General features: G+C 45.2%; 2 long non-coding RNA genes across 3 annotated transcripts; both read right to left on the bottom strand.

Annotated features, from left to right (window-relative positions):
* Nucleotides 1-22,716: 22,716 nt before the first annotated feature.
* On the bottom strand, nt 22,717-30,658 carry LOC124225982 (uncharacterized). Its single transcript, XR_006885171.1, has 2 exons — nt 30,564-30,658; nt 22,717-24,559 (listed from the first exon to the last, which is right to left on the bottom strand). It is a non-coding gene; the product is annotated as an uncharacterized LOC124225982 (long non-coding RNA).
* Nucleotides 30,659-50,581: 19,923 nt separating this feature from the next.
* LOC124225981 (uncharacterized) lies at nt 50,582-114,125 on the bottom strand. 2 transcript variants are annotated; one of them, XR_006885169.1, is made up of 3 exons: nt 113,912-114,122; nt 113,694-113,838; nt 50,582-51,428 (listed from the first exon to the last, which is right to left on the bottom strand). It is a non-coding gene; the product is annotated as an uncharacterized LOC124225981 (long non-coding RNA). The 2 variants fall into 2 exon arrangements; XR_006885170.1 differs by lacking the exon at nt 50,582-51,428 and adding an exon at nt 87,341-87,398 and having other exon boundaries at nt 113,912-114,125.
* Nucleotides 114,126-144,179: the final 30,054 nt, after the last annotated feature.

The following is a 144,179-nucleotide window of genomic DNA, read 5'->3' as shown; positions in this document are numbered from 1 at the left end:
ACCTACCAACCACCTCCTTGAACTGAGAGAGAAAATTCGTTAAGAATCAGAAAAAGAGAGAAAACCATCAAATGTACAGTATATACAAAGCCGATTCACAAGGCAAGCCTTCAACGAAAGATGAGAAAGCAGAACAGGCAGCGTAACCCCACGCAGGGCGTTCGCGCTCCTGTCTTTGCTCGCTCACATTTCATTTTGGCAGCAAAAAAAGGCTCCAGAAGCATTTAAAAATGGCCCGAGCACTATGGGATGAGATGAGGGGGGATGTCAAGATCGAGGAGTGGGCTGCACAAAGGCGGCGGTCGCCTCTGCCAGAGGACTCCGTGCTGTGATGGACCAGTTACACGGCCCCTCTCCGAATTTCTCTCTGGCGCCTCCTTCACCGGCAGGGCGATGGTTTTCGCGTACCACCTCGAAGGAGACTGGAAATCAGTAATCTATCTTTTGCTTTTCCCCAAAAGCAGAATTCAACCGCTAGTTCAATGTGTCGGGGAAAGAGACTTTCCAGGTTCCTGTTTAAATGTCTCCAAGGAAAGATGTTTACAAATACACCAAGCTGGTGTGAGTCACTCAAAAATGCTCCGAGCATTTCAGTTCCTTTTTAAAGGCGAACAAGCACTAGCCCTTCGAGAACTGCCTTTGGGAGGGTGAGGGGTCTGCCGCCCGCCCCATAGCTGTCTCTCCTTGCTTTACCTGGCCATCTATGCAAGCAATAACTCCCTTGGAGAAAGGAGAACTCCAGCACCTCTGTGCTCCAGGCCAGCTCTCCCACACACCTCTGCCTCCACCTAACTTCTACCTAACCCTCAGGAAGGTGCCCTCCTGTGCGCCAGGGCCAGCTTCTGAGACCCACCCCCCGGCCCCCCAGACACACAACCGAGAGGAACAGTGACTTTTTTTTCCTTTAAATACAAAAAGCCACTTTCCTGCTCCCCTTCCTTAGAGCAGAAAATCCAGAGTTATTAGATAACCCAAAGCTGTACAATGTAAATGATTGACAGTTTTCCCTGGAAGATAGAAAATAGAATTACCCGAAGCCAGCGGAATTTTTAGTGTTCAAAGACTAGCTCTCAAATAACAGACTTAGGCTGGAACTTCACACATTCCGGGGTAACCGTCTATACCCCACTACGGCAGCCTGCACCTTACTAGTAAATACCCACTTCCAGAAGGCGTGGCTGAGCCTTCCTCATCCATCATTCTGGAAGGTAAGGGTCTAAGGGGAGGTTCCCAGGGGCTGTCTTGAGGTCATTGTGTTCCGGGAGCCCCTTCTTATTCGACAGCCTCCAGAAGCTACAGAATGACCCAGGCCCGGAGGCCTGGGAAGAGCCGCAGGCACCAGCTTCCAAATGCTAGAAATGCCTTTCTGGTGTGTGTGTGCATGAAAGCTCATAGCTATATTCCCTTGAACAAAACTAGGGTTTAAAAGCTATGATTGTCATTTTAGAGGTTATATATATATATATATATGACTTTAATTATTAGAAGAGTTTTAGATTTACAGAGAGTTGAAGAAGATAGTACAGAGAATTCCCGTATACCCGACACCCAGTTTCTCCCATGAGTAACATCTCACTTTAGCATGGTACATTTGTTACAATTAATGAACTACCGTCATGTGCCACAGAACGACGCTTCGGTCAATGAGGAGCCGCATATACGACGGTGGTTCCATAAGATCAGCATCCTTTAGCCTAGGTGTGAAGTAGGCTGTACTATCTAGGTTTGTGTAAGTTCGCACAACGAAATTGCCTAACAACACACTTCTCAGAATGTGTCCCCATCGTTAAGCAACACTGATGTATGTGTATATACACTGTATAATGACTGTTATATTGATACATTATTATTAATGAAAGTTCAAACTTTATTCAGATTTCCTACGCTTTTCCCGGAATTTCCCATAGGTTTTTGGGTTTTATTTCTAGATCTCACATTACATTTAGTAATCATGTCCCCTTAGGCTCCTCTTGGCTGTGACAGTTTCACTCCCCTTGTTTTTGATGACGTTGACAGTTTTGAGGAGGACTGGTCAGGTATTTTGTAGAATATCCCTCAATTATGTTTGTCTGATGTTTTTCTCATGGTTAGACAGGGAATATAGATTTTGGGAGGAAGACCACAGAGGTAAAATGCCATTCTCATCACATTGTATCGAGAGTACATACTATCAACGTGATTCATCGCTGTTGATGCTGACCTTGATCACGTGGCTGAAGTCATCTTGGTCAGGTTTCTCCATTAAAAAGTGTCTTTTTCCCCTTTTCCCATACCCTGCTCTTTGGAAGGAGGTTGGTCCCAGGCATGACCAGGAAGGGAGAACCAGCCTGAGAATGCTGGCTGCCCCAGGATCCTGCCACCCCTCTGTCCCCAGCCAGCCACCAGTCTCTGCTCTTGCCTCAGGCTGGAGTATGGCTCCCTCCAAACCCCACCTGCCCCTCTGTGCACAAAAACCACGGTCCCTGTCACCCTCACCCACCCAGTACCTTGTATCTCCCCAGTAGGCAGGGCGTGCCGGTCCTGCCACATCCCAGGCACACATGTATCAAGGGCCGACAGACACGAGGTTGGTGGGACTCGACCCCTACACTGGAGAGAAAGGCTCCCTAAATTATTGGCCTCTCCTTGCATCCCACCCCCGGGGAGGCCCTGGCAATTCACAGTAATGTCTCTTTTTGCCCCTTTTCCATGCTCTACGCTTTGGAAGGAGGTTGGACCTTATGTGGACAGTTCTGCTCCAACTCCCTGAGGGTGAAGTATTCTTCTGCATGGAGATGTGTCTATCCTCCCCCACTTATTTATTTATTCAATCATTTATTTATATCATTATGGACTCATGGATATTTATTTTATACTTTGGGTTATAATCCAATAGTACTTTATTTTGTAGCCCAAATTGTTCCAGCGTTAGCCGCTGGGGTTTTTTTAGCTGTCTCCTGTGCCCCTTTGACACATCCCCATCAGTTTCTTTTTGAAGGGGGAGCACTTCCTTACTTTCTGGCATTATAAGATGCCTCTGGCTCATCTTGTATATTTCCTGCCCCAATCCTATTTCTCTAAGGAGCCCTGGTTCCATTTATTGGAGAATGGTATTAGAAATCAAGATCTGTCACGAGTTGTGCTCACTGATACTAGGGTATCTTTTCCTTTTTCCTTTTGTTTTAGGCCCTGTCAGCTGACAGAACAAAGAAATATCTGTGGGTATACCAACCCATGCATATCACATACCCATAAATATTCCTTTATGTAACTATCTGCATCTATGTTAAATTAAACATGATTTTTTACTGATGTCTCCGACTCTAATTTATTACCACATAGATCATTCTAGCCTCCTCCCCTTGCTTCTCTGTAAATTCTCACTCCAAAAGTGAGAGAGCTGGTTCCTACCATCCACCATCCGTGTATTTCACATTCAGTTCCAGTAGACGTGTCTAGTAGCATCAGTATTGTTAACCTGCAACACTGTGGGAAATAAGTTTATCAACTAGAGCACAGTGCTTATATACAGTTCCTTTTGCCTTTAGTCTTACAGATTCTACTCATTTCCAGTATTATTTAGAGTAGCACCTTTTCCCCTACTCCCTTCAGTAAGGGTGTTTCACACATGTTTAATATAGTTAGAATCTCTTGTCACAGTCTGCATTCCTTCCTGGGATCCTCTGACCTTCTCAAGGATTTTTTTCATTACTTTCCGTACATTAAGGTTCAATCTTTGTGCTCAAGTGGCCGCCATTACAGTATCCTGCAGAATATTTCACTACTCAGAAAGTCCCCTGGCTCCACCTGTTCATCCGTCCTCCCTCTCCCCTCCAACCACTGATCTTTTTACTGTCTCTATAGTTTTTCCTGTTACAGAATGTCATATAACTGGGATTGTACAATATGTAGTCTTTTTGGACTGGCTGCCTTCACCTACCAATATGCAGATAAGTTTCCTCCATGTTTTTTCATGTCTGGCTTGTTGTTGAATCAATTCCAGGGGAAAAAGAGTGAGCTGCACAAATCTGTCACTTCAGTTGGTTTTCTTCCCCGACCCAAGACTGGTCCCCTCATTTCCTACAAATCTGGATTCATAGTTCATCACAGTAAGAACTTGCTGGCCCTGCCATGTCAAACTGCCTCCCTGCTCTCCCCTTACTTTCTCCTGGCTTTATTTTTAGAGCTTTTTAACACAATCTTTTGTATTTATCTTGTTTAATGTCTATCCCCATGAGGGTAGGGATCTTTGTTATTTTATTCATTGCTGTTTTCGCAGCACCAGAAACAGTGCCTGACACATAGGAGCCCTCAGTAAATATTTGATGGATGGAGAAACCTAATGGACACCTTCCCCTCAAAATGTGCATGTAGGTATGTGTGCTTGACTCCCTGCCTTGGATGCCCCTTGGCTTTACAGGAAATCAACACATTAGGATGGCAAGACGGAGTCAGGAGGTGGGAGGAAATAGTGGTTGCTCTCAGCTCTTTCTCCTACCTACACGCTCACATGGCACCTGATGTTTCTCCATTAGAGATTAATGTATCTGGGTGTCTTTTTCTCTGTTAGATTTTCGGTTTTCAGCCTAAAATGTTTAAGGGGACACTTTTTAAATTTTTTTTTTCAATTCCTGAATGTTTATGGTAATAGGTGAACAATTTAGATATACATAAAGAAGAATATTTAATTATCTTCCCTACTGCCCTGTTCCTCTCCTCCTTAGACATGGGCCACTGGGGCCTCTGCCCTGAGCACTCTGCTTTAGAAGGCTGAGCCTTACCAGGGGAACAAGGAGTCTCCAGGACCAAGGATATGTACCCACCCAGAGTGTGTGAGTCTCCTTCTAAACCGCACTCCAGGGCGCAGGGATACTAGAATTTCCTGCTTGAATGGCCTCAAGCCCACTTTCAACGCCAGAGTGGGCCTCCTCTGGGCCTTGTCCTCCCAAAGGCAGACTGGCTCGGGGTGAGTGCACCCCTACACTCCAGGAGCATTTGTGGGGAGCAGGCAGACTGCAGTGCCAACACATATGTGCATGAGGTCTCTTCAGGTGCACAAGGGAGCTAGCGCGAAGAACAGGGGAGCAGACAAGGCCAAGCATCCATTTGTCCTCTCTCCTCGGGCCCACCAGCTCTCAATGCTAAGGGCAGGCCTGCCTCCCCAGTTCTAATCCTATCCCCCTAAGTTAACAATGTACTCAGTTTGGTATGCAACCTTCACACCTTTCTCTACAGATTCATAAACATCAGAAATATAAACACATATGGAAGGGGTTTTCTTTCTCTATCACTTTTTCATAAAAGTGATATTCCAATCTGTAATATAATATATATCATGCTCATCACCCCCTCCACATACTACGAGATCTAACTCATTCTTCTTATTAGCTTCGTGATATTATGATGAGATCATATTCAGCATTTCTTTTTCTTGTCGCCACTTCAAACAAACCTGAAATAATCTTTATACCTGTAGTCTTACATCCTGGTATTTTCATTTTGTAAGCTATATCTTGGATCTCTAGAAATAGGATTAGTGGTTCAATCATAGTCTATAAACATCACTTATTTTATAGGTGTTTCCAAACGACTTTGGTAAACATTTATAGCAACTCATACCCGCATCGGCAATGCATAAGAAGCCAATTTCACCAACCCTCCCAGCTCTGGATGTTATGGATTGTTTCAAATTTTGCAAATTGAATGGCTAAAAACTGACATCTGGTTAATTTCACTTTTGTTTCCCTACCTACAGTGAGACTCAGCATCTTTTCTGACCCTCTGCCCATTTGTATTTCTTCTTCTATAAATCACCTGTTTGTATCCTTTGCCTGTTTTTCTGTTGGGATATTAGCTTTCTCAAATAAATTGTAAAAATTTATCAAGTAGTAAACTTTTGTGGTTATAAATATTATCAATCTTTTCTTCTATCATTTATTAACTTCGTTTAAGGTATATTTTCACCCTGCAGATATTTCTAATTTTTTGGGTAGTCAAATCCATACAAATTTTTTGCTTTTAAAATGATTTCTGGGTTTCCTATCTTATTTAAAAAGGAATCTCTATCTGTCCTCCTAAGTTTTAGTCTAGTATTTTCATTGTCATGTGCATCTGCCCTCACTTTGTAATAGAGCTAATTCGGGAAACGAAGGAGCTCTCACAAAGGAGAGAGTCCCTGAATTCTGTACCCCGGTCTCTCCTTCTGCTTCTGTTTACCATTACAACTTTAACATTTTTTGTCTTCCAGCAACCTCCTCTTAAAACATAAGCAACCCTGCAGAAGTAACATCTCAAGGCCTTGTCAACAAATCAGGCTGGACTTCATTCGAGCTTTCCAAGGACAGACATCTTGGTAAAGATTAAATGCCAAAGCAGAGAGAAGGAGGAAGGAAGGGGCGATCTGAGGGTTCCATTCACTCTACTTTGATCCAAACAACAGAAATGGATTGAATGCCTCCTACAAATAAAACACTATAGTAGGACCTTTGAAGATCCAGGACTCAAGGGACAGCACGGTCCCTGTCCCCCAGGGGCTTATTGTTTTGAAAGGGGAAGTGAAGCCCACACAGAAACACTGCAGTGCAAGACAGAACCTATGAGATGTGGACCTAGGGTAGGAGATTGCTCCCGGCTGGGTGATCAGCAAAGACTTCAAAGAGGATGAATTTGAGATGAGTTTTCAATAATGGTTAGGATTTCAACAGGTAGAAAATGAGGACTTTCAGAAGAAAATGACATAAGCAAGGACAGGAGAGTGGGAGAGGAACAGAGCATTTTTGGGTAAGCGACTTTTCCAGTCTGACAAATGAAAAGTACGTGTCGAGGAACAGCAAGAGATGAACCAGAAAGGCTGCATGAGTCCAGACCTCAGGAGGCCGAGAGCGCTGGGCTTGACTCTGCAGGCAGTGGGGACAGAGGTCAGACAGACAGGCTGGCCTACTTCACCCCTTTGCTGGAGCTGGCCCTGCCAAAAACAGGGGTGCACCAGAGGATGCCCAACTCCATTTGGTCTTCCAAATCACCTGGGATCATCTTAAAAATAATCAGAGTTATGACACTCACAGAGTCCCATCCCAAACCTATTGAATCAAAATCCCCCAGTAATTTTGATGATATGCCAGTTGGGAAACTTATTCTTCTGGCTAAATCTACCTCAAAAGAAAGTGTGAACATATTTATAGGATTCCTTAGAAATAATATCCATTCCACCATTTCCTCTAGTCTGTCTTGTCTATGAAAGTGTGGCTAGTCAGCAACAGAGATCTGCTGCTTTGGCTGTACAGCCTCTGTTTTCTCCGGGTGACTGTCCCCAGATCCCCCCACAGATCATCCAGTCCCGCAGGCTCAGTCCATTGGCTTCAGGGGGAGTTGACTGGCTTGGAGTGGATCACAGGACCTGGGTCTAAACCAATCAGCATATCATATAGCCCTGGCCATATGATTGGTTCAGGGACAGGCTCTTGGTCCAATCAAAGACCATGAGATGCAATGAGACTTTGCCTGGGAATGCCAAGCCAAAGATCTTACCTTTTTTCTGCTGTATTGGAAACCAGGAGACCCTCACCTTGAGAGCTGTTGACAATCATCTTGCAAAGGGAGAGCCCACCGTGTATGTAGGAGGAGACCCATGAAAAGAAGAGACAACATGGCCTGAGGTAGTGTCATCTGAGGCTTGAATAAAGTCATACCTGAAGCCATACCTGCTCTGCTCTGGACTGCTTGGTTATACCAGACAGCATATTCCCTTTTTTGCTTACGCCTGTTTAGATCAGATTTCTTGTCACTCGCAGCTGAAAGAATTATCACTGATAGGAGGTACAAAGTCCTTCTGAAAAGTAAGTACCTTCGAGTAGAAGGAAATCAAGAACCCTTAGTCTTCTTCCAAGGAAGATGTCGTCAGGAGACAGAAGCAGACCACTGGCAATTTGAGTTAATTTGGAAAATTCTTTCAGAAGCTTCTAGAAATGTCAAAGAAAATGGTTTCTTTGTTAGACTAAAGAAACACTCTCCTGACGAGGTAATAATTCCATCTCCTCACTTCCTTTGTTTTTTTTTTGGTAGGGGGGTGGTGAGGAAGATTGGTCCTGAGCTAACATCTGTTGTCAATCTTCCTCTTTTTGCTTGAGGAAGAGTTTCACTGAGCTAACATCTGTGCCAATCTCCCTCTATTTTGTACGTAGGATGCCACCACAGCATGGCTTGATAAGTGGTGTGTAGGTCCACGCCTGGGATCCAAATCCGGGAATCCCAGGCCGCCAAAGTGGAGCCCACGCACGAACTTAACCACTATGCCACTGGGCCAGCCCCTCCTTGCTTCCTTTTGACAATGTGTTATAATGGTAAATTGTAAAAATCTCTTTATATTACCTAAGCGTGAAGAGTTCTGCAAAAATCAGGAAGAATTGTGCTGGGCTGGGAAGTGGGAAGTCAGCTCCTTGGTGGCCTGTGTGTGTGTGTGTGTCTGATTGTTTAAGTGAACATCTGTCAGACACAGAGTGTGCTAATAGGATAGAGCTTTGTTTATTTTTCCCTTTGAGACTTCAAAGCAACGAGCCAAGAAGGAACTTTTTACATTTCCGTGTCACAAGTGAGGAAAAGAGGAAGGAAGAACGAGGAAAATGACAGAGAGAGGAGGACTCGGACGTGAGAGTCTCAGGGATCACATCTTTTGTTCTAACTTCAGACAGAGACCTTCCTCTCTCAAAAAGCCTTCTCAAAAAGACTTTCAAGTTTGTGTTTTAGTTTTAGGATTAAGAAGGTTGATGCTTTATTTTTCTGGAAAACTCACCTGCCCAGACTTGGCACTTTCTGACAAATAACCTGACACAAACTCATGTTGTGTTGCTGTCTGGACTCTTAAAGAATGTTTTGAGTGGAGCTGGCCGTGTTGCTGAGTGGTTAAGTTCATGTGCTCCGCTTCGGTGGCCCAGGGTTTCACCGGTTTGGATCCTGGGCGTGGACATGACACCACTCATCAGGCCACGCTGAGGCAGCATCCCACATAGCACAACCAGAGGCACACAGAGCTAGAATCTACAGCGATGTCCTGGGGGGCTTTGGGGAGAAGAAGAAGGAAAAAAAATGAAGATTGGCAACAGATGTTAGCTCAGGTGCCAATCTTTAAGGAAAAAAAACAATACTTTGTTGCTTTTTTTTTTTTTTTGACGAAGATTTTGTGCTGAGGAAGCCTGGCCCTGAGCTCACATCCGTGCCCATCTTCCTCTACTTTGTGTGTGGGACACCTACCACAGCATGGCGTGCCAAGTTGTGCCATGTCTGCACCCGGGATCTGAACCAGCGAACCCCAGGCCGCCGAGAAGCAGAACGTGCGAACTTAACTGCTGTGCCACCGGGCTGGTCCCCAAAAAAGAATACTTTGAAAAAATCCCTTAAGGTAGTATCTGTACTGTAAGAAAATTACCAGTGACTGTTTATTCTTATTATTCCCAGGCTAATATTCAATAGCGAATTTCCCTTAATGCTCTTTGTAGCACGTGTTGTGCCTTCCTGACATCCTGGAGGACTTCCATGAGGGCCAGCCAGTGTCGCCAGGGCTCAGTCCTTGACACCCTAACCGACCTTCAGGACTGAGAATCATGTTTTCAGCCTGCTGAACATTTCAAAAGCCTCTAGCTCTTCCGAGGGAGCAGAGGAAAAAGGAATTGACACCAGGACCAGAATCCAAGAGATTCTGTCAACTGCAAATCCAGTCATCTGTTCCCTGGTTCGCTCACTCAGCGAATGTTTACTGAGTGCCTCCTGGTTGCCAGCCACAGTCTAGGCACTGGAAACAGCACAGTGAACAGGCTAGTGAAGTTTCTGCCTCCAGGGAACTTCTAAATTCTAGAGGAGACTGATAGAAACAAGTGAAAAATGCATCGTTAATATAATAGGAATACGATAGAATTTTAGGCAATGATAAATACTACTGAGAAAATGAAAGCAGAGTGGGAGAGCAGGATGATGTGGTGGGCGAGCGGAATAATCAGACGAGAAGGAAGGAGCAGGCCACGGTGGGTCCAGGGAGCAGCATCCCAGAGGAGGAAGGGCCCGAGCCGCACAGGACCAGGGTTGGAGGCTGGAGGAACTGCGAGGAAGGAGGTGAGAGCAGACAGTTGGCAGAGACAATCTGAATGAGTATACAGAGCATCATAGGCATGGAAAGGAGTGTGGATTCCATTCTAAATGTGACCGAAAGCCGTTAGGGATTTTAAGCAGGAAGTAAAGTGATTCGACTTTGTCAGTGCTCTCTGGGGTATGCGTGAGGAATGGGCAGTAGGAAGTGAGAGCCGAAACAAGGAAACCAGTGAGGAGCCTGTTGGGTTAGCACGGCTGGCAGGTGATGTAGCCTGGACTAGGGTGCTGGCCGTGTGGTCCTTGTTCCCGGCCATAGCTCCAGCCCTCAGGAAAAGCCTGGCCAGCCATAGCAGGCATTTAGTAAGAAGTGGTTGAGCGAATGAATAAAATCCTGGCCTCAGGGAGCTTACAACTTCCCAGGTGAGGCGAATATGTAAATATGTCAGCTATGACACAAAATGATTGTGCTAAGAACAGACATTTGCTGGAGAAGTCGGGGGCAGGAGTGTCTTGGGGCAGCACACCCTCCCCGAGGTGAACAGTAGAGGTGGGGTGTGAGAGGGGAGAGAGGGAGCATCTGGTAGGAGGGAGCATCAGGGGCACCCTGGCTGGCACGTTTGCATCCGAGAGCTGACTTGCTTCCCCTTGACTAAAGGATTGGGCCCTCTGCACCGAGGGGCCTAGTTCATGTTCCCTGGCTCCCTGCAGGCAGACTCATAAATTCCTTTCCCTTCCCCTCGCTGCTGGCTGTGCTTGAGGAGGGGCTGGGCCGGTCCCCTCCACACCCTCGGCCTATCCGTCCGGAAGTACTGAGTCAACAGCCTTTCCCAGAACCCACCTTACTTTCTTCCCACACCTGCAGTGCGGACTGTTCCAGGAATGAGGCGGGGCAGGGAGAGAGCAAGGTGAGTGTCGGGGGGGCGAGTCACACGTTAGGATCTCCAGATGGGCGCTCTCAGACTGGCCGAGATGCAAGTCTCCCAAGAAATCGCTCACACAGAGTGCCCAGTCCCCAGGCCAGAGGTTCTGATTGCGAATGTCTGAGGTGGAGCCGAGAATTTGCATTTCTCACAGGCTCAGCCTCCCGGGCCCTCTGCTGTATATGAAGCCAGGCTGAGGTTGGCAGGGAGAGATAATAAATATAGCCACGACTTACTGACTGCCAGACTCTGGGCTGAGGGCATTATGTACATAATCTCTTTTAATCCTCACCCAGCCCTGTGAGCTGGCACCATTATTACGCCTATCTAACAGATGAGTTTAGAAAGAGTGGAGAACTTGCCCAAGGTCTCAGAGCTTACAAATGAGATTTGCACTCAACTGTCTGCCTCCAATACCCCAACTATTAAGAGGAATCTCCAGGGAATAAATGTTGATAGGCTGACTAGGACATGTTAGGAGCTGACATCTAGAGAAAAGGTCAAGAAATGAAAAATACACCCACATGTCCAAATGTTTCCCAGCAAAGGGAAGGCTGTAGGGGCAGGCATAAGTGGACCCAGCAGAATCTGAGGAACGCCTCGACATCCAGACCAATCAAGATGAAAAATAGTTGTGATGAAAGAAAAAAGAAAGTGTGACACACATTGCCCTCTCTACTTTGTATTTATCTAAAATGTCTACATTTAAAATTAAAATTCCCCCAGATTAAAATTTTCCTCTTTTGTCTCTGATGTTCTCTCACCCCACAGAACCCAGGGGCTCCCAGCGGTGTTCTCAAAATATATAGTAAATAATTTGTCTAAACCCTTTGTCCTTTTTTTTTAATTCATGAAGCATAATAGACAAGGATGTGTTATGAGTTAACTCAAATTACTACACAACTGCACAAGCTAAGCAGGACAGAGTTGAAGCTCGACTGGAGAGTCATGGAATGATCTGGTATGAACGGTCTCTCCGTGTTGGACAGGAGAAAATGGTGAGCTGAACTCTCCGTGCTGGATACCCCGCACACTGAAAATGAAATTCTCTATGGAATGAAATGAAATGAAAATGAAAATACTTTAAGTATTTATAACCAGTGCCACTCAAGTAAAAGCAACGATTTGGCTTAAATCTTTCACAAAAGGAAACTCAAGGTGGGAGAAGATACTGACCCAAACTCCTCTCTTTTCCAGGGAGAAAGCCCCTTGAATTTTACACAGTGTTCGGCGTTAGCTTGCTTTCTCATCCCTAGTGTTGATGTCCTCATTTTTGTGGATTGGAAATCAGACCCAAAAGACCATCGAATGTAGCGAAATAATACAGTGTCTGGATTAATGACTCCAAAATGAGACCCAAGAGGGACCTTCTATTTTCCCCCAGGCTGCACTAACTCTTAGCTCAGGAATCCTCCAGACACCTGTCAACATAATCCTGTGTGCTTCTGCTGACACACCTCGCACAGGAGCTCCGAGGGTCATTCCACCCTCAGCTCCCAGGGGGAGGGACAGCCCGGAAACTGATCGGCTGGAATTCGTGTTCCAGCTCAGTCCTTGTGCGAGAAAAGGGGTCCTTGGCTACAACAGCAAGTCTTTCTGTGTGTTTATCTTAGTTTTACTTTTTAACGTGTTTCCTAAATCTGGTGCGCTCCCTGCTCAGGGGTTCAGGGACATTATATTCAGGGATTTCTACTTTTCTTATAAAATCTGAATAACAATGTTCTAATCTGCCCTCACTCTCCCAGAGCCTGCAGACTCGTTCAGTCCCCAGGACTCCCAGCTGCACAGACACTGCATTTTCACAAGTGGTGTTTTTTCTCAGCTCTTCCTCTAAGTGGCAGAAAAAACACTAAAACTCAGATTTCCTGCTTCTAGAGCAGGGCCTCTCTCCACACATTCAGTATCCGTCTACGTTCACTCTGGAATTATTTGACTGGACTCCACACTGTGGACAACCGGCTTCCACAATCCCAACTCCCGACATTTGCGCCCATTGTTACCTAAAGTTTTACCTTTGGGGGGAAAACATCCCAACTTCCCAACAAAGAGCCCTAGGTTGATAAACTCTTTAAGGCTCCTTTGTATATAGTATTTTGTGTCTATCCTAAACATTAAAAGAGTTTATATCTTCAAGTTTCCACGGAAAGTTGGAGGTGGAAAAGAGTTCTGAGGGGCGAACACAGCCCTGTGAACACATAATCAAGTCGTGTATGTGATTTTCGTCTCTAGTAGCCACATTAAAAGTAAAAAGAAACAGGTGAAATTCATTTTAGTAATATATTTTGTTTAGCCCAATGTAACCAAAATATTATCATTTGAACATCTAGTCAATATTTAAAATAACTAATGAGATATTTTCCATTCTTCTTTCATGCTCAATCCTCAAAATCCAACAAGTTTGTGACCATGACAGTCCATCTCAATTTGGATTCGGCTCATTTCAGTGCTCAAGAACCACATGTGCCAGTGGCTGCAGTGTCTAACCCATCACAGAACAGCTGGAAGAATCTTTGAGGACCCCTGCTCCTCGGCAGGCAATAACATCTTCTTCCTCGACGGCAGACCACTGGCTCTCCAACTCTCCCGCTACCTTATCAAATAGGCACTGGATGCCATGAAAGAATGAATAAATGAATGAATTTATTTCTAATTTACTATCATGCCCCTTAAATCATCCCATCTAAGACTGTCATTTAAACATTAAGTCCTGCCAACAGCAACATGCAATTTTATTGAAATCTGAAAATAAACTTTTTTTTAAGGCATCTTTAGAAGGTATAGAGGTTTAATTTGGCAGAAATTTCCATATAACCTTGGTACTGCAGGAGCTCACCAAAAGCCGGTACGGTGCTGTAAACCTGTCACACGTTGACTTCAGAAAGTAAATGTGTCACTAAGCGCCCACAGCCAAAGCCAAGCTGCCCTGTAACGTTCCAGACAGAGGCCCGAACTCCAGAAGGTGCTCAAGCGGCCCATCCCTTTCAGCGGGCTGGGAGGGAGCCGTGAAGGCGCTGTCACTCTCACCCTCAGATCCAGGTACTTGGGCTCCCTCTTCACCGTGCAGCCACGGATGTCTCCTCCAGCCGGGCCTCCCACCCACCTCTGAGGCCCCAAGTGCACGCTGTGCTCCTGGAGAAGCTGGTGGCTCCCCGAGGATGCACGGCCTCCGTTCCCTCCAGCTTTGCCGCAGCTCCGCTCCCAGTCTCCAGGACCATTTTCTCAGCACGAGGCCTTGCTGTTGAAACCATCAACTCCAAGCCCCCTTGTCGTTTCTCTGTGAGCAGTGCTGTCCTGGGGACGGCTGCCAGGATTCCTTTCTTGCTTGCTTGCTTGCTTTTTCTTTCTTTCTTCTTCTTCTTTTTTTTTTTTTTTTAGCATAATGACGTCCTGACCCTCTCCTAACGGCCGAGCTGGATAATTGCCCTGCTGCACCCGTTTTCTGCCTCGGTTCTGACTCACGCTCATTACGCTGTACTTTGAACTCAGCCTTGGTTATCTGCTGCCTTAATCACTGAAAACAATCCAGCCCCCCGCCCATCGGGACAGCTACCATCACCTCTCTAAAATTAGCCATCAGGGCTGCCAGGCTTTCATCCTCCCACCCAGCCCAACTGTCCAAGCACAACCTAGGGGGAGCGCAGAGGTCCAGTTCACTCGCTCACTCACTCTTTCATTCTAAACCGCCCCCGTGGGCTTCTAATGCAGAAAAGCTTCCAGAGAAGTTCACAGCACTTGAGGATGCGGCAAGATAAATGCCAAGCTGGGAGACATTCCCTCTGACCTCTGCTGTCCAGCTTTGGGAGCAGGGAGGCTGGGAGATTTTGAGGTCATCCACTCATTCACGCAGTGCTTATGTGTCAGACAATAAACAAGAGAAATCAGTAAGGAGGTTAGATAGCAATGAGTGCCGAGGAGAGAATAAATCAGAGAAGGAAGATATGAATGTATTATCTAAGAGTAAATTCTCACAGTAAGAGTTAGAAAGATATCTTTCTCACAATAGTAACTATGAAATACAGTTCGAACAAACAGAACTTGCCTGCAAAAGGGCTGCCTATCTTGGCAGGTGCTTACAGGCAGAGAGATGTGGCTCAGATAGAATTCTCTAAACTGGGCTTCAATTTCCTCATCTGTGAAATGAGGGGAGCTCAAAATTAATAGTTCAGATCTTCTAAGAAGCAGGCACTGAGAGAGGATGGGCATGCAAGTGCAGTTTGTAGGGAAAACATTTGGGAGAGAAAAAAGAAGCACGAACCAGAGTAGTAGGCCTGACCTTCCGCAGGAGAGAAAGGAGGGAGGAAGCCTGACACTGCCGCATACTTCTCGCCAAGCCAGGGGAGCCCTGAAGCCACAGTTGCTGGCCCGTATCTGGGGAACAGGCCTCCCAGAGCTCCGTGGTGGATCTCAGGCTCTGCACAGCCAGGGCAGGCCAGTGACACCTCCTGCTGTGGGAGCTGTGACAGGAACATTTTCTTGGGCCCCATAGTCCACCCCTTCTGCCCTGTGTTGGTTTGCTACACCTGCTGCAACAAATACCACAGACTGGGGGGCTGAAACAACAGAAATGTATTGTCTCCCAGTTCTGGAGTCTGGAAGTCAGAGATGCAGGTGTCGCCAGGGCTGGGTTCCTGAGGCCTCTCTTCTCTCTCCTGGGTTTGTAGATGGCCGTCTTCTCCCTGTGTCCTCACTGCTCATCCCTCTGTGTGTGTCTGAGTCCTAATCGCCTCTTCTTATAAGGACACCGGTCACATCGGATTAGGGCCCATCCTCATGACCTCATCTTAACTACCTCTGTAAAGACCCTATCTCCAAATATAGTCACAGTCTGAGGCACTCAGGGTTTGGACTTCAACATATGACTTTTAGGGGAACATAATTCAATCCAAAACCTGCCACGTATCTGCCTCTCCCCACAGTTTCAGGTAGCAGTCCCTTCATGGCCCCATATGTCTCTCTTCCTCAAGAGAAACTCAGAAGAAACTTAGCAGGGCCAAGTGCAGCCCCCAAAGCAGCAGCTGATCTCAGGGCCAAATTCAGTTTCATCCTCTCCCTCCTCCAACATCCAGTCTGATTTCCCCTCGCTTTTCTCTCTGGTCTTGGCAGATCCTGGTGGCTTACCTGGTGATGGGACCCAGACCTCATTCCTGAAGGGTCCTGACTCCCTTCTCAGTTCGGATTCTCAGTTCACAGTAGCTACGGGGCAGGAAGTACCAAGAGGCACCCAAGGGGATCTCTGAGTTTTACAAAAAATCCTCCTGCCTATTGTGTAAAAGGAGCCCTTCATCCTCCTGCCAGGATGGTGGCTCTTATTTTCACCTGCTGGTCCCTGGATATAAGTTCAAGGGGCCCTGGTGGCAGCCATAACTTACACAGTCATGCATCACTTAACAATAAGGGCAACGTTCTGAGAAATGCATCATTAGGTGATTTTGTTGTCGTATGAACATCATAGAGGGCACTTACACAAACCCAGATGGTACAGCCGACTACACACCTGGGCTACATGGTGGTAATCATGCAGGACCACCGTGGTATATGCGGCCCGTCCTTGACTGAACCATCGTTATGCGGCGCAGAACTGTAGTTCAATGGTTCCCTTGCCATCACCAGGACCTCCAGCCCTGGAGACAGCCGACAATTCCAGGGACAGGAAGCACAAAGTCTCCAGTGTGTCACTGGAGGGATGTCAAGGCAGCTCCTGCTTCCATCCCGTGGTTCCTGGATCCACGGCTCAGGGTCCCAGGTTTTGCCCACCGGGGCCCTGAGCCTCACATGTGCTGAGCATTCCAACAACTCCGTAGCTCGGTGACTTGAACGACGAAACCTGCCCTCGGCCACTCAGCTGGGTCTGCTCTCTGCTGTGGGGAATCCTTGACTGGGAGCAGCCTGGGAAGCATGGCCTCAACAAGGTCACCGTGGTGGATTTCAGAGTGCCACAGTGGGGACGTCCGGCAGGCACGCTTCTTGCCATCAGAGATCTGCAATCACAGCTGCCCCGCAAAGCCTCTGCAGCTGCGCCCTCATTCCCATTCCTGCAGGGGTAAGGGCTTTGGACAGCATGCTCTGGGGTCAAATGCCTCACTGACTGCGCCTGGCGTTTCTGTTCCCTCCTGTACGGTAAGGTATTGTGCTACATCATACTTTTCTGTCATCAGCTTCCTCCTCTGTGGCACCTACTTCATCAGGCTGGTCCAAGGATTATAGGATCTGATGCGTGACTTTCAAAAAGTCTGTTTAAATGCTGGTGGAACTCTCATGACGATTCTAAAATTCATATGGAAGAATAAATTTTCAACAGTTGCTAAGATGTTGTTGAAAAAGATTAGTATGTGATGGGATCTTGGCCTGCTGTGTATGAAAACTTACTATAGTGTGCTACCATCAAAAGAATATGGCTCGCCGCACCGTCCCGCATCCACAGCAGGTCTCCCAGGTGAACAGCCTCTGGCGTGTCAGAGAGGGAAGTGCACAAGCCGGATGTGTCACCTCTGGTTAAAGACTGGCTCTGAGGGCTGGGTCAGCCGGGCTGGGGCAAGAAGCAGTGCTGCAGTAAAATATGTATATATATGACTCTAGCAGAGTGAGAAGAAATGGATTAATGGAACAAAAAGACAACCCAGAAATAAACCTATATATATATATATATATGTAAGAATTTAATATAGAATAAGGTTCCATTTCAATTGACTGAAGAAAGGTTAAATGACTCAATAAATAGAGATAACCGAGGGGGAGATCAGAACCCTACTGCATTCCGCGTATCGCTAAGAGAAATCGAAGTGTGCTAGGTAATAGGGCCGGGACTAGGGTGAGACAAGAGAGGTGCCTTGAGCGCAGACTTCAAGGAGGCATTCCTCTTCCAGGTCAAGCAGGTGCCTGGGCATGCGTGAGACGCCTCACCTGCCTCATCCCAGCCGGGAAGGAAAGAGACCTGTCAAAGGCTTTCACCACAACACTGCTGGTAATAGGGGGTGCTTGGGGACCACCTAACGTCCATCACTAGGAAAATGGGTGAGAGCATTATGGTAAATTCGTACCATGGAGGCCATTAAAAGGGATGAAGCAAACATGGAAATACGGCCATAATATCTTAAGTGAAAAGGTGAATTGTAGAGCCATGTCTAGCATGATTTATGCTGTGCACATGTGTGCATGCTTATAGAAGTTCTTGGAAATACCCACCAGACAGTTACTCGTGCCTACTTTTAGGGAGCGGGCTGGGATGAGGTGAGAGACTGATTTTTTCTTCATCCCATAACTTTGTCAGTGGTGGGATTTTGAGTCATTTGTTCTTTTTTGCTTTTCATTATGTGGAATTTTTCAGGGGGGAAGAAAGGCTGGTGGCAAATCCCCCTCAGAGAAACTGCAGTTCAGCAGCCTGGGGGATGTCTTGGGTCGTAAGACAGCTCCAGGGCAAGGCTGGTGGGTGAGGGTGCGATGGTTCTGCGTGATAGAATGGGAAGACTTTGGAGTCCTAGAGCGTGGGCGGGGCGCCCAGAAGTGAAGAGCAGCAGAGGGAGAGAGGGGACCAGCATAACGAAGGAGGCCCCAGCTCCTGAAGAGGAGACAGTCCTCCCGTCCGCGACGGCTGAGGAACTTGAGAGAAACTGACACTTCCTTTTAGGTTCTCTCGTGTGCTGTACAGTGATGCCTCTCCCACCCCACAGTCAGCCCCAGATCATCTGTTCAACTCTACCACGTACAAGACGAAAAGGACTCTGGGGTTGATGCTACGCAGAAAGAAGAGAACAGACGCCGGGTGAAATGTGAGATTAAGAACTGAGCAGATTTTTTTTCAACAGAGCAAAAGTAACCAGAACCATTATCAAAAAAACACAGTAACAAGTGTTGGCGAGGATGTGGAGAGATCGCAACCCTCATTCGTTGCTGGTGGGAAGGTAAAAGGGCGCAGATGCTTTAGAAATCAGTCTGGCTGCTCCTCAAAAGATTAAACCGTCTGATTCAACAATTCCATTCCTAGGTGGAGTGGAAATAAATAAAACCCAAAATAAATGAAAACATATGTCCACACAAAAACTTGTATACAAATGCTCATAGCAGCTTTATTCACAATAGCCAAAGTGTGGAAACAACCCAAATGTCCATCTACTGAAGAATGGATAAATAAAATGTGCTACATCCACGTGATGGACTATTTGGGGAAAAAAAAAAGAAGTAAAAAAGAAAAAGAAAAGAAATTGATACATACGACAACATGGATGAACCTTGAAAACCTTGTTAAATGAAAGAAATTAGTGACAAAAGACCACATGTTACATGACTCTGTTTATATGAAATGTCCAGAGCAGATGAATCTAAGGAGACAGAAAGTAATTGGTGGCTGCCGGAGGCGGGGGAGACGGAACGGGCGTGCCTGCTGAGGGGTGTGGGGTTTCTTTTTAGGGTGATGAAAATGTTCTAAAGTTGACTGTGGTGATAGTTGCACAACTGTGTGAAGACACTAAAAACCATTGAATTGTACACTTGAAATGACTGAATTCTGTGGTATATGAATTACAAAAGTAACCAGAAGAGATATCAGCCCCTCCCTGTCCCCAATATCCTAAGCGAGGGGTGGAACAGTGCACCCAGGGGCACACAGCATTGCCCACAGAGAGAGGAGCCAAAGTAACTGCGAGGTAAACATCAAAGTGCAACCTGTGGAGATGGAGAGCTTGAGCCACCAGGCAGCTGACACCAGGGACACACGGAAATGGGAAACGTTCAGCCCAGGGACTGACGTGCAGGAAGGACTCAATAACTGATAACTCTTGTTAAATGTCTTATTATTATCTTATTCTGTCATCCTTACTCATACTCTTTCCATCTTTCTAGCTCACTTTGACTGTAACACATTCATCTAGAGGCCCACTATGGAAATTGCCTCCCCACTTTTTTTTTGGTGAGGAAAATTGGCCCTGAGTTAACATCTGTGCCCATCTTCCTCTATTTTGTACGTAGGATGCTGCCACAGCATGGCTTGATGAGTGGTGTGTAGGTCTTCACCCAGGATCCAAACCTGCTAACCCTGGGCCACTGAAGTGGAATATAAGAACTTAACAACTATGCCACTAGGCCAGTCCCAGAAAATTTTTGAATAGGCTTTTAGCTGTACTTATGATATGAAAAAATTTGTATTTTGTTAAAGGAGTTTTGAAAGCATCAGGAAACGCCTCATTGGATGTGGTGGGGGATGGGCAAGGCATGTTCTCTTTCCCCAGCAGAATCGCAATGGCCCTAAAGCAGGGCTTGCCATTTGGGCTGGATGACTCTCTGTTATGGGGCTGTCCTGTGCATTGTAGGATGCACACCTGGTCTCTACCTGCTGGATGCTATCAGCACCCCCACCAAGTCATGGCAGCAAAAATGTCTCCAGACATTGCCAAATGTCCCCTGAGGGGAAAAATCACACAAACACACACACACACACTTATCGATAACCAAGCCCTAAAGGAAGATATGTGTGATAGTGAACTTTGAACTGTCTTTAACCCCAGAAAGAAGTGGAAGGTCCTCCGGTAGGTCCCGGGCTTACAGAGACCCCGTCTATGTTTGTCTGTCCTGTTACACAACTCTCTACTCCCTGGTCTAGACCCATTCCTAATCTCCCCCTCTGTACCACCCCTTATATCTGCCCCTCTCCCAAACACCCCTAAACAAGCCTACGACCTCCAGCTTTGATGCTCAGACCTTTTGTCATCCATCCCCATCATTAGACCCCTGAGACCCCCACAAAGTTTCCGGTTTGTGTGCGCTTGGGGAGCGGAGGAGAGATTAATGGACAGGAGGCTGCCAGGGGGCGTATTCGGACAGAGCCAAGGAAGGGGAGAGAGGAGGGAACCGCCATTTATCGAGCAGCTAGCTCATGTGTCAGGCTCCTGCATCAGTGTCTTATGCATTATTTCATTGATTTTTCACAATAACCTTGGGTATAGATTTTGCCTTTTTAACAAATGAGAAATTGAGATACAGGGAGGTTGTGGTAGAGCGCTTGAAAATGCGGCTGCCAAAAATTCCTCTCCTCCCCGATGTCCTCCCTCCAGAGATGGGGTCGATTTCTCCCGCTTTGAATCTGGGCTGGCCTGGGACATGCTCTGAGCAAACACTGCAGCAGAAGCCGCTCTCGGGGGCTTCCGAGCCCAGGTATCAAGTGACCTGCAGTTTCTGCTCCTCCTTCATGGAACCCTGAGGCCACCAGGCTGTGAGGAAGCCCAGGCTAGCTACATAGCTAGGCCACACGTAGGAAAACCAAGCCCACAGTCAACAGCTCCCTCCCAGGCACTAGCTGAATGCAGTAACACAAGTGGGCGCAGGCAAGACCATCAGGAAAGTCAGTCCACACACAGAAGCATGAGAAATGGTACATTTTTGTTTGTTTTAAACCACTAAGTTTGGGGGTAGTTTGTTATGCAGCAATGGATAACTGATACAGGAATTAACTGATACAAGGAATTACCTTGCTCAAGATTATGCAGCCATAAGCACAGAGGAACCAGAATTTAAACAAAAGCTTGTTTATATGAAAGCCTCTGCACTCCCAGGAAGCTACATGAATTTGTCCTCCAAAATGTGGGACCACCTACTGGGCTGAGGTGAAATGGTGTGTGAGGGTCAACTGAACAGAAAAGATATCAAAAAAACCCACAGTTGACAATGGCTATACCTTCTAGTAAAAAAAAGCAAGAAAAGGATAAGTAGAGACAAGGCGTGACTATGGAAAAGTTATACTCATTAGCTCCATTTACGAAACTGTTTACATTTATGCTTAATCAATATACAGCATATATTGTTTAAATATAATTATGGTGTGGCAGTAAATTCTAACTATGTGCATGTCTATTGCCTAGTTAGCAACTCTCACCCTTTAAAAGGAAGAGGAAAAGTTGGGTAATAGATTAATCATATGTATGTGCGCCTCATGTTTTTAGCACCTGACGGCACAATCAGAATGCTAATTTCCTGTCTTCCCTAATCACTGTCCCCACAGCAAGGGGCAGCCAGGCTCTCTAATTATCAACCTGTTGGGACCTCTCCACAGCAGACCTCCAAGGAACGTTCAAGCATCCTCCATTCAAGACAATATGGAAGCCTCGGCCTGATTCAGTCCCTGAGGTAGAGTTTGAATAGAGAGCAAATGAAGAGAGAGATCAGGCCATTCCCCCACCCTCAGGTCTCCTCACTTACTACGTGATCAAACTTTTGTGGATAAAATCATTTAATCCCATTAGTGGTGTGACAATAAATGGTAAATGCTCAATAACTGGCTCTCTTGGAGGAAAAAAACCCTGATGTTTAGCATTTGCCAGTTTCTGTGATGCAAATACTCCCACCATGGCCAATTTCAAGCTACTGAAATGACATTCACCAGCATGCAAAGTTCATTAAAACTTAACAATCAGGGGGCCAGCCTTCTGGCTTAGTGGTTAAGTTTGTGTGCTCTGCTTAAGCAGCCCAGGGTTTGCAGGTTCAGATCCCAGGCGCAGACCTACACACCACTCCTCAAGCCATGCTGTAGCAGTGTCCCACATACAAACAATAGAGGAAGATTGGCACAGGTGCTAGCTCAAGGCCAATCTTCCTCACCAAAAAAAAAAAAGAGAGAGAAAACTTTAACAATAGGCTCTTACCTATACGACCAGCCCCAGCTCACTCACTGACACCCTATCTATCATGTGCACAATAATATATCCATTAGGATTATGTTCAGCTGCAAGTACAGAAAACCCTAAGAGACAGTGGCTTAAACAAGAAGTTTATTTCTTCTCCCTTGTGTAAATGAAGTCCAGAGATAAACAGTCCAGGGCTACCATGGCAAGCCCATACAAGGATCAAGAGCTGAGCCCCTCTGGCTGTGGGTTCTGCCGTTCCTGGGAGACGGCCCTCATCTTTATGGTTGGAGACGGCTGCCTTCCTATCCAAGTCTGAGTAAGCAAAATGGAAGAAGTTGCAGAACTATATGCCTTCTCTTTCTTAAGGGGGTTTCCCAGAAATTTCACCAAAGATTTTGTGATGTCTCAGAGTCCAAAACATAGTCCCAAGGTTATATGTAGCTGCAGGGAATTCTGGGAAATGTAGTTTTTTAGCTCTGTGCCCAGGTGAAAGCCAGCGTTCTGCTCTGTGAAGGCAGGAGAATGTTGCAGTAGGAAACGGGCTCTCTTGGCCACCGCAGCGACCATAAGCACAGCTGCCGGTACTGCTGTGGCCAGGCCTGCAGCAAGCTCTTGATGCGTCTTATTCCACTTTTTGGCCGCAGTTCTCAAAGTGCAGTGGTACCTGAGAAAATCTCAAGTGAATACAGATGAGCATCTTTTACAATTTTTGAGAGTTATATATTTATTTTAATGTACAAAAAAAGAAAGAAAGAGTACATCAAATCTGTCATTTCACAGATGTCTTTGCTTAGGCCTAAGGTAAGGTAGATGATGCCAATTTAAGTTTTAAAAGTTATTAAATTCCAGAAAAACATGAAGTAAATAACAGTATAAGTGATAGAAGGATGTGGGAAAACTTATTAAGGTGATGCCTGGATCCTGAGGTGTGGGAAACACAGAGGCCGCTGTCACAGCCTCACTTTCCGGAAGAGGAAGCAGCAACAGGGAGCAGACGCAGCTCGCCTGGGCTCTCACTCAGTGACATCGGTCGGCTTGGTGACTGGTTCTTGAACAGTGATTAACATCCCCAACGTTACGTTTGGGAACAGTCGTGATGCAGGTTCCAGTACTTTGGTAAAATCCTTTTCTATACACATATAAGTTTTAATTATAATCCTTCTCATATAAATATAAACATAACGTTTAATTTATATAAATACAATTAAAGGCCCAATTTACTAGCTAATCCTTTTTGGAGGGCTCTGCGGGGTGTCTCTGGAGAACCCAGTGTCTCTACAGACAATACCTAACAGAAGCCGCCAGTTCACAGAGGCCTCCTGGTGTCCTTCAGGGCTGGGTTCCACAACAAACAATGGTTATAGTTAGTAAGCATTTCTTAAAAACTAGAACAAATTCTCGGAAGTGGAGGATAAACCAGGGGAACTTGGTACATTAGTAACACAGCCAATATAACGTAACATGGGTCCAAGGGGGAAAACGTAAGTTATTGTAGAGTAAATAAGGTGTTCTCATGTAACTTCATCTGGAAGTAGAGACTGACAAACAGACTAGGAAAATTTGTGCCAAATATATGCAAATTTATGGCAAATATATGCAAACTCGTCTTTAAAGCCAAGACCTCTGGAAACAAATACACATATATGTATGTGCATATTTTCTTTTTTAACTAGACTGTAATTCTGTCATATGTCCCAGTCTTTCCATACGTGGCCTTGCCAGCACATTCTTCATAGAGAGCTAAAGGCAATTCAAACATCTACAAGAGCAGCATCTGAAGTCAGTGACAGGATTTGAGTGACCAAAAGACCACGCACTGCTGGAGGTCGCAGAAACTGTGCCCAGCCCCTGGCAGTGAGGCGTCTGCATTCAGAGACAGTAACAGAGCAAGGCCACGGAATCAGCGCTGTCTGAGGAGCTTCTCTGGAAGGAGATAGATGCCTTCTCTCGGTCCAGGCTTGTTTGTGTACCATTCTGCTTGGAGGAGAGAGAGGGATGAGATAAGGAGTCAAGGTCCCGTGGCCTCTAAGAGTTGGCTGAAGCCTCAGATCAATCTGTTTTTCACTGGTGGGTGAATGAACCTAGGACTGACGTACTAACAGGGTATGGGGGGGTAGAGGGTTGGTGACGTAGGAGGGGGCCAGTTTAAGGGTGGGACGGAGGTAGAAGGGAATATTTCTGTTTCTAGTTAACACTTTGTGTCTACTATATCATTATAGAAAAAAAAAAGCAAACTTAAAACAGCCTAAACTAATTATGAGTGGGGAATATGTAAAATGATATGATGCTGCTTGGTCTCTGGTTAGTGCCCTGCTGTATTCCTACATGTGATACGTTATAAATAAAGCCCAAACCAAACCATAGAACTTGAAGAAAAAATGGGGAGGAGAAAAGCTGTTGTTCATCTCTAAACCCACCCTTGTGCACATGCAAAACAGATGAGCTAAGAAAGACCCAACTCAAAATCCTCTCTTCATAATGTAAATCTAAGAATGGTTTCCAGATGGAATCTAAGATACACAGCTTATCATTATATTAAGGAGCAGGCCCACTTTTGACCACATCCAAATGAACCACTGATCCACAAGTCTATGCATGGACAAGTTTGGCTTTTTCAGTTTGCCTGGAACGTTCCTGGACGTGCCACTGTGGTTCCTGGGCTCTCCCTGGGCTGGTCGCTGAAATTACGTTGACCAACTTGGAACCAAGCAATGTTTCAGGCTCAGGACAATCCCTAACCTTTTCCTGACTCATGGTAGCATCACTCTTGTCCACCTTCTGCATTTTATTTTCCCCAGGCTTGCTAAGTGGGACAGGAAATTACATCAAAACGTCATGATGGCAACTCCAAAATGTTAGGTTTCCTCTTTTTCTCTTCAACCCTGAAACTGCAGAAAACTCTAAGTTGTGGTCACCTAGGCTAGTAAGTAGAGCTGGGAATTTAAGAGAGGTTGAGCACTGGAGAGTATGTAAAGATTTTGCTGCAAGTGACAGAAAGTCCAAAATGACAGTGGCTCAAACAACGTAGGAGATTATTGATCTCTCCTGTGAAACCATACTGGAGATACAATCTATGGCACACAGAGAGGCTCATAAAGCTGCTGGGGATTCAGGATCCTTCCATCTTGCTGCTCCAACATTCTCATCACATGGCTTCCAAAGCCTGTCCAGGATAGCTGCTTGAGTTCTAGACATCACATCCACACTCCAGCCAATGAGTGTGGCAGATAGATTGTTTTTGATAACAGTCCCCAATGAATCACACCTCCCATATCCACACACCATTGCAATATCAAGGACCCTGACTCTCCTTCCATCAAGACATGCGGTCTGTTTCTCCAAACTTGAATTCAGGGTGACCAATACAATTTGGCAGAAGTGACATTGTATGAATTCCAGAGCCTGGGCCTTAAGGTGTTTTGAAGCTTCTTTTCTCACTCTCTTGAAACCCTGAGGCCACCATGTTGTGAAAAAGCCCACCTAGCCAGTGGGAGAAGGAGACACCTTATGGAGAAGAACTGAGGAGCCCCAGCTGCCAGATATGACAATGAGGCCATCTTAGATTATATGGCCCTCACTGGGACATCAGGGAAGAACAACAAAAAAAACTTCCCAGATTGCCAGCCCATAGAATCACAAAAAGTAATAAATCAGAGTGGTTTTAGCCACTTGTTTTCTGAGTGGATTGGTACACAGCAGTAGATAACTGAATGAACAGTACACAGGAGATGCGAAGGAGAGACAAAAAGTGCGTGCAGTGCCACCTTTGATGGAACCTTCATGAGCTTCAGGCAACACTGCTGTTTACGTCTCTGTGGTCACAATCAGCTGCAAGGGAGGCTGGGAAGTATGGTCTTTATTTGGGCAGCCTGGTGCCCAGCTCTCAACAGGGGCATGGATCCCTGAGGAAGAACTGATATCCTGGTCAACAACTAGCACTGAGAGGGAGGGAAGGCTAGGAAACAACCAACGCGCAGCGCTTTCCCAGGAATATCTCAGATGTTTAAAGTTAGAAAGATAGCTTTAGCATTCTTCTTCCTTCTAAACTTAAATTCTCCCCAGCTCAGAATAAGAGAAGGTAGACGAGAACAGCTTCCATAAATATGCTACACCTCTGAGACAAAGAGGAACTCTAGCCCAAGGGAGGGAGGAAAACGTAACTGACTGTGAAGGTTAAGGTCACAGACACTGGGACCAGCTATCCTCAGTCTGTGGTGGAAAGCGAACAGGCACTTACATTACTCATAAGGAAACATTTCTTGTACTCTAGGCTGTTAGACTCCGGAATGGGTCAACAAGTGATATTATTAGAATTTTTCTCCTGCTTTTTAAAATACAGATGAATTCTCAACTGTCTTTGAAACTCTGAATTTCATTCCACCAGATGCATGAGAGAATGAACTGAAGAATTCTAGAATTCTCTTCAAGTCCTTTACTTCCATGAAATAGAAAAATCTGTTTGCTGTGTGTTTGAGCAGCTCTACCACCTGCCCAGCACAATGATGGGCCCTCCAGAGGACGAGAAAAAAAAGGATATGCCTCTGCACTCAGTGAGCTTACCATGCACGTAGAGAAGCAGTTTCTATGGCCTCTCAGTACACAATTGCGAAGGAGCTTCCCAGGCGTGATCATAGGTGAAGTTTTCTCCTTTTACAAGAAATGTCTCCCCTCTGAACAGTCCCTCCAATAGCCTGGAAGATCCCCTAACTTACAGGGCACCCCCTAACTTTGGGGGACATGAAGACTTTCCACGGGGTACAACTTGGATGGTCTCAGGAGCATCAACTTCCAGATCCTCATTCTCCACATATGCTCCTTCCTAAGGTGGCTGGACTGAGAAGCTGCTGGAGTTCACAGTAACCTTTCTCCTACTTGATAAAAGAAAGGCAAGTGCTTCTGCTCTCTCACATCTTACCATGGCTCATTATGCTGAGACCGGAGAACTCCAGGGCAGCCAACGAACGAGAAGCCTCCTCTGAAGAATAATAAAGGCCCCACTAACTTGCAGGGCTTTCAGGATTTCCCTGGCTTATACACTTGCTTGTTTGTTTGATAACAGAAACCTATTATTCAAACTAGTTATCTGGCCAGTGTTGGCATAGTCTGAATTCAGTTATATGGTTCAGTGGGGAAATGGGAATAAAATTAGCTTTTCTTCAACAAACTCACCTCTTCTACTTCCTCACCTCTGTCAAAGCAAGAAAGAGAGAAAGACAGAGAAGGAGAGACTGGAGAAAGAGAAAACCATCATCCTTGAGGGTTAGTCCTGTGAGAGCAAATCAAGGAGAACACCTGTAAGAACTATTTGATGCTAAAAAAGATTTTTTTCCTCATATTTATAAATATAAGAAATTCTTGGGGGCCGGCCCCCGTGGCCAAGTGGTTAAAGTTCCACTTGGTCTGCTTTGGTGGCCTAGGGTTCCCGGGTTCGGAACCTGGGCATGGACCTCCTCCACTCATCAGCCATGCTGCGGAGGCATCCCACAGGCAAAGTAGAAGAGGATTGGCACAGACATTAGCGCGGGGCTAGTCCTCCTCAAGTCAAAAAAAGAGGAGGATTGGCCATGGATGTTAGCTCAGGGTGAAACTTCCTCACACACACAAAAAAGTAACAAAGAAATTCTTTGCAGCTATTCTTAAAACTTATCCCTATGTTGTTAGCGAGAAGAAAAGCACATTCAAAAAGCTAAAGGCCATATAGCTATTCAAGTTTTTATAGTTTTGATCATTTGGTTCATACACTGGATGCTAGTCATTTCCACTATAACTAGAATGTTTTAAAAAATTTCTAAAACTTTCAAGATATGTCAGCTGAAGTCCTGGGATTAGTTTCAATTGATTTCTTTCAGATCCTGATGTCTTATTTAATAAGATAGTTTAAAATCTATTTTTATCAATTTTATCATTAAAATCTTATTTAAGCAGAGGAGCCTCATTCTATGAGGCCAGCAATACCTTAACGCCAAAGCCAGAAGAAGACGTTACAAGAAAACTACAGATCAATATCTCTTATGAACACAGACAAAAGATCCTTAACAAAATATCAGCAAATCAAATGCAACAATGCATAGAAAGAATTATACACCCGACCAAGAGAGATTCATCCCAAGCATGCAAGGCTGCCTTAATGTTCTAAAATCAATTAATGCAACCATCAACAGACTGAAAAAGAAAAATCACATGATCAGATCAATAGATACAGAAAAATCCTTTGACAAAATCCAACATCCATTCATAACAAAAACTCTTGCTAAATTGGGAATAAAGGGGAAGTTCCTCAACTTGATAAAGAATAACTACAAAAAACCTACAGCTAACATCACGCTTAATGGTGAGAAACTCCACTTTCACACTAAGATCAGGAATAAGGCAAGAAAGTCCCCTTACCACCCATTTTCAACATCATATTGGAAGTCCCAGCTAATGCAATAAGACAAGAAAAGGAAATAAAAGGCACTCAGATTGGAAAGGAAGAAATAAAACTGTCTTTGTTCACAGATGACACAATCATCTATATAGAAAGTTTGAAAGAATTGACAAAAAAAAAATGCAACACTATTTTACATTAGCACCCAAAAAATGAAATACTTAGTATAACAAAATATTGCCCCTGCAATGTGGCTTTGAACCTCCTCACACTAGACGTGAGACTGTCTCCCCACTCCACCCCTGAATCTGGACTGGCCTTGTGACTTGCTTTGGCCAATGGAATGTGGCAGAAGTGACAATGAGTCAGTCTTAAAGCTGTGCACAAGAGGCTTTGTTTGGTTCTGCCCACTCTCTTAGGATGATGCCCAGTCACCCCATGAAGAAGCCCAGGCTAGCCCACTGGAGAGTGAGAAACCATGTGCAGCAGACACAAGGCATCCCAGCTGACCAGATAGCGGCTATAGACACGTGAGCCAGCCCAGGCAAGTCAGCCAAGCCCTTCTAGGCCTAAAGAACCACTCAGCCTCCCTCAGCTGCCTGAGCTAAAAGAATGCTTATTGTTTAGGGCTGGGGTTGTTTGTTATGCACCATTCTTTTTTTTTTTTTTTAAAGATTGGCTCTTGAGCTAAAATCTGTTGCCAATCCTTTTTTTCGTTCTTTCTTCTCCCCAAAGCCCCCCAGTACATAGCTGTATATTCTAGCTGTAGGTCCTTCTAGTTGTGGCATATGAGACGCCACCTCAGCATGGCCTGACGAGCGGTGCCATGTCTGCGCCCAGGATCCGAACCAGTGAAACCCTGGGCCACCGAAGCAGAGCGCGAGAACTTAACCACTCAACCATGGGGCCCATCCCCTATGCAGCATTCTTGAGGCAAGAGAAAGCTGGTATATCTTATTTTGACAAATTCTCTACTATTTATTGTCAAGAAAAAAAGCCCACTTTTTTTTAGCATCTAGCAGCTTGTCATAGGAAATAAAACAAATGTAACGTTACAATATACACATGTAGATTCGACAGAGATAACTATGAAACCAATAAAAGGTTTTCAAGTTTAAAAATATATTAAATTAGGATAAAAAATGTGTGGATAAATGGAATAGAAATAGGAATTCAAGAAGAAAAAAAGGGAGATGAAAAATGTCTGACTGTTAACAAGAACCGTTCACATAATTTAAAAAGTGATGAGTCTCAAATCATTACAGCATTTAAATTCCATTAGGCCCACATTTGGAAGTCATGTGATAGTTTGACTTTAAGATGTCAACATTTTACAATACGCCAAAATTACATCCTTGGCAACTATTTAAACTTACCATAAAAATTTGAGATGTTGACTTATACATGTTGGGGAGGGTTGTTTTCCAAATTCCTTTAGAAGGTATGCAAGATAAAATTCTTGAAAAGTGCTTTTCTAGAGAACCTACTCACGTAGTCCCTATTTAACAGGTGAAATGTCTTGCACGTATTGTGTACTTCATGTAGTGCTCTGAGTGTGTGTATGAGTATAAGCTCATATACATTCTTATGTATGCACGCATATAGACTTACCTTGATGTCTTTAAATGTATTTCTCTGAGGTCAGTCAGCCAGCCATCACTTTTTGATTTCTGGAAGAGAGATGGAAGGACTCCTGGTCTAGGATTCTGAAGAAAAGGCAGAGAATAGGACCCCAGCTGAGAAGAACAAGACTATGGAAAGGGAAGAGGGTTTTCCTCCAGAAGATGCTGGGGTGCATATGGAGAGAGATCTCAGACACTTAGTCCATAATGTCGGGCAACCAGTGTTAGTTTGTATATGTATATTGTGTTGAGCAAGACTGACAAAGTCCCATACTTTTAAGGAATTTATATTCTAGTAGGTGTCCAGAAATCAAAAACTGAGACGTTGAAACAGTTCTGGAAGCCTGCCTAGAGGGACGCTGGATAAAAGTTAGGGAGGCGTTTGTTCTCTGGTTGTTGCTGTTTCGTGGCTCTGAACCTCTGCACGTGCTGTTCTCTCTCCTGAGAATGTTCTTCCTTTTTCTTATTACATTTCATTTTGTTTATTGGAGTAAATAATACATTTACAGGGTTTGAAAATCAAAATGTAAAGAAGGATTGGAAAGGCTTGCTCCCACCCTGACCTGGTCCTCTCCTTTCCCACTCCCCAGCCCCTACTCCTGACTGAGGGGTGCCCATTTTTATCAGTTCTTTGTTTATCTTTCTAGTCTTTCTGCAAATACAAGGAAATATGGATATATATGGTATCTCTCCACCACACACACGCTTTTCATGCACAAATTGTAGCCAGCTATGTATACTCTGCTCCTTGCTTTTTCTTGCGTAACAGTATATTCTAGAAAGCTTGTCCTCTCGGTGCATAGACAGCAACCTTGTTCTTTTTCCGGCTGTGTAGTATTCCATTGCAGCGCTATCCCTGGATTATCCAGTCCTCCGTACACGGACACGTGGGTTCCAGGCTTCCACTCCTACAGGTGATGCTGCCATGAATAACCATGTGTGTACGTCCTTCCACACAGGTGCAGCCGCCTCAGGGCGATAAATTCACAGAAGTGCCACCCCACCTTTTCTTCTTGGCAAGCTCTTACTCACCTTCTGACACCCACGGCCCAGAGAGCCAGACATGAGAAGAGGCATGTCAGGGGAGATACAAGAAGTCTGCTGCCTGCTCTATCCAGCTGGGAACATCTTAAGGGTATGGATCCCTCCATATTCGCCTCTCCATTCCCATGAATAAGTAAGTGAATGAACAGATGGTGTTCTAGCTTAGGTACCTTAAGAAACTCAGGCAGACAATGCCTGGCAGAAGAGCGTCCTCTTTCCTGAGGTGCCAATTGCTGCTTACTGCTGTGAACTCTACGTTAGTATACAATCTAAACATTGATAACCAAACAGTGAAGGGATCCAGAGCACACAGCCAGTCCCAGCGACCCACGCTTCTAGATACAATTCATTCCTCAATCTCATGCCTTAAAGCAGATTGTCTTAAGAAAAAATCTTGAATATGTATGCATAAACTGCACTTTGACTGTCCTTATATTGTTTCTTTTCGTCCTTCTGGGACATTAATGGAAGTCATCAAACGAGCAATAAGGGAAAACACACTTAGTACAACTCCATAGTTGTCTCAGTGTATGGAAAGGTCAAGTACAAGTAAACACAAGTGTGGACCAGTCTGTATGCTGATAATAACCAAGAATCATCGAATATTCACTATGTGTCAATCACTGTTCGATGTTTTCAAATGTATTCTCTCATTTGATCCTCTCTAAAAACAAACAACAACTGTACAGTTGTTACTATTATTATTCCTAGTTTATGTTTGGCAACTGAGGCAAAGAGAGGTTAAGAATCTCGTCCAAGGGCACACAGCTAGCAATTAGTGGAGCTGGAATTTGAAGTGAAGCAATCCAACTGGAAAGTCCATGTCCATCATTCTTTCATTTCAATACTGTTCCTTCTCATGTGTGTGTGTGTGTGTGTGTACTTTCCATGATACATTAGCTATGAATTGGTTCATCTCTTAGTTTCAGAAAACCCAAAATAACTGTGGTTTGTCACAAATGCAAGTTTATCTCTCTCACACACAAATAAAGAATATAGGTAAGCAGGCCAGGGTTGTCATCATGGCCACAATCATCAGGAACTCAAGCTCCCTATCAAAACTGATCTTCTACCTCATGGCCCAAAAAAGCTACTGAGTGCCAGCCACCACATCCACATTTCAGCCTACAGCAACGAGGAAGGGAAAATAAGGGTCTACCTCTTTCTTTGCTACTACTTCCCAGAAGTTGAACATGAAACTTCTGCTTTTAGTCCATTGGCCACAATTTTAGCCTCTGGCCACACCTGGTCCCAAGGAAGGCTGGGAAAATAGCCCTTGTTGTGGAAAGGCATGCTAAAAATGTTGAGTTTTATTATTAAGGAAGAAGTAAAAAAATAGATATTAAGGAATAACTAGCAGATTTTGAGAAGCATAAATGCATGGAATCCCAGTATGAAAGGGGGTTTTTAAATTATCTAGTAAAAGTGCTTATGTGATGCTTTAGTATTCCTGCTCACGGGTTGTCTCCCTCCCTCTCCCCTCATAAAAAGAAGCCCCAGGCAACCCGTCTGATGTTTGCACAATGTTTCCATCCGTTGAGCTGACATCCAATTGGCCCTATTTCAACACCTTAGAGCCATTCAGAATAGCTCTCAAACCTAAGCCCTCTCGCCCTCATAACTCAGACATTTGAAGAGAGCTCCCCAGGCTCCTCTTCTCCAAGCACTCAGGTGCTCCCAAACGCACCTCTGCAGTCACCCTCCCAGCGTGCTCCCGTGCTCTTTAGGGGTCTTGCCAAGGACTAGACGGGAAGTCCTGGGAGTGGCCATACACAATCAGCGGAGGATGACAACTCTCGCATAATAGGCAGCTATTAATACACTTCTAGAATGGCTTCTCAGATTGCTTTAAGGTTTTTGACAAGTGCTTTGCGCTTTTCACTCCGACAGTGTTTACCATCTACTAAAGCTACACAGCCCCAACTCAGTTTTGGCAGCTGACTTTTTTGGCTTTGACATACAGCCTTACATGGCTCCCTATTTTACCTTCTCCTACGGATAGGGCCTCTTGGCTTGAACCTACAAAGATAGTTTTGGATTCTGAGTCTTATCAATCAACAAATCATCTATCCCCCTCTCCACCTCCACCTGCAATTTCGGTAAGAACTCTCTCTGGCTTCATCTGCATCACTGAGCAGAACATCGCACAGGGCAGGGCCAAGGCCTAGGCTGCGTGATACACCCCGAAATCCTCCCTCCGGGTGACACCGATCCATTAAGCAGTCCTTTCTGTGGCAACAAGGAAAACTGGTTTGGATGTGTGTTGCTGCCATAGCAACATCCAAGCAGGCAGCTAAGAGCCCTAGGGATTTGGCTGTTGGCAGCATCTGCTACCAGAGCTTTCCTTCAACAGTGAGAAGACCTCCCCAGCACTTAGAAGCCAGGACTGGCTGCTGGGAGATAGCATTCATTCACGCATTCATTCGTTCATCATTCATTTGTAAAACATATTGAGGCTTCCTACAAGCCCGAATGCTTTGTCCTGAGAATGAGGGTCAACGAGACCCAATGCCTGCCCTCGAGGAGCTTGTCTGTCTAGTGGAGAGTCATATCACCAACAGGATGACTCTATTAAAACTCAAGTCAGGTCACACCGCGCCTCTGCTCAATAGTCCACAGTGGCTCCCACGCCCCTCGGATCCTGCCCACAGCCCCCCCCGCCCCCCCCTTCCCCCCCCCCTCCTCCCTCTCCCTTCCTCATTCTCCCTCCAGCCACATCGGCCACACCAGCCTCATCTTCAAACACACCAGACAGGTGTGCTCCTGCCTTCCCATCTTCGTATTGATCTTTTCTTTGTCTAGAAGGCTCTTTGCCAAATATCTACATGGCTCCCTCCCTCCCTCCCTTCCTTCAAACCTTTACTCAAAAACCACCTTCTCAGTGAGGCCTTCTCTGGTCACCCTGTCTGAAATGTCAACACTCCCAGTGTGCTTCATATCCTCCTTTCGGCTTATTTTTCTCCCTAGCACCTCCTCCTCTCTGATACTCTCCATCCTGCTTTCTCGTCTCGTTTCACATCTCTTGCCCCCACTCGCATGTCAGCCTCTGGCAGCAGCAGGGAGCTCAGGATTTTTCTCTTTTTATCCAGAGCTCTCAGATCAGTGACTCATATGTAGGATGAAGGAATGAGTGAATGAATGAATGAAATGCAATTTCAATATAGCATGATCTATGGTGTACAGGAAGAGATCTGGGGGGCTGTGCAGCACAGGGAAGGCTCCCGACCCGGTCCTGGGCAGTCAGAGGCTTCCCTGAGAACTGTGGAGTGATTCAGGACAGGCCGGGCAAGAGCAGGGGAATGTCCCTCCAGGAAGAGGAAACTGGGCAGTGAACCCCCCCACTCCCCGCCAGCCATGGAGACGCAGCGGGGCCTCCGGGAGGCGTGCACTTGGAAGCCACGTGCAGTTGAACGTGGCCCGGTGGCAAAGGGCGGGCTGGAGCTGGGCCGAGAATCCTGCCAACCGTGAGAAGGTGGTTAGAATCCACCCCCCCCCCCCCCCCCCCCCCCCGCCAAGCAGAGGAGCCGGGGAGCCCATGGCAAAGCCCCAGAGTCGGAGCTGACTTCAGAAAGGCTGGAGCCGGAGAGCGGCCCGGAGGGGAGCCAGACTGAAGACGGGACTGCGTGGAAAGATGGCCCAATGATGCCCCTGAAAGAGGACAAGGGGAGAATTAGAGCAGGCCTGGCAGGCATTTTTCCTTAACCATTGTATGGAGGAGCAGCCAGAGGGAGTATGCAAATGAAGGAGCCTAGCCACTTTCCCGCAGAGTTCTACTCACCAGCCGGCCCTTCGGCCCAGCCCGTAGTTGACTGACCCCTGGACTGGGGGTAACAGAGAGGAAAGCATGTGCTGAAAGAAGGGATCAGAGGTAGGGCCCACAGAACCAGAGGTTGATGGTGCTGGTGGGGGAGAGGCAGGCAGAGGGGACCTCGAGCCGGCGCTGGGGCGCCCACAGCCTGAGCCCAGGCTTACCCAGGAGGTCTCTGGGACCACCCACTGCAATTTGGAATACCCCAAGAAAGCGGAGAAAAGCTGTGCAGGGGTCCAGGGAAGAAGAGCCAAACTAGAATGAGGCAGAGACAGGGTCTCCCGAGGACCCTTCTCCGGAGTGGTCCAGGGCCTGCCCTGACATAGGGATGCCTCCCCTCGGTGCCTCAGAGTGACTGCAAGGCACCGTCTGGCCTTGTCCTGCTCAGGATGGCCTCCCTTCACCTGCCACCCTGGGCCTCCTCCTCCCCACTAGGCCACCTTCCCCTCAGCGAGGCCCTGTGCTCTCCCTTCCTCCTGAATCCGCTCCAAGGCTGATGAGCTGGGAGAAGGTGGCCCAGCAAGCCCCACCGAGAATCAGAAAATAGGGTACCTGCGGGGAGGGGAGCTGCCAAAGAACAGGGTGTCCCAGGAGGTGAGAGCAGTGTAAGAGGAAGAAACAGGGTATGGATCTTGGCTCTTCACAGAGATGGAGAGATGCCAAACTCTCTAACAGCTGTGTGTAAGACAACTGAGGTAAAAATAATAATATTAAAAAACAAAATGTCAAGCGGCCAAGCCAATGGGCTCCCTCTCTGACTTCTTCCACCAGCGGTGGGCTCCCTCAGCCCACGAGGCAGCTGACGCTCCCTTGGGCAGGCGGCCGGGCAGCAGGAAGAGGGGCTGCTCCTCATGAGCACATTCTCCAGAAGTGGCTCCTTTTCAACAATTTTAAAGGTCACATGCTGACATGACAGTTGCTAAGACTCTGATGAAAACGCTTGCAGGCAGCATTGTGCAAGCGAGCTCTGGAGACCCCCCCCCCACGGGCTCCACAGACACAGGACGGCCTTTCATACGGGCTGCTCCCCACCATGCCAGGCACAGCTGTCACTCCCACAGCCCTCAGGTCAGATCCTGGACAGGAGACAGACAGCTTCAGGTGTGGGGAGGCACACGGAACGGACAGCGAAGCATGGGACCTGGGTCCGGCGCCAGCCACCAGCAGCTGGAGGACTTCTCGGAGCAGGTACCATGACAGCTATGCAGCGGGCTCCTGACTTCTGACCCACATCAGCCTCAGGGATTGCATGAACAGGGCCAGCCTCAGATGACCTTTCCCTGCTGGCGAGGCGCTGGCCGAGCACAACGAGCTCCCCGCACAAACAGTAAGTCTGCGTGTGGTTAAAATGCAAATGTGCACCACAGACTGTAAAACATATCAACTAAGGGAGTTAAAACAGACTCCCTGTTTGTCTTAAATCCATTTTGTGCTGTACAGGATTCAAAAGGAGTCAGAATACAGATTCCGACTGAAGAGGCCATTTTCGCCTGATCTCCGCCCTCAGGGTGACAGGTTGAAACCTATTGCAAACCCCATGGCACCTGACTGCTCACTCTCCCACCAGGCCCCCACAGCGGCGCCCTCCTCCCCCTCCCCTCCCCCTCTTTCCCCTCCTTCTTGGGGCGGCTCCTTTATGTGCACACAAGCTCCAGGCCTGCCACCCAGAGGCCTCCTCTATCGTCCAGCCTCACGTGTGGAACTCCTGGGAAGGCCGGGAGCAGATGTGGGCAGGAGGGCTTCTTCCGAACATTTAGGAAACGTTAGAACTCACCCCCCTCACAGACTAGGACCCTTCTAGTCCTAATCTCGGCCCATCTCTGACTGCTGTGGGAGCGATTGGTCAAGGCCCTGATACAGTTCCACCAAGAACTCTTTCTGCAGACCTGTCGTGTCACACAACTCCAGGGGCGCCATGCACGTTTTAGAATGTGGCGTCTTGGAGGTGGCAGGGCCCAGCCTGGGGTTTTTTTGTTTTGCTTGTTCAAACTCTTCATGCTTCCCACTCGTTTTCAGTAACTCACAGGAGCTCAAGTAACGAGAAGAGAATTGCACCAGGATGATGAACTCAGATGGCTGCCACCACCTTCCCCTCCTCCACCCCCATGACATACTTCCCATTCATGCAAGGGAAGCTTCCAGAAGGGGCCATGTTCCCGGTGTGGACCATAGCTGTGGGCCTCTGAGAAGCTGCAGCAGCATCAGCTGGATGTTGGGATCTGTGCTGGCACCATGTAGGGGCTGGGACAGCTTCAGAGTCACCAGGACCAGCTAGAACTCCAGGTTGACCTGGGAGCAAACAAGCTCCTCAGTCACTCTCCCCCAAGTCCCCCTGCGGCCACGCAAGGCTGAGATGCTGCAGACGAGGAGGGCAGGCCCCCCTTGCAGGCTCCTTCTGCAGGCGCCCTCCTGATAAGTTTGCTGAACCGGGTAGGAGAGAAAAGGAGACTGTCTGGAGATGGGAGGGGCCTGATGCCAGGCCTGGACTTCTGCAGGAGCGGATGCTTCACAGTCACTCACGTGCAGGTGCAGTTTGAGCCAAACACACCTTGATAGCCCTGAGGCTTAAAAGCCCAACCTCAGCCCCACACCGGATCCTAAACAATCCTCATCCCCAAAGCCAGACCACCTCTATTTGAGTCAGCTGTGTGACCACACGCACGTCATTTAACCTCTCTGCCTCCATTTCCGGAATGGTAAGACAGGATGATCAACGCCCTAACCTTGACGTTTGCTGTAAGGATGTAGGACAGTGACTGCCCCCGGGAGGACTGGGTCAGCACCAGTCGTGGATGTGACGACTCTCCTGGCCCTAAACAAGCAAAGACCTCAGAGACCCAAATCCAGCACCTTCCTTCAACACATTTTCACATAAACAGTGGGAGAAAAACTCAAGACTTTTTCCTCTTTCTATTTAGAACCATAAAAGCCCAGTTAGGGTCTCAAACCTAGAATTTAGCTTTCCATAATTTCTCTAACCCGAGGCTTCTATTAAGGCCGGGTAAATGGAGGACGTGACCCATGGTCCCCATTCCAGCCTGTCCCTGCAAAGAGATCCCCTACATTCTCACACATCTCCACACTCACACTCAGTTTCTCATGCCCTCGCACAGTTTCTCACGCTCACACCTCACTCAAACACACACCCTATTGAAGGGGGACGCTGCTGCTGAACTTCTGAGACACGGTGTGTAACGTCTGCTTCCTGAGTGAAGGTCATAGGTCATCTGTTAACCTATGCCGAAAACTACAGTACGGTGTGGTTGAAAGCACTGATGCCACAACAGACCAGGCCACGCACCGCCCGGCAACCCTCTCAGCTTGCCAGCCTCTTGCTTCACTCCAAGGGCTCCTATAAACCCTAAAAAATTTCTAATCTGCATCATCCACCCGTTAATATTGACTGAACAGTCAAATACAAGGTCGCATTGTGTGAGACCCAAAAGACCACGAGGCTGCCCTCGCCTTCAGTGGTAACATAAAACTCAATTAGAGGGCACAGCGTAACGAGGAAGGGCCTTCTGACACCTGCCACGCCATGGGGGACCTTGGGCACATTGTGCCGAGTCTAATAAGCGGTCACGAAAGGACAAATAGTGTTTGACTCCACTTACATGAGGTACCCAGAGGAGTTAAGTGCAGAGACAGAAAGAATGGGGCATGCCAGGGGCTGGGGGAGGCAGAGGGGGAGTGAGTGTTCGAAGGGCACAGAGTTTCAGTTTGGGAAGATGAAAAAGTTCTGGAGATGGATGGTGGTGATGGTTGCATAAAGATGTGAGTGTCTTAGTGCCACTGAACTGTACACTTAAAGATGGATAAAATGGTAAATTTTTTTGTTAAGCATATTTTACAATTTTAAAAAATAAAATAAATTACGGAGAACAAATTATCCCACAAAATTAAGAGGTGAGCAGTGCAGCATGGACCATGAAATCCTCCGAGGTTGCAGAACTCAGGGAAGGCTTCGTGTGGCCGTCCACCGCCTCTTAACAAGCTGTGAAGTGCTGGCTAAAATGGAGAATCGAGGCCCGCAAGGTGTAAAGACTGTCTTAAACTCAACGATGTCTATAGGAATCGAGGGCCAGGTCTCATCTGCCAAGAAAGCTCAACCACCAAGGCATAGCACGGGATGGTTGGCATGACCATAGACTATATATCCTGAGACCCAGTTCTTTTGAGAGTGGAGGGCACTAGTGATAATTATGGCAGACAACGGTGTGTGGTCACCTGGGATGTAGGGGAAAGAGGCCAGGTTTGGGAACCAGGCAGACCTGGCTTCAAGTCCTAGCTTAGGCTGTTACTTGGGCAAATTGCTTTCTGTCTCTGAGCCTCAGTTTCCCCACCTGTAAAATTTCTATCTGATGAGATTATTGTGAGTATCAAAAGTAAGATATGAAAAGCTCGCAGCCCAGGATCTGACAGTCCCTAAGTACTACAAGCCTGTTATCTCTTAGCTGCAATTCTGAACCCTGAAAAGCTCTGAAAACTGCAAGCTTCCTAAACTTGTTTCGTGGCGAAACCTGCCGGGGACCAGTGCAACGCTATTTAGAATCCTTATTCCACGTAGTGTAATTTATTCTTATGTTTCTTTGCAGAAATATTAATGTATTGATGACAGGGCACTGTTCAAGTAACGGCCAGGAGGATATCATCTTCCTCAAGGCCAAATTTTCTGTGTTAGGTTGGAAAGATGGGGACTCTCATTATAGTTTCAGCATCCTATACAGATCTAAATCTCTTATCACCTATAGATACAGTTATGGAAATGTTATATAAAGTGAAAAATGGCACGTTTAGTTAATAAAAAGCCACATGTTAAATACTGTGTATGCTGTGCTCTTATTTGTTTTAAACAGATGTATGCGCACGTAGGCTCATCTATGCATGGACCGTCTTGAGGAGCATTCCTGAGGGTGGGAACCGTGGTTGCCTCTGGAAACAGGGAAACTAGGGTCAGGAGAGACAAAAATTGATGTTTCATTATGCACCTTTTATGCATGTTGAAATTTTTATTCCACACACGGAATACATTTTTTAAACATTAAATTAAAAAGTTAAAAGACACTTCACACCCATTAGGATGGCTATTATCAAAAAAAAAAAAAAAGAAAGCAACAAGTATTGACAAGGATGTGGAGAAAAGGGAACCCTGTGCACTGCTGATGGGAATGTAAAGTGATACAGCTATGGGAAACCATACGGCGGTTCCTCAAAAAATTGAAAATGAACTACCCTATGATGATCCAGTAATGATCCAGCAATTCTGCTTCTGGGTGTATACCCAAAAGAAGTGAAAGCAGAGCCTCAAAAAGATATTTGTACCTCCATGTCCGTAGCAGTGTTATTCGCAATAGCTAAAAGGTGGAAGCAACCCATTGATGGATGAATGGATAACCAAAATGTGGGATCCACATGCAATGGGCCAGTGTTCAGTCTTAAAAAGGCAGGAAATTCTGACAGGTGGATGAACCTTGGAGACACTATACTAAGTGAAATAAGCCAGTCACAAAGGACAAATACTGCTTGGTTGCACTTATATGAGGTAACTCGAGTAGTCAAATTCATAAAGACAGAAAGTAGAATGGTGGGTCCCAGGGGCGGGAGGAGCGAGGACTGAGGAGTCAGTGTTTAATGGGGACAGTTTCAGTTTGGGAAGATGACAAAGTTCTGTGGATGGACGGTGGTGACAGGTGACAGGCACAGCAATGTGAATGTACTTAATGCCAGTGAACCGTAAACTTAAAAATTGTAAAGACTAAAGTTTATGTGTATTTTTCTACAATTAAAAAGAAAAGTTTCTCAAGTCACATATCCCTTTGGCTCTGCCTGTGCGGCTGGAGCTGAACCTCTCCGTGAGCCCTGCAGGCAGCAGGCAGCGCCAGTCCAGCGGCCTCTGAATAATGCATGAGTCAAAGGGTGGTTGTCAGGGAGGGCCCCCTCCAGGGCTCTGCTGGCCCTGCTGACCACGGAGTGCCCTTTGGGAGGGCTGGTTTGGGTGCTGGTGGAGCAGGTGCTGGGCTGGAGTCTGACCTGGCCCAGGCTGGTGGCATCCTGGTGTAAACACAGGTTGCCAGAGCTGAGGCCTAATTGTGACAAGGTTCAGGCTTCTCCACATGCCCCAAGGAGTTGTTGCAAGATGCTCTGGATGAAGCCATGGGTGTCACCCCGAAGCATCCAGTCCTCCCCCAGAAGGGATGAGGGGTCCCTGTTTTCCTTCAAAAGAAGCCAGTACCCGGACCCCGGGATCCTCTTCAAAGTCTAAAGAGGCAAATAGGAGAAATAAGAAGATCCATCTCTTTCCCTCACACTTTGACACCCAAGTTTCTCTCTTTATCTTTTCTTTTCAGCCTTTCATTTATTTTTTTAAAGGAAGGGGCCTTTCTGGGTAATTAGAGTATTTGGACCATTTCTGTGCACGAACTGGCAATTCCAGCTTTATTTCCCGCTTTCTCCTTACCAGTAAAAGTGGCCCCTTTGAGTCCGGACCCCATGGGCCCCCTGCCCTAGGAGGCTCACTAAGCAATGCTGGGGGAGACGGATTCCAGTCCCACCAGGACCCAGTTCCTATAGGAGGGGCCTGTGGCTTCCCTGGGTCTCAGGTTCCTCATCTGTAAAGCGGACCAGGCGCCCTCAGAGGTTCCGTGCATTTATCAGTTAGGAAGACAGTGGCAGCCAGGGAGTCGAATAGAGGAAATGTAATGTGGGGAGCTGGTCACAGAGACGGTGGAAGAGCTGAAAAGCCAATCCCCCACAGAAGTGAGAGCAGCAAGTTTCCGCATTTGGGAAGGAAATGTTATCAGCACCTGAACTCAGCAGTCTGGTGGAGCTGGAACCGTGGAGAGTGGCTGCCCAGCAGGAGCACACTGGCAGGGGGCCGCTGTTAGAGACCCCGGCCAGCTCAGAGGGAGAACAAGGGGAACAGCCTGGCTTCTCCCTTCCTCCAGCCCTCGGATTCACCCTCACTGACTCACTCGGGCTGAACCCAGCTGGAAGCCAGGCAGCAAGACAGCCTGGGAGAAGTCGTTTGCAGAAGACAGAGGGCTGCAGTCCCAAGCAGGGCAGGGGAATCCGGGCGAATGACGAGCAAGTCCGGCCGCGGCCGCTGCCATGGTCCCAACCTCAGAGGGGATTTTTCCGTTTTTGTTCTGTCCTGGCATTTCTGTTTTAGATGATCCCTATGCAAAGGAATTGAAGTTGGACAGAGTGGAAACATTTCAGTTCGGCTGAAACTTCAGTTAGGCTCCCACTTGTGTTTACGCTCACATATCACTTCTGAACCCCCAAAGTGGATTTGTGTCCTCTGGCTCTCCCCTTGCCCAACTGAGCATCCCCCGACTCACACTCCTGCCCCACATTCTCTCTCAGCAAGCGGCAGGCTGTGCCGGGCAGGTGTGAGATGTGGGCCAGACACAAACAGAGCTAGATTCACCCGGGCTGCTGGGGAGGGGGAGGCAGTGTAACAGGTTCCGCACCATCTGGAGAAGCAGGAGCATTATTTCCTCCACCAGGGCTGGGCTTCCAGGTACAGAGAGCAGAGGTCACTGTGGTCCAACGGGCTGAGCATAGATTAGGAACTCAATTGTTCTTTGTTTAGACTCAGCTGAGGCACCCAACCTTGTGTGACCTTGAGCCAAACTCAATTCTTTGGATCCAACCTGCTTTACGAGACGAGGAAGACGTGACCAGGAACATCAGTGAAGTACTCTGAAACGTAAATGGACAACGACGGCAATACCCAGCATTCATACCGTGCCCGTCCTCTGAGGCGCGTTCTTACACACAATCTCATCAGTCCTTGAAATCATCCTCGTGAAGTAGGGGAGAGACTTTTATCCCCATCTTACAGAAAGAAACCCATGCACTGAGAATATACCGGGCCCAGCACCGTGGGTCAAGCTGGCACTGGAGTGAAGGTCTCATGAGTGTCAGCCCGACCTGCTTCTACTGAGCCGAGGAGGACACGTGAGCTCCTCAGCCCGAGTCCACAGAGCAGCTGAAGAATGTCTGTGGGGCTACGCTCTTCACCATTAGGCCTAGAAAGGGGAGAAGGAACGAGTGAAAAGAAGGGAGGCAGTAAAGGAAAAGGAAGGGGAGCGAAAGTAGAGATAAAGGAAGACTTATGATGGGCAAGTTGGATAGGAACACGTCGCTCAGGGAATTGTTCTGCCGTGGCTCTTAATTATAGCATGAGAGAAAACCTGGCTTTGCACAGGATGTCTTCCATCTTCGCCCTCGGTCCTGGAAATCCACCAGGGTTACTATTCAGAAGAGTAAAGAGCCACTCCGCTTCGTTTCTAATCTGGGGTCCTCCCATTATCAGCTGGCCTTTTCCCCCCCCCCCCCCCCCAACCACCACCCCTTAGGGCCCAGTTTACGACACTTAAAGTCTTGTTCCCTTTTCTGTAAGGTCCTATTGTGTAAGGCGGGAGAACAGATACTCATGTGGGTGTGCTGAAGCTCAGACATGTTTATCTGCACCTGAACAGTGGAATGCTTTCACGTGGCGGGAGAGTGGTATCCGCCACCATTCTTTGGGATTGCGAGGGTCCTCTTCCCACCCACAGCAGCATATCTGGGCTCTTGCCGAAGACAAGCCCTTACAGAAGTTGGGCAGATGTAATTTACCAAGCATGTCAAGGGTTGGGAAAGATGTGGCTAAAGGGTCTAGCTTGTGCAAGGCCTTACGTGCCCACCCCCCTCTGACAGGCACACTCCCGGCCACGCTACAGCACCGTATTCTAGCTGAGCCTTTTGCTGAAATGAGAAATAGCATCTCCTCTAGTTTAGACAGCCCAACACACACCAGAAACACAAAGTCCACTTTTGCTAATTTTCAACCCAAGGGGCTTTCCAGAAAGTGGAGCTTCCTGGACCGCAGGCAAGGCTGTAGTAATGAATCCAGGCTATAATTCTGATTGCACCCTGTAAACCAGTAAAACTTACTGTGTACTTAATATGCCCACCTCACTGTTTGCCATCATGGAAATCTACTCAAGCTGCTCAGTGCTGCGATTGCAGCCCTCTGTTCATGGTGTGTAGGGAAAATGACGTTTATTCTTTGGTTAATGTTGTCTCTCTCGGCCCCCAGAGTCGGTAAACAAACAAGTTGTCCTTGGAGTGAATGCCTCCATGTCGGCGTCTCCCCATTTCTGCGCTGCAGCCCGACAACGAAGCCCGTAGCCCTCTATCAGACTGTGTGCAGAATAAGCATTCTCGGCCCCCGAGTCCTGCTGTAGCATTTGGAGGACGCCAAGTTATTGATGGGAACAGGTGCTCATAATTCGGCATAACCCACCCGAGCCTTATTTCACTTTCTCTGGAAACCTCTTGATTTAGGAGTGAAAACTCCTGGCTCCTCTCAGGCTGGCCTGTAAACATCTCGGTCTGGATTTGCCGAGGTGGGTTGCTAAATTTAATTGCCAGTTTCCATGCCATGTGATGGTGTGTGACAGGCCAGCTCACACTGTGAGCTAGCCAAAGGGTTTTAAATAAACGCTTTCTGACGGAAAGGATGATAAAGATTCCTGTTATTCACCAGTGAGCCTGCAGAGTGAGCTGGTCCGGGTTTTACTACTGAGCTGCGAGCTGCGGCAGCGTTAATCTCATGAGCTCCCTCACCACTTCCCACTGGCCACTGAGAGGCTTAAGGGGCCTGTGGCAAGCGCTCCAGCCAGATCAGCAGGCCTTCGCCAGCCCAGGCTGTCCCAGGTCTCTGTGACCTTGGAACACAAATAGCTCTGTGGGCCAGCCTCAGCTTCTCTATCTGGAAAGAGGAACTGTTAACAGAAACTCAGGAGTAGCAGCGAGTGCATGGAGCTCTCAGGAAGCCTGCTATAGGTATACAAATAGAGTACTGTTATTGAGAGCATCCGCAGAACCCCGTAGGAGATGCCCTTCAAAGAAGGCAGCGTTATTCTTACTCATTAGCCCTTAATGCACTAGTAGAAATGAATCGATGCTGGAAATATTTGTATTCTTCCTGATTATTTCTTTATGACGCCCTCCCATCATTGAATACTCACTCAGTCTTCCTTCTAAAGTTACATAGTGTGGTCTGAGAAACAGCAGCATGGGCCACACCTGGCAGCTTGTGAGAAACGCAGACCCTCAGGCCCCACTCCATTCCTGCTGAATCGGAATGCGCTGCTTAACAAGCTCCTGGGTGATGCATATGAATTTTAAATTCTGAGAAGCCCTGGTCTAGAGCAGCGGTTGTCAAACTTTAGCACACATCCGTATTCCCTGGAAAGCTTGTTAAGACATTGCGCGGACACACCCTCACTAGAGCTTCTGATTCAATAGGTCTGGGATGGGCTTGGGTAATGTGCATTTCTAACAAGTTCCCTAGTGATGATCATGTTGCTGGTCTAGGGGCCACACTTTGAGAACCACTGGTAAGTATTCCTCATGGCAGCTGTTTTGTGACACCTCACCTCCCAGGTCACTGAGGATCCATAATAGCTCTTCATTATGTACTCTGGCCTCCTCGATCCCTGGAATTACTGCATTCTTCTCTTAATATCTTAATTCCTAACTCGTCAATCATCTTTGATCACTTGAAGCCAGTCCATGTTTCTTTATCACTAGCAATTTTTTCACTAGGAAGTTCTGCACTAGACATGGAAAACCAGAGAGTGCGTGCTGTACAAAAATGGGAGGATTTCATGAAAATCCGACTTTTCTCTCCCATGTAGTTGTTCTAAAATTCCACTTGTTTTTTCAACTGGAGTTATGCTGTTGGTCCTTAAGGAGCTGCCACAGGATAACCAAATTGATTTGCTGCAGTATAATTTATGCTATTTTTTTTAACCACGCAAGCAATACAGCGATACATTTAATTCAAGCAATCAATACTGAAGAATAATGAATTAAAAGCGAAAGTCAATCTTGATGTCCCCACCCTCCCCATTCCTCTTCCATTCTCCTCCCAGAGCTAATGAACGTTGGCAGTTAGGTGTGTACCCTGCTGTGCCTTTATATATGTGTGTATATATGCATAAATATGTATACATTTATTTACATGATAATATCATAAGTATTCTGCAACTTCCTTTTGTTAATTAACAATATTTCCTACAGATCCTTTAAAATTAATAAATACACTCTACTTCATTCTTTTTAAAACTGTATGGCTATATTCCATAACATGGATAAATCATATTTAACCATTCTCCCACTATGGCCATTTATATTATTTCCAATATTTTGCTATTACTGACAATATGAAGTTACGTTCTGTTCTCATGAGATTCAACTGAGAAGTGGCCTCCAAAAAGGTGGTGTCACTTTACGTCACCCCTCGCCGCTTTGAAAGTGTTTATTTCTTACCTCCTCCCCAGCACTGGCTATTATCCGTCTTTTACATTTTACAAATATATTGGGGATGTCTCATTATCTAATTTGCTTTTGCCTGATTAGCATTTAAGGTTAAATATCTTTTCGTAAGATTATCGACCACTTTATTTCCTGTCCTGTGAATTACTTATTCAGACTCTCTGTCCTTTCTCCGTTGGGTTGTTGGTCTTTTTTGGGAGTGGGTGAAGTGGAATAGGAACAATAGTATGGATAGTAATCTTTGGTCTATTAAAGATGTTGCAATGTTGCTTCCTACTCTCTCACCTGACTTTTCATGACTTTATTTTATCTTTTGTCATGTAGAACTTCTAGTTTTTGTGTAATTTATGATACAACTTCCACTGAATCCATGCACGGTTGGAACTCAGGTTCTTCTAATCTGCACTATTCAGAGGAGAAACAGTCTCTTGGACACGAACCAATGAACTTGGGAGTGGAAGCTGTAAGTAAAACTTAGTAGGGAAGTAAAGGAATCATGCATCTCCCACCTTCCTTTTCTTCTTTCTAGCCCTTAGCCTTTTCTTCTTTCTAGCCCCTAGTATCTTTTGGCATGAAGTTTTGGTTTGACGAGAGGTTTAGAAAAATAAGTGCACTGGTTGAGGTGATTTGGAGATTTGTGTGGAAGAGTTGAAAGGAAGTTAAAGGTAGAGGCTGTTAGCAGACAATTCTCCACGGGCCTCTCATGTTTCTGCACATCTTGCAGGCAGAGATACTGACTACCTGCACTCAGATTATCTCTTCAAGGATGTTTGCATAGTGTCTCCCTCTGGAGAAAACCACTGGTTTGTTTGCTGTCCAGCATAATAAAGATAAGGTCTTCCTCAGGCAAAGATTGGCATGTTTGCTTACAGCCCATTATGAAAGATCAGGATTTCCTAAACTTGGGGCTCCTCTCCTGTAACACACCCCACAGTGTGTGGAGGTATCATCAGGCCCCGTCCGCCTGCCCTGTGGGAACGAGGGCTTGGGGACCCAGCATAAGAAAATGCTGATACTCTGCGTTCCTGAGTATTAACTGTCCTTTGTCTCAGACTCAGGAGTCTCATATCTTCTGCCAGCATCCATGACATTGTCACAGGCTAACTTGTTAACTTTGCAAGTAGGAAAAAAAATCTCTGAACCTTCACAGTTCGTGACAATTGCCATGTAATGAAAGATTAAAAGACTTGACAAACTCAACCTTTGTTCCAGGCAGACTTACCTGCCTACGATACAAAAGTCACCCAACCAAGTTCTTCTCTTAAACTGAATGGTCCTTAAACGGTTAAGGAGAAGAGAAATCTGTTGTAAAGAATTTTTACATTTTGCATATAATTGCTGCAAGTCTAATATTCAAATAGTTCTCATGTAGATGAAGTAGATTCATTCTGTGCAACTCTAAAGAAACAAACTGAAAGGCAGAAAAATTTCAGCTCAATATATAAGAAAAAACAAATTCTAACAATTAGTGCTATCCAAAAGTGAATACATTTTAAGGAAATAAGCTCCTGACTGACTTAGATGACTACTTATGCAACCTCTATGTGGGAAGGAGATTGGACTAGATGATTACAAAGGCCCCTCCAAATCTAAGATGCTCCTGGTGAAGAATGTTGTTTCAGTGGACCATCTAATCAAATTTATTTTTGTACTACGTTGTGGAGAAGGGGAGCTGGTAGATCCAGCCAGGACCTCAGACAGCTGCACTTGGTATGACTCTCATGGGTTTAAGATCTAGTGCTTAGTCTTGTTGAAACTCAGTCAGGTCTAGCTCACCCAGAGGTGAGTTAGTGCTGGAGAATTGGTTTACAGTAACCAAATTCACCAAGAGCCTGATTTACAAACTAGGGAGCCAATGCCTTAATTTTAAAGCAAAAGACAAATTTTCCAATGACTGTAATTTTCTAGTCCCATATACAGGGCACCCTACCCCTCTCCGGCTAATAGGTACTAATGAAACAGAACTAATAACCAGATGTTTGTCTGTTACACCAAACCAAGTGGAAAAGATTGAACGACCCTGGAGCTTGCTTCATCTGATAGGATGCATTAGATAGCTTCATTCGAGGCTGATGAAATATCTCGTCCCCAGTGAAGAATATAGTTTTTCAGTGACTAGAAAGTTCTTGTTCCCTAAATATAATGTCTGTCTCCTTTGACAGTGCTGGAAACACTCAACAATTCTTAGCAACATCCTCCCTTTCTAGTGCCTAAGAGGCTCATCACTCCACTTTATGACAGGTTTGTACACTGTTAACAAGTTATACAATGTTTGTTGTTAATCCCCTTTTAGACTGGCTGCTTCCTAAAGATATCTAAGGAAATATCTTAATTTCATCAGTAATAAAAGTGTGTGATGTATCCATAGGCTTCATTTCTTGGTCCCAGCCCTACCATCTTCTAGCTGAGTGTCCTTGTACGGATCACTTAACTTCTATAAGCCTCGGTTTCCTCTCTTGTAGAAGATTACAATACCTACTTATGATTAAAGACCAAGAATTGTGTACATAAAAAATACTTTATAAGATCTAAATACCTAAAATATTGTAAAGCAATAATCGCAATAACCATAGATGATAACGGCATAGGGCAGACCTTGGAGATAGTGAAGGTTTGGTTCCAGACCACCACAATAAAGTGAATATTGCAATAAAGTGAGTCTCATGAAATTTTTGGTTTCCCAGTGCATGTGAATGTTATGCTTACACTATACTGTAATCTATTAAGTGTGCAATAGCATTATGTCTAGAAAAACATTATACAAGTGCCACCCCGTGGCATAGTGGTTAAGTTCAGTGTGCTCCACTTCAGTGACCTGAGTTCGCAGGTTCGGATCCCAAGCACAGACCTACACTGCTTGTCAGCCATGTTGTGGTGGCAACCCACATATAAAGTGAAGGAAGATGGGCACAGATGTTAGGCCTAAACTTCCTCGCCAAAGGAAGGAAAAGTGTACATAACTGAATAAAAAATACTTTATTGCCAAAAAATGCTAACCATCATTTGAGCCTCAGGCAGTTATAATCGTTTTTCTGGCAGAGGGTCTTGTAAAAAATGCAATATCTGTGGTGCACAATAAAGTGGAGCACAATAAAACAAGGAATGACCATATAGGCATGTCACCATTGACAGCTTTCCTGCATACAGCTCACCCTATCTGTGGTGTGAGGATCTTGTTAGCTTCAATTTCAGGAGGTGTGAGGGTCTTCATAGCTGTTAGTTTTCCATTTAAATTAGCATTTTTTTAAAATTTTGCCCTACATTCTGGTTCTCCTCTTATTTTTGAGACCCATAGCTGCCTCTGTAACGATATGTGTTGACAGATTCCTTTTTCCTGCACTGCAAAAGGTGGATTGTATGAAAAGTTGTGTGCACAGGGTTTGTTATCAACAGAAGTGTGTTACAGCGGGAGGAACCTGGTGCAGAGAGCAGAGTTTCATGAGTTGATCCTGGACCTTTCCCTGTGAGGAGGATGTTTTCTCAAAGATAGGCAATGAGACAGGGCAAGGAGACAGACAGAGGGAGAGGCCATAGCAAATGCATGTGGCAGCAGAGCTGGTGGCTAGGAAGCAAAGACTGTTACATTTAGCACCACAGACATAAAGCTTAGTGAGATTAGCCTTTCAGACCCCAGACAAGGCCATTTCCAGCTGCTCCAGGGAAGACGGTCACCTCACCATCACAGCATTTTGATCCAGGTGTCCTGGCTGGAACAAGGAAACTCAGAGTAGCATCGAAAAAGAGAAGTGATCCAAATTCTTTTAAAATTAAAAGATTTTAACTCAAAGGGAGATAAAGGGCATGATTTTTAATTTTCCCAAGTTAGTTTATTCATTTTTAATGCCAAAAACCAACAACAGTTTTACACAGTAATCCACTCACTGAAGTTGAAACCTGAAGTGTGAAGAGTTCTGCTTTGACAAAGGTTTGCACCAGCTGCTGCCGCTAAACAGCATGTAAAAACGTGTAATTTAATTTTAGCTTTACAATAAATAAGTTCTTTCCCAAACCCACTCAGGAGCGCAGGCTGTCGCTAGGCCTACAGGTGTGCTCTGAAATCAGACACTATCAAAGGATTCCATCATGCTCAAATGTGCAAGGGGCCAGACTAAGCAATCGATCATTTTTTTATGGTTTTGTGAACTGTCTTAACAAGTGTGAGAGTGTCCCCACTAAATTTTTTAGTCAGGTTCTGCTGTGCATATATATAAGGTCAGTGTGCATGCGTGTATGTTGGGGGCAGGGGGGTACATGTGCACATGTGTGTATATTCTATATTAAAAGGTATCAAGAAAAGAGTATAAATAAGGCAAGGAAGTGAGGCATCAAGGACCATAATTAAAGACGCTTGGGAGCAATTAGACAGTATTAACTCATTCATTCAACCAACTCCATTCATTGCGCTCATCCCAAGTACCAGGCCCTGTGCTGGGCCCCCAGGGGGACTCTGAGCTGACTTAGACACAGAGCTACTCTCAAGCACCTCCAGTCTAACTAACACACAAACAGTGGTGTCACCAAGCAGGAGAGCCACAGGTACGCAGGGGAAGCACTGTGGAGTTTTTGGATGACAGTCATTGCCACGTATCATCATCCAGGTCCCGGGGCCATCTAAGAAGGGGCTTGTGGAACAAGTCTTTCTTCGATGGGTGTAGGTTATTGAGTCTCCTGTGGCAGAAATATGAATTCAGTAGAAAAAAAGAATAGGTTATATGGATGAATGTATGAAATGTGAGAAAAGGAAAATATTACATCTACATAAGGAACACACAAAGACTTTCCAAATTATTAGCTGTGAAATTTATAATGCAAAATTAAACACTGTCCTTGTGAAGAAGAATAACACCTAAGGCAGGAATGGGCCCCGACGTTTCTTTTTTCCCCTGACATTGGAGACACACCCCGCCACCCTAAGAAGGACTCTCTAGGAAACATGGTTTCACCAAGGCTTCTCCTTGGTTTCCTCAATCACAACCTCATCACGATCTTTGGAGGTTAATTGGGCAACTGAGGTGTCCACAAGCCCAGGCCCTGAACTTTCACTTAGGAAGTCATCTCCTCCAAAAGACTACCTGGAATCAGATTCATTCCTCTGGCTATTGAGTGCCGACTAAACGCCAGCACCATTGTGAGGATGGCTAGTCCTCACAGGTAAACAAGACACCATCAAGGCTCACGCTGAGATGATGCCCTCTTTGCTCCCGACCCCCGTGCAGCTAGATGTTCAGAGCTCTCACCACCCTCTTCTCTGATGGGTGAGTTGCTTGTCTGAATCCCCTGCTGATCTGGGAAGTCCTTGGGCAGGGGTGATGGCTTTTATTGTTGTATTCCCGAAGCCTGGCACATTCTAACTCAGAAAAGAAGCAGCTCACCTTACAGGTATTTCTCCTTATCTGTTCACGCATTTTATTTTATATACTTGTACACACATGCGCACACACACACACCACATTTGGCTCATTGCACAATATTTTTTAATGTATTACTTTATTTTTCATTTCTTCTTGAATTAACATTTCTTTTTATGTATGAATGTATTTAAATCTTCCCATTCATCTTTATATTGTGCAATGACTATTCTAAATGCAGGTGTGAGAATGCTCAACTTGTACACAGAATCATTGAAATTATACAATTCAGATTTTGTAGCTCATTTATGCATATGTATTTTATTTTTATCTAAACGGTGGAAACACTAAATAAAATTAACCAAACTGCATTTATTTCACCTCTTGATATGTGCACATTTTACCAACGCTGTCTTCGGCTTACTGATAAGAAAGGAAGAAGCAAAAGGAAAAGGAACGACGAGTTACCCTATCTTTCCCTTTTCTTCTCTGTCGTCATTTTCAGCGTAAGTGGTGAGCTAGCACAGGGAAACGCACGAGTGAGACAGGGTTCCTGGTCGTTGGTGTTTGCGAGAACACCATTGCCTTCTGCACCTGGAGCACGCTCTGGCCTGGTTCTCAAGAAAAGCATGGCTCCCTGCCTTCCTCCCTACTCCCCTCCCACCCCTACTTACCCTCCCTTCCCCGGTTTACTAGTCGTGGACACAACACACTTGCCTTGTACCCACTTTGAGTCTTGCTGGGCTCCCACGTGTCGGGTCCACCATGGTTCTGTGCTCGTGGGGCGCCATGAAGGCCACATGTGAATGGGCAACAGGGAAGGGTAGACATGCGTACAACGTGCGTCTCCTCTGCTCACATGCATGAAACACAACTTCAAAGATAAAGTATTTCAGGACAGCAACAGCCAAGCATTAAGCCAAGCACAGGGACCTTCTGAACACGGGGCCCTGTGCAACCTCACAGGACGCATGCCCATGAGGCAGGCCCTGGCTGCACTGAACGATCACAACCAATCGCACCTCACTGCAAGGAACAATTGGACTAAAAACAGCTAAAAGAGAGAGCCTCACAGCTTCAGGACCACAACAACAAAGAACACTACTGTTCCCACTCAGATGCGCTGAGAACATTACAATGTGACTTTAAAAGTCCTCAGACATGACTCTGACATCCTATTAAATTCAACAGACATTTATTGTGCTCAGCACTATCCAAAAACACTCCAGGACAGGGGTGGGTCAGGGAGAGTTCCTTGAATGACTAGACACTGTCCCTGACCTCCAGAGCACCAGTCTAGCTGGGGAGACAGATAGCTACAGAACCATATTGCCAGACAGATTGTGGCCGCTGCTATGATGGTAGAAATGAGCACCAGGGAAGCACAAGTGAGGGAGTATTTGATTCGAACTGGGAGGAGAGAGGTACTTCAAGATGAGTAAAATATTGATGAAAGATGGGGAAAGGACATTTGTCTTAGAATGGATTCCTCCAAAAAGGAGAGCCTCAGACAGGGTTTGCATGCAGTTCGTTTATTTTGGAAAGTGATCCCAGGAGACAAAAATGAAGGGATTAGGAAGAGAGAATGCCCATCCACACGTGTATTACTGAGCTGATAAGTGCTTTGGGCAAATGGGGCTCAGTCCCACTGGAACCACTGCGGAGGCAGAATGTACCTCTACCCCAAGACCCTGGAAGAGAGATTTACCCACTGGCTCCCAACCTCCATTGGTCCAGGACTTCCCTAGGACTACTAATGAACTTCTTAGCATTTCCAGGGGTGCACACGCCCAAGTACAGCCAAGCAGGTTCCCCCAGTTATCCCACACTGTGGTGGAAGAGAAGCCCAGAGGCAGAGAAGATTTACATGGTGCAGCTGAAGGGAGGTGTGGTCAGGCTACACCTATGCACTGCTGGTTGCCACAGTAACACCTGGACGTGGTGTGAGAGAAGCACCAGAGATGTCCACACAACATCTAGCCCAGTGCTTCTCAGACTTGAGTGTGCAGCAGACTCCCAGGAGGGCTTGTTAACACAGATGGATGGATGGGCCCCACCCCAGAGTTTCTCGTTCAGTAGATATAGAGTAGGGGCTGAGAATTAATGTTTCTAACAGGTTCTCTGTATGGGCATTCAGGCTTTTAAAGACAGCTGTCCACTGTGTACAGGGACACGAGGCTGATCAAGCAGGAGAAAGAGAAGTTTCCTAAAATGAAAAAAGTATATACATATGTCTCCAGGAAGAGCATAAATTGATTTCATCATAACAAGAGTAGAATTGGCATGCATTCATAGGTACTCGTCACAATTGATAACCTGCTGAGAGTTGCTCATCTATTGATAATCTAATGAGAATTTCAACAGCGAAAAGTAAAGAAGGGGTTGATGTTGGTTATTCTGTCGGTGCCTTATCCCCACCTCAACCCAGACCTATTCCCTGCCCTTCTCTGCTCAGGCAGCTAATCGCTCTGGACTGGATCACCCAGATTGGCCAATGGGAGGCACCATTAGGAAACCAAAAGGTTGGAGAAGAGAGAGGTAGGGCATTTCTTCTCCCTGCTCCCTCCCTGCTTCTCTGGGCTGCTGGTGGCTGTGTTCCCTTACAGCTACCCCGCCACCCCCCCGCCCCCCCCGTTGGGACCACCTCTTGTACATTTCTCAGCAGGCTCTGACAAGCCTGTCCCCATTCCTCATTGCCCCTCGGGCCCCAGGGTGGTCACGTCTCCTCACTGTTCCTGTTCCTGGATGCCTCACCATCCCAGGTTGGTTCCCTTATCTCTGCCCAAAGTGTTTTATTAATATTCTTTTCAATTTTCTACCAGGATCCTGACTAATAACAGTGTCTCAGAAAAAGAAAATAATTTAGAGCCAGGCAAAGCTCCGTTTCTGAGCCTTTTGGCATGAAGAATAACCCTGACAACACTCAAGGCAATATTGAAATTTTAAGACTTAAATTCAGGATGAAATGAAATGTAAAATGAAAAAGTAGATGAGTAACACATGAAAATACACCAAGGCCTTGAAATAATTGCAGCGATTAAAGATATAACAAAAAAAAAGCAAGGAGAGACAGATTTTTCCTTCAAAACCTAAGGAATTTGCTATAGGCAAGGGCAAGGCCCCAAAAGTACTATCTTGTGCTATATAAAACTTTTCCCCATCTACACACGCTCTGGGAACATGCAACACTGGCAGGAGAAAAGAAAGCATAATTTAGGCTGTGGACGAGAAAGCCTTCAGAAGCATCTTGGGAAATAGGAGATAAGATCAGACCAAAAATTAAATAATCAGAGGAGACAGTGATAACGCAACGTGTTGCAATCAATTTACAGCTCACATCTTGCTTGATCTGTGCATCCATAACAAAATCAATCAAAAGCTGGTGGATTTTACCTCTATTTCATGGCACTCCCTGTCCCACCCCCGCCCCAGGCTCTGCCCAGAGTTCTTAGTTCAGCATCTCAGAGAACGCGGGGTGTTTCTGCTTTGGGGACCATCTGCAGATTAGAGCGGCGAGGAGTCATCGCCATGTTCTTCAGAAAGGCGGCCCGTGACTTCGGATCCCACAGGGACTTCCTACGTGAGGCGGGTCCGTGGGACAGTGGGTGTTGCCCAGCGAGGGAGGATTTCGTTTTAGCCTCACAGCTCTTCTAAAAGGCCCTCTGTTCTTTTTCACTCTGTTTACACTGTGCCCTCTTGTTTTCCAGATTTCCAAGGTTAAATCCAGCCCCCCTGTTAGGGCTGTTTGAGTCCTTCAGAGTCGCTAGGGCTGCTCTCCTAATCCGACGGGCGGAGAGCCTTTCTGTGAGCTGGGGGTGAATGTGGGGTGAATCCATGCTTTTGTTGGCTCCAGCAGAACTTTTCCCCATGTGACAATGTAAGATGTGGTCTGTGTCCTTAATCTTCTTGTTAACGAGTGGGTCCAGTTTATGGGTTACAGCATTTTACCTCAGGTGAGAGGATGTCATCACAAAAATTGTGAATATTTATTGAACACTTACTAGGTGCCAGCTGATGTGTATTTGAGTACTTAATCCTATAGTAGTCCCATGAAATATCCCCAATTTTACAGATGAAGAAATTGAGCTCAAGAGAGACTAAAAGACGTTTACAACATCAAGGGGCTATGGGTGGCAGAGCTGGGATGTGAATCCAGCCTACCCATTCTTTAGTCTAAACCAGTTGTTTGAGGCCAGGGGTGACATTACTCCCCAGGGGACATGTGGTAATGTGTGGAGACACTTTGGGTTTTCACAACCAAGGGAGTACTACAGGCATCTAGTAAGTGGAGCCCAGGGATGCTGCTAAACACCTCCAATGCACAGGACAGCCCCCCACAAAGGATTATCCAGCCCAAGGCGTCAGTAGGCCAAGGCTAAGAGGCCCTGGTCTAAACACTGTGCTCTATTACAGTCTAATCTCTTTGTCTGTTTTCATGTCTTTGTGTTTGGTAGGACGTGTTTGTTGGAATAGGTCCTAACAATGTCTCTTTTGGATTTACCCTTATATGTTAGGGTAAGAAAGCTCTGCTCTTCCCCACACTTCCTTAGTCTGTCTCCTCTGCCCTCACTTGGAAGGAAGGGCTGATTAACTGCTTAGCAGAGCATTCATTCTGTGAGAATAGTGTGTCGATCTCTGATGTGCTGTGACGGACTATCTGGTTCCAGGATTGACTTGGTAAGATACACCCAGGCAGCTTTGCAGATAATTATTCTTTCAATTATCATAGGAAGTTGAAAGGAGGAAAGAATTCTCTTATGATTTTCCTGCCTTTTCCTATATTTTGAAACATCATACCAGTTCTATAGTAGCTTGAAAAAAGTGTAATGGCTATGCTTTCAGCTTTTATTAAAAAAGTCTTTGATGCCTAGAGGCTCATTTATTTGGGGCAATACAATATTTAGCTCATGTGCATTTGCCTTTGGGTACAAGCAGGGAATGGCAGCACCCAGATATCAAGATGGCGTTTCCTTCCCTTCAGATCCACAGTCATTTCTTTGAGGTTGATACATCCTGGAAAAGGAGAAAAGCTTCCTTCTCGTGCTATTTGTGAACTGAAAGAGTGCTGGTAGATTAATAATTATTTGAAAAGTCACCTCACCTCTTCCCCCGAAAAAAAAACATGCACCCAGAGACAAGTTTGGAAACTTCTAGAAGGGTAGAGTGAAGAAAAGTTTGGAAAATAAAGGTCACAATGGTTCTGTTAATGAAGGAGAAAGCCTGACAGAACAGAGAACTATGGGAACAGATTATAACTTCCATTGTAGCCTTAGGCTGGACATGAAAATCTGAGAGCAATGATTTTTAAGCACCTGATAGGCAGAAACATCTTGAAACATGTCTGTGTGCCAGCTGCTAAGAACAAATATCCCAACTGAGAGAGGCCATGGATAGACACAGAGCAGCAGTCCCGACATTGCAGGGACGACAGCCCTTCAGCAAGCGTTTCACCAGAGCCACCCTCAGCCCCAAAGCCCTGTGCTCTTCTTGCTCAGTGAGCGCAGCTTTCCAGCAACAGAATGAAGGAGAGGACAACCTTTGTAAGGCAAATGCTCTGAACCTAAAGATGCAATGTGGTCCAGAATTAATGTTCTCCGGTTTTGCTGTGCAAACCAATTACCCAGGGATCTCGTTCAAAGGCTGACTTCGGTGGGTCTGGGTGGGGCCTGAGATTCTGCATTTCTGACAGGCTCCCAAGCGATGCCCACCCTTCTGGTCCTCAGCTCTCACTTTGAGTACCAAAGAGCTAGCAAGGAAGTGAAACGGACTACAGATGGCTGTGAAGCCAGACAAGGCTTCTGAGACACAGAATCTGATCACATCCCGCCCCTGCTCTTTGCTGTCGGAGTGAAGTTCAGGCTCCCGACTTGGCAATTCAAGACGCCGGGCAGACTGGCGCCAGCTCACCTATGCAGCCATCACCCTTCGCCTCTCCCTGCTCCTGCCACCTTCAACTGCTCCAGAACCGAGCCACCGGCCCGTCCACACCTCGCCTCTTCCCCTGCTCCACCCTCCGCCTGCAACTTGCTCCCTCCCCACCTGCTGAGTTCCTCCTCACCTTTTCACATCTCCCTCTCCAGAGCTTCCCTGGGCAGGCGGTTTCTTCCCATGGTGTCTGTAAAATGCCTCTAATATAGGCACAGGGCAGCACACTGTGATATTTTACTTAAGTTTGTAGGTGCTGCACCAAACTGTGAATCCTCAGGAGCAGAAACTCTATCTTCTTTATTTAGGTAAACTGCTTCTTCACACAGTACCTGGCATCTGATGTATGTTACAAAAAGTTAGTTAAATAAGTGAAGGAATTATGTGTCACATCCATTGCCATCATTCTCCTCTTTTCTTCTTCTTCTTCAAAGCTTTTTAGAGTCTTAAATGTTTGGGGTTATGTGTTTTTAAGTGATTTTAAAATAATCATAGTAACAGCTAACTTTTACAAAACACTATATGTTAGACGTCGTTCTAATCACTTTGGTCTGATTAAGGTATTTAATCTTCACAACGATTTCTGCAATCCTATGAAGTTATTGTTCCCATTTTAAATTTGAGGAAATGGAAGCACAGAGAAGTTAAGTAACTTGACCAAAGTCACATAGCTAGGGAGTGCTTGCAGCAGATTTTAAACCCAGGCAGTGTGGTATTAAAAACAAGACTGAGGGCTGGCCCAGTGGTGTAGCAGTTAAGTTCAAGTGCTCCACTTTGACGGCCCAGGGTTCACAGGTTCAGATCCCTGACGCAGATCTCCCATCAGGCCATGCTGTGGCAGGCATCCCACATAAAAAATAGAGGAAGATGGGCACAGACGTTAGCTCAGGGCCAATCTTCCTCACCAAAAACTAAATAAGTAAATAAAAATAATCAAGCCAAAAAGACACAAAAAACAAAATTATAAAACAAGAATGAGTCTTCGGAGGACCCAATACTAAGACAAATGAACCACCGCTCTGTTCTGCTCTCCTTGCCGTTCTTTAACCTTATCCAACTTACAGAACACACAGCCCTCGGTCAAGTCCTTATAGTGGACTCACACTGGAGCTGGAATACACCTGGTGTCTTCATTCTGTGGTGTTCACAGCCCTCCTGAAGGGTCATTGGCAATGTCAAGCAAGACATCCTGCCCAGTCATTCAACAGAGGGATGGGAGCCTGGAGTTCAAGGATGTGTTCACAACCGAGTTGAGAGGTGCTTCCTAGACAGCAGTGTTAATAGTCACCCACAACTTCTAGTCAACAGTTACAGTGCCACTTAGCCATAAGTTGGCTTGTAGATTTCACAAGGTGGCTCTCTCAACCACAACTGGGTCTTGGTCTAGGTGTAGCTCCCATATTCACTGTCACTGAGGGGTTACTAACAGCCAACCCTTCATTGGATGACACTGTCCCAACTAGGGCCCTCTAAGAACTTTGATGAGGTTAGAGGGCTGGTGGGGAGGGTGGGCGCTGACTTCCCAAGCATGCTATTAGATGGTCTACTCTTCCAGCTATGCTCAAAGAGAGGAGGTAGACAAGGCTCCCCACCAGGGTGGCTGAAATTCCGTGGGATCTGTGTTGGAATTCAGCTTCTCCCTCCAGCCAATCCTGCTCCTTCCCCTTCATTGGCCTTGATCACTAAAATAAACATCTTCTCAAACTCCATCTCAGCATCTGGGGAACCCAACCTGCAAGAGACTGGCCTTGGAGTAGAATGTAGTCTTCCTTTTTCTTCTCACTCTTCTTTCTCCTTAGTGAACCCTACGTTCTAGAATCCCTCAACCTCACAAAACTACTGCTTGTGCCTGCAAAAGATCATGCATGTCTGCAGGTCCCTGCTTTAGCTCATTGCTATTCTCTCCGCATAGAATGCCCTTGGCCGCCCCTCCCCCGTATCGTCCACCTGGCAACCTTCTAACCATCCTTTATGGTGCAACTCAAACAACCTGCCTCTCTCTAGCTTTCCTACACCACCCCTCCCCCAGGCAAGAAATTATTGCTCCGCCATCTTGCATCCCACAGCACCTCTGCATTCTTTATTATGATGCTAATTATGTTTTTATATGCTCTCACTGAGCTGTGGCACACTTGAGAGTAGATTTTGTTTCTTCCTCTTCTTTCTAGCACTTGGCACACAGTAGGAGCACAGTAAATGTTACTCAATTAGATACATTTGAATTCATGATGATCATCCAGTGGGATTTATAGTCTTATGTGAATGACTAATCCCGAAGTCACTGGTTCCTTTAAAGCCCTCCTGACACCCACTCCCACAACAAGGGGTCCACAATGACGTAGGTGACCCATGCGCAGACAGTAAGCTTAACCATAAAGAGAGCTCATGGTTTCACTCACACACGCACACACACTGACAAAGTACAAGAGGAGGCCCCCACAACCCTACGACCATGCTGGTGTCGGGAATCAGAAGATAACCTCCTTATGGCTGTGGCTCCCTTCTTCCTCGCCCATTCATGATGGTGACCTGGGGCCATCTCTCCCCTGTATTAGATCACTTTCCCTTCCACATCACAGCTTGGACATGGGCTACTACCACACATCTGTCTTCCTCTGGGACTTTTTGGAGAGGAGCACTGACTGGGTAACAGAGAATGTACATAATCCTTGGTCCCTGAACAAGTATCATCTTTTAGCCCTCCAAAGTCGTGACCACCCCTGTCAAGTAAAGAGGAAACAAGCTCAGAGAGCATAAGGACAGACTTGGGAAACTCTAAGAGAGATGACTTCTAAAGACACTTGCAGCTGCTTCTGGAATGCAGGTGTAGGGGTGGCTGTAGGGGAGAAGGGGGATGGGCAAGGAAAGGCCAAAAGAGAGTTGTCTTAACCGGCTAATTCCTTGAAAAGGAGGAAAAGGAGGTTTAGAGGACACTTAGATTTGAATGAACTCATTTGGAGATCTAAGGCATTGGGTTCGTGAGATACAAATCTGGAAGCAGGATGGCAGCGATTCATTCAACAAATATTTACTAAGTGCTTACAATGTGTCAGGCACTGTTCTAGGCACAGGGTATAAACGAGGAGCTGATAGTGGTGGCCCCATCTGGTCCAGTGTAGCAGTCAATTAATCACTAGTTCAACATCCCTTCCACGTGTATATAGTTAGTTAGTTAGTTAGTTAGTTAGATAGTTCTTTACTGCTGTTTCTCGTAAAAACACCAAAGATAGGCTGCCCATCCATTATACACAACACACAATTTAAATCCTCCCTCCCACCTCCCCTATTTGTCACTCTCACCCACTCCAACTGCCCCAGAGCTCCTCCCTCCCCACTCCCAGCTCCCTCACAGCCAGCTTAGCTCCTCCTCTATCACACAAGCAAGAGACTGAGACAACAGAGAGTTAAAGAAAAAAATAACTCAATCATTACCCAAAATTGTCTTCCAAATCAGGATGGGAGCCACTAGAATCCAGGGTCCAAAAACAGGGAGCTCCATCAGTTATCATGCTTTAAAAAAAAAAAAAAAAGGCAAAGATAACTCTTCAGGAGGCCCCTGACTTAGTCCTACATGAGCTGCCTCTCGAGCGAGAGCTGACTCCAGATGGTGTTCATCAGGGAAGATGGTGAGAAGGAGCAGCAGTGTTTATTGTGAGAATGTGAAAGATCCTTTGTCACTGTTTATTGACCATTCCTGACACATCAAATGACCAGTGTGTACTTCATCATTTTCTTGGATGGATATTAGGGTGAAAAAATCCCTCATCAAGGGCTAAAGAACCGACTTCTGCCTAAGGCATTCTACAAAGACTTAAAGTTGATAATAAATTCTGCCAGACATTTTCATCCTACAAACCAGTGAGCTGGGCAATCTACATTTACCACTTGACCCAGAGCTTACAGGAAATGGAAAGGCATTTGCTTGCACCCCCACCACCAAGAAATATTTGATTTGTTTTTGCCTTTTAGCTATCTCACCGCTCATGATAATAAGAATGCCGAACGTTTATTGAAAGAGGACTACATGCCAGGCACTGTATGTTAGCCCTCTTCCATGGATTTTCTCAGTTAGCATTCACAGGTCCGTGACGTCGGTTCTATCAGCCTCCTTTGGAGATGAGGAAGTCGAGGTTCTCCAGCATTAAGTGGCTTGCCCAAGGTCCCACTGCCAATACCAGGAGGAGCCACGTCACCAGCCCAGGAGTTGGTGCCCTAGCCTCCTGGGAACCTATTGTCCAGATCATTCTGTGCCTCAGGAAAGAGAGAAGGGAAACCCCACTTTCTGTGTAAAGTTTGTTCACAGTTCACAGTAAGGCTGTGTCCACATCCACACAGTGAACTCTCCCTGTTCAACCAAACAGCTGGTCACTTTCATGGGGAAAGAACAACACTAGTAATATCCCGAAGACACAAACTAACTGAGTTGATCTGGAAGCTTCCTAGACATGAACTACTACAAAATAGGATTTGAAATCCAAGTTCCACTATTTCTAGGTTATTCCTTGGCACACTGAAGCTCTGAACCTCTCAGGAAAAATTTTGATCCTTGTGTATTTTGCCAAACCTGAAATGGCCTCAACCCCGTGTAAAATGTTCATTTTTCCTTCTAACTTTCCGAACGCGTTAAATTTTAAACAAGTAGAATTTCGCTGTTCTTATTAAACACTTAAATAAAAGATGAACTATCAAATGGGTAATAGGTTATTCTAATATTATTGTAAGAAAACCCATAAATCGTGGCCGTTGTAATTTTTCTAAAATTATATTTTGTTTCCAATGTTTGACTCTCTATATCTTTCAATTGTTTGGGACAGTGTTGCCTGTACACAACTAAGTAAAGGACATGCAGACACCTAGATCTCATCCATTACCTTTCAACATTCACTTTGGAAATTAAAAAAAAAAACCTTTTTTAAACATTAGTATCGAAATAAGATCGGATAAGTACTTTCCCTTGTCTCTTATTTATTTTAAAACAGAGTTATAACAGTAGTTTGAATAATTGAGGCAAAAAAACTCATCTAGAATCACACCAACCCAGCAAATAAGTTCTTGTTATTTCTCTTCCAGATGCACACAGAATTTCACACATCTGCAACCCTACCCTGTCCATTTTCAACCCAGCTAAATAAAAACATAACTTGTTTTTGTACAAACTATTATTAAGGGTTTGTTCCTTCTCCAGCAGCAGCCCCCAGCAGCTGGGTGTCTATGTACATGATATCCTCTCTCAAAATTAATTGACTTGTGAATATTTACTTATGCTTTTAACTTTGTCAGAATGCTTTTATATCCACGATCTCATTTAATTCTTACAGTAACTCAATGAGGTATTATTATTTTCATAAATGCAGAAAATAAGGATATATGCTGCACTGTGGCCAACAGGTATCACTATTTTCTACAGAGGCCCAGGTAGTAAACAATTCAGGCTTTGTGAGCCGTGCAGTCTCTGCTGCAACCACTCAGCTCTGCCATTGCAGAGCCAAAGCAGCCACAAATGACAGTACACAAATGAGCATGTCCGTGCTCCAGTAAGACTTTATTCATGGACGCTGAATTGGAAGTCAGCTCATTTTCATAGATCACAAAATGCTATTCTTCCTTCAATCTCTTTCAACCGTTAAAATGTAAAAACCACTCTTAGCCTATGGACCAAATGCAAACAGGCCGTAGGCCAGAGTTGGCCAGCTCTGCTCTAGAACATAAGCTCTTGGAGTTAGGAAGAACCTTTAGAGCTCTGATTTCATTGCTTCTCCTCTCATTGGTAAAGAATCAGATGCCTCCCGAAGGCAGTAGTTTGCTATGGCCTGGTAAGACTAGATCCAGATATTGTGACTCCTAGTTCAATGCACTTTCCACCAAAAGGCACTGCTTAAAATAAAAGCAAATGAGAGGCCAGTTAAAGAGATAACTGTAAAAACTGCTCAGCATTACGCCCAAAGACTAGAACACCCAGTGCTGGCTGCTCAGCCTGTCACTACTTATGCAGATGGCTTTTGGCACGCTCTCAGAGGGCTTGAGAAATGATAACTGGTTAGGCAGAAACAGTTCCAAGAAACAGCACAGTGACTTTTGCTCTGCCACTACAGTTTAACTCCTCTTCTGCCTGAGTTGTGAAATCTGTAAAAGAAGGAAATCAACATTTGCCAATTTAACTTTTATGATAATTTCACTTTTTATACCAACTTGACCAGTCCAAAAATAGAATGCCACCATCGGGCAGGCCAGCCTTTTCTCCAGGTAATAGCCAGCAAAGGCAAAGTGCTTGGCTGCTTAACTGCCACGCGGAACAGTGTAGCACTCTCTCTTCCTTCTGTTACCTTGAAGTCCTTGTTGTCTCTGCCTCTATTCATTTGTTTTCTACTGTCTCAATAGAAACAAAACCTCACTAGCTCGAGGCGACACGGTGGCTGCCCCAGAAGCAGCAGTCGAGGTCAGAAAGGCGGCCCGCACCCGCCCTGGGTCGGACACTCTGAAAGCTGGAGCAGAGACCATAGTGCTGTGTGGCTGGATGTGTGTGTGTATTTACGTGCCTGTGTGTATGTAGAGAAAATAGAGACAGGGCTCAACTCTTCCGAACTAGCCAGCCAGGGCTGGGAAGAATGGGAGAAAAAGCTACCTGGGCCATAAGTTTCATCTCCCCACTTGGGGAGAGAAAAGGACATTCTGCCTATTTCCTCTTCTCTGAAATGTTTGCTCCATCAGCCTCCTCCTTGCTTCCTTCTGTCTCTCTAGCCTGGCTGCCCTGAGGTCATCCAGTCTGGACAACAGGCCCTGGAGGCCAAGTCACACCCCTGGCCCCAGCCCCAGCTCCAGCGCCAGCCCCCTCCTTTGTGGCCCTGTGCGCTTTACCCCACCTCCACTGCAGATCGTTGTACCTGTGTGGTAGTCGGAAGTAAGCAAATGTGTGAGTGTCTGGAGGCCCTGAGACCAGGGACCACATTTACTTTATCCATCACTGTATGCCAGTACCTAGCAGAATGCCTGACACACAGCAGCAGAAACACTGTTAAATGTTGCTGAGTGAATGAACCTGGTTCCAAAATAGAAACAAAAGAACTTAAAAGTATGAACCAATGCTTTTCGTGGGTGTGTGGGGGTGTGGGGGTGTGTGTGTGTGTGTGTGTGAGGAAGATGGTCCCTGAGCTAACATCCATGCCAATCTTCCTCTATTTTGTATGTGGGACACCACCACAGCATGGCTGGATGAGCTGTGTGTAGGTCCACACCCAGGATCTGGGCCTGCAAATTCGGGGCTGCCCACCCAACCACTCGGTCATGGGTCCGGCCACCAGAAACAATGCTTTTTAATGGAGATTTTGTGTCGGTCACATAAGTGCCTACTGTCCTGATGCAAAAGCTGGCCTGAACCTGGAGTCCACTTTGATCTCCAGGGGAAAGAAACAGTGAGGGCTGTGGGACGTGAAAGAACCCTGACCTTTGGTGAAGAGGGGCTGGGGGCTCTTTCCCTGGTGGATGTGCTCAGCTTGCGAGAGCCCTTGGCTCTCTCGAGACCCTGAGACGTCTGCAAGCAGGTCAGTGGGGAATGCTGTGATGTCCGCCCAGTCTTTGGCATTCCCTTAGACAAGACTTCCGGAGGTGTCCAAAGAAACTAAATAAATAGTACAACTCGAAAGTCAAAGAGTTGTGCCCACAACACACCCTCTGTGTTCTTCAGGTGCTTCATCTAAAAAATGGGCAACGTTACCCCTTTCTCCCACCACCCCCTAACTTGCAATGTTGCCAGGCAAATTTTGTATGTTGGTTTATTCAGGGTTCTTTTTTACCACGACTTTCAACCTTTGTTTAGCATCTACTACACGGCAGGCACTGAGCTGAGTTCGATGGAGAAAACAGAGGAAAAACAGAAGGGCTGTCCCTGAGAAGCTTGTGGGCCATTGGAGGAAGTGGAGGAGTTAAGCTATTCATTTACATTCAACAAACTTTTATTAAGTATCTTTTAAATGCCAGGTGTGAAAAGAGAGGAGGTTAAATGAATTAATTAGGCCCATAATGCAGTGAAAAAGAAAAGCAAATAGACAAAAAATGGTAATGCATTATAAATGGTACAGCATGGTTGGAATAAATGAGTATTCAGCACAAAAACTTTGCCTTGTATGGAGGTCAAGGAAGCCACCCCAATGCGAGTTTTTAATTGGACCTGGAGGAATGAATAGAAGTCCATGGAAGCAGTGCAGGGAGGGGTGAAAAGGAGGGGAACTGGAGGTGAGACCTCAGGGACCAAGTATACAGATGGGGTAAGGACCTAGGCCTAAAATACTATTATTTGGAGAACAGCAAGTATGCATGGAGTCAGAGGGAAGCTGGCAGAAAAGAAGGGAAGAGGATGCCATGCTAAAAATACAGCTGGTAATATAAGCTGGGGAGAACCATGGAAGGCTCTGGAGCCAAGGACTGTAACTGCCACGCCTGGGTTTAAGAAGGACGACTGGGGACTGTGAAAGGAGAGTGAAAGGACAGCACGAATGGAAACCCCAGCTAAAATTCCAGTGCCAGTGTTTTGACTGCCATTCGAGTGCAGTTCCTGTCACACAAGTCAAGCAGGACAGGCCCAGAAGGAGGTCACCAAGCTTCAACGCTGCGGGGTAGTTGGCCCTCCCAGGGGAGAAGCCAGTGTGCATTGGGTTAAGGAATAGATGGTGTGAACGAAGCAAGGTGGTAAGTGATGTATGTCCCAGACAGTGACCTCCTCAAGGGCAGGGACTATGTCTTATTGACTCTTGTGTCACAAGGTTTTGCAGAGGCGGGAGGTGAGCTCCTGGGGAGGCTCATACTAGAAGCTTTCAGAAAATGAGCAAACAGGCTTGAGGAGGAGCATGTGCAGTGGGCATGGGTGGAGGTATCGCCCACCACATTTGTCCTTTATGTGGGGTAGCCAAGATCTCCTCCTCGCCACCAACCACATAATAACCCTTTGCAATTGTCAAAGCACTGTCCCACATTCTCTCACACATAACTGGCTTTCGGAGCAGATGCTGACGGGGAAGTCCTGCTGAGATGAGTAATCGCTAGAGAGTACGCTGGAAAGAGAAGCCATGCTAGAAGCGAAATAGGGCAAAGTGACATCACAGCAGCTCAAGAAAAAAAGGGCCATTCATGGCTGACAGGTGTGTGACATTTGCAACTCAAAGATCTATTAACAACAGCTTAGCCCCAAAGCATTCTTACTTGCCCTTCAAATAAAACCTAAAAATAAAGGAATTCCACAAGTCTTATCAGATACACATACATACACACAGGCCGTAGTTACTAAGATAATTGATACAATTAATAATTAAGGTAATTAAGATAATTATATTTTACTTTCAGTCCCATTTCTGAATTGAAAAATATTTCCATATCACTGTTACATGTACTATAGACCCTACTATTTTCTGAAACTGCTATACAATACAACACAGGTTGTGAGTGTTAAAATAATAAATGCAACAATGAAAAGACAATGTCTCTAGGCTTTTATCCAAAAGCCAACCACTATTAAAGTACCTTGGTCAAAAGAGCATAATGTAACTGAAGCCTTGTAATATAGTATACTGAATATAAATTATTAATGTAATTTAATTTTAAGTGTTAGCTAAATGTTACTAGAGTGTTTTAAAAGCAAAAAAATCTAATGGCATAAACTTGAGTCGTGCAAAGGCAAGTTGGTAAAATACTGTAAAATAGGGTAGGAAATAATTTGGTCTGATCTCTGGGCACACTAGTACTTAATTGATTATTGGTCTTCTGGTGGTGTTTTCGTTGTTTTATTCTATGTCAAAAAAAACACACGATTCTTGCTATGTGGTCAGGAACACTTTCTAGATTGCTCATTTCTACTTCTTTCTTAACACCTGCCTATTTCTACTACTAATATTTTCTCCTCAAAAAATACATTGTCACTTCATCACAAATGCCCTCCTGTAATGGGGAATTCGGTATAATGAATTGGACTTGGTTCAAAGTTGAGCCATACGATTATAATCAGAATCTTACTGGGTCAACTCATATGAATATTTTTACAATTTTTGATGCACATTGACAAACTACTCCTTATAAAAGTTACACTTTCACACTCCCCCCTGAAATATGAGATCTCGCTACATTCATGCCAGAACTCAATATTACCATTTTTCAATCTTGCTAATTTCGAAACACATATGCTAATTTTAGAGTGGCTATGATTATAATGTTAATTTGCATTTCTTCTATTCTGAGTGATGCTGAACATTTTCTAGCCATTCCGGTTCTCTGCTGTGATTTTTCAGATGTCCTTTGTCCAGTTTTTTGGGGAGAGTGGGAGAGGGTAGAGGTGATTAAGTTTTCTTAACAGCGTATTTGAACTCCATGACTGATTATTCATTCTGCGGGTATTTACTGAAAACCAGTGTGTTAGTACTGTTATCTAGGCACTGGGGATTATAGCAGAAATAGTGCTGCCTCCTGTGGAGCCTACACTCTGGTGGCATGGGCAATATCTGTTTATGGTAAGCTATCAACACATTACTATCTGTTTTTTAATGGCATTACTCACATCATGGTCCCATGCAATGGCCCCCAAGCATAGGGCTTAGCTGTCCCACAGGGCACATCCCCAACATACATAAGCACTCTCATTTTTCTTTCACCAGCCGCCAGTCAAGACTGCCCCCTCTCCTAAACTCTGCAGTTTGGGAAAGTTAGTTACTGGCCTTCAACTGCGCTTCTGGAAGCTTTTACACATGGCTCCCACACTCCTTCCTCTGCCGAAGAAAACCACTGAGCAAGATCAGCCCTCAGAAAGCTAAGCCTCAGAATTAGTCAGAGCAGGAGAGAGTCTATGCCTTAGTAATTTGGCGGAAACTAAAAAAGACAAATCAGAAACTGGCTTTATTCCAAGGCGGCTGGGGGTGCAGAGCCTGCCCACAATAAGCCTTCAGGTTCCAGTCACGTCCGAGCACCCCGAAGAACTCCAGCCCTTCCCATTCAGACTAGGTGTGCCCTCGGCTCCCCGGGAAGGGGTCACTCTGACACAAGACTAGGATTTATTTTGTTCCAGAATCCCTGAGTTCACCTCAAACAAAACGTGTATGTGTGTGTGTGTTCTCTTTCACTCTGCTTCCTCCATCGTTACAAGATCCTGCGAACCCTATGTTAACTCCTTCCTGCCTCTACCTTGGCCCTGCTTACCTCCACCCAAAGCTTCTGTGACGTCAGTTGTCTGCCTTCTGTACATGGGATGGGGTGCTTCATCTCCCACCCCTGCTGCCTGCACTCAAGCCTGACTGTCATCCTGCCCTTACCACCGCACCTGGCTCCTGGCTCCTGTTCGCCATCACCTCCTCCCAGCTGCCTCCTATCACCTGATCCTATGCGCCGTGTCTCTCCATGTGCAGACCTCGCCTCTCTCATCTCTTGCCTCAGCCTCCTTGCTCCCCCTAGACAATACCTCCTCCTCCTGCCTTTTCTCACTCCTTATGATTCATTAGCAAAGGTGGGTGTGGTTGGCCCTCTCTCTGAATCCCAGTGCTGCCTCTGGGCCAATAAATGAAACTCTCCCCCTGCAATCTGTATAAGTTGGCTAGGACCGCCATCACAAAGTACCAGAGACTGAGGGGCTTGAACAACAGAAATTTATCCTCTCACAGTTCTGGAGATCAACATGTCTGCAGGCTTGGTTCCTTCTGAGGCCTCTCTCCTCGACTTGCAGATGGCCGCCTTCTCCCTGTGTCTTCATGTGGTCGTCCCTCTGTGTGGTCTGTGTCCTAATCTCTTCTTATGAGGACACCAGTCATGTTGGTTTAGGGCCACCCTCATGACCTCATGTTAACTACAATACCTCTTTAAAGACCCTACCTCCAAGGCAGTCACATTCTGAAGTACTGAGCGTTAGGACTTCAACACGTGAATTCCGGGGGGATACAGTTCAGCCCATAACACCATCCATGTATATAACACTTAGCAAAGTGTTTCTACATCATACTCAGCATGGCCACAACCCAGACCTCACCAAATCTAACCCGGCACCCACTCCCTGCCTCCAATCACATCCTCCTCAAGGGCCATCTCTCTCTGGCCGCCATCTTTGTTCTCTCCAACCTCCAAACTCCTGATCTTTGTTCTCACTAGGACCTTCAATTACTCAACTCCTTTATACATTTGGCAGCCCTTTAAATCCCTTCTGACCACACTGCCTCCCTGTCTTCTCTGGAATCCACAGCCAATTCCACACACTGCCCTTTTCAGAACCTGTATTCCCTATACCAGCACCAGGATTCAGCCAGTAAGGATGGGTCCAGCTATACTATTGTTTATGGCCAGCATCCATTCCGACTCATTTTGATTTCTCACTGCCCATGCCAAGCTTTCATTCTACAAATGTCTATCATTTCCTCTACCTCCCATTTCTGCCCCCAGTTCTACCTCTTTCTCAGAAAACTTACCCCCACCTGCTCAGGGAAAGCTCACTCTCTGACCCCACCCTCTAGCCACAGGTGATTGGGCCAATGGCAGACATCTGCCTTAAGAATTCCTATAGAGTCAGATCTGTAAGAGAGTACTGGGTACCTGAGCTGTAAGACTATGTTGAGTCTGAGCCCTTTTAGGCACCATGGCAACCCAAATCCTCACTAGGCCCATGTGATGGGAGAGAGGCCTTGAAAAGACTCAGTCTGCAAAGAGAGAGGAGTGAAGCAGACGTGCCCAAGAGATGAGAGAGCAGAGGCCAGAGTGTCAGGAGCTACAGATGGTTTTCCAGCTCCCATGATGTCAGCCTCTACTTCCTTCAGTTAGGTTCCTGACACCATCTAACAAATCCCTCTTTACTCAAGCTGAGTAGGTTTTTGTTTCTTGCCACCAAGCCATCCTTGATTAAGACACCTTTCAATACAGCTGCTGGATTGTCCCCACCGCCCACTTTTCCATTCTTTTCTTCTACTGGAGTGCATGTGCCCGTTTCTATTGATACAGTCACACCGCACACACACAGTCTGATTTTTCACTTGAACAAATGCTGCCTGGCTTCCTCCAAACGGGAACGAGTGGCAGCCCATGACTTAGTCACACAACAGGTGAGCCAGGCGGTGCCAGCGTTCACACCAACTTGTCTCAGACCTGCTAGAGTTTCCTGACAGCCATCCTGACTGCTCAGATTAATTCAAGGAACAGCCACAAGTTTGCAGCACCTGTGGCCCGGGAGCAGCGGGAGGCATTCGGCTGCTATGGCAGACTTGTCTGTAGAAGAGGGTAGGGGTAAAATGTGTTCAAGGGAACATTCTTCATCTCAAATCACTTAGAACTTCGGCAATGAGATTAATGGTTTCCATGGCAACTGATAAGCCCAGAGCCTCGGGAGACTGTAGTCTTCTCAAAGCTCCTCGGGATGAGTGCACCCTCCAAAATACCAGGATCTGCCACGAGCCAAATTTCTCCCTTTGGCTTTGGTCAAAAATAAACTTTCTCTTGCACATTTTATGACTTTTTGTAGAACATTCTCTCCTGAGGAAAATCCACATTTTTCTTTTGGTGGTTTTCTGATTCTATGCTATTCTGCTGTTCCTAAAGACAGGAAGTTCCTACAACTTTTCTGGAATCTTTTTGTTGAATGTTGCAGTTTGGGGATATAGAACAAGGTTGTTTCAATCTATTTCATTCATTTTTTCTCATTATGTTTTTCTCTCCCTCTCCACCTTGTCCCTCACTCTTCTCCAGCCCTCATTTACTTTCAGATAAAACACTAAAGTGTCACATGGTTTGTGGGTTTGAATGCATCCTTTTAGGAGTCCTTCCAAATGAAAGGGACACACTCTGGCAAGCATTCAGTTCCGATAAATGGCAGGTACCTTTCCCCTCTGGATGACATAGACAGCCTGAGAACCACAGGTCACGTTACACAGTGACATTCACAGCACACACTTCCCTGCGGCCTGTTCTAGGAGGGACCACTATTTGACATAAAGATTGGTGTTCCACGAGAGAAGGACAAAAACATGTTGTCATTGTTCGTTTGCTTGTTTTGCCTTGTTTCAGCTGACTCACAGAAGTGGTAGTGACTACCTATATAGGCAAAGCTCCACCACACATGTTTTCGTTGATGTGAATAAGAAATAAAGCAATAATTACGGGAACGTGATTTGTGTTACACCTCTTGTGCCTGGTTTTAACAGGGTCACAACCAGCCAATGGCACAACGCAAGGAAGAGAAAAAGCGGAGTGGGAGTCACAAGCGTACTTGGTTCAGGGCCCATCGCCCAGTTGCCACCTTGCTCCTCTACTTACCATTGGTGGCCATGAGCAGGGCTAGGAGTCATTTTCCTGACTATTAAATGCATGGATTTTATTTTCCATCTGATGTGCCGTATAGGCTTTCCTCCATGATATTTAGGATTGCTTTTGATTACATAGTTCATAGTTTTAAGTTTTCAGTAGCAAAATATATCTATGAAATACCTCTATGATTGAAAATCCTGCAAGAAAAATAATTTAATTATGGTGAGGGTGAAAGTTTCTTTTTCTTTAACTATCAAAGCATTCTTTTTTAGTTTAGTTTTTGATAACCTGAGGTTTCTTAGGAATGCAACTGTGGCCTTATTACAAAACAGAGTGTACCATGAAATCCCAGTTCACCAGAACGCCATTTTCAGGTGAAGCAAGAATTAGATGTACTGTATGCACAGAGGACTGGGCTAGGGGTCAGGATTCCTGACAATTTATCGAGCACCGCTGTCTAGTGGAAATATTCCTTGCAGAGGCTCTGTTCCTTTTGTTCTGCTTCTCCGTACATCAAGTCACCACCTGCCCTTCTCTTCGATGCAGCACACCAGGATCAGCCCACTAGGAAGAAGAGCCTTGGGCAAGTGCCTGGCCCTCATTTCCAAGCCATGTTCCATCAGTTAGAAATAATTAATTTCAGTGACATAGAAAGATGTTCCTAATATTTTGTTAACTAAAATATCAGTTTGGAAAACAGTGAAAACACACTTTTGTAAAGGGTACTCCCAGGGATTGAGTTAGGGAGGAGATTGGGTGACAAAGATAGAAACAAGGAGAAAGTACAAGGAGATTGTTGCAATAATTCAGAGAGGAAGATGCCTTGGACTAGCCCACTGAGTAGAGTGGTCAGTACACAAATTAATTGAATTTTGGTTAGTTGGATTACAAACCACTGAGATTTTAATGTAGGTTCCATTAAAAACCTTATTTTGGCTCAAGAACACTGCTCATTCACATGCTTGGAACTGGATTTTAACCTTTGTTATATAAAAGGGAGCAGTCAATTTATTGTATCAGTCAGGATGGGCTGGGTTATATACGTAACAGAAAACCCCATCATCTCTGTCACTGAAACAGCAAGCTTATTTCCCTCTCCCTCTACTGCCCAACACGCGTCGGCTCGGTATGGTCACTCAGGAACCCGGGCCAATGAAGGCTGCTTCTCAAAAGGTGCTTCCACAGCCACCACTGAGGTGGAAAGGAAACTCTGTGAATTTTATCACTTGTGCTGAAGTTTCATTGGCAATATTGTTTTACCAAACAATACTATTTTATCAATCAGTTTGGTTAGCATGAGTCAGTCCCCTAGATAAAATTTAACTGACACAATCCATTTTCAGAACCTAAGAATTTGATGACTCCATTAAGGAAACGCCCCCAGGAAGGCCCTGTCTGCAGCAGACAATAGATCTGTTCCTCTGCATTCCATTCCACATAGATACATAGATATATGCTCATGTGTGTATAAGTATCTAAGTATACACACACATATATGCACGTATGTATACACATAGGCATGCCTGTAAAAACCATGGAAGGTTGAGTTAAAATGTCTATAGACCTTGGATGCACCTTGTAGGAGAGTTTTCTGAATAAATACTTCACAGAGGCAGAGTCGAGCAAAAATAAACATGGGCTTTGAAATCAGATCGTCTTGCCTGTTATTAGCTATGTGGCTAGATAAGTTTTTCAGCCTCTCAGCCATAGCATCCTCATGTGTAATATGATACAATATCGACCATGTGTCTATTGTGAAATAAGTCCCTAGAAACATAACAGGTTGTCAGCAAATGGAAGTTGCTGTTTTTCTTTTTTTTGCTAAAAGAAAAATGTTTCATGATTATTTGCTTTGTCTTACAAAAAATGCATATATAAGCATTCCTACTAATCAACATTTCTGATTAAAGGATACTGATTAATAAGCACTTTATTTAAAATGTATGTTAGCATTCAAAAATACCTTCTCTGATTTCCTTATACTGGGACAACTCTGACTACATCCCCCCAGAGTAACTGAGTCTGTTGAACTTGGGGGATGCCAGTTCTACTCTCATCAACTAAGCCTTGGAATCAGGAACAAATTTTGACTTCAGGGCCTATTTGTACACTGCGCTAAGACATTTCACTTTGGAAACTGAGTGTTGAGTCAGATCTTAAGATCAGTCAGTAATGTGCTGATTTTCTACTCTAAATTGTCTAAGATGTTAAAAGATTTTGCATCCTGTTGTACTGGCAACTAATGTTTTCATTCGATTTCAATTAATACTTTTTTTAAGTGTTAACACCCATCCCCTACAATTTGGTGAGTGACCTGTGTCAATTGCCCATTCAAATTTCAATCAGTCCACTGCCTTGTGGGTGGCAAGTATATGATGAGTCCGTTATATATGACCGTTATACTGCACCTGTGGTAAAATGGATTCCTTGATTCTTATGATGATGCATAAAGAGCAGGTCCAAATCAAAATACTGTCTGCTCTAAGTCTCCTACAGGGTCAGAAGTGTTTGCTTCAGTTCCTGGATATGCAAATCTAAATCTAGAATGAGCACCTATCTGTCCCAGACAAGACCCACGGGTATCCACCCTGAGCCATGGATAATAGGCCCATACAATCCGCCATGGGCCATCCTGGATATTCTCTGTAAGCGGTCCGTGGCTGATTTTAGTCTCTGACAGTTTTGTTGACAAGTAGAACAAGTGTTAGTCACATTTTTAGTTTATGAGAGAGATAGCAAGAAACATCTCTTTTCTGCCCTCAACTAGTACATTTATGACTATGTTTATCTGTTATCCACAAATTCATATTACATTAAATAGGAAATGGAACAAAATAATTAAACAAATCGAAAATTTCTATGACCATAACATTTATGAGTTCAAATTTCATGTGAACACATGGAAATATTTAGTGAGTGTATGTTGGCAACATCCAAATTACATCTAATAAAATGGCTAGAGAGAGAAAAGTAACATAAGATGATTTATTTATCCTACTTAATCTGCTGTTGTATTTCAAGCCCTAACTCTTCCAAATTGGTCAAATCAAGCCTTTCTGTTCACCCTGAATTTCTGATAATGGCTGCCAACGTTGTCGGTTCTTAGTAAGGTTTTCTTTGGCTGATAAGAGATTTAGCAGGTGCGATACACCAAAGGTTCTCTTTTCATTCTTGTTGGTCTTCCGGGCGGAGCTAAGAAAGATACAAAAGATAAAAGGCACTTGGACTAACTTGGCTGAGTGGTGCCCCGTGTCACACACCAGATTAAATCTCGGGGCTTGTCAGATGGGAGAAGGGCTCTCAGGTCAGCTGCTCTCTCAAAGAATGAAAGAAATGCCCCAGACTCACTGCGGTGTGGGGTGATCCCCTTGCAGCAAGGGTGAGGCTCATGACCTCTTCCATAGGCCCTCAGCTTCTCTGTCCCCAGACAGTGTCCATGTAAACCTGGGCTCGTCAGTGTGCTCTTTCTGTAAAACTAGATGTTGGAATCTCCATGCTGGCATATACGTTGAAGTGTCCACTATCTTCCTACTACACAGCCATCATATGATGAAAAGAGTGAAATATCGCTGAGACCAGTGGCACTCTGTAGGATTCTACCATGAACATAGATCTGAGCCTTACATCTTATCATCTATAAACCGGGGTGTGTAATACCTACCCTGCCCACCACATACAGGTGGGGTGAGGATAGAATCAAGGGAGAAGGAGAGCAAATGTGAACAGGCTTGGGAAACCGGCACACGCTGTCTGGATGTGCGCCAGCATTACTCAGGCTTGAAACATGCAGTGAGCTGCAGATGACTTTTCAGCCAAATTTGCTACAAACGTAGAAAAGGTCTACTTGAGGGCATGATCATTTTTTGATGAGGTAAAGTGATGGAATTACAGGATGGCGGCCTCAAGATTCCTTCCTTTGGGATCTACCTGTCCAAGAACCAGAAAACTCTGCCTTTGAAAGCTTACCGTGGCAAGTGTGACTGAGGACACTGCGACCTCCTCTCCTCACCACTGCACTCTGCCCTCCCCTCTCCTGACACACCTAGAGAAACATCAGGACCACACGCTTCTCCTGCTCTCTGCTTTCCCTTCCTCTCTGCTTTGTCTGTAACCTCGTTCTACATCAGGACCTAAGCGGTGAATCTGATCTCCTCACGCAGGTGGTCCACAATTGAAGTGGACAGCCAGCAGAAGAGAAGAAAGGGGTGCCTAAGGTCCCCAAAAGCACCAAGGCAGAACTTGGAAAAATTCTCCACCTCATCTCCCATTCATGGCTCCAGATGGCCCTACCATAACGTCCCTGTCCTTAGAGGCAGTCTGGATTCTTGGTGAGCCATCTGCAGTGAGGCATGCCTGTCTGATATGTGGGAACTGCAGGGAGCACTCAGCATGGACAACCTCTGCTCTCATCTGTCCTCCGTAATAACCCCAGCAGCCCGAAGAATCTAAAGCTGTGGGCTTGGGCCATTAGGAAGATGAGCACATACCAGCCCTGAGGCTCCTTAGCCAAGAGGAGGGCTTGGCTCTGATACGGGCATTCTCTCCCCCTGCATCTTTTGTCTTCTTGGGGCATAAGATAGGACTGAGACCCATGTGCCCCTCTGTAAAATATAGACGACTCACCACCAGCCAAGAACCAGTATTAATTCTGAAATGTTATAGACCCAAATTTCTGAAACATTGGCCCTAAGAAGGAATGAAGCTTTACACAGAGAACATGACACAGAAAGTGGGTCTCTGCCCAGAGGAGCTTATACACTAATACGTATACAGGCGGGAGCAAAACATGATTTTCCCATACAGCATGCTGTTGAGATCCCGCTCTTAATGGTATAAATCTTTGTAAATCCTCCAGATTGAAAGATGAATTCAGGGAAGCTGGTGTATATAGCAGGAGGCATTTCAGGCTGCCTGTGGATAATGTGACAAGCCCAGAGACTCACTACCAGCGTAACTGTGTGAAGGGTACTGCCAGGAGGGGCAGGTGCTGCTGCTGCTGCTGAATGTCCCTTCAGACTATCCTCTCCGATAGCCACTTGGCCTAGGCAGCCACCCAGCTCGGCCCCGCCCACAACCCACCTGTGCATCCTCCATTCCCAAGAGGAGCAGCCAAATGCCCACTAGCACTCTGTTGAGTCAGGCTCGGGTCATCACTGTGTTCCCAGCACCTAACACCAAACCAGGCACACACAGTTCGTGCTCAATAAATATTTATTACATGAGCAAATAAATTAATTAATGCACCTGCAGAAAACAGCCCCTCCTAAAGAACTCCCGTTACCGGACAAACAAGAGGTGCAGCCTTGGTCACTTTGATAGATGAGTGTCTTAATTAGATCACACTCGCAACACGTGATCACTGAGTTAGTTTGTTCAAGCTGGAAGGAATCTTAGTTATCAGCTAGTCCGACCATTTCCTCTCCCACATGAGAAATCTGACCGATTCCACCAAGTGGGGAATATCTTAATTACCTACTGAAACAGGACCTTAGTAACCTGAAGGCAAATAATTTCGACAAGGTCGCATAAGGACCACAAAAATCTGGCCAGACCTGTTGATGGTCTTCATTAAGAGGTTTTTCCAGGTCTTTACACTGTAAATCCCTGTTTCATTGTAAATTCTACAAGGTTAGGGATTATATTCACGGATGAGAAAGGTCAGCTTAGAGGGGTTTTTTTTAGATTATAAAGATATACCTAGTGGCAAGCAATTCTCCTAAAATTCTTTTAAACTTAACAACATTTACTGAGCCGCTCTTATATGTAAGATGCTCTGATAGGCACTCTAGAGGCATCCAAAGGTGAACTCAACAGTCCTGCCCCCAGCGGCTCTTGATTTCATGAGAGGCTGGACAAATGTGTATAAATGATCCTGACACAGTGTAGACCACAGCACTGGCTATAATAGAGGCACATGGTTAGAGAGAGCAAGGACTGGAGGGACCTGGCCCCACAGGTGGAGGAAGGATATGACTCGGCCCTGAAGGGTGGGTGGAAGGTCAGCAGGCAGGTGGAAGGCAGCAAAGGCATATCACAAAGGAATCAGCATTTGCTGAAGCAGAGGCTGGAAGGGAATAGTCTTTACTTCACACCAACCCTGTGTTGGGCACTTTACAAGTATAATCTCGTTTAGTAGTCACAGCAACCAACAAATTAGATATCAGTGCTTCCATTCTTCAGAGGAGGAAACTGAACCTTGGGAAGATTAATAATGCACCAAATGAGAGTCAAGAGCACATGGGGAAAAGCCAGGACTGATACCCCTGCGTGGCTGACTTCAACGGCTGTGCTTTTTCCTCCTCGGGAGGCCGCCACCCAGGGAGGAGAGAGCTGGTAGGGCATATTTCAGGAACATCAGCTCAGTGTGGTCGGTTCCTGGGGATGGAGGAGGGAAGTGGAACCTGGATGGCAAGGAGTTGAGAAAGTGAGGAAGATGATAGAGAGAGGAGGGGAGACGAGGAGGACAAAGTCAGGGCTTTCTCACTGTTGTTTTCTGAGGTGAAGGGAATCAGAGTAAGTCTCAAGACTCAGGGCTCAGAATAAATGGGGGTTGAAGATGAGGAGAGGTGAGAATGGACAAGACAGCAGAGGAAGAAGAGATGACCGAGTCAGGGGCACAGGTGGAAGGCTTAGCCTTGGGAAGCGTAAAGAGCATTTCTTCCCCAAAACAGGATGAAAGGAAAAGAGCATGAAAAATTATCCACGTTTTTAAAAAAGAAAGAAAGAAAGAAAGCTCAGCGGCAGGGAGCAGTGGATTCCTTAGCCAGCCCAGGGAAGAGCGCTGTTCCAGGCAAGGAAACGCGCAGGGTCAGTTAGGGCTCAAGCGGAGTGGAAAAGATTTGGAGCAGCTGTCGTGGCAATCTGATAGGGAGCTAAAAATGGAGTTGAAGAAGATGGCTGAGGGCACAGGGTGAGTCCGACGGCAGGAGCGGGCGGTGGGTCCGGTTACTTTTGGCGCAAAAATCCCTCAGCAGTTTGGGACCAGGAGTAGAAGAGAGGGTCGTCTGGGAAGATGCAGTAGGAGGTCAAGAGGGTAAGGGAATGTGGCACTTTTGAGAACTGTGCTGAAACAACTCACCAAGCAATCCAAACTTGACAGGGAGGGAAGGAACAGAGGCAACCGGCACCGGTCCAAGATGCCCCAGAATAGGGAGGGCTCCAGGGGCCACAATGAAGGCAAAGAAGAGGCTTAGTAGGAATGAGTAAGTGGGACAATGGAAGGACATGAGGTCGTGGCTACAGAGGGCATTTCAGAGATGGAGATCTTAAAGTTGGAGCCTCCTGTAGGGCAATGATGTCCAGAGTCTGGCTGTGCACTGAGGAGAGAGATGCAGGTGACAAGGAGGTGAGGGAGAAGCATGACAGAAGGATGCCCTGCAAGCATTGCAGAGGAGGAGGGCATGGATGGAGCAGGAGGAGGACCAGGAGCTGTGTGCTGCCACCGCTCGCCAAAAACACAGCAAGGGAAGTGGCTGAATGTGTGCTGGACAAAGACAAAAGGGCGGAAGAGGAGTTGACTCAGTAAACGGGAAATTCAGCTTGATTTCTAGTGAAAAAGTGTCACAACTAGTGCTGTCCCCACCCCACCCCTAAAAAGAAAGGCAAGTAAAATAGTCTTCATGGAGACTTCTCAGAGGAGATGAGATAGAGCAGGAGACTGCTGGGCGAGGCGGGAGTGGGGGTGAGTAGAGAGGGTGTGATGGTGAGGGACCGTGCCATGGATGTTGGGGTGGGAAACTGCCAAGGCCCAGAGCTGTAGATTTACAAAGTGTCTTCTTCTTTGACCCTCCGCCTCAAACAAAGCCAACCCACCCATCTATGCTGTGTCCAGAGCTCAAGGAAAACAACCTCTGGGCCTCACAACCCCTGTTCACAGCAGAAGTCCCAGACCCACCCCCATGGCTGTCTTCTTTATCAACTCCTGCTCCAGGCCAGCAGGGGCCAAGCTCCACTGCCCAGCCCAGGTTCATCCCTTTGACTTGAGAACAGGTTTGATTCTACCTTACTTGACCTTGGTGCTCTCTTGGACACAGTTTTAGACGCACCTATGGCATCCACTGCCAAACTTGCAGCCCTTGCCCACTTCAAGAGAGCATTTAATGACGGCTACCATTTAGTCATGCTCAGTATGTGCAAGGCATGGGCTAGAGAAGGCCTGGGAAGCCATTCAGTTCCATTGTGATTCCTTATATAATATTTCCACCCAAAACTGTCCCACTGCTGCTTGAATACCCCAGCACCTGGGAACTCACTCCCCATGACATAGGCCGCTGCTGAATGGCTCTTGGAAACTTTCCATTCCCAAACCGGTATTCTTTCCTTCATAGTTACATGAAACAAGCCACATTCCTTTTCCATCTGATAGGAATCTGAAGACAACCATCGCATCTCAACAAAGCCTCCCCCTTTCCAGGAGAAATAGCTCCAGCTCCTTACATCTCTTCTCCTGAGACACATGCTCAGGTTCCTTCACCATCCTGCCTATTTCAATTGTCAATATATCTCCTAAGATGTGCTTCCCAGCATAATAAATGGCAAACACTTACAGAGTGCTAACTATGTGCAGCCACTTCCCAGGCCCTGGGTGCATATTAACTCATTTAATCCTCACACCAATACTATGTGCTATTGTCAGTACCATTATCATTCCCATTTTGCAGAAACTGAGGCAGAGAGCAGTGAATAACTTGCCCAAGGCTAGTACTAGCAGGAGAGCCAAGAGTCAAGTCCAGCCAATTGGCTGTGCTCATAGCCCTATGCCAGCAGCCCTCAGACTTGCCAGCCATTGGATCACCCTGGGAAGTTCTAAAAGCTCCTGAGCCTCGGCTCCACCCCTAAAGATTCTGATTTTATTGGGCCATGTGTCACCTGGGCATCCGAACTTTTCAAAGATGTCCAGGTGATGCTAATGTGCAGCCAAGACTGACAACTACTGTTCTCTGCTGTAAGACTGCAACACCCTGGGGCAGTCTGGCCGGGGCAGGGTAGAGTTGGGCTAGAGAGAAGAAATGGAAATTTCCAAGTTCCTCTTGTGGAGGATACCCCGGGACAGGCCCAGACGTGGGTGACGAGAGCCAGCCTTGCAGGAAGGCTAAGTAAACAGTCACTCAGCTGGTGGAGTTTACAGGCACTGAGAGGTCCTCATTCTCAAAAAAAAAAAAAAAAGATAAGAGAAAGAAGACACAAAAACCTCCCCTGACCGGACACTTGGCTTCAAGGGCTTCCTCTGGGAGGGACTCATACCGACCACAGAGCCCACCTTGGGCACAGAGCCATCACTTCCTCGAACTAGCAGCTTCCTCCACAGTCGACAACAGCACGACCTCCTGACCTCCCCTCCAAAGCTAGAGATGGATGGAGAGGGGCTGCCAGCCCTCCCCTCCCAGACCCTCCCTTTGCCTCCCTGTGCCTATGAATTCTCAGGTCTCAGCAGAAGGCATTCACCTACCAGCCCCTGTCCCCAGGGGCTCACGGGGCACTTCCAATCCATCAGCGCTGGGGCTCTCCTGCTGTTCCCCTCTTCCCTTTCCTGGCCCTCCTCTGGTACTCTCTGTTGACCCTAAACTCAGGTTATTGCTTTTGAAAGCATGAGGGTGTTTCATTGGTTAAAGATTTGCCATCAGATGTTCTGTGATTGTTGCTGGAAACTTCCATACCTTTCTGTTCCTTGAACTTGCTCTTAGCAGTCTGGGCCACGGTGTCAGGGCATAGGATGATGAGGGCCTGAACCCTGGGCTGCTCCCAGGGGTGTAGTCGCCTTTTTTCTTCCTTTTGCCTTCCTTCACCTCCCAGAGCCAGCCCTGCAAACTCCAGACAGCCCTGGCAACCTGAGTGTGAATAAGAGAGAAACTACCCTCATCCCCAAGCCCTATTAATATTTAATGCAAACATCTGAATGCAAATTGACTTCGCTTTTGTTTTATTCTCCAGGTCCCTCTCTAATGTAGACCACATTTCATCCAAGACAGCCAAGGGGCTTCCCTCTGCTAGAAAGAGGCGGTGGAGGTGGCAGTCCTGTCACTGAGGAGAGAAGCACAAAGATGGGACTGCGCAGGATTGGAGCAGATCGTACAGCTCCAAACTCGGTATTTTTAGAATATTTCCAAATGAGAGTGTATCTCAGAGGCATGTATTCTCAGTGACTTGTGGGCTTCTCAGCCTGGGAGAGGAATTTTGCAAACAGGAATAGACTATTAGTAGCCTGGAAGCCCCCCAAAAGATCTGCCCCCAAACCTGTAAATCCTCACTTTTTCTACGGCTAAGAAAAAGCAGATGGTGAGGCCGGCCAGGTTGTGTAGTGGTTAAGTTCGCACACTCTGCTTCAGCTGCCTGATGTTCGCTGGTTCAGATCTCAGGCACGGACCTAGCACCACACATCACGCCACGCTGAGGCAGCAACCACACACAAAAAATAGAGGAAGATTGACACCGATGTTAACTCAGGGACAATCTTCCTCAAGCAAAAAGATGTTAGCTCAGGGCTAGTCTTCCTCACAAAAAAAGAAAAGAAAAAAGAAAAAGTAGTTGGTTCAGCAGACAGCTTTGTCCCCCTCCCTCCCCAGTCTAGGAAGCTGGCTATCTCCTGGTCTGTGCTGCAAGACTGAGGTTGAGAGAGTTAAAAAAGGGCGTGGGAGGGTAATAAATTTTAAAAGGAGAGCCAGAAAGGCAAATGTTATATAAAAGATTTAATTGCTTGAGATTGCAAAGGAATTGGTAAGTGCTTGAGGAGTAAGAAAAGTGAACAGATGTGGGGTATTTATTAATGAGTTCCTTAAATTTCTGGTAATAGGCTAGGGGCAATATTTCTGCAGGCAGGAAAGTGATGACAAAGAAGCAGTCCCAGCCAAATGTCTGCTTACTGTGGCATGTGTTTCATCTTTTGCCTCCCGTAAGTGTTCGTGCACGCACACACGAATTCAGGAGCTGTGAGAGTAAATCCTCTCTCATGTGAGAGATGTGGGTGCATACGAACAGTGTAACGAACTGGGGCCAGAGAACAAATCTGTTGATACACTTCTTCCTAAATCCTTGCAAAACATCTGCAAGGACAAGGATGCCATAATTCTTTGGGAATTGCTTTCTAGATTTACAGGGGCTGCATATCATCCAGAGCAAAGAGATAAAAAGACCCAAACAGGCTAAATGGTATGCCCAAGGTCACAAAATGAGTCAGGGATGCAGCCGTGGACAGGAACCCCCTCCACGCCGACTCCTCACCCAGCTCACGTATTCCGATGTGTTCACCCATTCATAGCAGGTGGCGACCACCCCCTGAGAGGAGCCTGGGATCACGGCGGAGGACGTTACTCTCCAACCATCCATCAGAACAGTTCAACAGACCAGGAAGTGAAAATGGAGCAAAGAGGCATAAGGCAGGGAGAAGAAACAAATAGAGCAGGGTTACATGAGTTATTCTCAGATCCTTGGATCTAGAAGTTAATTTTTAAATCCCCAGCTTGGAAATACAACCCGCTGGTACAGCCTCCTAAGCTAAGCTGTCATCCCCATTTTTTATATTTCACACAGACCTGACTATTCTAGCTACTTCACACCAAGTTTTGTGAGAAATTCTACAAGAAGTTTCCTATTTTCTCTTAAATTATAGGATGTGACATTTGCCAGTCTTTAACTATAATGAATGTATATGCCTTTGATCTCTTCCCATACAGGAGACATCTACACAGTTGAACAAACTTCTAATCAGCTTTGCTTTTGTCTTCTGTTATCCTGTGCCACCGCTCACCTGTGTTAACAGTGTCCCCCAAGAACCCTTTTATGGCTGAATAACAGCATGTCCTGGCTGGCTTGATGAACTCCTTCCCTATTGGGGGCATTTCTAATCCTCCACCATTATAAAGAGATGTGTTATGAATATTACTGTGCACCTTCCTGATTTTCCCTCTTTCAAGTTATTTCCTGGGGGTATAGTCCCCCAAAGAGATAAGGCACGGTTCTTGACTTCAAGGATCTTTCATGAGAGTGTGGGAGGCTCAGGCAGCAACATGCAGTGTCACACAGTCGGGCAGGTGCTGGACAGACGAGCACCGATGTGAGGGACATTCTGTCTGCCTCACCAGGTGCACTCTCCTCCCCTCTCCACCCTGCTCTGAGCTCCAGGTTGCCGGCCTTCATGAATTGTATCCAAGGGTCCCCTTGTCACCTGGCTTCCCACAGGGCTGACGAGTGGGAGGCTCCAGGAGGAGATGGGAGAAGGGGAGGAAGGCAAAAGGACTCCTCCCTCCCAGGCCACAGTTCTCAGTTCATGTGCTCCCCTACCGAAGCTTCTCTGGGCCCCAGGAATCCCTTCTCGGCCCCTTCAGGCTTAGAGGTAGCCGTGGTTTCCTGGATGCTAGCCCAGGGTGTTCCCCCTTCCCTGGCCACGCCTTTATGAACAGTCTGTCGTTAAGTTCTCCTCAATGACCGATTTAGATGGTGCCTGTGTCTGCTGCCAGGAGCCTGAGCAATGTGCCAGAGTCCTGTGGAACAACTGACAAGGGACTTTAACCAATGGGGGTCGGGGTACAGCAGTCTTGACACAAGTGTCTGCTAAGCTGGAACCTGAAAGGCTGGACAAGTTAGCCAGGCACGGGGGCAGGGAGAGGAGGGAACATCAAGCACAAAACAGGGGGCAAAAAGGAGAACCGCTCAGGAACCTCCTAGAGATTCCAGACGCTGAGGCCTGGGAAGACGAGTGACTAGAGAGAGGAGACGGGGGTCTCAGATGCTCCTGTAAATTAGAGCACGTCCAACAGAGGAATCTCATGCAGCTTTTAAAAGCTATGTTCACACAGACTTTAATGACTCAGTCCATGCATTCAACAATCAAGCTCCCTGTGTTCAGGGCAGGCATTGAGAGGCACCGCAGAACAGAGACAAAATTGCTGACCATGTATCTTAATGACACAAGGAAATGCCTGTAGATTAACAACGAGTAAAGTAAAATAATTGCTTATCTATGAATTCTATATGATCGCAAATCATAGAAAAAAACTAGAAGAAAATACACTAACAACATTGAAGTTATCTTTAAGGGATGGAATTTTTAGTTATTCTTTCCTAGATATTTTTCGATATTTTCCAGATCCGATTTTTTGTCAATATTTTGTTTTTATTAGAAAAAAATTATTTTTAAATTTTGGCTTAAGATAAATTCTTCCTTTGTAAAGGATGAGAGCATCCAATAATAATTGGGAAACACCGTTGTATATCTTGTTCAATATTTTTCACCCCGCGTTTTATTTCACAGATGTCTATCAAACTCTGTCTTCAAGACAACCCAAAAAAGACACGGAAGGCGGCTCTTGGGCCTTTAACAAGGAGCCCTAAGCGGCGGGGATAACATTGGACCACCCACATGTGCTCCTTAAGCTCTGTTTCCTACTTCCTCGTTCGCCTGCGCTGACCCACCACCTCAGCGGCAGTTCACAGCCAGATGCTTGTATCTGCCGCACAGGTTTCTTGAGTTTTCGACCCAACGCTTGGTGAGGGATCTCACTGGCTTCCACCCTCAGCCCCACCCTTGCTCTCAGGCTGGCGTTGACATTTTGATTGATGACAGCTGGTAATCAGCTCACCTCGCCCTGCCCTTGCTTCCTGGATCCGACTCAAGCGCTCCCCCAGCTCCTTCAGGGGTGACACACTCACCTCCACCCCTTATTGTAAGGCCCTGGTTTCTGCTTGCTGTGCCCTGCCCTGGGGTATGTAAAGGACATCTCCAAGCTGACACCCTCCAGGGCCTCCAGAGGATATGGCAGGTTTCCCAAGTTTGACATCCATTGCTAACTGTAAAATTTTTCTTACCAGCTGATAGCAACAATTTTTTAAGTGGGGCTTTTGGGGAGAAGTTTATTTGGAGAGGGAGAAATAATGTTAATATTCAAGAAAAACAGACAGTTGATAAAATTCAGGAGCCAATCCTAATTTTTTAAAGAAGTACGATAAAAGTCATTTCTCAAAAACCAACAACAAACATTATATTAAACAATGAAATACTAAAACTATTCCATTAAAGTCTGGACTAAGTCATAGATGCCTCCCTCACCAAAGCTATTCAGTCTACTTTTACAAGTTCTCACTAACGCAATAAGACAAGAAAATTGACAAAGTATAAATATTGGAAATAAGAAAATGTATATGACTGTACACCTAGAAAACCAAAAGATTCTATTTTAAAAACCTCTTATAAATACTAACAGATTTTGTGAGGTAGCTGCATATAGTAAATGTACAAAATTCAAAAGCTCTTATTTATGCAAGCAATGAGTTTAAAAAGGAAATAGAGTTGCAAGATACAAGGTTAATACACAAAAGTCAATTGCTTTCCTACATACCAGCAATAAAAAAGTGAAATTTGAAATTTAAAACACAATACCATTTACATTAGCACCCCCAAAAATGAAATACTTAGGTATAAATCTAACAAAATATGTACAAGGTCTATCCAGTCATCCCTCAGTACCTGTGGGGCATTGCTTCCAGGACTCCCTGCAGATACCAAAATCTGAAGATTAGATTTCTTATAATATCTAATACAACATAAATGCTATGTAAATAGTTGTTATACCATATTATTTAGGGAATAATAACAATAAAATTCTGTACGCGTTCAGAACAGGCACAACCATCTTAGGCCTTTCAGTCCATGGTTGGTTGAATCCGTGGATGGGAAAGCCATGAATGCAGAGGGCCTACTGTATGAGGAAAACTACAAAACTCTGATGAACAAAATCAAAGAAGAACTAAATAAATGGAAGGATAGTCCATGTTCACAGATAGGAAGACTCAAGATTGTCAACATGTCAGTTCTTCCCAACTTAATCCATAGATTCAATGCAATCCCAATGAAAATCTCAGCAAGTTGTTTTGTGGATTTGAGCAAACTGATTCTAAAGTTTATATGGAGAGGCAAAAGAGTGAGAATAACCAACGCGACATTGAAAGAGAAGAACGAAGCTGAAGGACTGACTCTACTCAACTTCAAGACTTACTGCAGGGGCTGGCCCCGTGGTGCAGCAGTTAAGTTCACACGTTCTGCTTCAGCAGCCTGGGGTTCGCTGGTTTGGATCCTGGGTGCAGACCTACACACTGCTTAGCAAGCCATGCTGTGGCAGGCGTCCTACAAATAAAGTAGAGGAAGATGGGCATGGATGTTAGCTCAGGGCCAGTCTTCCTCAGCAAAAATGAGGAGGATTGGTGGCAGATGTTGGCTCAGGGCTAATCTTCCTCAAAAAAAAAAAAAAAGACTTACTGCAAAGCTACAGTAATCAAGAGCATATGAAACCATGTTCCATATCATATGTCACCCGAAAAATGAATATTAAAACAACAAGATCTCCCTACACACCTACTAGAATGGTCAAAATCTGGCACACTGACAACACCAAATGCTGGTGAGGATGTGGAGCAAGAGGAACTCTCGTTCACTGCTGGTGGAAATGCAAAATAATACAGCTACTTTGGAAGACAGTTTGGCAGTTTCTTACAAAACTAAACATACTCTTACCATACGATCCAGCAATCGTGCTCCTTGGTATTTACCCAAAGGAGGTAAAAACTTAAGTCCACACAAAACCCTGCATACGGGTTTTTGCTGCAGCTTTATTCATAATTGCTACAACTCAGAAGCAACCAAGATGTCCTTCAGTAGGAGAATGGATAAATAAACTGTGGTACATCCAGACGATGGAATATTATTCAGTGCTAAAAAGAAATGAGCTATCAAGTCATGAAAACAAATAAAGGAAACTTCAGCGCACACTACTAGGTGAAAGAAACCAATCTGAAAAGGCTACGTACTGTAGGATCCCAACTATATGACATTCTGAGAAGGAAAACTATGGAGACATGAAAGGATCAGTGGCTGCAGGTAGGGGAGGGATGAACAGGCAGCAGAGAAGACTTCTGGAGACGTGAACTGCTCTGTATGATCTATGACCATGGACACACGTCATTATACATCTCTTCAGCCCCTAGAATGCACAGCACCCAGAGTGGACCCACACGTAAACCATGGACTTTGGGCAATGAAGATGTGCCAGTGCGTGTTCATCAATTGTAACACATGTACCATTCTCGTGGGGGGTATTGATAGCCAGGGAGGCTGTGCGTGTGTGGGGGCAGGGGGTATGTGGGAAATCTGTGTACCCTCCCCTCAATTTTGCTGTGAACCTAAAACTGCTCTAAAAAATTCTCTTAATAATAATTTTTAAAAAGGAAATGGAAAAATAATCTTATGCATAATAAAGAACAAAAAATATCTTTGAATAAATGTAACAAGAAACACATAAAACTTAAGTAAACTATAGAATTTTGTTAAAAGACAGACAACACAATGATCCTGGATGGAAAAACAATGAAATAACATACAGCTTCCAAAATTAGTATAGTGGTTTATTAAGAATTCCAATTAGTACGCACCTAACACAGGAGCACCAAAATTCGTGAAGAAACTGTTAACAAAACTAAAAGGAGACATCAACAGCAATACAATAATAGTAGGGGACCTCAACACCCCATTAACACCAATAGACAGATCATCCAGACAGAAAATCAACAAGGAAATTATAGAATTAAATGAAAAATTAGATCAGATGGACCTAATAGATATATATAGGACACTTCATCCAAAAACAGCAGGTTACACGTTCTTCTCAAGCGCGCATGGAACATTCTCAAGGATAGACCATATCTTGGGAAACAAAGCAAGCATCAATAAGTTCAAGAGGGTTCAAATAATATCAAGCACCTTTTCTGATCACAATGCTGTGAAACTAGAAATCAACTACAAGAATAAAGCTGGGAAAGGGCCAAAAATGTGGAGACTAAACAACATGCTACTGAACAAACAATGGATTATTGAAGAAATTAAAGAAGAAATCAAATATAATCAGGAGGCAAATGAAAATGAAAACACACCATACTAAATTATCTGGGATGCAGCAAAGGCAGTCCTAAGAGGAAAATTCATTGCAATACAGGCTCACCTCAATAAGCGAGAAAAATCTTACATAAACAACCTCAAACGACACCTAACGGAATTAGAAAAAGAAGAACAAACAAAGCCCAAAGTCAGTAGAAGGAGGGAAATAATAAGAATTAGAGCAGAAATAAATGATATTGAAACAAAAAAGACAGTAGAAAGGATCAATGAAACAAAGAATTGGTTCTTCGAAAAAATTAACAAAATCGACAAACCCTTAGCCAGACTCACTAAAAAAAAAAGAGAGAAGTCTCAAATAAATAAAACTAGAACCAAGAGAGGAGAAATCACAACAGATACTGAAGAAATACAAAGGATCATAAGAGAATACTATGAAAAACTATATGCCAACAAATTGAACAACCTAGAAGAAATGGATAAATTCCTAGACTCATACAACCTCCCCAAACTGAATCAGGAAGAAATAGAGAATCTGAATAGACCAATCACAAGTAAAGAAATAGAAACAGTAATCAAAAACCTCCCCAAAAATAAGAGTCCAGGACCAGATGGCTTCTCTAGAGAATTCTACCAAACATTCAAAGAAGATTTAATACCTATCCTTCTCAAATTGTTCCAGAAAATAGAGGAAGATGGAGCACTCCCTAATACATTCTATGAAGCCAACATCACCCTGATCCCCAAACCTGACTAGGACAACACAAAGAAGGAAAACTACAGGCCAATATCGCTGACGAACATAGATGCAAAAATCCTCAACAAAATTTTGGCAAACCGAATACAGCAATATATCAAAAAGATTATACACCATGATCAAGTGGGATTTATACCAGGGACACAGGGATGGTTCAACATCTGCAAGTCAATCAATGTGATTCACTACGTTAACAATATGAGAAACAAAAACCACATGATCACCTCAATAGATGCAGAGAAAGCATTCGACAAGATCCAACATCCATTTATGATAAAAACCCTCAGTAAAATAGATATAGAAGGAAAGTACCTCAACATAATAAAGGCCATATATGACAAACCCACAGCCAACATCATACTCAACGGACAAAAACTGAAACCCATCCCTCTGAGAACAGGAACAAGACAAGGGTGCCCACTTTCACCACTCTTATTCAACATAGTACTGGAGGTGTTGGCCAGAGCTATTCGGCAGGAAAAAGAAATAAAAGGAATCCAAATAGGCAACGAAGAAGTAAAACTCTCACTGTTTGCAGATGACATGATCTTATATATAGAAAACCCCAAAAAATCCATAGAAAAACTATTAGAAACAATCGACAACTACAGCAAAGTTGCAGGGTATAAAATCAACATACATAAATCGGTAGCATTTCTATATGCTAACAACGAACTAACAGAAAAAGATCTCAAGAACTCAATCCCATTCACGATCACAACAAAAAGAATAAAATACCTTGGGATAAATTTAACCAAGGAAGTGAAAGATCTATACAATGAAAACTACAAGACCTTCTTGAAAGAAATCGACAATGACATAAAGAGATGGAAAGACATTCCATGCACACGAATTGGAAGAATAAACATAGTTAAAATGTCCATACTACCTAAAGCAATCTACAGATTCAATACTATCCCAATCAGAATTCCAATGTCATTCTTTACAGAAATTGAACAAAGAATCCAAAAATTCATATGGGGCAACAAAAGACCCCGAATTGCTAAAGCAATCCTGAGAAAGAAGAATAAAGCTGGAGGCATCACAATCTCTGACTTCAAAACATACTACAAAGCCACAGTAATCAAAACAGCATGGTACTGGTACAAAAACATGCACAGATCAATGGAACAGAATTGAAAGCCCAGAAATAAAACCACACATCTATGGACAGCTAATCTTCAACAAAGGAGCTGAGGGCCTACAATGGAGGAAAGAAAGTCTCTTCAACAAATGGTGCTGGGAAAACTGGACAGCCACATGTAAAAGAATGAAAATCAACCATTCTTTTTCACCATTTACTAAAATAAACTCAAAATGGATCAAAGACCTAAAGATTAGGCCTGAAACAATAAGTCTTTGAGAAGAGAATATCGGCAGCACACTCTTTGACATCAGCTTCAAAAGAATCTTTTAGGACACCATAACCCCTCACATGAGGGAAACAATAGAAAGAATAAACAAATGGGACTTCATCAGGCTAAAGAGCTTTTTCAAGGCAAGGGAAAACAGGATTGAAACGAAAAAACAGCCCACTAATGGGGAAAAAATATTCACAAGTTATTTATCCAACAAAGGGTTAATCTCCATAATATGCAAAGAACTCACACAACTCAACAATAAAAAATCAAATAACCCAATTACAAAATGGGCAGAGGACATGAACAGACATTTCTCCAAAGAAGATATACGGATGGCCAATAGACACATGAAAAGATGCTCATCATCACTAATCATCAGGGAAATGCAAATCAAAACTACACTAAGATATCACCTTACACCTGTTAGAATGGCAAAAATATCCAAAACCAAGAGTGACAAATGTCGGAGAGTCTGTGGAGAAAAGGGAACCCTCATACACTGTTGGTGGGAATGCAAACTGGTGCAGCCACTATGGAAAACAGTATGGAGATTCCTCAAAAAGTTAAGAATAGAAATACCTTATGACCCAGCCATCCCACTACTGGGTATATAGCCTAAGAACCTGAAATCAGCAATTCCAGAAGTTCCATGCACCCCTATCTTCATTGCAGCATTATTCACAATAGCCAAGTCATGGAACCAACCTAAATGCCCAGCAACTGATGATTGGATAAAGAAGTTGTGGTATATATATACAGTGGAATACTACTCAGCCATAAAAAAGGACAAAGTTGTCCCATTCACAACAACATGGATAGACCTTGAGAGTATTATGTTGAGTGAAATAAGCCAGACAGAGAAAGACGAATTCTGTATGACTCCACTCATAGGTGGTAGTTAACATATGGACAAAGAGAACTGATCGGTGGTCGCCAGGGGAAAGGGGGGTGGGGGGAGGGCACTAGGGGTGAAGTGGTGCACCTACAACATGACTAATAATGATGTACAACTGTAATTTAACAAGGATGTTAACTTTTATAACCTTAATTTAAAAAAAAAGAATTCCAATTAGAGCAACAGGAAAATGTTTACATGCTAAATAAAATAATCTTAACGTTTCCATGGAAGAATAAATATATAAAGATTGCCAAAAAAGTTTTTTTTTTTAAAGATTTTATTTTTTCCTTTTTCTCCCCAAAGCCCCCCAGTACATAGTTGTATATTTCTCGCTGTGGGTTCTTCTAGTTGTGGCATGTGGGACGCTGCCTCAGCGTGGTCTGACGAGCAGTGCCATGTCCGCACCCAGGATTCGAACCAACGAAACACTGGGCCGCCTGCAGCGGAGCGCGCGAACTTAACCACTCGGCCACGGCGCCAGCCCCTGCCAAAAAAGTTTTAAAACGAAAATGGTGAAGGAGCTTGCTCCTCCATGTATGAAGACTAATGATCGATGCCATTACAAACTCCACGGAACTGGGACGGGAACAGACAAGCAGATCACGAAAGAGAACACAGAGCCCAGAAGAGGATCCAAGGGCACGGAAGAACACACTCTATGCTGAAAGAAGCACGTCAGTTCAAGGCGAGCGGTGGACTCTTTCATAAATCATGCCGGCATAACTGGAAAGCACTGCAAAACCATTGAATTAGCACCCCTTTCTCCATACCACACTAAAAAATAAATTCCAAGAGAGATTAAGAGTTTTAATGTCAAAAATAAGCAATAAAAGCTTTAGAATAAAATATTAGAAAAAAATATTTGCTTGAGCTAGAGAAGATATTAAACAAAACAAAAATCTCAAAATCCAAAAAACGAAAGATTGAGAGATTTACTACAAGAAAATTTTACCGTGGTGTCTGCATGACAAAAGACACCACTAAGTCATCAAATGAGCAATAAACTGGAAGAAAATATCTGTATCATTATGACAGCCTTAGGGTTAATAACCTCAATATTTTTTAATCCTATAAATTAATAATAAAAAGAGGAACAACCTAAAAATATGTGAGAAATAATGTATAGACCGGCAATTCACAAAAAAGGAAATGCAAATGACCAATAAGTTTATGAAAAATTGGTCAATTTCACTACTGATCAGAGAATCAGAAATTAAAACAATAATGAGATATCTTTGACAAAAAGTTGGAACACGGACAGTGTCCAGTCTTTGTGAGAATGTAGAGAAATGGACTCCCTCACACACTGGTGGCAGTGTGATTTGCTCCATTTTTTGTAAATTAAACGGTTTCAGAGGCTGGTCCCGTGGCTGAGTGGTTAAGTTCGTGCGCTCCACTGCAGGTGGCCCAGTGTTTCGTTGGTTCGAATCCTAGGCACGGACATAGCACTGCTCATCAAACCACGCTGAGGCAGCGTCCCACATGCCACAACTAGAAGGACCCACAACGAAGAACATACAACTATGTACTGGGGGGCTCCGGGGAGAAAAAGGAAAAATTTAAAAAATTTAAAAAACAGTTTCAGCGTACATTAAAATTAAAAGGAGGCATACCAGCCATCCCACTGCAAGTTACCTATTCTACAGAAGTAAAAGCTTCAGTACTTATAGACACAGGATTTCAGTTAAGTATTATTTATAATGGTAAAAAAACTAAAAACAATTGGAAAGTCTATCCATAGGATTGAAGAAATTATAGCAATTTTGTGTGTATATTATGGAGCTCAAATGATTTCAGTCTTAATACATTGATCTGGGAAGATATCCATGATATATTGTTAAGTAAAAAACAGATTGCAAAATAATAGATACAATACAATTCCACTTCGTTAATATAAAGCAATCTGACATACGATTTGCGTTTCTATAAAATAGGGAAACAAAAGGATTCACATCCAATTCTGTGATGATGGGGAGAAGCCGGAAGGAAGGGAGAGGATTAAGTTTTTCCTTTATGCTGTTCTGTATTGTTTAAAATTGTTTCAATCAACACGTGGTACTTTTATAATAATAAAAAAATCGTAGAAGGCGGAGAGAATTGTGCACCAGGTAGAAAGAGGACTGCACGTTTTTTACATCCGGGAAGCAGAGCCGCGGTGCTTGGCAGAGGGAGCCTCCTCCCCAGCTGCCCCCGCAGGGAGAGGGAGGGAAGGAAAGCCGGTAAGTTGCTCGGGCCTTCTGATGTAGAGGACAGTGAAGCTTGCTGCCTGTGTAGTGTCATTAGTCAGTGTCCTATGGCATGACACAGCACCAGGCCACCAGCCCAAACACACAACCAACGCCTCCCTGGGTCTGCAGGGCGGGAGGGAGATCCGCAGCCAGCACCTGAGACCCTGTTCTTCCCTCCCGACGTCACACCATGCGTCCCGTGCCTTTCATCCCTGGGTCTACCTTTCCCTTAATTTTCCCCTTTAAAGAAAAATTAAATCTTAAGCTCTTATAAACAACCTCCAATAAACTCCAACTTGTGTTATAAAATTCCTTTTAAGAAATAAATAATTAAAATGCTGAGACTGGGTGACATTTTGCTTACTCAAAGCTGAGCGGTGGTTAATGGCCTTCGGCCTATCCTTGGTTTCCGTTTCTGAGGACTCGCCTCAGAGGTTAACCTGCTACAAACTTGGCTACTCATAAACTAAGGAGGGAGCTCAGAATGCACAACAGCACTCACTTTTTAAAAACTAATTTTTTGCTATTGCAATTGACCGCATCCATTTGATTATTAATTTGTTGAATTTAAATTGAAGGAAATTTGAGACTTGCACACAGAGACAAGCCTTTTATGAAGACTCCCATCTGGGAAGCAGATTTATGAGGCCTTTTGAGACCCAGAATCACTTTAGCATGAAGAAGCACCAGGCAGGCCACCCCCACCCCCCTCCTAAACTGAGAGTGTGGGGCTCCGGGAACCTGAAATGCAGAAAGATACCCAGATGGGAGGGTTCCTGAGCCGTTATGGTTGAGACCTGAATGAAGTTAACTTTTTAGAGTGAGTGGAATAGAACAGAGCTATTCTTTGAGGGCCGATTTTTTTTAAATGACTTCTCAACCAGGTGGCTGCTTGGGGCTTTGGAAGCTCAACATGAAATACAGGGAAGGAAGTGACAGCGTGATGGAGCAGGGCAGCTGTCAGCATCAAGTGAACACATGCAGAATGTTATAAAGGAGTAGAAGAGCCAGGAGCCCCAGCATCGGGCTGGAGGGGGTGGCTCCTCCCTCCACAGACTCCCCTGCAAACCACATGTTGGCAAGTAAACAGAAAGATGGACGGCTCAATGTGCACTGAAATAGGATTAAAAGTGGCAATTTAATAGCAAGATTCAAGGAGGAAGCAAAGTAGCTTTTCCACGAGTTTGTTGTCAGAAACATCTTTCCATCATTTTTGCTCGGCTTTACAATACAGTATTGAAAGAGGACTCCAAAACACTATTCCGGGAAACTGGAAAGTGTTTTAATTCTCAGTGCTAAAGATGACACAGGATAAGCAGTCAACATTGAAAGTGGAGGCTTGGACAGAAACAACAGGGCCCTCATCCATAAGCTAAAAGTGATAGCAGCACTATTGACAACAGCCAAAAAGTGGAAAAACCTGAGCATCCATCAACTTATGAGTGGATAAACAAAACATGATGTATATGTACAAACGGAGTAGTATGCAGCCTTAACAAGGAAGGAAATGCTGACACATTCTACAACACGGATGAACCTTGAGGATATCATGCTCAGTGAAAGAAGCCAGTCACAAAAGGACAAGTACTATACGATTGCACGAACACGTGGTTCCTAGAGTAGTCACATTCACAGAGACAGAAAGTAGAATGGTGATGCCAGGGGCCGGGGGGAGGGGGTAATGGGCAGTTAATGTTTAATGGGGACAGAGCTGCAGTTTGGGAAGATGAAAAAGTTCTGGAGATGGATGGAAGTGATGGTTGCATAACAACGTGAACGTACTTAATGTCACTGAGGCGTATACTTAAATACGGTTAAAATGGTAAATTTTATGTTATGTGTATTTTAGAACAATAAAAAAGAAAGCAGGCAAGGCCACATTTTTCATGAATTCAACAAGTACTACTTGAGCATCTACTCCATGCTAAGGATGTGTGCGAGCAAAGCCGTACACTGAGAAAACAAGATTAATCATCCAGCTCAGGTTTGGCTCACAGGCTGCCAAACATCTCAATGAGAGCATAAGAAACTAAGTACATTCAACCACTTCACTATTTCCATCCCAAAGTTTGCAGTCCTGAAGCCAGATTACGTATTGTACAAATCTGATTGGCTTCTACGCTAAGTTAATTTCCCAACTCCCATCATTTTTGCCTGTGGCCAAAAATATGTTTGCACATAATTGATTCAAATGTTTTCAGGATAGCAAGCTCATTCTGTATTAAATACAGCCTTTGACCCCAAGAATCTTCAGAAGACACGGGTCTATTGCTCTTTAAGCCCTCCCACTTCAGTCTGAGAGAATGGACCAGGGCAAGATAAGCTTCCTGCAGATGAGAGAGAAGCATCAAGAGACTGAGAAGGTAAGACTCAGGGAGGGTCAACAGTAAAGTTAAAACTAAATCTGGTTCTCTGTAAGTTTCAGTTCATGAAACGGTATATGGCAGTGTGTGGTGGTGAGAAAAACTAGACAGAAGAGCATTTTAATCCTAACTCTGCCATGGAATTCATTCTGTGATCTTGGGCTACAACAGTTTCTGGACCCTGTACTCTCAGACTTCAAGTGAGGGAGAGAATTGCGATTTCATAGGGCAGAGTTCTCAACAGGAGCGGTCTGTCGGGTGGGGGTGAGGCTGCATTCTCCCCATCTCCACCCCTTCGCAGAGCCCTGCTGGGGTGACACAACCTGCAGCTGACACAACCACCATACTTTTCAATCGCCCCGGTAATTATAACACACCCTGCATCCAACAGTGGGTCACTATCATTGCAACTTTGGGAGGATCTGATAAGGAAAAACGTTGCCTGCATCTGGCAGAATACCTAATAAGTAGTCAATATTATTAATCTTGGCTTCCTTCAGGTCTCTAAACACAGGGCTTTTGAGCGAAGTCACTTCTGGTCAGGGTCTATAATTCTTTTCGCCTCCCATCAAATCTCTCCCTTCACGATTCCTACATACAACACATGTAAACGTGGAATGAAATGACCACAGATCTTGGGGAGGAAGGCCCTGGGGGCTTGTCCACTGACTCTTTTGCAGCCATAACTCATATTTCTTTGCACTCTTGGGTGAATTGCAAGTAAACCAAACTGTGAACATTTGTCCAATTAACTTGGGCAGAGCCTAAAGGTCATTTTTGTCTATCCTTGAATCTAGAACCAAGCTCAGGCCCTGTGGGGAGGAGAGCATGAAGAACCTGGGGAGACAACTTAGCATGAGGATGACAAGCACAAGCACAAATGTCAGCAAGACATAGATTTAAATATTGGCTGGTCACTTGACAGAGGCATGACCTCAGTTAAGAACTTCTCTGGGTCTCCATTTCCTCATTTCTAAAATAGGAGAAAAAAAGACTCACAGAGTTTTGTGAAGATTAACTTGGGCAAAGCCTTAACACAAGGCTTAGCATATAGTAATTGCTCAGTAAGTAATAATGAATAATATGACACAGGAGCAAGACTCAGGCTTTCTGCTCACAGTAATCATACCTAACATTTACTGAACATTTGCTATGTGAAAGGTACTGTGCTAAAAGCTTTACATAGGGCAACTATCTCAAGCCTCACAGTAATTTCATGAGGTAAATGTTACCTTCTTTTCATAAATGGAAAAACCAAGGCTTGGAGAGATGGAATACCCTGCATAAGGCCACAGAGGGAGGAGCGAGCAGAGTGGGGCTTCGAAGCCGGTCTACATTACGAGAAGCCACTATTGTGCTGCTGTTGTCCTCGCCTACGAAATGAGTATGTAAAGGGAACGCTCACGTCACCTCCCCCACGAAGTGTGAGGGTCCACGGATATGATGGATACAGAAGGCGCAGCCTGTGGAAAGAGAGGGACAAATGCAATTATCAAAAGTCATGGACCCTGCTTAGAGAACCACCATCTAGACAAGGACACAAAAGACGACAACCCAGGGCAGGAAATGATTCACCATGACAGCAGTACCAATATGGGATAAAGAGACTTTTTTCTTTCCTTTTCTTTCTTTTTTTTTGGCTGGGGGGACGTGATTAGGTGTTCATGCTGCCCAGGTGGAAGACAGAAGGCCACATCAGTTGTTCCCCTCAAAGGGACTGTAAAAGAATACATTTGCTTTGACTTCCGTTCCCTTTAGCAGGAGAGGCTATATGAGAAATAGCTATAACATACACATATATTTTGTTCTTTTTGTATTTGCTTTGAATTATGTTTCATCCAGACAAATACGCATCCTGAGTGAGATGCCATTTACCTGCAGGACAGCAGGGAACTGAACAGGACTGTCTCTTGAAGGCTCCTCCTGCTCATTGAAGGAGGGGAGGGGGCAGCCCGATGAACCGTAGGTCTGGCAGAGTCAGAGCCCAGGGCCTGTAAGCTATACAGTGTCAGAGTGAGGAGGGTCCTCAAAGACCCACAGGTCCAACCCCCACTTCTGCCTCACACAAATGCCTACAGCCCCTGAGCAGAGAGCTGGCCAGTGACCCTTCAGCCTCTGCTGGAATATTCTCAGGGGACTCACCACCCATTGCCACCCCTCCTTATATCAGTATGCTATGACTTCTGACCACGAAACCTAGTTAAACCCCTGGAGTAGGGCTCTCCTTGGGAGTGGCTTTAGGAATATGTTCATAGATAAGGTGCGTTTGCCAGCACCTAGGAGTTTATGAGGAAGAAGGGAATTCTCTTCATTTGAGAACAGGTCCCAACAGTGTGCGTTTTGTATAAAGTCCCCTTTTCCACACGGACATGGGGTTTTCATCGGTTGCTGCAAGTGGGTCTGTCTGTACTTGTCCACTGTGGCCTTGGTCAGTCCAACTCTGTCCCTAGCCTGCCTATTCTCCTAGCTGAAGCTCGCAGACCCTTACCTGCACTCCCCACCTGGCTTTAGTAGTATCCAAGATTGGGACCGAACCCAGGCAAGAGGGGTTTATGGACCATTAGCCCAACTCTCTGACACTTATCATCTCCCACTACCTCATCCGACTCTGTCCAATATTTCCCCCAGCTGTGGTCTTGTGGGTTGCTCCAGATACCACACCCCTACCCTACGCTTCAGTTCTGGAAAATGAAATCTCATCTCATTCCTTTTGTCTGGAAATCCTAGAAATTTCTGGAAATCTGCTTAGTATCCCAGTTCTTCTCAAATCCCTCTTGGGCAGGGCTCTGCTGTGCTTTTGCAAGGTATAGGGCATGCTACTCTGAGGGCCTGCCATGCCCTCAGGCATCCCTGGACACCTGCTCTGCACTGTACCACCTGCCACCCCAGCCTCGGCTCATTGGAGCAGGTGTCAGACCTTACCCAAAAGTAGCCACCTATAAACCAGCCTGAAAGGTGGCTTGTGACCCCACCACCCTGCCCATTCTCAAACTAGGTCTTTATTCTTAAGGATTTCTAAATATAACACACATAGAATCAACTGGGAGTGGAGCAGTAACAGGAAGGAGAAGGCAATAAAATAATGGCTGTAAGCAGGAGCCATGAGGTGGCAGCGAGAAGAGAAAGTCTGAGGCAGCAGGAGAGCAGAGGCAGAGAGGGCAGAAGTGCCATCACGGTGGGAAATCAGTGCAGGGAGCCGGGCTCCCAGCCCCCTCCCCGTTTTTGAGGAGAGAACAACTGGTTGTAAAAGTAACACTAGACCTTGAACAGCCTTTCTGTTCTCCACAAGGCCTATGGGAGCATTTCCCACCTCCCTTCATTCTCTGGGTATCCCTCCACCAAACCCCATCACCCGGGCCAACCAACTTGGACTCCACTCTTCACCACCTGAATACCCGAACTAACTCAGCAAGGATCTCTTCCAGGGACCAGAGTCCACCCCTGAGCCACATTCAGGTCCCCCCATCCCCCTGTGTCTGCTGAGTCACGCCCACGCCTGTCTTCGGGGCACAGCAGCCCGTGGCCCTCACCAGCCCCCAGAAACAGCACAGGCCCCAGAATGGGAAGACCTGAGCTCAGCAGCTGTCCCAGCCTCTTCAGGCAAGTGCGTAAATTTCTCTGTGGTTATTTCCTCATCCATAAACTGAAAGGTCTCGTACCTGCTCCACATACTCACAGGGATGCTGGGAGGATCAAACGAGATCAGGGAAGGGCAAGCTGTTTGGAAGAGCAACAGTAGCATGCAAAGGGAAGGTGGTAGGACATTTATGATGACTTGCTATCTACCTGTCAGTGCCCCCGCTCCATCCAGGCTGACGTCGTGCTCCACGTGTCTCCTTCCCATCTTATCTTTCCTCCTGCCCTCTCTAGAGCTCCCATCTTGCACCTCAGATCCACAAGGCCCTGGTGTAGGCAAGCTCTTCTGTAGCCGCTTCCTTTGACAGGAGCCCCTGCTCCATCAGGGCGAACTCCAAAACCTTGTTATCATCTCACTGCATCCCTCTTTTTCTCCACTTTTACAGAAGCTGAACTTTCCTCAGAAAAATTTAATTTCCCTGGGGTCAGCACCATCACTCAGAGACCAGGCAACTTCTTCCACTTCCAATGGATTCAACAGGTATGTAAAAGGACGTGGGGTCAAACTTTGCCAATTTATACCACGTTGAATCCATCAAACTGTCACCTTTCTCCTCCTTTAAACTTTCACACCCTCAACTTCATCACTAAAAGGCACGTGAATCACCAGCCCTGGCTCTAACTGACCTCCTCGTCTTGCAGGGGCTCTGTGGCCAGGGAGCAGACCAGTGGTTCTCAAAGTGAGGCCCCTGGACCGGCAGCATCAGCATCACCTGAGATCTTGTTAGAGATGCAGATTCTCAGGCCCTACCCCAGACCTCCTGAGTCAGAAACTCTGGGAGCGGGGCCCAGCTCTGTGTCACAGCCTGCAGGTGATTCTGCTGCTCGGGTTTGAGAACCACGGACCTAGATTACAAACTGTCTCATCTCCCCGACTGCAGGAAGTCCACCCATGCGCCTTTTCGGCTTCCATTCAGGGCACAGAGACACGCCTCACTGGAACAGAAGGATCTGATCCCCTGCCGACTTGTGACGGCCAGCAACAGCAGCTCTGCCCCTGCTCAGCCTCTTCCCTATCCCTTCGCTGGTTTCCTATAACAGCAGGTCCAGATACCTTCTTTCTCCCTAAGCTCCATCCCGCTCACTCTCCCTTTCAGTCTTGCCCTCGAAAAGGCTGATGAGGGCCAGAAGAACGGCCTCCACACTTGGAGTCAGAAGACCCGGGTTCACCACTTACTGGTGTGTGATCTGAGGAAATGGTTAAGTGAGAAGCAGTAAAGTGACTGGCCCAGTGCTCAAAAAGATCACCAAACATCGCCGCCCAGGGCCATGCTCTGCTCCTCCATTTCCCCATCTGCGTAATCAGGATGGGAAGACCTACCTCATATGGGCCACATCATAAGTCATATGCAAAACAAAATGGTCGACATGAAAGTGCTTGGTAAACTTGAAGCCCTACTAATCAAGTGTGGTCCAACAGCAGCAATATCCCCTGGGAGGGTGTGAGAAATGCAGACTCCCAGGCCCTGCCCAGCCCTGCTGAATCAGAACCTGTATTTTAGCAAGACCCCCAGGAGGTTCATCTTCACTTTAGAGTTGAGGAAGTGTGATTGAAAGAACCAGGAAAATACAAGATTTTATTTAAGTATTACCATCTTCAAGTTTCTCTGTCAGCCTTCTCTTCCTCTCAACAGAACGCTCTTCCCCACCTCCAGAAGAAACACTGGCCCCTTTCCTAAGTCTGAGGTAGTCGTTCCTAACCAGCTGGCACGTTAGAACCACCTGGGCCAACCCCAGGCCAATTCAATTAGGCTATCTTGGAAAAGGGTCCAAGATCAGTATGTTTTTAAATTCCCCAGGTGACTCTAATGCGGGCCCAGCGGCGGACACTCGACAAGCCAACCACCCTGCAGTTCTATCACCTCCATTCTAGTGCCTCCTGGGGAACTTAGCTGCCACACTGTTTGCCTCATCTCTCTCTCGACCTGTCCCTCTCTGCCTCTCCACTCCCTGCCCCAACCTTATCCACTGATCTCCTGTTCCCATCCCCGTCCCCTAGCCTGCTTCTCCTTTTGGCTCCCATCACTGTGCCCTGTGGCTTTCGCTTGACCAGAGTTCAATAAATGTTCATTGATGTGGACTTTTGACCTTCCACATAGACAAAGCCCTCCACCTGGACGCCAAATCGTCCCTGGGTCTCATCCTCCCTCCAACCTGTCCCACTTTCTTTCCTCGAAGATCCACAGGCAACTGGATCTCCATTTCCTCAACAGGCTGACACCCTGCTCTCTAAGGCAGAAAGCCTCTCCCACCATCTCTCTGAGGCAGTCACACCACCACCTTCAGACTCTGCTCAATGCTGGAGAACTCAGATAAAAGGCGCTTTGTTGTTAATTGCTATTAGGTAAACAAGAGAGGATTCCTGAAGGGACCTCCAGCATCCATGAGACAATAGATCAAAGAGGAGCCCAAATATGCCACAGGAGGCCAAAGAAGGAAGAAAGGGTTGGTTGTGCCCCACCTGGGAAACACCTGCCCTAAGACTGGGCATCTGAGGGATCTTGCCCCTTCCATGGCAAATGAGCTGGAAGGGAGTTCCGCCTGGACCTGAAGCAGAGGCCAGACAGTAACAGAAGAACATACATACTCCTTAAGGAAACATAGAGAAAAGCCCACGGGCTGGCCCCTGTAGCTGAACAAAGGAATCAGGAACTCTTGCTCTAGGCGTCATTGGGGAGCTTGGATAAGCTGCCCTGTGCCACACCCTCACGCACACATACCTGCAGGATGCAGGTGTTGTTGAATTCTAGAAGCCAGACTTGCAAATAAGTCATTGCCCACTACTTATTTCAATCATTTTCTCGTCAAATATGTGATCGATGCCTTTTCCCTGCTGGGCAAGAGAATCACAGCACAGCCCCTGACCTGAGGACGCCAAAGTCTAAAGGGGAAGGACAAAACGTAACCCGATTACCAAGTGCTGCCAGTGGCTTAACACACAAAAAAAACTAATCAGTGTTATGGGACACAGGGGAGGGACCCACCTGTGGTGCCAGGAGATAAGATGAAGTTTTGTACAGTCCGGAGACCACCAAGAGCTCTGAAGATGAAAGCAGGGGCTCACCAGGACTCCCGCCTTAGGAAATGTGATCCCTTTTACCTCTTCCCCCCCCCCTTTCTCCACACAGTTAATTGCCGGAAATTAGGAAATCAAAGACCATCATTTTAAGGCTTCTCATCAGAATTGTGGAATGAGAGCCAGCCCTAATGGCCTAGTGGTTAAAGTTTGGCACACCCCACTTCAGCTGCTTGGGTTCAGTTCCCAGGCATGGAATCACCCAACTTGTCTGTCAGTAGCCATGCTGTGGCGGCAGCTCACACAGAGGGACTTACAACTAGAATATACAACTGTGTACTGGGGCTTTGGGGAGGGAAAAAAAGAGAGAGAGGAAGATTGGCAACAGATGTTAGCTCTGGGCAAATCTTCCCCAGCAAAAAATAAGAAGAATTGTGGAATGGTTGTCTAAAGAGTTTGTACTGATCCTACTGGAGAGAATGACAATGTTCATTTCCCCAAACCCTTCAAAACCTCAGGCACTGTCACTGAAGCAATGAGAATGTCACTCTGTTAGGTGCAAATGGAAACTAAGGGTTGTGTTGATTTATGTCTCCTCAATTACTACTAAAATTAAACACGTTTTCAAGTTTCATGGCATGAAATTCATCTTTAATTTGCTTCTTCCTTCTTTGTCCCCCACATCCAAAGCCATGTTGTTTTTCCTCTGATGGTGTCTCTTTACTTCGTTCCTGTCTCTGCATCTCTGATGTCCCCAGCCCAGTCCAAGCCCACAGCCACTCCCCTCTTGTCCTGGCCTGTCTCCCTGCCCACAGTCCTCCCCTCTGCAGTCCACTCCCAGCATCGTGCTTAACTTGCTAAACCATCACTCTCATCAGGTCACTCCCTCTATAAGAAGCTCAGAGGCTCCCAGTGGCCCAACGATTGAGTCCTCTGCGAGCTTTCCAGGTTCTCCACAGAGAGGCCCCTCCCTGCCCTTCTGGCACCCTACCACCCCTCATCTCAGCTCAGCCCACTTCCTGTCCCTGACTCCCAGCCAACACTGCACTCCTTTGAGCTGTCACAACTCTGAGCTCCTCACGGAACCTTTTCCTCGTTATTGGAGAGGAAATCGACAGCTGTCTTCCTATGATGCCATGTAGTTCGCCATTTGTGACTAAGAACCAGTTTCCTATAGAAACGTGTTAAATGTTGATAGGCTGCCTAACTGAAACAGCTGAAAACCAGAACAGAGCTGAATCACAGGGCTGGGTCCTTCCCACATTCAGGGTTCTGGGAGGTGTGTGGTGCTTCTAGAAACAGCACATCACATCAAAGAGACCACAGCTCAGTGAAATCCCTGCTCTACCACCCACTAGACTGTGACCTTGGGAGGTTACCTAACTCTGTAAACTTTCGTTTCCTGGGTGTCACAAGTTGGGGTTTCCAGGATGAAGATGCGGAGGTGGACTTTGGCTTGCAGGGTATTTATTGGGAATCAATGCCTGCAGACAGGGAGGGTGGAGGAATCAAGATTGGGCAGAGGGAGAAGCTGAACTGCAACAAAGCTTCAGCCAACCCCGTGGGGAAATTGGGAGCATATGTGGTCCATCAGACTGGACCTTCTTGGCCCGGGTGGCCAAGCCTTTAAATTCCTGCCTGGATCCATCATTGAAGCAGACAGCCCAGGATACACATGACATTGAACAAGAGGCTGCCTGCTGGAGGCGCTCTGCTGACATCACTCCCACCACTAGAGCTACAAACCTTTCCTTGAAGGAGGACCTGGGCAGCACACCTCCTTACCCACCACGCTTGTTTATAGAATGAGGATGATATGAACAGGACCTACCCAATGTTGTTAAGACAATGAAATATGCTAAGCATTTAGCACATAGCACACCTGGCAGAGTGGGATTCAGTAAGTGTTTGCTATTATTGCCATTGCCGTCACAGGTAGAGTAAGAATTGGAGAAAGAGTTCTCCCCTTTCTTTAATTCATCCAATGCATAGGTAGTGACCACAACCAGGTGTCAGGTACTGTTCTATGAAAGGGAGTGCTGGTCTGAGGATATATATATTCAATAGGTGGCCATGGCTGGCCTCATCAAGAAGAGAATCTGTGGCATAGCAGTTAAGTTCACGTGTTCCACTTTGGCAGCCCAGGGTTCACTGGTTCAGATCCTGGGCACAGACCTATGCACCACTTATCAAGCCATGCTGAGGCAGTGTCCCACATATAAAATAGAGGAAGATAGGCACAGATGTTAGCTCAGGGCCAATCTTCCTCGGCAAAAAGAGGAGGATTGGCAGTGGATGTTAGCTCAGGGCTAATCTTCTTCCAAAAAAAAAGAAGAGAATATGTGAACCAAGACTTGAAGGAGGTGAAAAACATATGGGACAGCCGTGCAACAGCCCTGCGGAGGGAGCACACCTAGAATGTTCAAAGCCAGAGGGGCAGAAACAGAATGAGCAGAGGGAGTGGAGCAGGTGAGGTCGACGAGGTGACAAAACTGCTTCCCAGGTGAGGTGGTGTGCCAAAACAAATCAAACTCGTATGTGGTCAAACCTCACCACCAACTCAGGGGTTCAGAAATACAGGTGACAGGGCAACATGATAAACACCCTGGGGAAGTAATCAGCAAAATTAAGACCGTGGGAAACTCCACAAGAAAAATAAACTAGTTCATTCAAAAACAACCCAAAATTGAAAAATTGCAAGAGGCAAAAAAAAAAAAAAGAGGAAACTATAGATTAAAAAAGACAAGTATATCCACCAATCCCACTAAACACATAAATCTTATTTGGATCCTGACTCAAACAAGCAAACTGTCTTCCAATTAGTAATCATCATCACCATCTTATAGTTGAGAAAACATGAGCACTAAGTGGATATTTAATGATAGCAAGGAATGACTCTGGGATGGGTCTATCGGCCACGTGATTTCAGGAAGGGAGATTGTGGATCTGGAATCTGCCGAGAATTCAGAGAGGCCTCCAGCCCCAGTGCTGCAGACAAGTATTTAGATAATAACTCTGTTTGACTTTCCCAAATTCCTGTCGAATATGTGCGGGAAGCACAGCCCCGGGCCGCCCTGGTCAGCACTGCTAAGAGGCCCGGGAACATTCCTGGTCTTGCCCATCTCGCCTCCCTTCCTTGTCACGTTGTATGAGAACCAAGAAAACTTGCGCACCTCAGATTCCTACCCTGCGCACAGCACAGAACGTTGCCATCACTGCCTTCGACAGCCCCACCTTCTTTTCCCAGCTCTGAGGAAGCTCTCCGTCATCATGCTCAGGTCCTGGACTGGGAGTTCCCAGCTTTGGTCTCTAACTCGGCTTGAGGACTGACTGACTCTTCACCAGACCCTTCGTTCTTTTTCTTTCTTTAAAAGAAGGTCCACACTCAGTTTTCTCTCCAAGCCAAATGCGTTGGGTATCGGAGAGCACATCCCTGGATCAAGTGGAGTATTTTTTTAAGTATTGTAGGAAGGAAGTTTCTGAGTTAGATGATTGCTACTGGTACTTTACTATAGATTCTGAAAAGATTGGAAAATGAAAATGCACAGCCACTAGAAGCTTCACAGCTGGGCAGTGGGTCTATTAGCAGCACCTCCCCCCCCTTAAATAAGAATGCCTTTCCCTCACTGGCACAGGATGCCCCTTTTCCCACAAAACCTCCTCATTTCACCCACTTGATATATCTAAGAAACCAGGCTTGGCTTTATGCCTGGTGACAGAGCTTTTGAGAGCCATTCCCATGTGGCTAATAAAGGTCACACTCTCCCTCTAATAGCCAGATTTGCATTTGCTTTCTGTTCAATTAAAGAAGATTTGCTTGGAAGACAGTGCCCAGAAAAGAATAACCAATGATATTCGTCACAAACACCATCTCCTGAGGGGGCAACAGGCAGGAGAAAAACACTTGAATTAGAATCAATTTCCAGACCTGTCACTAACCAGCTATGAGACATCTTTTGCCTCTTGAGATATTAGTTTTCTCATCTGTAAAGTAAGGCATTTGGACAACATAATCTCCTTCGCTCCTTTCTGCTGCAGAATGCTATGATCTTTCTAATTTACTGCATTATCTCTCACTCATCCTTTGTCATTTATTTCCAATTCATAATCAACAGGAATTGAGTATATATTGAAAACAAAACACAATCATGCATCGCTTAACGGGGATACATTCTGAGAAAAGCATCAGGTGATTTTGTTGTTGTGCAAACATCATAGAGTGTACTTACACAAACCTAGATGGTCTAGCCTACTACACACCTCGGCTATATGGTCTAGCCTATTGCTCCTAGGCTGCAAACCTGCACAGCATGTTACTGTCCTGAGTACTGCAGGCAATTGTAACACAATGGTAAGTACTTGTGTATCTAAACATAGAAAAGGTACAGTAAAAATATGATATAAAAGATAAAAAATGGCACACCTGTACAGGGCACTTACCAGGAATGGAGCCTGCAGCACAGGAAGTTGCTGTGGGTGAGTGAGTGAGTGAGTGGTGAGTGAACAGGAAGGCCTGGGACATTAGTGTACCCTAGTGTAGCCTTTATACTCGCTGTACACTTAGGCTGCATGAAATTTATTAAAAAATAGCTTCTTTCTTCAATAATAAATCAACCTTAGCTTCCTATAATTTTTTTACTTTATAAACTTTTTAATTTTTTTAACTTTTTGGCTCTTTTGTAATAACACAGCTTAAAACACAAACATATTATACAGTTGTACAAAAATATTTTCTTTATATCTTTATTCTATAAGCTTTTCTCTATTTAAAAATTTTTTTTTTTTTTACTATTTAAACTTTTCTGTTAAAAACTAAGACACAAACACATTAACCTAGGCCTGCACAGGGTCAGGATCATCAATGTCACTGTCGTCCACCTCCACATCTTGTCCCCCTGGAAGGCCTTCAGGGGCAATAACACATGGAGCTGTCATCTCCTTTGATAACAATGCCTTCTTCTGGAATGCCTCCTGAAGGACCTGCCTGAGGCTCCTCTTGAGGAGGGGTCACTCTTTTCAGAAATATGTCCCTGGTGGTTTGCTTGGTTTGTTTCTTTTTTTAATAATAGCTTTGCTTATAAGCAGATAATACACCATGAATATTCCTCTCTACCAATGAAAACCTTTCAGTGTTGGGGTCCATGTTTTCAAACTTTTTAAGAAGCTTGTTGAGGTCTACAAAAGCTTCTGCTAAACTTTCACTGTGAATATTCTTGGGGGGTTCTTGTTTTTCTTCTCCTGAAGTTTCCTTTTCTCTTGCCTCTTCTTCAGCTATGCAATCCTGTTCTAGTTCCAACAGCTCCTCATTAGTCAGTCCTTAAGGAACCACCTCCCGGAGCTCTTCAGTGTCATCCTCATCCACACCCAGGGTAAAGTTGTTTGCCATCTCAGCCGCAGCCTTGTTGATGTTCGCAACCTCTTCATCCTTTGAAGTCATGGACAAACCGCTTGAGAGTCCTCTTCCAGATGTCGTTCATACACTCCTTGGTGACATCATCCCAAACCCAAGCAAGCTTCTTGATGCAGTCATAGGTGTTTTAATCCTTCCAGAATTGCAGTGTCCTCTCAGTGTCTTGCTCAGTTGCACCAATAGCCTGAGCAAAGGTCTTCCTCAGGTAGTAGGCCTTAACTCCTTGATCCATTGGTTGGACCAAAGAGGTGGTGTTTGGAGGGAGAAACACTGCTTTGATATTTGGCTAAAGATCTAAAAGGAGGGTGTCCAGTAGCATTATCAACAATAACCAAAATCTTGAAAGGTACGTTATTCTCCACACAGTACTTCTCCATTTTGCTGACATAGCAATTCAGGAGGGCATCTTGGAAGAGGAGCTGGGTCATCCATGACTTCTTATTGCTTCTGTAGTACACTGGTAGTGTGTGTTTATTGATATGCTTGAAGACCCTGAGGTTCTTACTGTGTCAGATCACAAATGGTTTCAATTTGTAGCCTGCAACATTGCCCCCAAACAAGACTGTTATCCTGCCCTTAAAAGCCTTGAAACCCGGCATTTATTTGGCCTCCTCATGGATGAAAGTCCTTTCAGGCATTCATTTCCAGAATAGGGAGGTTTCATCCATATTGAATATTTGCTCTGGCAAGTAATTTTCTTCCACAATCAATTTATTGAGAGTTTCCAAAAATTCTTCAGCTGCTGTCACATCAGCACTTGCAAATTCACCACTCACTTTCACATTATGTAAGGAATAACAATTCTTGAGTCATTTAAACCACCCAGAGCTATCTGTAATTCAACATCGTAGTTGGGTCCAGCCTTTTCTTTCAACATCAAAATAAGACTTTTGCTTTGGCTGTGATCATCGTGACGCTGAGAGCGATATACGCTTCTGTGTCTAGGCTTCAATCCAGGTCATTAGAAGTTTCTTCGTGTCTGATACAGGCCCTTCTCAAATTTTTGTTAGTCTCATTGTCTTCAAGGAAACAGATCTTTTAATGGTGTCTGTCGCTTTGTTCTTGTTCTTCAAGACTGTAGCTGTGCTCACAGGAATGGGACATGCCTGACTGGTGAGCAATAACCATCACTGATTTTCCACCTTCATAGTCCTTAATCACTTTCAATTTCATTTCCAGGTCAATCACTCGACATGGCCTCTTACTGGCAACATTAGTAATGGATTCTGTATGCTTAGGGGCCATGATGAACAAAACAACAGGAGATTAAATCAAGCACAAGAGAAAACGATGCAATCAAGAGACACGGTAAACACGACATGTATGAGGCAAACACGAGATGTATGAGGTTGCTGCAGGCATAATACGGCATACTGTTTTACAGTAAACTAAGTAGAAAGATTATTTATTTAGATTATTATCTGAAATAATGATAAAAAGTATAGTATAGTAAATACATAACCAGTAACATTGTCATTTATTATCAAGTATTATGTACAGTATGTAATCGTACGTGCTATACCTTCATATGACTGGTAGCACAGGTTTGTTTACGCCAGCATCACCACAAATATGAGTAATGTGTTGTGCTGTGACTTTATGATGGCTACAGCATCACTAGGTATATAGAAATATCTCAGCTCCATTATAATCTTATGGGACCACCATCATACATGCAGTCCATCATTGACTAAAACATCGTCATGTGGTGCAAGACCGTAGGTAATAAATGATTACAATGCAATACCTAGCAAAGATTAAACAAGTCCATTTAAAAAATACAAAGGATAAATACATTTCAGAGAAGAAACACAAATAGCTGATAAATATATGAAAAAATGCTCAATCTCACTAGTAATCAGGAAAATTAAAATTAAAATGAGGTGCCGTTTTTTCTCCCTCAAAATGGTAAAAATGTAAAAGATTGATAATGTCAACTGTTGGCAAGGATGTGGAGAAACAGGAGTGTAACTCAGGACAAACTTTTTGGGGACAGCATTATCTACCAAAATGTGAAAGTTTAGTACCCTTTGATCTTGGTCTATGAATCCACATTTTAGAATGTGTGACATCATTGCATGTAATAACAAAAAAATTTAGACACAAACCAAATGTCTTTCTATAGGGGAATGGTTAAATACAGTACAGCCCTGCTATGGAATACCACGCAGCCACTAAAAAGAATGAGGTAAATTTATACAAACTGATAGAAAATTATACCCAAAATACATTGTCAAGGGAAGAAAACAAGCAATCCAACAGTATGTAAAATATAGTCCTATTACTATAAAGCTCTCTTCATTCTCCTCTTTCTCTATATGAACAGAGTGCCTGTGTGGAGGAGGCAGTGGATTGATGGAGGGATGCAGAGGCAGGGTGGCTGCAAGTGGTTATATAGACTGAACATGGGACATTCATATGGTAGACATTGTGGATTTGCATATTTATTGTTATACAATTTTCTGGCAGATGGCAGGAGTGCCTTTTTCTAACTCACACAAACATACCTTATAGGCTAGTGGCAGTCCTACGAAGGGGACTTTCATCTTATTCCGTATATTTGTGCATTATTTTTACAAGCATGCATCACCCTTATGACCAAAATGATTGGAAAATTTGAACATCGCCCTTGACTTCAATTAGCTAACAATCTAATGGAAAACTGAAAAAGACAAGGACCAAAATCATATAGTCTTCTAGCCTGATCACCCTTAGATAACTTGAAGACAGCTTTTGCTTTCTGAAAATCTTCTAGTTCCCGTAACTAGTCTGACTTTTAAAATCACAAAAATCAGACAGCTCCATCTCGAAATTCCGTATATTCTCACAGTGTTCCAAAGTCTTCCCACAGCTCCAGGTACCCCTTTTCTTCATGCTTCAAACTCCCTTCCATTGCTCTCCCCGCCCACTCTCCCTACTGAGGGGCTTTCCAGTCCACAGTCACCCATCTTCAACAAGAAATCTTCCTTGAAAGGACTCAAGTCCAGAAACACATTGGGTCAGGCACCAGCTGACATCAATAAGTATTCTTCTCAAAGTTTTGGCAGTCGTACCTGAGGCCCCTCCCATTCTAATGAGACACTTTCACATTTATCAGTGAATCCTCCCGTATCCCAACGCATTCATTGATTCATTGATTCAACACAAAATTATTGATCATATTCTCTGAACCAGAGCCTCAGCCAGTTGAGTCAGACACGTCCTTATCCTCAAATCTGCCAGTCTAGTAAAGCACACGGAGACATCAACAAAGAACTGTGAGTCAAGATGGTAACGCTACCATGCAGGCACAGTGCTGCAGAAGCCCAGACAAGAGATCTCCTATCTGGAAGACGGAGAGGACTTCAGAGAGGAAAGCTGTTGGAACTGAGCACAGAAGGCTAAGAGGAAGGAAGGAGCAGGGATTCTTGGCGGGTGTGGTGAAAGACACGTTGTAGCTCGAGCAGCAGGTGCTGCAGAAGTGAGGTTGGAATGGACTGCATGCAAAGGACTCTGGAACGGATTCAGCCGGTCACAGGGAGCCACCAAAGAAGATTAGTCAGGGAAACACACGACAAGCTGTTTTTTTGGAAATATAGCCATGGTAGCAGTTTGAAGGATGACCTAGAGAAAGCAGGACTAACATCAAGAAGACCAACTAGGAGGTTGGCGCTCTAGACTGGGCACACAGCCTTTAAAAATTGACACACTCAGGGACATGAACAGACATTTCTCCGAAGAAGATATACGGATGGCCAATAGACACATGAAAAGATGCTCATCATTGCTGATCATCAGGGAAATGCAAATCAAAACTACACTAAGATATCACCTTACACCTGTTAGAATGGCAAAAATATCCAAACAAAAAGTGACAAATGTTGGAAAGGTTGTGGAGAAAAAGGGACCCTCATCCACTGTTGGTGGGAATGCAAACTGGTGTAGCCACTATGGAAAACAGTATGGGGATTTCTCAAAAAATCAAAAATAGAAATACCTTATGACACAGCCATCCCACTACTGGGTATCTATCCAAAGAGCTTGAAATCAGCAATCCCAAAAGTCCCATGCAACCCTATGTTCATTGCAGCATTATTCACAATAGCCAAGACATGGAAGCAACCCAAATGCCCATCAACTGATGATTGGATAAAGAAGATATGGTGTGTGTGTATATATATATATATATATACACAATGGAATACTACTCAGCCATAAAGGATAAAATCGTCCCGTTCACAACAACATGGATGGACCATGAGGGTATTATGTTAAGTGAAATAAGCCAGATAGAGAAAGACAAACTCTGTGTGACTCCACTCATAGGTGGAAGTTAAACATAGAGACAAAGAGAACTGATTGGTGGTTACCAGGGGCAAGGAGGGGTTGGGGGAGGGCACAAAGGGTGAAGTGGTGCACCTACAACATGACTAACAATAATGTACAACTGAAATGTCAGAAGGTTGATAAACTATCATAATCTTAATAAAAAGTTTAAAAAAACAAAAACTGACACACTCAAACAGGAAATAACGCTCCAACCTCATATAGTCTGAAATAAATTACATTATATTGAACCTCCAACGTTCTTCTATTTGAAACCAAGTTTGGATTTGAAGAGAATACAGAAATTTAAAACTCTGGTTCCAATTACATATCCTTAAGACATCTACCAGAAGAATGGGAGCTGACTTGAATATGCTTTATCCAAAGATTGACTAAAGGCACTTAGCTTCCCTTTAGGAATCTGCACATTGGAGTTCAGGGTTAAAAAAAAAAAAAGTTGAGCTTAACTATTTTCTTAGCCACGAACTATAATTTGCACTTGGCATCAGCCGCTTAGAATTAGAAACTTCCATCTTTCTTACATCAAGCACATAGCTCACGTTTTAAGGTGGAAGTTCATTCCTCCATCTTCCATGCCATTCTTCAAAACGGTGGAGAGAAAGAGGAAGGAAGCCAGGCAGGCAAAAAGACAAACCCCATGAAAAATCTCTCTCTGTCTGTCGGAGCTGAGAGTTTCTTTCGTGTCTGCAAAACAAACGTGTGAGTCAGCCTGAGAAATAGAACACCTTGAACAATCAGAAAATTCCATATGTCTCACCTACAGGTACCTTCAGGCTGATCTTCAGTATTTCTTAGGGTCAAAAAAGCCAAAGTGGAAGGGAGAAAATGCAGATCAGCTGTGGCAGGAGGAAGCCTGGCCAGAAAACGAGTCCATCAGGACAGCGGGTGTTACTCAACCTTCAAGTTCAAACAGGACCTGAGTGCTTCAAAGGGGAGCTACCTAATGGAGAAGGAAGCTGGCTGCCCAGGAGAATGTCAGTCATTAGGAGAAAAAACATTTCAAAAAGGAAGGTAAGGGATTCAAAGAGTTTTTGAGATGATATGCACTTCTCACACAAAACACAAACTTGTATCTGAAAATTTGCAGCTTTTCCAAGCACATTAAAAATTAACTGAAAAAGAAAAAAATCTTGTTTGGCCCATTCTCTTTATATTTGAGAAGTTTTATTAACCTTAAGTTTCTGCACATACTATTGTCTACATAAGTAAAATAGGAGAATGTCTATATAAACGTAGAAAGTATTTTCATGGAAATAAACTAGATACAGATTCCAGGCCGATAGTTAACCATTAAGTACATGCACGCACACACACACACACACACACACGCAGAGTAAGCACTTGCAGTCATTGCCACACCAACTAAATGCCTTTAGCAATCAACATCCTGGACATTTGAACTTTTCCTCCAAGAGCCAGTGTTTTCACAAACACCATCTCATTTCTACACACAACATTCCCAGGACGTTCCTAGAGGCAGAGACTATCTCCATTTTGTAACCATAAAAAAATGAGGTTCCAAAAGGCTAACTGACTTGCCGCAGGTCACAGAGTCATCAGTGGGGGCCCACACGCCAGGGAGGCAGACAGAGGTCACAGGGAACTCTCTGGGCCCCTCCACGACAAAAGCCATTGACACTAAAACTATATTTTAACGTTTCAACAACCATTTTGGACACGATCGTTCCCCAAACCACATTGTAATAGAGCTGTCACTTTTGTTCCAAGAATGCTCTCTGATGGTGAAGAGTGCAACAAGCCTCCTCCTTGATCCAAACTGGTTTGCCCAGACCTCCTCGCTCAACAGGTGGGAGGAAGTGCAAATCTGGGAACCAAGACTTGCAAACAGAGCCAACTCAAAACAGAATCCAATCATCACCACAGCAAGCTCCCCAACCTGCATGTGAGCTTCATCTCCTTTCCGGGCATAAGTCAGAACCTTCACACTTAGTGTAAATAACAACCAGCCTGTGAAATCCCTAAGACACTTTCTCAATGTCCCCTAACATTGCCTGCTCGCTCAGCCCTACAAGCCCCTTCAGGATCCAGGCCGAGTTGTTGGCCCCAGTTGTCCTAACTGATGCCAGTCAGGGAATGTGCCACGCTCTCTCTCACCTCTGGGCCTGTGCATAGGCCGCGTCCCTATCTGGAAAACTCTCTGCTGGGGTCCCTCATCTGCACCACTTGTTATCCACTCATCCCCCATGCTATATGTCACTTCTTCCAGGAAGCCTTCCTGACCTCCCTAGCTATATGTTTTCGTAGCACCCTGTCCCTCTCCTAGCCAACACTCCACACAATAATTACCTGTGGACTGGTCTGCCCCCTCTGTTTAGACCACGAACTCCAGGAGGACAGGGGCTGGGTCCCTCTTCTTCGCCATTGTGTCTCCAGCACCCAGAATAACACCCAGTTATGAATAAATGATCAATGACTGTTTGAAATCAACAAACATTTATGGCTTACCATTAGGGCAGACCCACTGCTAGACACTGAAGATAGAAAGATGAAGACGTAATGTCCTTTTCCCTCAGATAAATTATGATCTCTTAATCTGTGATGGCTTTTATCTTTATTTCATAAACAGATAGAGTTTTACAAAAATACAACTACTCAGTGGGTAACTGTTGAGAAGGGCCCAGTGAGCCCTGGGGCTAGTTACAACTAAAACAAGAATAACCTTCTCTTTGGTATCAGTGATGTTTCTGAAATGTTGAGTCTCAGATCTGGCTTTTAAACTACTGCTTCCTGTGAACTAGCACAGAGATGAGAATACTCTAGGCCACAAAGTAGCATCATCCTTAAGGCCGACTGCGTGGCTGCCTCCCCAGAGCAGGGGGACTCCAAACGCTGACCTGGCTAGGGACAAAAGTAGAGTGAGCAGTGAGGGAGACTAGGTTTTCCTTCTCTTTGCAGCTGCCCTTTCCACAAGATAACTGTGAATAACAGAGAAACTCCAGCCAACTAAAAAGGAACACAACCTCACGCCTTTGACCTAACCTTCCTGAGCTCTGTTTCTAAACTAGCCCTGCCCCATCCCTGGATACAGGGATCGTAGTCGGTGGTTCTCAAAGTGTGGTCCAGGGACCCGCAGCTTCAGCATCACCTGAGAACTTGTTGAAAGGCAAATTCTCCGGTCCCTCCCCAGACACACTGAACCTGAAATGCTGGAGCGGGGCCCGGCTTCCTGTTTTAACCGGCCCTCCAGGTGGGTCTGATGCACAGTCAAGTCCGACAACCACTGCCTGGTGCTTTATCTTCACAGGCTCACTGTTCACTGAGTTCCCTTGTTTACGTACTTAAACAGCTTATTTATTTCATGTTCTCCCTCATTGGAATGAACTTGCCTGGAAACTAGGACCTTGTCCGTGTTGCTCAGGGCTCTGCATTTCTATGGCTTTGAATGCGCCTGCATCTGATGGTGCTCAGTAAATGATGGTCGAGTAAACCAATCTTCCTCTTTTTCTTGTTTTCCCGGGAGCTGGCCAAGAACCATCCTAGAAGGAGTTAAATTCCTCTCATGAGTCATCTGGCCAAGACACTGGTGATCTGTCCCTGGATGATAAGGCTCCAAGGACAGGAGATGTGACATGGCCCATCTTCATGACCCTTTGTCCAAACCCCCGAGGCTGGAGTGCTCACGCATAAGTGTTCTGAACTCACCTTCCAAATGTCAGAGGCCTGATGTCATTCCACAGTCGAGACATCTTGGGCCCTGAATGGATTCGGGATCACTAAGGAAATCCCCTCGACAGGTGAACGGACTCTTTGTAGCCCCTCCAGCACTTCTGATGAGTCAATGCGGCCAAGTATGGCATCCTCTACAGGGTCCCCTTACCTCCGTGCATCTGTCAACTCCCCTTCCACAGCACCCAGGGGAGCAGAACTCAGCTGCTCATTACGGTGCGCAAAATTCCATCTCTAGGTTTCATGGTTTCCTAGGGGGAGAAGTTCTCCCCAACTAGGTCAAAGTGTCAGGAAAGCCAGATCTTGGGGCAAGAGTCAAGTGAAACAGCCATTCATAAAAAGAAAGATAATAGCTGCCACCTATGTTACACCATACTCACGTCATCTGGTGTAAAATGTACGTACTGTGATATCTGTTTCCCTCAGATGAGGAAACTAGGGCTTGGAAAATAACCTTTCCACGGCCTTACAGCCATCAATAGGTGGACCTTGACCTCTAACCCTGATTTGACCCGGAAGCTCTTCTTAACCTCTAAAAATTGATGAGCATACAGTGGCCGTCAGGCCCCTCCCCTACATGGGCCAAGCCAGCTGCAGTAAATAATTTACAGCTGCAGCTGTAAATACCTGTGAGGTAGGGAGAGAGAAAATTAATGTTTAGGAGGGGATAAACTGGGGGATTTGAAGGCCAGGTTAAGAGGACTCTTGGCTCCCAGCTTCTCCACCCAGTCCGTCTGCCCGTGAGGATGCCACGCCCCTCCTCCTGGATTTGCCTTGGACCTGCCTGGACGGTTAATATTAACCTGAGGTGATGAGCTCCCTTGCCAGGTTCCAGGGCCTCTTAGAAAGGTGGGATGCTGACTCACTGCCTACGTGGCAGCCACGTGTTTCCACAGCGCCTAGGCAGCAGCAGCCAGCGGGCGGCCTCCTGCGCTAAGCAGAAGGGCCTCTTCCTCGGGGCGAGGAAGGGGAAAAGTAGCTGGTTTTCAGTGTCTCCATCAGGGGAGGAAGGGCGCGTTAGCAAGGAGGAAGGAGGGCGTTCCAAGCAGCTTAGGGAAAAGCTTCCCCTGATGGGCTCCCTGCTGCTCCATCTGCCGTCTACATCTCCGGAGGGTGTCTCCAGTTTTCCCCAATCACCAACTAACATGCAAGGGGAGGCCGGGCTGGTGTGGAATGAAGATTTATGAAAAGCACAACCAAGGAAGGGTTAAAGGCAACCTGTGATATGACCTGTCTGCAGAACGCTTAGCCCCTCCAACAAGGCCCTGCAAGTTCCAGAAGCAAAGGCCAGGTCTCCCTGTCTCTCTGCCTCGCTCCCACCCTCTGCACCACATTTTCTTGCTCTGAAGACAGAGGTGCCTGAGGCTGTCAAATCTCCTCCCACCGCACCCCGCCCCCAGCATGTTAGCAAATCTCTGGATAAGGATAGAGAAGCCAGGCTTCACGTGCCTTTCCTTCTGCCCCCGTGAGCCTCCCAACAAAAGTAAAATTAAATAAAATGAAAAGTTCTGTGCAATTGAGATTGTAGAAACTGACAGCTACAAACCTGGCACACATGGGAATAACAGGAGAGAGCACAGGACCTGCAGATGTCATGTCAAAAGACGTTATTCTGAACGCAAGTGCTCCTGCCGGGAGGGAAGCTGCCCTGCGGCTTCTCTCAATGCCTTTAACCCTAAAAACACCGTGGCAATGCTGAGACAGATCTGGGTACGCTGGCAGGGGTACATCCACCTTCTCAGCTCTGACACCCCCAGCAAGGTTTGAAAGCTCAGGAAGTTCCAAGAAAGCCCCTCTCCTGCCTGACCTGCTGGTACTGAGGCGGAAGCATGGAGAAAGAAGAGAGGCTGGAAGGCAGCAGCAACGTAAATCCAGCCCTGGGCCACAGCCCTGAAGTAAAGCCCTGACTTTCAGGAGGCTGGGACTCGCTCAGCTTCTGTTAAGCTGAAACATGCCTGGTGCTACAGCTTATGGGCGCTGGCTAATCGCACCTTCTGATTCACACCATTGTTAAACCGACAGCTTGGGCAACAAGGAGAATCACCCAGGGCCCAGCGCTCCAGGCCAAAACTGAGCAGAGTGCAAACTCAGGGCACGCAGATGTTTGGTAAATGAGTGGTGTGACTGCCCGGCCTGCTTTCTGCCCCAGACCATGCGACTTGTCCCTCCAGAGAAGAGGAAAGTCTTAGGGAGAGGAGCCTGGCTCCCTCTGGACCACATTTGCCTGTCTAGGGAGTCGCCGCTTCCCACAGCTGTCACACCCTGTTTTAAGACACCAGAACTAACCCACTGGGCCGCTGACATCCCTTGCCAGCCTGGGGCCCGTGTGCAGGTTGGAGCACGCAGCTGACATCACGCCTCAGTCTGGGTTAGCTGTCCCAGGGGCCCGAATCCCATCGCTCCTGCACATGACCCCAGTTGCAACAGTGGGTTAAAGTTCAGAAGCAGGCTGCTGAAAACATCCACGGTGGTAAGCTGCACCTTTCGCGGCAGATAACCCCGGCAGGAGAGAAAACAGGTTACAGGACCTCTGAGCTGTCCCTTCCAGCAGCCTCGCTAATAAAGACCTCTGACCAGTCTTTCTGCTGCTGATCCCCATTTACAGTAGATTAATGGAAATTTAATATTTTTTCCAAAATAAACAAAGAGCCTAGTGCTTTATTTTTCAGCACCCAGCTTATGTTTTATTTATTTTTTAAATTCAACTTATTTAAATTGAAACCAAAAAAACTGGCTCACCTATTTCTTATTTTGAGTAAAATAAACACATCAGTCTTCTAAGGGATGTTTTCAGAGGTGAGGCAGAGGAGCTTCTTCTCCTCTCCAGCTGCTCATGGAATCAGGGTTTGCAATCAGCAAGCAAACCCAAGCAATGCTGATGCCGTGAGTCAGCCCTGAGCCCCAGGGGCTGGCTGAAGGATCCAGGTGCGGGGCTGTTTTGAGTGGAAGTGAACTTTGTCCTCTAATCAAAATGTTCAACTGGACTCAGAATCTTCAACTTGGGATCTCATAGCTCTGAGAGGAGGAATCATTACCAGGTTTAATTGGTTTAGAATAAGAGGGGAAAGGATACAAAAGGCAGCCGCAGCCTTAAGGAGCTTACAGTGCAGTTGGGAAGCCCAGAGCAGAACACAGAGAAGTTAACAGAAATACAGAGTGGTTGGACCCAAAGCATCTCCAGCATGGTAACTACATGGAACATGAGTGGTTTCGATTTTAAAAGGGGAGGGTAGTAAGGGGACGGTCATGGTAAGCTGTGGGTTTGGAAAGGGATCGAGGGAGAAAGGACTTGAGTAGGATTTGATAGGAACGGAAAATAGCTCTTGTTCCTCAGGACTCCATCTTACTTTCGTCACGCTTTCTCTTTCTACACACTCCCCCTGGGCAATCTCACCCACCGCTTCAACTACCACCTCAATACGATGACTCACAAACCTTTATCTGCAGCCTGGTCCTTTCTCTCCAACTCCAGCTTCCAATGGTCTGTGAGGTAATTTCCCTGCTGTCCCAACTAGTGACTCTAACTTGCCATCTTTGTCCCCCCCTGTACCTGCTTTGGCTCTTCTCTTCGCTCCCATGGCTATGCACTTACAAAGGGAGATGCTCAAACCAGACAACCCGGGCTCATCAGGACGCCTCATTCCACTCCTAATTAGTTACAATACAAAGCTGCCAGATGGTGCGCATTGTTAACGACACCCATTTGTAGGCCCCCCCCAATAACACCCTTCGCTGACCGGCCGGTGCTGTTCCCTGTTGCCCGCCCCTGCACCTAAGCGGTTAGTTTGCACTCTGCACGTGAGACTTTCAAGACCAGGCCCATCTACCTCTAGGCTCCAGGTGTTCTGAGTTCTACCTAGTTTTAAACCACTTGAGGTGCCCGCCTCAGCTGGGCTCTCTCCCACCTCCGTGCCTGTTCATGGAAGGCCCTTTTCCTCTCTGGCTTCCCTGGTGACTCAGTGATTCTCATCAGGGGCAATTTTGTCTCACAGGGGCCTTTGGCCGTGTCTGGAGGTGTGTGTTATTGGTAGAACCTGGAGAGAGCAGGGCTGCTATCACTGTCATCTAGTGGGTAGAGGCCAAGCATCTGCTCTACATCCTAACAATGCAAGGCTGGCCCCCCACAGCAAAGAGGGGCTGATCCCAAATGTCAAAGTTCCAAGAAGGAGAAACCTCGGTCTAGATTCATCTCAAGCTTCGCTCACCCTGCTCCCCCAAAGCTCTCCTTCTCTCCATGAAAGAGAGAGGAGCAGCCTCTCCACGTCAGGTCCAGACCTCTCCCGTAGCAATCAGCACATTGCATGTGACTGTTTACTTCCCAGTCTCTTCCCAGGCTTCTGGGAGGCAAGGAATTTGTCATCTTCTCTTTATGCCACTGGATGTTGTGCATAGTAAGGTCTCAGGGCCTGACATGCAAGGAGAAAAGTGACTGAATTGGATCCAGGCCAGAAAGCATTATACAATGCATTGAGAATAATGTCTACACCTTGCCCCCAGGATTCACATAATCTCTTATTTACACTACCATTAGTGGCATTTAACATATAAAGACCACAATGTGCCCAGTATCACAGAGAACATAAATTTTAGACACAGATTGTTTTTCGCTTCAGCTTACACAATAAAATTGGCTGGCAAGCCAGTACATCAAGGTCAAAAAAGTTTTTCAAATACCAGCAATTGCTCTTAACCAATCAAAAAAATAGATTGTCTTTCAGTACGTGTGCTGCCTTGTGACAAGAGAGGGATTAGAGGAAGGATCTTCAGTCAGAAGAACAAATTCTTGGAGAGATTGTAAAAAAGAAGGAGCCCTCAGAAACCCAGGAGTTATTACCCTCCTGCTTGGCCACAAAGCAGTAATAACTTAGGTATAAAATACATGGAAGGAAAAAAGGCAAAACTTTCCCCAAAGTAAAGCCTTCTCCACACAGCTAACTTACTCACCCAGATTCCAGAACGTTAAGGGAAGTCAGTCGGTAGGAAATCAAATGTGTGAAAAAATGATGAAAACATAAAAAAAATCTGCTTTGGCCCCATGCAGCTCAACCAAGTGTCTTCTTGATGTTACCCAAAGGGATGTTCAGAATGCTGGTACCTACACACCCTCACCACAGACACTGTCAGTGTCAGAATGCTCTTTATCCAAGTGCCTGGACAACCATTCAACCAGCCAGAGGAATGGGACTCACAATAAGGAAGTACAGACATTAAGAGCAGAATGTGAGGTCAACGGCTGTAGGAAAAAGAAAAACGGATTCAACACCAAAGAAGCCGGTTAGAGACCACGAACCTGTTCCTTTGACCGCACACAGATTTTCTGTTCTGTTTGCCAAAGAATCAAGATGTCCATGCCAAATATGTGTGTGTTGAGAGCCTTGAGTCACTGCTGACCCCCAGCAGCCCATATGGGAGCCACATAGAAGGGCCATGAGTGGGGCTGCATGCTCTCATCCCTGAGGAATGCAGCTTCATCACAGGACTTGCTTCTGTGGTGACCACTGCAGGCCACCAGGAGCCCCTTTAAGATGAATATGTGTGTCAGCAAGAAATTAATGTTGTGCTGTGATTGCTGTGTTTGCTATAGTATTAGGAAAACTATACCAGATATAATATCCCCTGAAGATTAAGATCATAAATGAGCAGGGTTGCCGCAGAGCATCAGGGTTGTGCACTGGAGAACCAGTCTGACACCCAGGTGTGGCAGCAGGTCATGGGACACAGCAGCAGCTGGTGGAGAAAGGCTGCCCCTGTTTCCTCTCCCCAGCAAGCCCAGGATTAGTGTTTGTGTGTCATGGGCCTTCAATCCTCTCCCTCTGGCTTCTAAGCCATCTTGTCAGGGTGGAGAAATGGCTTAGGGGCTGGGCCTTCCTGGGGTGCATCCCAACGGGATCAGTCACCCTCCCACTAAGCTGCCTGGAGGAGCTTCCAGTCCAATAGGAGAGTCACCTGCTTAACTGGACCATTTGAACATAATGTAGTCAGTGCTGTGGCGAGACTTAACCTGGAGCAAAGCAGTGGGGCACTTTAAAGACTAGTGTTCTGCTTGTCACTGGCCAGTACCACAGCCATCGCACTTCAAAAATCTCTCTAAAACAACACATAGAAATAAATTCTCCCCCTCCAAGAATTTTGGGAGAAGAAAGGAGCTGATAGCACCGGTTGTAAAACCTAATCAGAAAGCATCTGTTCCGTTCCAGAAAACAGTTACTGAGCATCTTCTAATGCTGCCCTCCAGATGCCTGCACAGTTTATAGAATTTTAACTTGAAGAAAAAGTATATACTTATTTGATTTCAAGTGCAAAGAGAAAAAGCTGGGATTAAGGAAGAATTTTTCCTGATAAGCTCAACTCTTGTGGACTAAATGAAGAAATAGATTTTTTACTGGGTGTGTAAATGCCATGTCATGTTTGGGCATAAGGCCACAAGTGTGTCCATGGGGTTTATTAGAAGAAAAGTTCCCTCTCAACATACCACAAGGAGTTTGATCACATATTTCTATGTATTAAACCTCCCAACCCCAAGGCTGGTGTACTTCCTATCTGGTTGGATGGGAAACACAACAAAAAGATGTCTTTATATAGCATATAATGGGCCATATGCCACAGCACTTTTTGGAATATGTAGCTGTCATTTATTTACAGCTGTAACTGAGCATCTGAAGGTGCCAAATAAATCACTACACCCATTACAAAGATGCCACTATTGCTGGATAGTAAAGAATGTAAAATGGTTCGGTCACAGTGGAAAACAGTACGGAGGTTCCTCAAAAAGTTAAACATAGAATTACCATACGATCCAGCAATTCCACTTCTGGCTATATGCCCAAAAGAATTGAAAACAGGGATTCAAACGATGTTTGTACACCAACATTCATAGCAGCATGATTCACAATAGCCAAAAGGTGGAAACAACCCAAGTGTCCATTCACAGATGAATGGATAAACAAAATGTGGCACATACATACAATGGAACATTATTTGGCCTGAAAAAGAAAGGAAATTCTGACCCGTGCTATAACATGGATGAACCTTGAGGACGTTATGCTGAGTGAAATAATCCAGTCACAAAAGGACAAATGTTGTCCTTTTTCCACTTATATAAAGTACCTAGAGTAGTCAAATTCATAGACACAGAAAGTAGAATAGTGGTTGCCAGGGACCAGGGGGAGGGGACATGGGGAGTTAATATTTAATGGGGACAGAGTTTCAGTTTGGGAAGATGAAAAATTCCAGAGATGGACGGTGTGATGGTTGCATAACACTGTGAATGTACTTAAAGCCATTGAAATGTACATTTAAAAATGGTTAAGATGATAAATTTTATGTATGTATATTTTATCACAATAAAAACCAGAAAGAAAAAGTGGTGTCTACGTGGAGGATAATCCTCCCATTGAGACCAACCCACCACACACTTAACGCCTGTGGCCTCGCTGGCCCTGATCCTCCCCGCCCAGAACTTAAAACTGTCACCCCTGTCGATAGGTGACAGGTCAATGCTCAAAGATTTTACAGTCTTGGAACTTACCCTACCTGGGCAAGATTAACATATTTCATAAAGGAAAGAAGAAAGACCAGAAGAGGCCTCATTTGCCATCACTGGATTAGTAACCCCAACAGTGTCGAAACAAGCCAAAGTGCTTGAGTACCCAGTGTATATTACCGACAGGACAAAGGTGATGCTTGCTTTCTAGCTTTCCAAGACCTTGCTGGATTAAGGGGACATGAGATGGTCTCTCCACTCCAACTGTCTAGTGCTCTTACTAAAATTAAGAAATTAAGAGGGAGAGGCGGAGTGTGGTGTGAGGGTGGGAGAGAGAGGAGTTAGTAGGGAGCAGAGAGGAGAGAAGGAAACGCAGATAAACTCAGGTAAACCATTGCAAATTTGTGTATCTGAGAACTCTTTCCACAAAATTGCAGCTTTTAATCTTAAACCAGCATTTCACACCATTTATCACAGATGCAAAAAAAGAAGTTATGTCAGCCCTGGAGGCTCTGACAACACACAGGAGGATCGGGGAAGGGGATTTAAGGTAAAAAGTGCAAGGAGTTCCTTCCAAAGAATACAATTGTTCTACACTTTTAGCTGCTCTACTTAACTGCCAGACCTTTCCACCGGCTTCATAGGGTGCAAAGCAGCAGGAAACAAGCCTTTATGATTCTCAACCCTTTATGATACAAGAAATGTGTGCACTTAATTAACACAAATTCCTGCACGCCGCTTGATAGTATTTTGTTACCCCTTCAACAAAAAATAAAAATACAGAAAAGAAGATGCACAGGAAAGCATTCTGTAAGTTTTTAAGTTGCTATATCAACATTAATTTTCTTCTGTACTAGTCTGCTCAGGCTGCCATAACAAAATACCACAAACTAGATGGCTTACACAACAGACATTTACTTTCTGACCGTTCTAAAAGACCAAGATCAGGGTACCAGCACGGTTGGTTTCCAGTCAGGCCTCTCTTCCTGGCTTGCAGATGGCTGCCATGTCACTCTGAGCTCCAGTGGCCTTTCCTCTGTGCTCCCACAGAGGGAGAGAGCTCTCTGGTGTCTCTTCCTCTTCTTGTAAGGACACTAGTCCTATTGCATTAGGGCCCCACCTTGATGACCTAATTTAACCTTATTACTTCCCTAAAGGCCTTATCTCCAAATATAGTCACATTGGGGATGAGGGCTTCAACATAAAAATTTGGGGGAACACAATTCAGTCCGTAACAACTTGCTACCCTAGTTGCACAGAAGTCTACAGTTTTCAAAGCACTTTCACGTACGTTCTCATTTTTAATGCTCACAACAAACCTGGAGATAGATAGAGCAGGCGTTACCCCATTGTACAGAAGAGGAACCTGGGGGTTGGGGTTCCATGACTTGCCCAGGGACACGAAACTGGTAAGTGGCAGAGCTAGAATTCAAATCCAGGGTTGTGGGACTCTGGGATCCTTAACAAAAGTAAAGAATTTCACTGGTTCAATTAAAAACATATATATTTAGTGCTTGCTATGACACTGGTGGAGGAAGTCCAAAAAGGAGAGGCCCCCCATGCAGTGAAAACACGTGGCTTGGAAGCCAGAAACACTCCTGCTATGGGCATGAGTCCAGGATGCACCTCACTTTCCTGCCTGGCCAACTTCCTCCGTATACTGCTTTTCATTCCAGTCCTAACTCAGATCACCCCTTCTCCTCCAAAACCTTGTAGCCCACCATGAATTTGCCCGCCTCTGAGATGTTGGTCTCTATGACTCTTTTGAAAACAAATCCCTTTCTGCCTAGAAAGCGATTCCAATGTCCCTGTATTTAGACCCTATTTCCCAGCCTCAGCTGTCCCCGCCTGTGTACAAGCCAAATTTTGCTCTGCAGCTTGCCCTACCCCTACAGTACCATAGCTCTTTTTAAAAGTTTCCCTGAATCTCGGATATCTGCTGAGAAGGAGTTATTTCATTGATAACAGCCTAAATCTCAGTGACATTACAATGTTTTTCTCCCGAGGTTGAAAAAACATGAAACAAAGAGCTATAAATCTCCACCATCCACGAGTCAGGCTTCCGGAGTCTCCATCATCCAGGGAATGCACTCCCGTGTGAGGAGGGTGAGAGACTTCCTTGTCTTTGATTTTGCTTTCTTCTAGGAGATTTTCCAGAATAAAGAGTTCCTGCAAGCCGGCCCCTCCTGAGGATGGGGAGGTGGAGTCAATGTCCCCTCCCATGGTGCAGTATTATGTAATTACATACATTCTAGGAACAAAGTACCTGAAGCATTAGGGACCCAGCGACTGGTGAGTTCCAGATGTGAACTCAGGAGTAGCTGGACTCTCCAGGGTGGTAAGCCCTGTGTGCTTGTCCTCAATCTGGCCTACACCAAACCCTGAAATATCGAAACAACAGCCATGCAGCTAGCTAACACCAGAGATGGGCATAGTCTATAAAAGCTCTACTCTAAAAGCTGACATCCTTTGGGTTAATAAATGCACTTTGAGATTGCAATAGCATTGCTTCATCAGGTAAACTAAATGCAAGAGGTTCTTCTGATTAGAACAGGTTGTGTCTTCAAAGTTGTTTTGAAGTTTTAGGTTAACCAGCTCTCTCAGTTTGCCTACAACCATGAGGTCTCCCAGGATGCAAGACTTTCAGTGATAAAACCGGGAGACTCCTGGGCAAACCAGGATAGTTGATCACCCTATTAAAATATCAGAACCGGGGAAGCCATTATGGAATGCATAACCTTTGCGGGGTGCGAGGTTTCTTTTTGTTTATTTCTTTTTCCCTGTACTCATTCCTGCATTTGTCCTAAAACAAGGACACTATTACAAGCTTCATAGTTCTGTTCTGAGAGTTATAGTATTCAGTATTTGTGTGAGTGCACAGTCAATAGTTTGCACTGTTAGGAGGGGTAGTGGGCAGGTGTTATGAATAAGGATGCAGTTGGCTGTTCCCAGTGTTCATAACCTGGCACCTATGTAGTTTCACTTTGAAAGGTTTCAATGCCAAGAGGATGTGTGATATGATGAGTAATGAGGGCAAAGCTGTGTCCCAGGGTCTGGGACACAAAGTTGAGCTCAGGGACACACAGACAAGTTTCAATATCAAACTAAGAGATGGGGGTCAGTGTTGCGAATCCTAAGCAAGAAGGTTAAACGTGGTGCATGGAGAGTATACAGGCTGAGGCCAGTAAGTAGAGATGCCAGCCAGGCAGTGGGCACAGGACACCTGTGGTCAGAGTGGAGAGGAATCCGGAGCTCGCACACCCAAACCGCACAAGCAGATGCAATCCAGGCACAATTCCAAGCACCTGGAACAGGCAGTTAAGTAACTGGAGACATGAGGGGAAAGAGCCCTCAGAGCAGGCAAAACCCACATCACAGCCCCTCATAAAACAGCCCCTCGCAGGCAGTGCCTCAGAGCACGACTCTAGGTTGTTTGGTTATCTATGTTCCATTGCATCACAGAAGCCACAAATCAGCAAGAGACGTGCCATAAGCAGGCACAATGTGAGCAGAAAGGTGTGTCAACCGTCAGCCTAATGGCAATAGAGAGAACAAAAGCAATAAGAAGAATGAATTGGCCCGGGACCATTTACCATAAGCAACACTTACACTTCGAGGGTCCACGATGAGAGCCAAGAGGACTGTTCTGCTCTCACTGATGCTGCCCTCCAAGTTCCCAGGATGGCTTATGCCTTCTCAGCCTGTCAAACTCACTCACTCACTCACTCACAGATGGAGAATGGATAAATGAATTGTGGCACACTCTTACAAAGTAGTACTTCTCAGCAATAGAAAGGAATGAACCATTGCTAGGTGGAACAATCCCAAAAACATTATGGGGGAAAAGGCAGATACAAATAGTTTGTACTATATGATTCCACTTATTTGAAATTCTAGAACACGCAAAGCTAGCCCTTGATGATAGAAATCAAAAAGTGGATCCTTCTTGGAGTCAGGGGGAGTTTGACTGGAAAGGAGACATGAGGGACTTTCTGAGGTGATAGAAATACTCTGTCCTGCTTGGGGTGGTTGTTCCACAACTGTCAAATGTATCGAACTGAACACTTAAGACTTGTGCATTTTATCATAAATTAATTATACACCATTTAAAAATTGTTTTAAAAACACGTTTACTGATGGCACTTTTTTCTAATTCAGCACTAACACATATCATGTCTCTTATCTGTATAAAAATTCAAAACTCAAAATAAGTTTAGAAAACAATATAATTGCCCAAGATTGTAGACACACACACGTACCTCATTAGCCCCTCCTATGTGCCTGGCGTTGCACTAGTCACTGGGAGTATAAAGACGAATAAACATTCTCTCTGCCCTCCTACCACTGGTAGATAGATACATAGCCAAATGCTTACAATATAGCGTGAGAAGGTGTGAGTATGAAGAGAGAGATGGGGAAGCGGGTAGAAGGGATCTGGGAAGACTTTCTAGCACCAGCGACACTTGAACCACGTCTTGGAGAACGTATATATCACTAAGAGGATGGAGAAGGGTAAGATGGAGACTCCCAGGCAGAGAAGGCGTATGCAAAGAGAGAGAGGCATAAAGGGTACTTGTACTGAGGAACAAGGAATGGAGGGTAGCCGATGCATGGAGCGTGGGAGAAAAACAACAGAAGACGAAACTGAGAAGACAGAATGGGGCCAGACAAGGAAAGCCATTTGGACTTTATCCTGTGGCCAACAGGGAGCCCATGGAGGTTTTAAGGAGGTTTCAAGCAAGAGAGTGAATTTTCAGCATTGTATTTTCAACAGATAACTCTGCAACCATGTGGAGGGTGGCCTGGAAGGGGGAGATGACAGGGCAAAGAGACCAGTACCCTACGTAAGGTGACAAATGTTAACTAGACTTATTGTGGTGATCATTTCGCTATGTATACAAACACTGAATCGTTATGTTGTACACCAGAAACTAATATAATATTGTATGTCAATTATGCCTCGATTTTAAAAAAATGAAAATGAAAAAAAAGAAAGATTCCTCTTCTCAACATACCAATTACAGATTTTGTAAATTTAATTATAAAATAAAGGGTTCCTAACTAAAAAAACAAAAGACCAGTTACCATGGCTGTAAAATCCAGCAGAGACACCCAAACAACACAGTAAGGCAGCAGTCAAGGGAATGGGGCTCTTCTGGTGGGGAAAAAAGACTCAGCGATGTTGAGGATAAGAGAATGGGAAGAGATGGAGACAGCTGTGAGACAGTCAGCTGGGGCATGTGGCCCAGGGTGCCTTCTTTAACTGAGGTCACAGCTCTGGGCAGAAAGGCAGGCAGTGAGAGACGGTGATTTCCTCGGGGTGCCTGCAGACCTTCCAGCTGCATTTGTCCCGTTGGTGTCTAGAGTTCAGAAGGGAGTTGTGGACTAGAGGTAGAGGCTGGAGAGTCATCCTCCCAGACGCAAGCAAGTCCAGCCAGAACACAAAATGTCAATGTGGTGGTGTGAATCTGGGCTATCAAAGAGTTGCTGAAACATTTGGAACTATGAAGCATGTCTGTCTGTCCACAGGTAGGGTGAGCAAGGAGAGCATGGCCTTTGGAACCGTGGGGTTCCAATTCCAGCACTTCGTCATGAGTAGGAGAAGGCAAGCAGAATTGGGGAGGGAAGGAAGAACAGAGAGAAAGAGGCATCAGACAAAAGCTGGGTAAAGCCAGCATCTGTGGGGGAGCTCTTGCCACTTCCTTCTTCCACCTGTGGCCACTCTTCCTCTTCATCACGCCCCTCATCACATAGCAGAGCTGCCCAGGCTGCCTCTTGAGCTCCAGGAAGGTGAGGGCAGTCACGACCACCAAAGAAAGAGCTTGGGCATTTGATAAGTGCAAGCGTTGGTGCTTTCAGACAAGACTAGCTGCATAATTTCTGGGATCCACTACAAAATGAAAATGCAGGGCCTCCTGTTAAAAGAAATTATCAAGAATTTCAAGATGGTAATAATAGAGCATTAACCCAAACACAGGGCCAGTACAACTGCACAGATTGCACGCCCGTGAGCTTAGACAGTTTAATCTCTCTGAACTTCAAAATTCTCCTCTGTCAAGTGAAGATCATAGGACTTACTTCATGATGTTGTTGGGAGGATTAAGTGATAAACACGTGTGTGAGATGAGCCCGACTCACAGTGAGTGCTCAATACCTGGTAGGATTTTTCATGCTGCTCGGCTCCATATGCCCTCAGAATCAATATCGGTCCCTACTCAGCAGGCTCTCTACTGCAGTTAACCAACATCTCTTCAGAAAATAGTCAGTGGTAGTCCTGGCTTGTCTGAGTAAAAAAGTTTTCAGACTGGGCAGTCATTAAATGACATGCTTCAGACACAGTTAGCAAATATAGCAGCAAAAACAGGAAACAAGGCAATGTTAAAGGAAGCTCCCCTCCCGTAGGAGGCAGCTTCCATTTGTCATGTTTCATTGCCCACACTGTATTGCTAGGCACTTGCATGTAGTGCTATAAATAACATATTCTACCAGGAACCCTTGGCTGGTTCAGAGATGAGGAGCCCGTTTACTGAAAAGATTAGATAGATGCGATCCATCACAAATTTGTCGACTTCATCTGCCGCGTGCCTTTTTAATCGTTATGCAACTTGGGCCATTGTGATGAAAAGAAACCTGTGTTCTTTAATTAATGAGCAGATATGTAAGGAATTTAAAGATTTTTTTTTCCTGAATGTCTTGATTTATAAGCTATAAGAGTTCACTCCAAAGCATGCTAGGACTCCCGGGGCAGGCCAGTAGGGGAGGTGAACAAGCTGGGATACGCCAGGAAAGGGTCAAAAGTAATTGAACTGTATCACAGAAAAAGATGCTCAACGGTCTAAGTCACAAGATCCTAAAAGAAGCAGCAGACTCTGGCTTGTCCTTAATCCACAGAAATAGCCAAAATGGCATAAGATTAAATTTGGGGTGCTACTGCTGATCTTTAGAGTGAAAGGCTCTGTGTACACACACAGCCAGTTTATGATGATTAAGTCAATCCAAAAACCAGTTGTTCAAATGACTGGTTTGTAAAATAAACCAGTTCCCCAGTCCTCTGATCAGAAAGACTGACCTTGCCAAACTAGACAGACCCACAACTAAAGTATACAACTATGTACTGGGAGGATTTGGGGAGAAAAAAGCAGGAAAAAAGAAAAAGCAAGACTGACCTAAACCTTTTAAATATTATTTCATTATTAAAACGAAATTTGGAGTCCATAGTAGACAATGTCTTAGCCTACCAGTAACTCTAGTGCTCGTCATTTCTGGCAAGTTATTGTAACAAATATTTCGGGCAGTTGGGACTTTTGAGGCCCTTCAAATGACGTTACAAAAGCATCAACCTGGCTTACCTGTATAACATCCGAGCTTCGGCATATAGATCCCCAATGGATATAGTTCATGCATTTCCAACATCCTTCCTACATTAGGGCATTTCCTGTCTTATTGAGTCCCACTTTCCCAAGGTAGAAGCCAGACACTACTTCCACAGCCTCCTCTACAACTTGGGCAAAGACATGTGACTTAACCTCAAACAATCAACTACACTGGCATGAGATTTTTTTTTTCAGTTGTGCTAGAAAACGTTTCAAAGAGGGATGCCTATAGAAGGAATCCTTGGAAGATGGAAGCGGGGGCATAGTTTTTCAATCTCTCTAAAACCCCACATAAAAACAGATAAAGCAACTAGATAGCAAAACCAAATTGCCGTGGACAACATTTACAACAAAACTAGATCACAACATTTCCCCACAAACCCCGAAGTACAAGATCACCAACTGTCACACTGTCTACATGGTCTCAGCATCTGTGCATGAGAAAGCAGCGAGAAGCAAAGTGGTGTCTTCCGGACCTGAGAAGAGGAGAACGCCAAAGTAGCCAATGGGTATATAAAGGAGAGCTCAGCGGGAGATTCCAAGAACAGCAACGGGAACTGAAAGCCCTCTGCCCAGTCCAACAGTGGGTGAGCCGCAGACGCCTTCAGCAAGGGATAACAGGTCTGGAGAAGTCAAGCTCCCGTGAATTCTTGAAACTGTCAGGCAGGGCTCTCGTTCAGGACAGGGCTCCACACTGAGGAGGAACTTCTGGGAGTGGGATCAAAAGCTGGTGGATAGAGACAAAGGAAAGGGTAGGTGCAGTTGGAAGTGGAACATTACATGAAAACACAGAAGAAAAATTAGGAAGAGTACTCTCAACCTTGCCCCCTTCTGAAAGTTCATGGAGAATTAATTTTACAAATAAGCAACATAAAGATATCAAGACCAAATCCCATATGAGGTTAAGAAAAATGGGATTAAGAAGCTGAAAAACATCTCTATAGATAATGCAAACCCATCAGAAAGACATGTCTAAAAGACAGGCCAAAATTGTTACCTTCTTTTTCAAACAAAAAAAAAACACAACTAAAATAAATTCTCGATTTTTAAAGGATGAATAAACACAACACATAATGCCTTAAGTGAAATAGGAAATTTTAAAAAGAAAACGTTAAAGTAAAAAGAAAAGAAGAAAAATAAAAAGGATATGAAAGAAAGTAACAAATGACAATAGGCAAAGAAGATCCAACACATAGGATAATTGGAGATGCTGAAGAAGAAAACCAAAGCAAGGGAGCAGAACAAATACTAAAACGCTTATTTCAAAAACTATCAAAGGGGCCAGCCCCGTAGCCATGTGGTTGAGTTTGCACGCTCCGCTTCAGCGGCCCAGGCTTTCACCAGTTCGAATCCTAGGTGAGGATACGGCACCATTCATCAGGCCATACTGAGGCAGCATCCCACATGCCACAACTAGAAGGACCCACAACTGAAAATACACAACTATGTACCAGAGGGCTTTGGGGAGAAAAAGGAAAAATAAAATCTTAAAAAAACAAAAACTGTCCAAGAAAAAAAAACCTAATTGAAACTACATATTGAAAAAGCACTCAAAGTAGCTAAAAATACCAACCCAGAATGACCCCAAAATATATTCTAGAAAAAATTACTGGAGATTAAAAAAACTCTTTGGGCATCTAGGCAAAAATAGGTAACGACATTTAAAATAAGAAAATTACATTTTCACCAGACTTTTTAACAGCAAGACTTTATGCCAGAAGAAAATAAAATAATGTATTAAGATTCTCAAGGAGAGAAAACATGATCCAAGGGTGTTATATCCTGAAAAACTGACTTCAAAGCATGAAGGGCACAAACTTTTAACATGCAAGAAATGAGGGAACGTTGCTGCCATCCATAAGCCCTTTCTGAAGACTCTTCTAGAGAACAAGCTTCAGACACCCAAAATGGCCAGAGAGACATCGACATAAGGACTGGCGATGAGCACTAAACTTACAGCTGTTTGTAGAACTGTGACGAAATGAGATTTAAAGCAGAGAGAGCACAGTATGCGATGACTATATGCTCAGATAAATGAGATGCAGCACAGCTGTTTAAAAATGAGGAGAATGAGAAGATACGAAAAAGATGTTTGAACTGTTCACAGTAATTCCATTTGTGGTGATGGTAGCGGTATCGTTAGTCTAAGAATTTCGTGTCTTCAATATGAGATAAAATAAATGAGTAATTATAGGATATTCTAATTACATCATCCCCTGTATTTGGGGGGATCAAGATGTTCAGTATGAAAGAAAGAACATATAGATTTAATGTAGAAAACATTAAGTAAATTTGAATTGGAAGTACCAGTTATAAACGCATGACTGCTTTCTTATCTTTTATTTTATCTTAAAAATATATTATTTATGTATATATTATATATATATATATTGTATCTCTCTATATATCTCCTGGCTGTGTCCACTGAAGAGATCTAGAAACAATGGCCAATCCAGTAGCAATGAACATTATTAGTGGCCAGATCATGGTCTTGAAATGCCACTTCTCATTAAAAGAAACCAGGGCTTCTTGGAGAAATAACTGACTCTGGTCTGAGGCACAAAATGAGACTGAAACTTCTGTAATATCTGTTAGTGAGGAAACTATTAAAGACCACAAGTGCCATGTCAGAAGGACCCAAGAGCCAAGTGAACAGGCTTCCACTAGCAAAAGACAGAACAATCTGAGCCTCAGAAATTGCAGTTGCAGGGGTTGGCCCAGTGGCGCAGTGATTAAGGTCGAACATTCTGCTTTGGCAGCCTACGGTTTGCTGGTTCGGATCCCAGGTACAGACCTACACACCACTTATCAAGCCATGCTGTGGCAGGCGTCACACATATAAAGTAGAGGAAGATGGGCACAGATGTTAGCTCAGGGTCAGTCTTCCTCAGCAAAAAGAGGAGGATTGGTGGTAGATGTTAGCTCAGGGCTAATCTTCCTCAAAAGAAAAAAAAGAGAACTTATAATTGCAATTGATTAAAACTCATCAAATATGTTTTGATTTGAGAAGTCATGATATATTTTTTAAAAAACTAATTGGTCATCTTTAGAGAATGAAAGGATGATAGGGAACCAATTCATTGAAAATTAATAAATAAAGGGAAAGAATCGAAAATCAAATATTTATCCTGGGGGCTGGCCCCGTGGCCGAGTGGTTAAGTTCGTGCGCTCCTCTTCAGTTGCCCGGGGCTTCGCCGGTTCGGATCCTGGGCGTGGACATGGCACTGCTCATCAGGCCATGCTAAGGCAGCGTCCCACATGCCACAACTAGAAGGACCCACAACTAAAAGTACACGACTACGTACTGGAGGGCTTTAGGGAGAAAAAGGAAAAATAAAGTCTTTTAAAAAAATATATATGTATATATATATATTTATCCTGACTTTCCATTATGATCTGAACAATTGCATAACCCAGAAGTAGATAAGGGGAAGAATATCTTTTTAAAATTATTCCAACTAGGGGCTGGCCCCGTGGCCGAGTGGTTAAGTTCGTGTGCTCCGCTGCAGGAGGCCCAATGTTTTGTTGGTTCGAATCCTGGGCGCGGACATGGCACTGCTCATCAAACCACACTGAGGCAGCGTCCCACATGCCACAACCAGAAGGACTGACAGCGAAGAATATGCAACTATGTACCGGGGAGCTTTGGGGAGAAAAAGGAAAAAATAAAATCTTTAAATTATTCCAACTAAAAATTTTTTTTTTTTTTAAAGATTTTATTTTTTCCTTTTTCTCCCCAAAGCCCCCCGGTACATAGTTGTGCATTCTTCATTGTGGGTTCTTCTAGTTGTGGCATGTGGGACGCTGCCTCAGCGTGGTCTGATGAGCAGTGCCATGTCCGCGCCCAGGATTCGAACTAACGAAACACTGGACCGCCTGCAGCGGAGTGCGCGAACTTAACCACTCGGCCACGGGGCCAGCCCCCTCCAACTAAAAATTTTTAAAGAAATAGTAAAATTAGAATATCACCATTTTGCAACCCCCAATGAATGAATGGATCTAGGCAATGGTTACCAACAACTGCCATCATCACAAAAATAAAGACAACCAGACATCTATGCATCCTGATAAAAGAAGATTTCATAGGTGATGTTGTCGTATGTCATAATACATCACAGAGACAAGCTGTAGCAGATTTTGTCACTATTAGGGATGCGAATTCAATCATTTGGTTAAGGTGCTGAATCCATGAGATCCTGATTTGGAAAAAATTAAAATAGAAGGAGGAACTCACCAGAATCCATTGCGGCAAAGTGGCAGAGCCCAGGGAGGGAAGGCATCTAGCTTTCAGGGGCAACTTGGCAGGGGTTCTAGGAACAGCACCTCATGCCCAGTGTTGGCAGCAGTCAGTTTTCTACTGGAACAGTCTGGCAATGTAATCAATGTAATTCAGCCATTGTTTTTAAGTGCAAAACTCTCCTGGAAATTTTCTGAGATACCTAATTGCTGTTACTAGATTTCCCCCATAGAATGGATTCTGTTGTTTGTGACTAACAGACCCTGACTGATACAGGATCCAAAGGGTTGACAACCGTGTGTGTGTGTGTGTGTGCGCTTAATGAGTGCCCAAAATGCCATTAATTTCTCCAAATTTATTTTAAAAGCCTCGATTGGCTGACAAAAAGGAGCTATTTGCTTTGATCAATGTTTGCCTCTGAAAGCCTTCGAGAAGATAAACAGCAGCCTGGCTGCCATAGAACTCTGTGTATTTGACAGCCGTTGAGGGAGTATGTACGGTAATCTTTGGTTTTACACAAACTTGACAAGAGAGTGACAATGACAATCCTTTCTCAGAAAATCCTCAAAGAATCGTTTACTCTGGAAGCAATTAAGCCTGAAAGCACACTCAGTGTTAATGTTTACTCAGCATTTACATGTCTTTTCTGTACCACACATTCTGGTACTTCCTACAGCTTATTTTGCATATATCTTGTGGTAAACTGTAATAGTGTTCAAAACCATTCGCTCCTTTGCCCAAGGGAGAATTATATATTTTCTCTTCCCAATCATGTCAGGCTTGGCCACGTGATTTGATTTGGCCAAGGGAAGGTGAGAAGTAACGCAGGGCACGGCAGCTCTAGGGCCAGCCTGCGCTTGGCCGAGCTCTCTGCTTCCTCTGCCCGGTGCTCTGGAGAGAAGCTTCTCAGTGAGCCCGAGTCCCCAGGAAAGGTGACTGGGAGCAGAGCTCCAGCTTACCCACAGTGGACGCAAAGCATAAATATGGAGAAGCGAAGGGATAAGCCACTGAGATTGGAGCCCTTTTCACCACAGTGTCACCTCGCTTGTTTGTTAATTATTGATATTAACTTAACTTATTAATTATTGATATTAACTTATTATGGATAACAGCTTCTATTTTGTAAGCACTGTTTATAAACCAGACACTGGCATTCTTACATCCTTAGGAGGTAGATATTCTTGTCTCCACTGGGGAGACAAGCCCTGTAGAGGATGAAGAACGTGACACCCAAGTAGAAGCAGCGTTGAGATCTAGACCTGAGTGAGTTTAATGTCAGAGGCTCCCGCTCTTAAAACCAGTACCAAGTTGAAAGACTCCTGACAACACAGCCGTCTCTCTGTAGCCTCCTCAGCATTTCCAAAACCTTCCCTGGGCTCACGGAAGCACTCAGCAAATGCTTACAGCCTGCAGGCTGAGGGACCACGACTGAACCACAGTTCCGGAATGTCTGAATAAATGCATCCATATTTGTTGAATGCCAGTTGACAAACTGCATTGTCTAAAGTTGTTTAGGATCTTGCACAGAAGACAAAAAAGACGTAGACTGCAGCTTCAAAAACTACATAAGGAGAAGAACAGACCAAATATCAGATTTAGAAGCAGTGTTGGAAGTCGGCTGGCCAGCAGACAGAGCACAAGACCCAGAGTCCAAGGACCTGAGTTCTAGTCTCTCCCACCACTGTGTGATGTTGGCCATCACTGTAACCTCTTTGGGCCTGTTTCCTCACATAAAAAGATACTATAGAACTGGTTCTGGGGGCCAGCCCAGTGGCACAGCAGTTAAATTTGCACGTTCTGCTTCAGCAGCCCGGGGTTCACTGGTTCAGATACCGGATGTGGAACGCACCACTTATCAAGCCATGCTGTGGCAGGCGTCCCACATATAAAGTAGAGGAAGATGGGCACAGATGTTAGCTCAGGCCCAGTCTTCCTCAGCAAAAAAGAGGAGGATTGGTGGCAGATGTTAATTCAGGGCTAATCTTCCTCCAAAAAAAACCCACCAAAAACTGGTTCTGTAATCCATAGAAATCACTTTAAATTCTATAATGGTCTGAAACATTGAAATGGGAGGTGGCTGGACAGGGAAGTGAGTCCAGAAGAAGTCTGGAAAGATTTCTCATCCAGGGACATTAACCCCAGACTTCTGTGGCAAGACACTTTGGAAGTAATAAGATTTTTGAGTTACTGAAATGTCTCTTTTACAGAATATATAAAACACATTGATTTTTTTTTATTTTATTAAAACTTCTTGATTAAAAGATACCACATCTTAAAGTGTTATAAAATTCCAAAAGATTAAGGAATTGCTAGATTGAGGCATTTCACACACAATCTAAAATTCAAGACCTCTTGTAGGTGGGCGTGGTGAGAGGTCGTTTTCTCCCTGTTGTCACGGAGAGGCATGGAGCTCACGTGTAAACATAAACGCTCTAAGCACACATATGGACATTTGCAATTAGGGTGAAGAGTATGCTGAAGCCAGCCTAAAGGCTTCGTGCAGAAATGGACTTGGCGCTCCGGGTTACTGAACTCCAGTTTGGGAAAGAGCCTCAAGGGGAAGAAAAAGGAACTAGCATGTATGGAGTACCCTCCGCATGTCGGAAACTTTACCTAAGTTATCTCTAATGTTCCACACCAACCCTCCAAAGTCTGAAGTTTAAGAGGGTTGTATAACCTGTCCAGGTCACACAGCTAGCAAGTGACAAAAGCCACTCCAATCCTTATCTGTCTGACCCCAAAGATCAGTCTCTTACCACTAGACCAGGGGTTGGCAAACGACAGCCCGCGGGCCGAATTCGGCCCCCCACATTTAGTTTTGTTCCCCGTGTGAGTCAGGAATGGTTTTTACATTTTTAAATGGTTAAAAATAAGTAAATGAAAGGGAGAATGTTTTGTGACATGTAAAAACAATGTGAAATTCAAATTTCAGTGACCATAAATAAAGTTTTACTGGAACACAACCACGCCTATTTATTTACACATTGTCTATGGCTACTTTTGAGCTACAACAGCGGAGTTGAGTGGTTATGACAGAACCCGTACAGCCCTCAAAGTCTTAAATATTTACTACCTGGCCCTTTGCAGAAAAGTGTGCTCACCCTGCTTTCAACCGTGTAGCCTTGTAGGTGATCCAGCCCTCTCCTTTTACAGACGAGGAAACAGAAGTCCATACAGATTGAATAAATGTGCCCTGAATTAACAATTTTGGGAGAGACACAGTTCTGGCAGAGGAGAAATGCTAAATGGTAAGCGTGCAGGGTGAGGAGGGGATCACAGATCCGTCCATCCACGAGGCTGGCTGCGATGGAGAGGGTGAGCGGGGTGCAGGGAGAAAGCAGAGAAGCCAGCCCGCTAAAGAGGGTCCTGAAGTTTACAGTGGAAATCTAGACCCTCGTGGAAAATGACAGAATCATTTTGGGAAAACGGAATGACAAGGATGCAGGGTACTCAGGGAAGACAATCCCCTTGCAGCATGGAGGCAGGACTAAAGGGGAGCTAAAGGGGAGGAGAGTCACCGACCGGGGCAGAGGAGTCCCCCTCAGAACCTTCTATTTCAGTCAGCAAAATGACAACAAATGAGAAAGAACACAACCACAAAAGGATGTTTATAACATAGTAATGAGACAAATGGTTTACAAATGTGATTTTTTAAGAAGTTACATACATATATCTCCGTACAAAAAAAGCAGAGAGATTCCCATTGAACTTCTAACAGTAGTTAATTCTACCGAGTGACAGAGAAAGGAGGAAGCTTTCACACGCTACACAATTATACACAATTGTATTGTTTGAATTCTTATCTTGACAATGTAATATTTGCAAAAACTTTAAAATGAAAGCCCTATCATCTACAAAATAAATGGAGCCTGAAAGATTGTTAAATGTGTCACCGTGGAAGTAACTCAGAGCAGCCCCCTAAGCTATTAGGTTGGTGAAATGCAAGTACGACCTGTAAACTCGTCAAGTTCACAGTGCCAATGTCAGCGTCCTGGTTTTGATAGAGAACCATATCATGTAAGATGCCACCACTGGGGGAAGCTGGGCGATGGGGACATGGGACTTCTATTTTTGCAACTTCTTGCTCATCTATAATTAAATTAAAATTAAAAGTTTAAAAACCTATTAGGTCGAACTACGTGAACTTGTCAACACCGGGCTGTTTTTGACCCACAAAAATGGCAATTTTATATAGTTAACTGTATAATTAATCTAACGGAAAGCTTTAACCTGATCAATTGTATTTGACCCTGTCTGAAGAATTTGGTAACAGATGTAAGCTGGTCTGTGCAGAATATGAGGACTTAACGGCTTTGTGGGGCAGGAGTGGTCATGAGACTTTCTCAGAGGCACCAGCTCCCTTTGTTCTGACCCAGCTCTTGCTATGCAGCATCGGCACTAGCGGCGTGGATACCCCAATTCTCAGGCAGATACACACCTCTTGACATGCAGGCTCACATGTCCTTTGCTAAGAATTTCATTCTCACAAAGCAGTTGGAACAGTTCCGAACGAGGGGACAAAGCTAAGTTTCAGGATCTACAAAGGCAAGCATAGCCCTGAAGCGTGTGATGGTCCCCTGCCAGGCCACCCCTGTGAGGACTTGACTGCAGAGGGCAGCTCGACTGTCTGTGACATGGCTTCTGACTGGTCAGCTCAGGCCAAGGACATCACTAGGAGAGTGGACCTTGAAGGGATCCACCACAAGAGGTGGGAACTTTTAGCAGCTACTCTACAGAACAAATGATCCTGGTGCTCTGGGAGCGCTTCTGACATGGCTAGGAAGGGAGGGCAGTAATCAGGGCAAAAAAAAGGAGTTCATTGTCTGTTAGGGAGAGTTTGACACAAATCTCACAGGTAATATAAACTCTGGGACCAAATTGATGGATAAATGACCCTACGTCTGTAGGCTAAACAGGAGAATGCCAATAAAGTCCTTGACAAAATTGTTAAAGAAATTGCTTTAGAGAATGTTTTTCATTTTGTGTCCAAAAAAACCTAAAACTAAAAGTCTTTAAAATTAAATTGGATGCTTACTTTTTCCCTAAGTTTTTTCCCCGTGGAAAAACTTTCTCCTACATGGGTAGGAGAAAAAGCTGACAAAGACCACACGATGGACAACCAGCGCGGTGCTCATCTGAGAAGGGCACCAGGTGAGGAGAGCACGTGCGTCTGCTGGGGCTGCTGCAACCAAGCACCACAGACCGGGTGCCTTAAACAGCAGAAACTTGTTGCACAGTTCTGGAGGCCAGCAGTCCAAAACCGAGGTGCCAGCAGGATTGTTTCCCTCTGAGGATGTGAGGGAGAATCTGTTCCAGGCTCTCTCCTGGCGTCCGGTGGTTTACTGGCCACCTTTGGCGCATAGGAATACCACCCCGATCTGTGCCTTCATCTTCACACGACGTGCTCCCTGTGTGCGAGTCTGTGTCCAGGTTTCTCTCTTTCTAAGGACACTAGTCACATGGGATTGGGGACCACCCGCTGCAGTATGACTTCATCTTAACTCATCACATGTGCAGTGACCCTATTTCCAAATAAGGTCACATTCTGAGGTGCTGAAGGTTGAGAGTTCAACACATGAACTTGGGGGAGCAACACAGTTCAACCCAGAACAAGGGGCAAAGGGCAATACTCACACCGAAACCTCCCAAACTCCTTCTCTTGTATTCACTTTTTTTGTGGTTGTCCCTAGTTACACCTCCATCATTACATATGAAATGTATTAAAAGTAGCATATCTGAAGCTCCAGGAAAGCTGCCAAAGAAGAAGAGAAAATTTGACAGAGGAGTACTGAACTTCGATGATTTCAAGTATTAGAAAGCATCCTGGCCGGGACATCAAAACGTGTGAGTTGTAGTCCTGGTTCTGACTCCAATCATCTGGAGGACTCGAGCAAGCCCCTGTGCTTGCTGAGCTGCGATTTCCTACTCTGTAAGACGGAGGGGCTGCCCCAGCTGCCGTGCAGAGGCTCTGAGGGGGTCCACCCACCCGCTGTGTCAGGACCAGGACTAGAGCCCAGATTTTTGCCTGGAGCTCTTTCCACCCTGTATCTCTCTGAGACTCCAGGCCTGGTCTCTTGAACTCTGAGATTCCAAACCCAGTCTTTTCAACTCTAACTACATGCTTTAAATCTAAGCTTCCCTCAAAACCCCTGACCCACCTAAAGATCAGTAAGTCACCCCATAATCTTTTCAGAAGGTCTGGTGGCTGGGCAGCCTATAATTTCCTTGACTCGCATCACCCATCCCCACAGAGCACAGAACTGTTCTCGGCAGGACAATTGCTGGTATTTAGTAGACTCTGGATTTGCTCGTCTCAGCAGATGGTTTTCCACGGCCACAGTCCACAGAAGGCTGTCTGGACATCTCATGCTGAAACCAAGTGTGGGCAGTATTACAGGTTTGTATAAAATCAGTTCCAGCACACCAAAGATTGGTTACTCCCGCTCCTATGCCCAACAAGGATCTCCACAGGGGTTCCACACATCTGAAAATGGAAAAAGCACTCGAACTTTAACCATTTGTCTTTCCTTAGACTGTCTGCCATTTTCCACTCACAAATAGCATAAGACGTTCTTTTTCTCACTCCCCATGAGGACAGTCTGAAAATGGTTAACATAGATTGCTAGTTAGCATTAACCACAGTGAGGGAAAATGTAAGATATTAATGTCACTTTTTTATATGGCAGTGTGAGCAGTTGAGGATAATAATAAACTCTTATTTACAGGGTCAAACACCACAATATGTACATATCACTCAAGTGTGTTTGCAAAATAGGCAATAAGTGCTCTAAATAGGCTGTCTCGGAATGACTAATAAATAATAAGCGTCTTGCCTTCAAAATTAACAACAGAGAAGCAGCATATTATTTTGGGTACTACCGTCAGAAGTAGCTTTCCCTGGCCGGGGCGGGGGGGTTGGGGTGGGTGCTGCAGCAGGAGGTGCTCAGGACTCAGTTCTTGTCCTCACATTACTTCCCGTACAGCGGGGAGGCAGGGCCACAGAAAGTGGTGTCAAGAGAGAAACCTGCAGAGTAAACACTGCCTGAAGAGGTCACGTCAGAGAACTTCAGAATCTAGATCTGGAAAGAACCTTCCCGTCTGCTGAGCTCCAACCTGCCTGGTCCTCAGTGTGCGGTACCTCGCCCTAGTTCACAGAAGGTAAAGCAGGAAATACCCACGGACTCTTCCCATCCAAGGACGTTCAGATTCTGGGGTTTGGTAGAGAGACACTGGCCTTGAATGCAGGAGTCTTGCATTCCAGCCTCAGCTCTGCTGCTGTGTGACCTGGGATAAATCACAACTGCGTGGGACATCATGTGCGTCTGTATTAGAGGTGGCAGCACCTACATCGTGGGGTTGCTGTAGGGATTAAACGAGACAACATACGTAACAGAACTGTGTAAACACAAAATGATATTAAATGAAATGCATTAAGCAATAATATGAGTAAGAAATGCTGTATTTTTTAAATGATACTGTTATGATGATAAAATCTGAAAGCCAGCTGCTTTCAAAGTTGATAAACATCACCATCTCTGCAGCACTAAATAATTGCCCTTGGACTAATAATAACACTGGATATTTATTTAGAGCTTTTCTAGTTTCCAGGTCCCTTTAATACAGTCATCTGAATTGATTCTCCATGGGGAAACCAAAGCCCAAAGAAGCCAGTGACGTCTCCAAGGTCACTGAGTTAATGAATGGCAGGGCTGGACTTTCAATGCTAAATGAGGTGCTCCACTGAAAAAACCATGTTGCCTCTGGACAGAAACTGACTTGTCTGGGAGGCCTGGTATCTCTAAGTGGTTGCCCATTGTTGACAAAGATTCATCAGGACCGTTGCTAGGCTAGTTTGTCACATCACACAGAGAGTTCCCAAGGGGGAGGCTGAGTGCCCAGCCTTCCCCCTATGCAGCATAGACCTCACACCAAGCATTCAAGTGGGAGACACTCCATCTCAGCTTCACTCTCAGGGCAGCAGGAAGTGAGGCTAGACACAGCCCACGTGATGGCCCAGATCTCACATCCTCCCTCTGGCTGTCATCACCTCACACAAATCAGCACAAATCCCTGAGCCCTCTCCAGTCCCTGATCCCAACTGGACACGCACGTAGGAGCATTAGTTCTATTCCCAGGTGAAGAGAAATGTTCAAAGTACCAAATCTCCGATAGATCCTAGGGGAAAAGAAATCAAACATCCAGATATTTTATTTGTGTGGTACCAATAATATGCACATGTGAAATT

Source organism: Equus quagga, chromosome 15 (assembly GCF_021613505.1).
Source record: "Equus quagga isolate Etosha38 chromosome 15, UCLA_HA_Equagga_1.0, whole genome shotgun sequence".
Classification (NCBI taxonomy): domain Eukaryota; kingdom Metazoa; phylum Chordata; class Mammalia; order Perissodactyla; family Equidae; genus Equus; species Equus quagga.
This window is presented reverse-complemented; position numbering and strand designations above follow the sequence as displayed.